Here is a 144179-nt window from a genome sequence, read left to right as displayed (position 1 = left end):
AATTGAATTCCGATTGAGTTGACTTTTACTAGAAAGAGATTGCAAATCTAATACGAACAAAACCGCAGCTGCCATGTAAACATACTTTGAATGTGTTGGTAAATCTTTGAGACAACAACATCGAATGGAGGAAGGAAAGAGAAGAACAAAAAACGTTTTTTTTTCGCGAACCGAATGAACGTTTGGTAGCAGAATGAAGGGGAGGGAGAGGGGTTGGGGCGATAGCAGCCTCAGTAAGCTGTGCAATCCGTCACCCCCGAAGACCAACTTTTGCTCCTGAGAGGCATTTCACCGACTCATCCTGGGTGGGACGAGAGACGGGGAGTGAGGGCAACTCCGAAAAGTTTGGAGTCCTCACGCCCTTCCTATTGTTTGACATCCACGGCTTGGCCTACGAGAGGCAAGTTCGGCGAGAAGGCAGCAGGCGACGCTTTGTTGTTACAGACTCGTCCCGGGTGGGACGAGGGACGGGGAGTGAGGGCAACTCCGAAGAGTTGGGCAGGCCTCACTCCCTTCCTCAGAATATTCAAACGGTCCGGCCATCGAGAGGCAACTGTCGACGACGAGAAGGCGGTGCGCGCTTCTGTTGTAGGAGAGAGAGGGACCTCCTGCTGTTCTAGTCCTCTCCTGCTGCTGCTGCTGTTCTGGTTTCTCTGCCCTGCTGCTGCTAGTCTAGCCGGTCCGACGTCTGAGACGTGAATGATGGTCTGAAAACTGGCGCACTTTCTTATATATGTTTTCGCCTCCTTTTTCGCAACCGACACCGGTCGCAGTGCTTAGGTGATTTTCCCCTCAAAATAGGTACTTGACATTCCCGTCCGTGTTTGGGAAGCGCTCATTTTGCTTGCAAAATCTCTGCATTTTGAAAACATTGTTTCAATAGTTAAATTATTTTGCCAACAATGAAAATTTAATAGCAAATTGCTGAATAATGTACGAATCGAATGGAACCGAAATCGTGCCGATTCGATTTGAGGGAAGGAAGCGTTTGACGGATAACGCAGTTTTCCAGGGCCTTCGGCCCGGGTTTTTTGGAATAGCGCCCCAGTACCTTCAAGTAAGACGTAGTCTACGTCAATAGAACAGAAGAGGGGGAGGAAAAAGAGAGAGAGAGAGCAACATTTTTGCTTCTCTCAATTTTTTGACGTTTTTTGCAGTGTTGGATCAACAACAGTACAGGCTAGCTGTAAAACAGAAATTTAAGGTGAAGCACGAGAGTGGCGTGCGGCTAAAAATTGAAAATGCTTCGAAGTGCTCTGTGTGTGTGCGTGCGCGAGCGCGCACGACGGCCCTACCAAGAGAATGCTAAAAACAGGAAAGTAGATTTGCGTCGCGTCGCTCTGCGGCCCCTGCGTCGTTGCGCTGATGGGTGTTAGGGAATATTTGGCTAAGATGTGCAACGGTCAATGTTGAACAGGGTCATTCATAAAATAAGTCTAATGTCTTTACAGCAGGGTAGCCTTCTCGGGAAAACAGGGAAACCAGAGGAGAAATCGAGAATTTGATATTACCGGGAGAAAATATTAGTTGAAGTAAGTTGAAAAGTCATTGAAGCTAAAAGGATGACACTAGTGATTGGTACTAGCAGGAGTGGCCGACAGCTATAAGTCAACTTCGTTTTTTAGATTAAAATTAGTCAAACTTCTTTTAAATGAACTCAATATGTTTTTCTTCACTGTAAGAAAATTATTCTAGTTATTATTTATGTGTAATTCACGTTCACTATTTTCCTTATGACACCGTGAGTGACTTTGGCGATCGTTCACGCTCCATGCAAACAATATTATTTTTGTGAAGGAGGGGTAGGGGGTTTGAAATTTCCAAAATAATTGCCCACGTGGTTTATAGATGGTCCGAATAAGAGCCGGATTATTTTCATCGCATTGCTGATAACTCATCAGGATCAACTCGGATCTTATTGCACCCTCCGACAAAGAATTTCCTACAAGTATCATACTTAGGCGAGACCAGCTCTACCTACCAGCAAAATCTTGAAGCGATGTTTTTCCCCATACATTTTTGCAATTACTGATAGATAATGATCAATAAAGCCATGAGAACCAAATTGCATATTTTTTACAAATAATCAGAAATAAGTTTTGTTTTTATTTTAAGATAGTCTGGAATAATAAGTACTTCTTCCAAGTTGACAATATAATCAAGATTGATCATGACTTCTATTGGCAAAAAATCATTTTTATACAAAAAATCACTTTTAGGTGGACACAACACAAAAACAATAATTGAATTTTTGTTGGTTTTAAATTTCATTCTTCATCTGAAAAACAAGTTAAAAAAAATGTTACTATATTTTACATATTTCCATAATAATAAGGAATTGGGAAAAAATCGCAGTACTTCTAAATTATTTTGCACCATCTTATGTATAACTCAAAAGATGACATTTTCAGTGATAAAAGCCTAAAAATGACAATTTATATCTTGAGTCTGCAAAAAACAATATCTGGAGATGAAAAATCTCAAAATTTATGAATTTATTTATTTGAAAAGTATTTTGATACTCAGGCCAGTTTAAGAACATTTTAATTTGATGTAAAGATTGTCCATGTAATTTTTATTTCGACTTCATAGTATTTTTTTTATTTGGCTAAAATTTTGTCTTTGAGTAGTTCTCTACGATTTCGCAAATTTTTCACGATTTTCAAATTTTCAACTTTGTCTATCATTCCCTTTATCAAAAGTAGCCATTTTTCATAAAAAGTTCTATAGTAAAAGTCTACATATGCTGTATCTTTTTTTAGGGGCAAGCTAGCACCATACTCTCTTCGAGAAAGTTTTAAAGCACTTCTGGAGTAACCAAATACGATAATATAAATATAAAATAAAAATATAAAAAAAAGTTTTCCCATACAAATTCCCATAGAAAATTGAACCGCTTTGCTCAGAATGAGGACTAAACTAATCGTTACCAAACTTTGGGGAGTTTTTTTTTTTTTTTTTTTTCATAAAATTATTTTTATTAGGTCCTTTTCGGTACTGGGACCTGGTTAGGACCGAGTCGGCTTTTGTAATTACAAAAAACTTAATAATTACAGAGGATCTTGTGTGTAAATGTTAGTGGGAGGGGAGCCGATTACCCGCGGCCTACTCGGGGTTAGTAGGGAAGGGATTGATGTTAAAGACAAGGCGTGGGATGGGAAGGGGGATTGTGTAGGGGTCTTGCTTTGGGGAGTTGTTTAGTACCAAAAAGGAACTGAAAAATTGCTGTGCTCACTTAATTTGGACAACTTTATTTGTTTTCTATACAACCATATTTCACCCTAATGGGTATACATTTTTGATTTCTTTCGTTTTTATCATTTAAAAAATACTTGTTGAAAGAAAAGGATATCTAAAACTAAATGGTTTTGAAAGACTGAGATTATTTTTACAATTTTCATTTTAGGATTTTGCAAACTTTGTGAAATTCTTTAAATTTTATTTCTTCTAAAAAATTCTTCTATTTTTTTCTTTCAATAAAAATAAATTAAAAATTTTAAAATAAAGCATTGATTTTGAAAAGGTAATAAATATATAAAAAAATTGCGTTGGGTTCGTATAAGTCCAAGGAAGGTTCTTACGCCAAAAAATTACAACTTTGGCCACTCTGGAACCGATTCCGGGAAATCTGCAGATTGTATGGGAAAAGTTACGTAAAATCAAATTTTGATCACAGGAGGCTGAATAAGAAAAAAGTTAAAAACGTAAACAAACGAAAAAAGGAAGAACGAAGTTTATCGGGTAAGGCCTGTTTTAGATAAAATTTCTTATTCCATAGTTTAGACCATAGGATCATATGACCATAGGACCGATAGAAACTAATTGTTCAATTTACAAAGCTTAGAAATTTCCTCAACAAATTGTATGTTTTCTCGATTGCAAATTAGATTTTGCTTTGAAAAATTAGTATTTGTATTTTTTGTTCAGATTTCGATATTCCCAAAAAAACTCGATTTTTAAAATCATGTCTCCTAAACAAGATTTTGTTAAGTACTTTAGTGAAATTTTGATATGGTCCATAAACCACGTTGACACTTTTTGTAAATCTCAACCTCCCCCACCCCCTTTGTGGACGATTGTCCTTTCAAAAATCTTTTTGTATCGAGTGTGGACAATCGCCATACACCCGCCACTAAGTGTTCACGTTGTTTATGGATGGTCCCCAAAGTGCACAATTTTAGGTAACTTTTTTGAAAATAGTCTCAGTCATTCATTCTTTAAAATTAGTACCCATGTTTGCCCACTTTTGAAAAAAATATTTTTGAAAAGGTGGGAAAATTCTCAATATTTTGCTTTTTGAACTTTGTTGATACGACCCTTAGGCTTCATCCATAAAGTACGTCACGATAAAATCGGCCACGCTTTTCCTATACCTATAACATGCAATGTCACACTTGCTAGTGACAAAAAGAGAAATTAAAAATCAACAAAAAATGTTTTACCGTGTATAATTTTTATTCACTGTAGTCCTTATCCATACCTACAACTTTGCCAAAGGCACCAAATCGATCAAAAAAGTCGTTCAAAAGATACATAATTTTCATACATCATTTTTGTATGGACAGCTGTCAAATTTGCATGGAAAATTATACGGACAAACTAATGATTATGAATACAAAGAGACGAGTTGTTCCTTTCGTCTCTTTGTATTCATAGTAATGCAATCTGCTAAAACGCTCAACCAAACCACAAACTAATAATGCAAAATGGCTTCTCTGGGCATACCGAAGGCACCTAAAAAGTTTTAGCCGGATTAAAAAATACAAAAAATAAAATTAGAAATCGACCGATTTCGCAGAGAATTGCTCATTTGCGAATTCAAAGAGAACCACAACATTGTCATAAGAAGCAATTTAGCATCATACGTTTTTTCACATAAGCCTCAATACAATTTTGCGGCGAAGTCATATAAAGTGGGTACGTAAATATATGAAAATTTGTATCTTGAGATGGACCAACTCATACAGAAGTTGCCCCGACCCCTCTTCGATTTGCGTGAAACATTGTCCTAAGGGTTTTTCCTGATCACGAATCCTAGGTCCGTTTTTGATATCTCGTGACGGAGGGCGGTACAACCCCTTCAATTTTTGAACATGCGAAAAAATACATGTTTTTCAATAATTTGCAGCCTGAAAAGGTGATGAGATGGAAATTTGGTGTCATTGTGACTTTTATGTAAAATTGGGGCGTATTTGATGGCGTACTCAGAATTCCGAAAAAGGCCAATCCATTCTTCGTAACTCAACTGTAAATTTTTTGAACACGTCATTTTAAGGAAAATTCAATGTTCTTTTCGAATCTACATTAACCCACAAGAGTCATTTTTTCATTTAGAACAAAAAATTTCATTTTATAATTTCGTGTTTTTGTAACTTTCAAATGTTATTTTTTAGAGTGTAACATTGTGTTACAAAGCTGTAGAGCAAACAATTACAAAAAATGATTTATAAACATAAGGGGTTTTCTTGTGATCATCACGAGTTATCGTGATTTTACGAAAAAAAAAGTTTTGAAAATGTTCGAAAATCTAGTGAACTACCATCGGATGATTTTTTGTAAAAATGTGTAATGTTACATCAGGAACTGGTAAATTTTTCACACGGTTATGTTGAATTTAATTTTTTTTAACTTATTACTAAACATTCCAACACGTAAGCCTCCAAAAAAGTCGGAACGGAAACTTCAACTCGTTGGATCTCGGCCATTGCTCAACCAATTGATACGATTCTTTTTCCAGAAAATTCTTTGTATGTCTAGATGAGTTCCAACTTGTTTTTAATCTCTACAAAACAGTTGGAGCGATGCTTTCGTTGCAGAAATTACAGATTTGTTCGAATCGAGTTCAACAAAATTTTGAAAATGGTTTTTAATTTGGTGATTTTTATGTAGTCAAACTCCGATTTTTTTTTAAATCAAGAAAGGTTAACTCGGTTCATTTTGCACCTCTCGACAGAGTTGTAGGAAATTGAATTTCAATCACCCATAAAAGAAAGCTGAGAGAACAGCCCTACCAAAATCTAATGGTAGAATAAACCGTTCGTTCAATGCAATAGTTCATCCCATTTGGTGGATTATATTGGCAAATGACCATCTCATATTCATCGAACCTTTGTAGCTGATGTTGCAAAGGCGCGAAAATGAACTCATAAGAATAATACTCTCGCCAATCTTAGGATTTATTCGCTGTGTCCCTTCACAGAACCTTTGTACTACCAGATCGTTATCCTTGTAGAGGAATGGCGTTTTTATTTTTAGACCACGTTTCCCATATTTCCTCAAACCAACTACTTTATCGTCTTCATTTTGCTGGGCGAGATATGGCACCGTCGATTTTTAGACGATGACTCCAGCATTTTTTCTCTTTTGCACTTCGATGTATTGCCATCTCACTATAGAGTTATCCGTCTGCGCGGAAATGGTCATTTATGAGCCTAATAACTTTTAAGCAAAATATCATAAAAATATGGAAAGTTTTTTAAGTTTAACGAAGAACTTCAAATTGCCTTAGCGTTCTCGATTGCGAGATCCCTACTCGAAACTAGGTGTCCGAAGGCTTGATTGTTGAGGCAATTGCAAACCTCTTTTTACACCTTAGCTTCCATCCACCCCGGGATTCGAACTGACGACCTTAGTATTGTGAGTCCAAATGCCTACCAGCGACTCCACCGAGGCAGGACCCAGGGGAGACGACTTCTACACCTGGACTGAGCTAACGACCTAACCTCTAAGTTAGAGCTGGCCAACATTTACTTCCCGTCCGACGGAAGGCGTGATCACACAAATCTCGTCTCAAAAAATGCCACCGGGACCTTCTAGGATCGAACCCAGGCTGACTGGGTGAGAGGCTACCACGCTTACCCCTACACTGCGGGTCCCGGCATAACGAAGATCATACACACATTAACAAAATCATGGTTATATTACATATGGGAAGGGATACATCTTTTATGTCAGAAAAAAAATGTGTAAATTTACCTCTGAAAATGTGCATTGTTTCCGAATGGCTGGTGAAATTTCACTTTTTCAGTCAAAATTGAGGTAAAATTTAATAATAATAGAAGTAATATTCAACCTTCCAAATTTACACAAGGTTTTTTGTGTAGTTCCAAGAATTGGTAAGAATCGGACAGTTATTGCACATTCCACATGTAAAAACTGAAACAATTGCTTTTCTCTATAAATTTTGAAGAATTTTCCCATATAAACTTCAAGCGATTAGAGGAGGGGTTCCCATGGTCAGGATGAGCTCAAATCTGTAATCTAGTCTAGCGATCTTTGATTTCAAGAGGAAGCCCGGATTTCGACCACCCTAGTGTACAAGAATCACACTTGACAAAGTTGGGTTAGAATTGCGCTACCTGCAGGCAAAATCCTGAAGCGAGGTTTTTCCCAAACATTTTCTCAATTTTTATTTACAAACATCAACTCTCAACAGCGACCCTAAAAATCTTAAAACTGTTTTATTTTTGCCAAAGAATTGGAATAAGGAGTGTCCTCAGAAAAATAAAACACTTTGGATTATCAAATCACAAAATATTTTTGTTTCGTTATTTTATAATGGATTTTGAACTCAAATATGACCCCAAAAATGTGAATTATGATTTCAGTAACGAAATGTAAAAAAAAATAATGCAAAAGCTTTAGGAGATTGATAATTAACAAAAGTTGATAAATCAGAAAGAAAATATTGCTAAAAATGGGAGTTGCAATAATCAGAGGTAGATTAAATTGTGTATTACCAAAAACATGATGAGATTTTTAAAAGAGTAAATACATCTTTTGTGTGATTTGTGCCATATAAATAAGAATGAAAATGGTGTAAGAGATTCAGATTGTCGACGCTCTGCATAAGTTAAAGAGATTAGCTGTGAGCAAGTTCAGAACAAAATATTTCTAAGCGGGATTGATTTGCGAACATTTTCACGATAGGACTCATCCAGAACATTCGTTAGGTGGGACAAACAAACAGACAAGCTTGCCGTAAATTATATAATTTTTGGAGCAAAACAGTCAGTCCCCGGCAAAAAAGATATGCGTCGCACCTCGCGACGCCCGAGACGCCATTTGATTTTGTCGGGGCCGATTTTTCGAAAAAATGTTAAACTTTGAAGGTCCGTACCGAGCTCCAAGGTGCTCCAAACTTCAATGTTATATACCGTAAACCGGGGTGACTTTGATAGGATTTCAATTTGTTTTTAGAATATTTTCCAACAGATAAGATTTTTCTCAAGATTATTATTTTTAAAACATGTACTGGGGTAGGCCACACAAAGTCCATGCACTATTTTGGAAAAAGTTTTTCAATAGTGTTTAGAAAAATAGTTACGTTAAAAATTCTTAGTTTAAATTCCGGGGTGACTTTGATAGTCATAGTTTTTCTTGTTAAAATCATATTTAAGATGTTCAAACTTTATTTGTACGTTAAATGTACCATCACTAAAGTAGCTGATATAGTTTGTAAGAAAAAAAATCAATGTTTATGTTAAGTTAACTAAGTTTATAAGGTTTTTAACAAAATACATATAAATTTTAGGTAAAATTGTTAAAAAGTCGAAATTTCGCCTGAAATTTGTTAAAACTAGTTTTGTTAGTAAAATTATCGATTTATATTGCATTTTATACTGAATTCGAAGCACGAATCACATGTTTTCACATTTTACATGAAATTTGTTCAACTGAAATTGCCTATAAATTTGGAGATTTTTTTTAATTGTGTTTCAAAAACACATATTATTTATTATTTACAAACTTATTTAACCTTCTCCTAGTGGAAAATTGTCCAAAGAATCCGAAAATGCATTCAGTTTTCCGATTAAAAATCATGTTCATTGAGAAAATCATGACACTTCGAGAAGTTTAAAATAATGACTTCCATCAACATTTTCTTAACTATAGTTAACTAACTTTATAATCCTTTCAAAAATTTATGAAAAGTTCTTCTTGAGGTACTTCGAACACTTCTCTACCACGGTCAGTATGTTTCTGAACCATTCCTTAGGGACCATCCATAAACCACGTGGACACTTTTTTGGAAATCTGTTACCCCCCCCCCCCTCGTGGACAATTGTCCATACAAAAAAACTTTTGTATGGATCGTGGACAATCGCCATACCCCCTAAAGTGTCCACGTGGTTTATGGATGGTCCCTTACGTATTTTAATTGTACTCTTAATTTTACGGGAAAATCGCAAACCTATCAAAGTCACCCCGGCTATCAAAGTTACCCCGTTTTACGGTATACCAAAAGATGCGCAGGGATCCGACCTACACGCCAGTGATGTTTTTGATAAACGCATTTGTGGCCAAAGTGCCTCAAAAATAGACATAGCGCCAGCTCCTGTTACGTCCAATCAAGCTCATATTTGGGATTTGGGCTAAGTATGCCCACCGGAACGAAGCCCTGAATGGCCGCCAAAAGTCATTTTTGTTACATCCTATTACCTACACACGCAAAATTACTCTACTGTATTTTGTTTTAGTATTCCTGTTATACAATTACTATCTTCTTGATTTTGCTTTCAACCTCGTCATAAGATTTTTTTTTACTAAAAGAGTTTTTATGTGTTCCACTAATAATTAACAAAACAAACGTTGGGTATTTCTCATATACCCTAAATGGGATATTTTTGGTATGAGACGCAATCATTTAGAAATTTATAAAATAAATAAAGATCCCTAATGTTGTCGGGACCGTGGTGTAGGAGTAAGCGTGGTTGCCTCTCACCCAATCGGCCTGGGTTCGATCCCAGAAGGTCCCGGTGGCATTTTTCGAGACGAGATTTGTCTGATCACGCCTTCCGTCGGACGGGAAGTAAATGTTGGCCCCTAACCTAAAGGTTAGGTCGTTAGCTCAGTCCAGGTGTAGGAGTCGTCTCCCTGGGTCCTGTCTCGGTGGAGTCGCTGGTAGGCAGTTGGACTCACAATCCAAAGGTCGTCAGTTCGAATACGGGGTGGATGGAAGCTAAGGTGTAATGTTATGAGAGAGAGATTCCCATGTCGAACAAGCTCGTCATACAATATGGTATTGTAAAGCGTTCATTTTAAACAACTTTTAGAATATTGAAAAATTCCCAAAAATAATGGTAAAACACTTTGAAGCACTTTGAAAAAATATCTCTGATAAAATCGTTTTGGACTAAAACATCTCAAACTTATTTATTTATTATTCCAATGATGATAGTTGGTGAAAAATAATTATTGAAGAAGTTTCTGCTAAATCTCAAAAAGTTTTGATGCCTTATTTTACAAATTATAGTAAAAAACATTGAAAATATGGTAATTTTGGAAACAACTCGGAACTGCTAGGAGCCGTTTTGCCGAGCATTTTTCTAAAAAAAAGCGGTGGGCGCTCTAAAATTCTTTGTGTAAATATGGGTATCCGGCGCCGTCACTCCGTGCCATATTTTCATACACTTAGGAGCCCAGGGTGGCGAAGTCCTTGTAGATAAAAGTACCTAGTCTTCATGCAATTTTGGCCGCTGTCCTTATACGAATCTCATGTGAAAACTTAAAAATTGAAAATCTCTTGATTTTTTTTTGTTGAATTGACATGTATTTCCGTCGCGTACTTGATGTTGGCACATCACTATTATTTCAAGTGATGAATAGTTTATTCAGAAGAGAGCAAACAAGTTACTATCACAAACTTTGCAAAATATTTTTAATGTAGTTAGAATTGCAAATTGTATGGAAGAGCTAAATCATAAAAAATGCCAAGAGAACAAATTCCCCCCCAGGTCCAATAATTATTTTCTACCTGACTCTGAATGCTGGATTGTTCTAACAATTTTCTAAAACTTTGCTGAAGGCATCCAATCAATCTGAAAATTTCTTTTCAAGATTTTTGATTTTCAAATTTTTACATGAAATTCAAGACAACGACCAAAATTGAATGAAAACTTGTAGGGGCAATCCAAACATGCAAAAAAAGAACTTTGTTCATAGAGAAGGCTCGAAATTTTTATTAGCTAAATATATAATACATAGGTGAAATTCATTTCTGACTTTCGGAGAGGATTGCTAATAACTTATAGGCAAAAAGACCAAATATTTTTTTTAAATGCTCGGCAAATCGGCTCCGAGTAGTTCCGAGTTGTTTCCAAAATTACCATATTTTCAATGTTTTTTCTATAATTTGTAAAATAAGACATCAAAAATTTTTAGATTCAGCAGAATTTTCTTCAATAATTATTTTTCACCAACTATCATTATTGGAATGATAAATAAATAAGTTTAAAGATGTTTTAGAACAAAAAACGATTTAATCAGAGATATTTTGTCTAAAGTGCTGTAACTTTTTGCCATTATTTTTGGGATTTTTAAATGTTCTAAAAGTTGTTCAAAAAGATAAATTACACAACTTTGTCGAAGAGACCAAAGCTCTACGACCCTCTTGTAAAAAGTTAGTTTTCAGCGCCACCTATGCGGTGAAGTTCGGAACTAAAAATTGGTGCCAAAAGATGCGCACTACTAATACGAGCAACTTTGCCAAAGACACCAAAATTCCCAAAAATATTCCCGAGAAGATATTCATTTATTGCGTAAAATTTCGATTATTCCCCTCTGTGCCCCGTGTGTAGAAGAACGATGGTGCAGCAGCGAACGAGAAACAATGACAAAGCAACCAGGCAAAACCATTTTTGCCACGCGGCTAGCAGTTATCACCGTTATGTCGGTTTCTCCTTTTTTTCGTACGTCCACTGCTGCACGTTCTGTCGCGTGGTCTGTTGGCGGCTGCGAGTTTTTCAAAAATATTTTTTTCATGCGTTTAGTGCTCCAATATTTTTCGAGAAAAATATCAATGTTATGGTATCATAAGAATCGTAAGAACTTGCTCTTTCCTATCATGTTTTCCTATTTGCAAAAAAGTGACCCCAGTCAGAGTTATCGCGGTGGGAACAAACCAAAACGGGGGCAGACGGTCTACGAAGTTTTCACAAATCGACTCATTGTGAATTCACATTTTGATGAAATTTAAAAGTAGTTAATCCATCTGAAAATTCAGAATGTCTTCTTGATCCCTATGGTTTAACATTTTCCAAAATTCAATTTTGAACGCTTCTACCAGCCCACAAGAAAAAAAAAATTTGGACTACGCTCTGCCACTCTGGACCTCCACGTTAAAGTCCAAAACCGACCGCAAATCAGCTGTAAAAGCGCTTTTAGTGCAGATGTCTAAACTTGTTAGCAATAATCCCCAGATGGTGAAGCGCTTCTAGTGCTAAACACTGACTTGTTCTAGTGCTGTTTGCACGCAGAAAAATGTTTTGTAGAATCAGCCTGTACGAGGTTTGAACTCGGGTTTGAATCAACATAATTTTTGTTGAATATAATCAACGCCGATTTTGCGTTGAAACAAACCTTGATTTTCTCAATTCAACAAAATTCTTTTGTTGTTTTGAAAAAGCTGCTTTGACGTTTAGCGTTGAGTCAACAAAAATCATGATTTTCAAATCAACAAAACGTTTTGTTGATTCAAATAAGCCTTATTTTTCTGCGTGTGGTTACTTGGATATTATTGAACTCAACTTTTTGTTGGTAAGAATCACAATTATTGATTGACGACATGAGCTGCCAAATCCAATAATTTGTAACTACCAGAAAACACCAAGTCCACAAAAATACACCATTTTTCATAGCGATTGGGTTCTAAAATTAAGCTTTAATTTGTGACCTTATTGTTCACTACGATAATACTAATTTTTCTGAAAACAAAGACCCTTTGCATGACAACAAAGGATTTAAAATAAGTTTTAATTCAATTTTTGAAAAAGAAAAAGTAACCTCGCGGCCCATCCTGACAGAAAACGTCCTACTTGACCGCTCGTTCCAAGGGGACCATAGTTGATCCATCGAAAAAATGTTGTCTTGTCAATTAATTTTTTTTTTTGCATAAAAATCTCGAGTAAATTTTCAAAGCATCCTATGCTTACAGGACCTTTTGAAAATTTAATCTAGAAATGAAAAAAAGTGATCAGGAATGGTTTTTGATTGCTTTAGGCTCTAGGACCCTATTTCAAGAGTAAATTTACCAAAAATCTATGAATCATAGGATTCCTTTGCAGATAGGATCATTTGAAAATTTAATCTAGATTTAACCATTTTTTTATAATTTTTGCGTGAAACCTCCTCTTCGTGGGTAAACTATCTGGAGTTCTGAATATTTCTCCGGAAACAGAATGTGCGTACTAACACCACAAAAGCGCACCGATCGACCCCGCAGAAGTTCTATTAAGAACAACACTACAGCCCAACTCACCTAAAACATTTTCTTATTCGGCCAACCAGCTTGAATCCACACGTAAACTCCGCTGAAAACAGTTAAAAACCCTTATTTTTTAAAGGCCACTTGGAGGCCACCGAAAAACTTCCGCGAAAAAATAAGCGGGAAAACAATCACAAAACTGTCGTCGCCTCCTACATATTCAGAGATGCCAGGTGCAGAAATATTTATCTGCGCTTCCACCATTCGCTTTTCGAACTTACAGACAATGCGGCTGTTGCGACGCACCCTGCTGGCGAATAGATACACTAGTACGGCGATGCTCGGTATACCGCAAAAATTGGGACAGCGGCTACTCTGTGTTTTTTTCAAACCGCCCGCTCAAAAATATTTTTCTCATGTTCGTTAGTATGAATACTAACCCCATGCTAATTATGAGCGAGATTCACTGTGGCCAAAAATTCTGAAAATTCATCAAAGTTGGCAACTTTGTCATAATATAGGAAAATTGACATATTTCTCCGACGGCGGGTCCTTTTTTTTCAAACCGCCCGCTCAAAAATATTTTTCTCATGTTCGTTAGTATGTATACTAACCCCATGCTAATTATGAGCGAGATTCACTGTGGCCAAAAATTCTGAAAATTCATCAAAGTTGGCAACTTTGTCAAAATATAGGAAAATTGTCATATTTCTCCTTCGGCGGGTACTTTTTTCAAACCGCCCGCTCAAAATATTTTCTCATGTTCGTTAGTATGTATACTAACCCCATGCTAATTATGAGCGAGATTCACTGTGGCCAAAAATTCTGAAAATTCATCAAAGTTGGCAACTTTGTCAAAATATAGGAAAATTGTCATATTTCTCCTTCGGCGGGTGCTTTTTTCAAACCGCCCGCTCAAAAATATTTTTCTCATGTTCGTTAGTATGTATACTAACCCCATGCTAATTATGAGCGAGATTCACTGTGGCCAAAAATTCTGAAAATTCATCAAAGTTGGCAACTTTGTCATAATATAGGAAAATTGACATATTTCTCCAACGGCGGGTCCTTTTTTTTCAAACCGCCCGCTCAAAAATATTTTTCTCATGTTCGTTAGTATGTATACTAACCCCATGCTAATTATGAGCGAGATTCACTGTGGCCAAAAATTCTGAAAATTCATCAAAGTTGGCAACTTTGTCATAATATAGGAAAATTGACATATTTCTCCAACGGCGGGTCCTTTTTTTTCAAACCGCCCGCTCAAAATATTTTCTCATGTTCGTTAGTATGTATACTAACCCCATGCTAATTATGAGCGAGATTCACTGTGGCCAAAAATTCTGAAAATTCATCAAAGTTGGCAACTTTGTCAAAATATAGGAAAATTGTCATATTTCTCCTTCGGCGGGTACTTTTTTTTCAAACCGCCCGCTCAAAATATTTTTCTCATGTTCGTTAGTATGTATACTAACCCCATGCTAATTATGAGCGAGATTCACTGTGGCCAAAAATTCTGAAAATTCATCAAAGTTGGCAACTTTGTCAAAATATAGGAAAATTGTCATATTTCTCCTTCGGCGGGTACTTTTTTCAAACCGCCCGCTCAAAATATTTTCTCATGTTCGTTAGTATGTATACTAACCCCATGCTAATTATGAGCGAGATTCACTGTGGCCAAAAATTCTGAAAATTCATCAAAGTTGGCAACTTTGTCAAAATATAGGAAAATTGTCATATTTCTCCTTCGGCGGGTACTTTTTTTTCAAACCGCCCGCTCAAAAATATTTTTCTCATGTTCGTTAGTATGTATACTAACCCCATGCTAATTATGAGCGAGATTCACTGTGGCCAAAAATTCTGAAAATTCATCAAAGTTGGCAACTTTGTCAAAATATAGGAAAATTGTCATATTTCTCCTTCGGCGGGTACTTTTTTCAAACCGCCCGCTCAAAAATATTTTTCTCATGTTCGTTAGTATGTATACTAACCCCATGCTAATTATGAGCGAGATTCACTGTGGCCAAAAATTCTGAAAATTCATCAAAGTTGGCAACTTTGTCATAATATAGGAAAATTGACATATTTCTCCAACGGCGGGTCCTTTTTTTTCAAACCGCCCGCTCAAAAATATTTTTCTCATGTTCGTTAGTATGTATACTAACCCCATGCTAATTATGAGCGAGATTCACTGTGGCCAAAAATTCTGAAAATTCATCAAAGTTGGCAACTTTGTCAAAATATAGGAAAATTGTCATATTTCTCCTTCGGCGGGTACTTTTTTTTCAAACCGCCCGCTCAAAAATATTTTTCTCATGTTCGTTAGTATGTATACTAACCCCATGCTAATTATGAGCGAGATTCACTGTGGCCAAAAATTCTGAAAATTCATCAAAGTTGGCAACTTTGTCATAATATAGGAAAATTGACATATTTCTCCAACGGCGGGTCCTTTTTTCAAACCGCCCGCTCAAAAATATTTTTCTCATGTTCGTTAGTATGTATACTAACCCCATGCTAATTATGAGCGAGATTCACTGTGGCCAAAAATTCTAAAATTCATCAAAGTTGGCAACTTTGTCAAAATATAGGAAAATTGTCATATTTCTCCTTCGGCGGGTACTTTTTTTTCAAACCGCCCGCTCAAAAATATTTTTCTCATGTTCGTTAGTATGTATACTAACCCCATGCTAATTATGAGCGAGATTCACTGTGGCCAAAAATTCTGAAAATTCATCAAAGTTGGCAACTTTGTCAAAATATAGGAAAATTGTCATATTTCTCCTTCGGCGGGTACTTTTTTTTCAAACCGCCCGCTCAAAAATATTTTTCTCATGTTCGTTAGTATGTATACTAACCCCATGCTAATTATGAGCGAGATTCACTGTGGCCAAAAATTCTGAAAATTCATCAAAGTTGGCAACTTTGTCAAAATATAGGAAAATTGTCATATTTCTCCTTCGGCGGGTACTTTTTTTTCAAACCGCCCGCTCAAAAATATTTTTCTCATGTTCGTTAGTATGTATACTAACCCCATGCTAATTATGAGCGAGATTCACTGTGGCCAAAAATTCTGAAAATTCATCAAAGTTGGCAACTTTGTCAAAATATAGGAAAATTGTCATATTTCTCCTTCGGCGGGTACTTTTTTTTCAAACCGCCCGCTCAAAAATATTTTTCTCATGTTCGTTAGTATGTATACTAACCCCATGCTAATTATGAGCGAGATTCACTGTGGCCAAAAATTCTGAAAATTCATCAAAGTTGGCAACTTTGTCAAAATATAGGAAAATTGTCATATTTCTCCTTCGGCGGGTACTTTTTTTTCAAACCGCCCGCTCAAAAATATTTTTCTCATGTTCGTTAGTATGTATACTAACCCCATGCTAATTATGAGCGAGATTCACTGTGGCCAACAATTCTGAAAATTCATCAAAGTTGGCAACTTTGTCAAAATATAGGAAAATTGTCATATTTCTCCTTCGGCGGGTACTTTTTTTTCAAACCGCCCGCTCAAAAATATTTTTCTCATGTTCGTTAGTATGTATACTAGGATGTAACAAAAATGACTTTTTGGCGGGCATTCAGGGGTTTGTTCCGGTGGGCATACTGAGCCCAAATCCCAAATATGAGCTTGATTGGACGTAACAGGAGCTGCCCTTTAAATGGGATTTAACCCGTAAAAAATTTTTCAAAATGTCAATTTTTGAGATTTGCCACTGAAGCGTTTACCAAAAACATCACTGGCGTGTAGGCCAGATCCTTGCGCATCTTTTGGTATATATAACATTGAAGTTTGGAGCACCCTGGAGCTCGGTACAGACCTTCAAAGTTTGGCATTTTTTCGAAAAACCGGCCCCGGCAAAAAAGATATGCGTCGCGCCTCGCGACGCCCGAGACGCCATTTGATTTTGCTAAGACCGATTTTTCGAAAAAATGCCAAACTTTGAAGGTCTATACCGAGCTCCAGGGTGCTCCAAACTTCAATGTTATATATACCAAAAGATGCGCAAGGATCTGGCCTACACGCCAGTGATGTTTTTGGTAAACGCTTCAGTGGCCAAAATGCCTCAAAAATTGTCATTTTTGAAAAAATCTTTTTTTACGGGTTAAATCCCATTTAAAATTGAAGGGCGGAGCGCCAGCTCCTGTTACGTCCAATCAAGCTCATATTTGGGATTTGGGCTCAGTATGCCCACCGGAACAAACCCCTGAATGCCCGCCAAAAAGTCATTTTTGTTACATCCTAATGTATACTAACCCCATGCTAATTATGAGCGAGATTCACTGTGGCCAAAAATTCTGAAAATTCATCAAAGTTGGCAACTTTGTCAAAATATAGGAAAATTGTCATATTTCTCCTTCGGCGGGTACTTTTTTTTCAAACCGCCCGCTCAAAAATATTTTTCTCATGTTCGTTAGTATGTATACTAACCCCATGCTAATTATGAGCGAGATTCACTGTGGCCAAAAATTCTGAAAATTCATCAAAGTTGGCAACTTTGTCAAAATATAGGAAAATTGTCATATTTCTCCTTCGGCGGGTACTTTTTTTTCAAACCGCCCGCTCAAAAATATTTTTCTCATGTTCGTTAGTATGTATACTAACCCCATGCTAATTATGAGCGAGATTCACTGTGGCCAAAAATTCTGAAAATTCATCAAAGTTGGCAACTTTGTCATAATATAGGAAAATTGACATATTTCTCCAACGGCGGGTCCTTTTTTTTCAAACCGCCCGCTCAAAAATATTTTTCTCATGTTCGTTAGTATGTATACTAACCCCATGCTAATTATGAGCGAGATTCACTGTGGCCAAAAATTCTGAAAATTCATCAAAGTTGGCAACTTTGTCAAAATATAGGAAAATTGTCATATTTCTCCTTCGGCGGGTACTTTTTTTTCAAACCGCCCGCTCAAAAATATTTTTCTCATGTTCGTTAGTATGTATACTAACCCCATGCTAATTATGAGCGAGATTCACTGTGGCCAAAAATTCTGAAAATTCATCAAAGTTGGCAACTTTGTCAAAATATAGGAAAATTGTCATATTTCTCCTTCGGCGGGTACTTTTTTTTCAAACCGCCCGCTCAAAAATATTTTTCTCATGTTCGTTAGTATGTATACTAACCCCATGCTAATTATGAGCGAGATTCACTGTGGCCAAAAATTCTGAAAATTCATCAAAGTTGGCAACTTTGTCAAAATATAGGAAAATTGTCATATTTCTCCTTCGGCGGGTACTTTTTTTTCAAACCGCCCGCTCAAAAATATTTTTCTCATGTTCGTTAGTATGTATACTAACCCCATGCTAATTATGAGCGAGATTCACTGTGGCCAAAAATTCTGAAAATTCATCAAAGTTGGCAACTTTGTCAAAATATAGGAAAATTGTCATATTTCTCCTTCGGCGGGTAATTTTTTTTCAAACCGCCCGCTCAAAAATATTTTTCTCATGTTCGTTAGTATGTATACTAACCCCATGCTAATTATGAGCGAGATTCACTGTGGCCAAAAATTCTGAAAATTCATCAAAGTTGGCAACTTTGTCAAAATATAGGAAAATTGTCATATTTCTCCTTCGGCGGGTACTTTTTCAAACCGCCCGCTCAAAATATTTTCTCATATTCGTTAGTATGTATACTAACCCCATGCTAATTATGAGCGAGATTCACTGTGGCCAAAAATTCTGAAAATTCATCAAAGTTGGCAACTTTGTCAAAATATAGGAAAATTGTCATATTTCTCCTTCGGCGGGTACTTTTTTCAAACCGCCCGCTCAAAATATTTTCTCATGTTCGTTAGTATGTATACTAACCCCATGCTAATTATGAGCGAGATTCACTGTGGCCAAAAATTCTGAAAATTCATCAAAGTTGGCAACTTTGTCAAAATATAGGAAAATTGTCATATTTCTCCTTCGGCGGGTACTTTTTTTTCAAACCGCCCGCTCAAAAATATTTTTCTCATGTTCGTTAGTATGTATACTAACCCCATGCTAATTATGAGCGAGATTCACTGTGGCCAAAAATTCTGAAAATTCATCAAAGTTGGCAAATTTGTCAAAATATAGAAAAATTGTCATATTTCTCCTTCGGCGGGTACTTTTTTTTTCAAACCGCCCGCTCAAAAATATTTTTCTCATGTTCGTTAGTATGTATACTAACCCCATGCTAATTATGAGCGAGATTCACTGTGGCCAAAAATTCTGAAAATTCATCAAAGTTGGCAACTTTGTCAAAATATAGGAAAATTGTCATATTTCTCCTTCGGCGGGTCCTTTTTTTTCAAACCGCCCGCTCAAAATATTTTTCTCATGTTCGTTAGTATGTATACTAACCCCATGCTAATTATGAGCGAGATTCACTGTGGCCAAAAATTCTGAAAATTCATCAAAGTTGGCAACTTTGTCAAAATATAGGAAAATTGTCATATTTCTCCTTCGGCGGGTACTTTTTTCAAACCGCCCGCTCAAAATATTTTTCTCATGTTCGTTAGTATGTATACTAACCCCATGCTAATTATGAGCGAGATTCACTGTGGCCAAAAATTCTGAAAATTCATCAAAGTTGGCAAATTTGTCAAAATATAGAAAAATTGTCATATTTCTCCTTCGGCGGGTACTTTTTTCAAACCGCCCGCTCAAAATATTTTTCTCATGTTCGTTAGTATGTATACTAACCCCATGCTAATTATGAGCGAGATTCACTGTGGCCAAAAATTCTGAAAATTCATCAAAGTTGGCAACTTTGTCAAAATATAGGAAAATTGTCATATTTCTCCTTCGGCGGGTACTTTTTTTTCAAACCGCCCGCTCAAAAATATTTTTCTCATGTTCGTTAGTATGTATACTAACCCCATGCTAATTATGAGCGAGATTCACTGTGGCCAAAAATTCTGAAAATTCATCAAAGTTGGCAACTTTGTCAAAATATAGGAAAATTGTCATATTTCTCCTTCGGCGGGTACTTTTTTTTCAAACCGCCCGCTCAAAAATATTTTTCTCATGTTCGTTAGTATGTATACTAACCCCATGCTAATTATGAGCGAGATTCACTGTGGCCAAAAATTCTGAAAATTCATCAAAGTTGGCAACTTTGTCAAAATATAGGAAAATTGTCATATTTCTCCTTCGGCGGGTACTTTTTTTTCAAACCGCCCGCTCAAAATATTTTCTCATGTTCGTTAGTATGTATACTAACCCCATGCTAATTATGAGCGAGATTCACTGTGGCCAAAAATTCTGAAAATTCATCAAAGTTGGCAACTTTGTCAAAATATAGGAAAATTGTCATATTTCTCCTTCGGCGGGTACTTTTTTTTCAAACCGCCCGCTCAAAAATATTTTTCTCATGTTCGTTAGTATGTATACTAACCCCATGCTAATTATGAGCGAGATTCACTGTGGCCAAAAATTCTGAAAATTCATCAAAGTTGGCAACTTTGTCAAAATATAGGAAAATTGTCATATTTCTCCAACGGCGGGTCCTTTTTTTTCAAACCGCCCGCTCAAAAATATTTTTCTCATGTTCGTTAGTATGTATACTAACCCCATGCTAATTATGAGCGAGATTCACTGTGGCCAAAAGTTCTGAAAATTCATCAAAGTTGGCAACTTTGTCAAAATATAGGAAAATTGTCATATTTCTCCTTCGGCGGGTACTTTTTTTTCAAACCGCCCGCTCAAAAATATTTTTCTCATGTTCGTTAGTATGTATACTAACCCCATGCTAATTATGAGCGAGATTCACTGTGGCCAAAAGTTCTGAAAATTCATCAAAGTTGGCAAATTTGTCAAAATATAGAAAAATTGTCATATTTCTCCTTCGGCGGGTACTTTTTTTTCAAACCGCCCGCTCAAAAATATTTTTCTCATATTCGTTAGTATGTATACTAACCCCATGCTAATTATGAGCGAGATTCACTGTGGCCAAAAATTCTGAAAATTCATCAAAGTTGGCAACTTTGTCAAAATATAGGAAAATTGTCATATTTCTCCAACGGCGGGTCCTTTTTTCAAACCGCCCGCTCAAAATATTTTCTCATGTTCGTTAGTATGTATACTAACCCCATGCTAATTATGAGCGAGATTCACTGTGGCCAAAAGTTCTGAAAATTCATCAAAGTTGGCAAATTTGTCAAAATATAGAAAAATTGTCATATTTCTCCTTCGGCGGGTACTTTTTTTTCAAACCGCCCGCTCAAAAATATTTTTCTCATATTCGTTAGTATGTATACTAACCCCATGCTAATTATGAGCGAGATTCACTGTGGCCAAAAATTCTGAAAATTCATCAAAGTTGGCAACTTTGTCAAAATATAGGAAAATTGTCATATTTCTCCTTCGGCGGGTACTTTTTTTCAAACCGCCCGCTCAAAAATATTTTTCTCATGTTCGTTAGTATGTATACTAACCCCATGCTAATTATGAGCGAGATTCACTGTGGCCAAAAATTCTGAAAATTCATCAAAGTTGGCAACTTTGTCAAAATATAGGAAAATTGTCATATTTCTCCTTCGGCGGGTACTTTTTTTTCAAACCGCCCGCTCAAAATATTTTCTCATGTTCGTTAGTATGTATACTAACCCCATGCTAATTATGAGCGAGATTCACTGTGGCCAAAAATTCTGAAAATTCATCAAAGTTGGCAACTTTGTCAAAATATAGGAAAATTGTCATATTTCTCCAACGGCGGGTCCTTTTTTTTCAAACCGCCCGCTCAAAAATATTTTTCTCATGTTCGTTAGTATGTATACTAACCCCATGCTAATTATGAGCGAGATTCACTGTGGCCAAAAGTTCTGAAAATTCATCAAAGTTGGCAACTTTGTCAAAATATAGGAAAATTGTCATATTTCTCCTTCGGCGGGTACTTTTTTTTCAAACCGCCCGCTCAAAAATATTTTTCTCATGTTCGTTAGTATGTATACTAACCCCATGCTAATTATGAGCGAGATTCACTGTGGCCAAAAGTTCTGAAAATTCATCAAAGTTGGCAAATTTGTCAAAATATAGAAAAATTGTCATATTTCTCCTTCGGCGGGTACTTTTTTTTCAAACCGCCCGCTCAAAAATATTTTTCTCATATTCGTTAGTATGTATACTAACCCCATGCTAATTATGAGCGAGATTCACTGTGGCCAAAAATTCTGAAAATTCATCAAAGTTGGCAACTTTGTCAAAATATAGGAAAATTGTCATATTTCTCCTTCGGCGGGTCACGGGTCCCCCACAGACCGTTATTATGCAGAAAAAATTTCCACCCAAACCAATGATTGGACATGGTTTCTGGGACCATTCTGCACCTCTGGGCCAAGTTTCAAAATATTTGCCGGCAGAAATTTCGAATACGGTCAGTTTTAGTATTTTTAGTTGAAATTAAGGGGAAATCGCATGTAAAATGCATAGGAAAACTTCAAAATTTTAATGTTTTAACTCTAAAACGTTACTGGTCATGGTTTTAAATTGTACTTACATGTAGTAGAATGATATAAAACGATTCACGGAACTAACTTAGCCGGATTAAGCCTTAGTTAAGTGACTTAAGTGCATTATTTACAAGTTTATATCTAAATATTAAAAAAAAACTCCTTCATTAGGCAATATTAAGTCTAGGAGATTGCATAAAAATAACTAAAATGGGGTAACTTTGAGCCAAGGGGTGACAATGTACAAAAGATTGTTTTGATAAGCATTAAGTTTATGTCAATATTTTTTTGTAGACTGCTTAATTTGGTCTATTTATGTTCCCAAACCCAACAATAATTTGATGATATTGCTTCGCAAATCGCAAATTAATATGTTTAAAAAGGCCTATTGATTTTAAATCACCTATAAGTGACAAATTTAAAAATGATGCGCACATGTTCCAGTTCTGAATCGATTCCTTCTGAATACAAATAAAAGAAAAACAATTATGTGACGTGGCAAGTTTGTAGCATTGCATTAATAATAAAATTGTTTTTTTTTGTTTTAAAACGTTTAGAAACTTGAACCATACGAACGAAATGTAGTGAGTATTTCAGCTATCATTAAGCTCAATCATTTTTGTTGCCATGTGTAATGATTAAAATTAGCAGTTGATCATCATAAAAACTGTATTTTATAATTGATTAATGTATTGTTGATATAGTTTGATCATCGTTGAAATTCATCAAAAAATATTAATGATCAGCAAGTACTTTTACTGATAATATATTCAGTAAAACAAAACCTACTCCAGAGACGAAATCATATTATGTAAAGCCTCTTTAATCTTCAATAAAAAAAACCTGTCTCCTCCTCCTGTCTCATGTGAAAACACAACCACTCATCTACTATTTTAACAAGCCTGGCATATCTTAAGAAAATGTGAAAAAGTTTAGTCTAATATGTATAGGTTATTAAACTTATAAATATTTACATATGAAGGACGATGTAAGTTCTGATGTAGTTTGTGTCCTAAAACTCTTGTCAGGGTACAACAATAAGGCTAATAATCCTTTGTAGTTTTTTTTTTTTCGTTCTTGTTTAACTTTTTATGGATTTTTTCAAAATTGTGGGAGAAGTCCACAATATTTGCAAATTGTAATCCTTACAATTCAAGCTTATCGAGCTTATTGTGAGGCTATTTAGTAATTAAACAAACGTAAAATTTGGTACAATGTCACCCCTTGGCTCAAAGTTACCCCATTTTAATTATTTTTATGCAATCTAGTCTTCCTAGACTTAAAATTGCCTAATGAAGGAGTTTTTTTTAAAAAATATTTCGATATAAATTTGTAAATAATGTACTTAAGTCACTTAACTAAGGCTTTATCCGGCTTAGTCAGTTCCGTAAATCGTTTTATATCATTCTACTACATGTAAGTACAATTTAAACCATGACCAGTAAAGTTTTAGAGTTAAAACATTAAAATTTTGAAGTTTTCCTATGCATTTTACATGCGATTTCCCCTTAATTTCAACTAAAAATACTAAAACTGACCGTATTCGAAATTTCTGCCGGCAAATATTTTGAAACTTGGCCCAGAGGTGCAGAATGGTCCCAGAAACCATGTCCAATCATTGGTTTGGGTGGAAATTTTTTCTGCATAATAACGGTCTGTGGGGGACCCGTGCGGGTACTTTCTTTTCAAACCGCCCGCTCAAAATAGTAGTTTATGCAACAAGTTGCAAAAAGAGGATTTTTTCAGCACGAGTCGTACATTTATCCAACGAGGTTCACCGAGTTGGATAAATACGACGAGTGCTGAAAAAATCAAGTTTTGCAACGAGTTCCATACAACATTTTTTGCAATTTCGAAAAACACCCATTGAGTGAAATTTTAAGTCGAATTTTCATGTATTTTGTCAATAAATCGTTTAAATCAAAAAAAATGTTGAAAAGTATTACTTTTGGAAACAAGTGCTGAAAAGTTCAACTTTTCAGCACCCATTTCAGTGCTGAAAAGTAGAACTTTTCAGCATTTATTTTGAAAAGTGTTACTATTTGATTCTGTTATTTTTGGTACAGAAAAGTAGGCTATTTTATCGTTCAAGAATGACAGGAAAAGTAAGTAGTTTCACGACGGAATTGCAAAAATATTTTTCTCATGTTCGTTAGTATGTATACTAACCCCATGCTAATTATGAGCAAGATTCACTGTGGCCAAAAATTCTGAAAATTCATCAAAGTTGGCAAATTTGTCAAAATATAGAAAAATTGTCATATTTCTCCTTCGGCGGGTACTTTTTTTTTCAAACCGCCCGCTTAAAAATATTTTTCTCATGTTCGTTAGTATGTATACTAACCCCATGCTAATTATGAGCGAGATTCACTGTGGCCAAAAATTCTGAAAATTCATCAAAGTTGGCAACTTTGTCAAAATATAGGAAAATTGTCATATTTCTCCTTCGGCGGGTACTTTTTTTTCAAACCGCCCGCTCAAAAATATTTTTCTCATGTTCGTTAGTATGTATACTAACCCCATGCTAATTATGAGCGAGATTCACTGTGGCCAAAAATTCTGAAAATTCATCAAAGTTGGCAACTTTTTCATAATATAGGAAAATTGTCATATTTCTCCTTCGGCGGCTACTTTTTTCAAACCGCCCGCTCAAAAATATTTTCTCATGTTCGTTAGTATGTATACTAACCCCATGCTAATTATGAGCGAGATTCACTGTGGCCAAAAATTCTGAAAATTCATCAAAGTTGGCAACTTTGTCATAATATAGGAAAATTGACATATTTCTCCAACGGCGGGTCCTTTTTTTTCAAACCGCCCGCTCAAAAATATTTTTCTCATGTTCGTTAGTATGTATACTAACCCCATGCTAATTATGAGCGAGATTCACTGTGGCCAAAAATTCTGAAAATTCATCAAAGTTGGCAAATTTGTCAAAATATAGAAAAATTGTCATATTTCTCCTTCGGCGGGTACTTTTTTTTCAAACCGCCCGCTTAAAAATATTTTTCTCATGTTCGTTAGTATGTATACTAACCCCATGCTAATTATGAGCGAGATTCACTGTGGCCAAAAATTCTGAAAATTCATCAAAGTTGGCAACTTTGTCAAAATATAGGAAAATTGTCATATTTCTCCTTCGGCGGGTACTTTTTTTTCAAACCGCCCGCTCAAAAATATTTTTCTCATGTTCGTTAGTATGTATACTAACCCCATGCTAATTATGAGCGAGATTCACTGTGGCCAAAAATTCTGAAAATTCATCAAAGTTGGCAACTTTTTCATAATATAGGAAAATTGTCATATTTCTCCTTCGGCGGCTACTTTTTTTTCAAACCGCCCGCTCAAAAATATTTTTCTCATGTTCGTTAGTATGTATACTAACCCCATGCTAATTATGAGCGAGATTCACTGTGGCCAAAAATTCTGAAAATTCATCAAAGTTGGCAACTTTTTCATAATATAGGAAAATTGTCATATTTCTCCTTCGGCGGGTACTTTTTTTTCAAACCGCCCGCTCAAAAATATTTTTCTCATGTTCGTTAGTATGTATACTAACCCCATGCTAATTATGAGCGAGATTCACTGTGGCCAAAATTTTTGAAAATTCATCAAAGTTGGCAACTTTGTCAAAATATAGGAAAATTGTCATGTTTCTCCTTCGGCGGGTACTTTTTTTTTTCAAACCGCCCGCTCAAAAATATTTTTCTCATATTCGTTAGTATGTATACTAACCCCATGCTAATTATGAGCGAGATTCACTGTGGCCAAAAATTGTGAAAATTCATCAAAGTTGGCAACTTAATGGTTTTATTTTAATTTAATTTGCTTAAGTTATTTTAAACTGATGGCTTATCATTTTTTCTTTATCAACCTAACGGAGACAGAAAATAATGCAAAGAAGTTGAAAATGTACAAATTGATGATTTATTTGCGTTACGTACTTAAAGAAAGCTCCCTTTGGGGTGGAAAATTAGTTGCCGTTAGTTCCGCTATTCGCCACTAGGGCCCAGTGGCGCTGGCGGCAGTTTGGAGAAAATCTGCGCACTCCCAAAACTGCGGAGTTCAGCGCGGTGATCTTTTGGTCGAATGACTTAAGATCGTTCTTTAGTTTCTCTTTCGACCTTTTCGTCCAAACCCTTCATGCAAATTGTTTGATGCGTTTGACGTTTCTCGCAAGTTGTTTTGTTTTGATGCCTGTTCGCGCAACAACATTAACGGTTCGATTTAGTTTTTCCAAGTTTTAAAATCAAAATCAAGTGCTTCAAATGGCCGCAGCTTACAAAATGTGCCGGCTCTGCATGGGCCGATCGAATCTCAACCACACCGTGCTTGAGGAACAATTTCTACAAAAGATTGCCATCTGCGTTAGTTTGCTTGTAAGTTAGATATTTATAATCTAGTTGCTTCGTTTTAATCATCATGACTTTGTTTCCGGCAGATCAATCCAGAGGACAAGTCACTCCCCCTGGACATGTGTGTCCTGTGTGCGCTCAAGGTGAAAGATTTTTACGAATTTCGACAAAATTGTTTAGAGGTGCAGCGATTGCTAGAGCAAAACCGCTCCACCGTCGAGGAACAGCCTGAACAGGTTCCGGAAGTAGTCCATAAGCAGGAACCCTTACCGGAACCAGACGTGCAGGAAGGTGATGATGACCCTGAAGCAGAGCCAACTGCCGCCGCCGTCTCACAAGAACCAGACATTGTCGAAGAACACTTTGACGAACAAGTTGGGGATTCTTTGGTTGATGTGGAAGAAGTTGCGCAAGATCAAATAACGTTGGAAGTTCCCGAAGGGGTTGAGCTGGATGAAGAACCTAAATACGAGATAATCGAGTCCGACTACGAGCTTATTGCGAACGAACAGATGGAAAGCTTTCATGACGGGGAGGAGGACGAGGAAGAAGAAGAAGAAGCGGTCATCGAATACCTCAGCTATGACGAATCCACGCAGGACCACTCTGAACTAGGAGACATTCCCGTCGACATCAAGCCAGTCTCAGTGGTTGTCGTTCACCGTGAGAAAAGAAAGCAGACCATCTCGCGGAAGGACCGTGACGAGAAGGAAATCTACCGCTCCCTGCTGCTGGAGTGTGAAATCTGCGGCAAGTCGGTGGAGCGAAACCGGATGGAAGGGCACCGCAATCGGCACGAGGGCCTGCGACCGTACAAGTGTCCCGCGTTGGATTGTGGCACCGAGTTTCACTGTAAAATTTCCCTCCGGCTGCACTACAACAATCGCCACAGCACGGATGAGTTTGCGTGCGATTTGTGCTCGAAGGTTTACAACTCCAGGAAAACGCTCTATCATCACAAGCGGGAAACGCACGCCGAGAAGCAATTCAAGTGCGACCAGTGCGGTCTGCAGTTTGTCTCAAAGTAAGAAGACAATATTGTTTTCTTTCCTTCAACTGATAACGAATTCTTTTAACTTTTAGTGCCCGGTTAAATCGACACAAGATTACCCACACGGACTTGCGGGAGTTCAAGTGTCCGCACTGTCCGAAGGAGTTTCACCGAAGCAATAATTTGAAGGTATGAAGAAGAAAATAAGTAGCGTTCAAATAATTAGTTAATATTAACAATTAACCCGTCCCCAGGTACATCTGCGGAGTCACACCAAGGAAAAACCATTCGAGTGTTCGCTGTGCGATAAAGCGTTCGGATATCAGCGGTTGTTGCGAAGCCACGTTGAACGGAAGCATGCCGACGCGTAGGTTACAAGTATTAGCTTAGCAAAAAGATAATTGTAATAAACGGTTCTAAACTTACAAAAAAGTAGTGATTGGTTTTATTTTGCTACATGAGAAATCCTATTGTTAAACAATAATTCTCTAGAGTTTCACAAATTAAAATCATTTGATTTTGAAATTTGCTCTTCCAAAAAACCGGCAGCAGAGCGTTCCCGTACTTTTCTGCACCAAAAGTTTCTTTTCTCTCAAGCAAAAATACATCAAAAATTAAAGCACACACACACACACACAATTAGTCTTTGGAAAATAACAATACTTGCTCGACAATACTTGAAAAACAAATGTTGGCAAACGTATAGTTTTTGATACTTCGTCTCAACTGGAAATGCCACAGTAGTAGTTTAAGTTGCAAAAAGACGATTTTTTCAGCACGAGTCGTACATTTATCGAACGAGGTTCACCGAGTTGGATAAATACGACGAGTGATGAAAAAATCAAGTATTGCAACGAGTTCCGTACAACAATTTTTGCAAATTCCGAAAAACACCCTTTGAACAGATTTTTGAGTCATGTGTTCAGCTCCCTCCGTGTACGCACGAGAGCATGCAGCTAGTGCTCAGTGCTCCATCGTTTTTTCGATTTTTTTCGCCGTAATTGATTGTGGTTACCCGCGAGTTTGCTTCTCCACCATGCCAAATAGAGATCTCCACGGTTTCTCTCACGCACACCATGATTCTGTGTTAGTATTTGTATTTAAAGTATTGTTTTGGTTTTGATCGATTGTGATTGGTTGAATTCCAAGCAGCTGATTTTGTTTATACTATTTTTACACATACATAGGCAAATCGAGTAGATCAATCGCCTGTAAAAAACCAGTTGTTTACCACGTGCTCGTGGGATAACAAAGGACACAGCTGATTGTGACAGACGAATCATTCTACTCGATTTGCCTATGTATTTCAAATTTCAGACTAGGGACTCGTAATCGGGCTGTAGTGGACGAAATTGGATGCTTCAAATTGCTAGAGGTGGGTTTTTTTTGTCCTTTATCTGACCACTACAGAATTTCCCTCCGAGGGGTTAAACCGGTTCCGGGACAATCCGGATTGTTTAACGGTATTGTTCCGAAACAGTATTTTTGGTCGAAAAATGTCAATAAAAAAGATGAAAACAATGTATATTTTGAACAAATATTGTTGAAACTTGTTCAATAGAGACTCTTACAACATAAAATAGCAATTTTATAAAAAAAATAGTTGTTTATAAACTTATGTTTTGATAAGTTTTACTTAAAAAACTAAATCTAAACTAATTTTTAATATAAACTAACTAAACAATGTTATCAGAAGTTCAAAGTTGTCACAAACTGGCAAGAGGTACTAGTATTTGACACAGAAACAACATTTCATAAATAAATTCACTTAAATCGATCAGATTTTGTACTTTTACTAGGGGTACGGACAATTATTTGACCTCTTTTTTTGACTTTTTTTAGTAAACTATTTTTGTATTTTTTAAGAAAAAGTTTTTTGCAAATCCAATGGCAGTGTCTTAAAGAGGACATTCTGCCGCGTCGATTGATGTATAAAACATGGCACTTTAGTCGAATTTTATGTACTTTTATATCACAAACATTTTCCGTACGGGGGGGTACGGACAAATATTTGACTCACTGTATGTTCCAAGATCACCAGTGCGAACCCGTTCGGGTACCTCCGGTGCCACGACCAGTGGCACATCAACATCCGCCAACATTCCCATCAGGAACGAGTTCCAGATGCTGAGCGACGACGAAGAAAACAACAACAACACCGACGGTAGCACCACTACCGACGACGACGACGACGATGGTCATGCACGGAAAAAAGTGCCGACGCCAAAAAAGAATAATTGAATTCTCCAACGGAACGAAGACCACCTCCAATTTTTGTTTTGGACACGTTGGCGGACGACGTTGACGAGTTGCTGGAAGGCCTCGGATATTGTCTGAAAATCATTAAGTCGGCAGTGCAAGTGATGACACTGAATAAAAAGAACTTCGACCTGGTGTTTGAAGAATTGAAGCGTAGCAACTTCAACTTCTACACATTCAACCCCGAGAAGCCCCCTGTTAAGGTCGTCTTACAGGGTTATCAAGACCGTCCGATCTCCGACCTGAAGGGTCACCTTTCGGACGCCGGAATAAAACCGCGGGAGATTAAAGTCTCGCGCAAGACAACGGTAACAGGTACACACACACTGTACCTGTTGTACTTCGACCGCGGCACCGTCAAGATCCAAGACCTGCGGCGGACTAAGACGTTGGACGGTTTTTGGGTAAACTGGCGGTTTTACACCAAGAACCCGACGGACGTAGCGCAATGCCACCGTTGCCAGAAATTCGGCCACGGCTCGCGGAACTGCAACCTCCGACCCCGCTGCGTGAAGTGCGGTGAGTCACACCTCTCGGAGGCGTGCGCACTGCCACGAAAGGCGGACTTGGGGGACAAGGCAGATCAAACCAAGCCGCGTGTAAAGTGCGCGAACTGTGACGGCAACCATACCGGCAATTACCGCGGATGCATCGCGCGCAAGGCCTACCTCGAGGAGCAGGAAAAGAGGAAGAAGAAAGCGTCCCACCCTCCTCAGCGAAGTACGAGCGCATCCGTTCCTGCAGCTGGACAGCGTACGGTTCCAGCGGAAAACTCAGCGTTCCCTCCTGGTTGGGGGCGTTCGTTCGCCAGCGTGGTCGCTGCCGGTAGCGGCAGTACGGCCCAGCAAGAAGTCACCGGGAAGATCTCTTCACCCTGCCGGAGTTCTTTGCTCTCGCGGGGAGATGATGACGCGGTTTCGGAGCTGCCGGAACAAGGCAGAACAATTCCTGGCCCTTGGGGAACTGATGATCAAACACATCTACAAAGGATAAATTACCTGTGATCTAGATATAAGCTTTCTCTTCCTCTATCCCCTTCCTTTGCAATTTCTGTAAGTTTTTTTATAGTTTTTTCTTACTCTTGCTAGTGCCTTAGTTAAAGAAATAATTGTTCCTAAATTGATTATGATGCAACACACAGCTGTAAGGAACTCCAAAACTCTGTTATGCACTTCAAAATAACTCATTGTATCTTGATTATTCACCAATAAAACCGAATTGAATTGAATTGAGTCATGTGTAAATGTATTTGGGCAATGAATGATTTAAATAAAAAAAATTGGAAAACTATAATATTTCCAAACAAGTGCTGAAAAGTTCAACTTTTCAGCATCCATTTCAGTGCTGAAAAGTAGAACTTTTCTGCATTTGTTTTGAAAAGATTCGATTCGATTCTGTATTTTTGGTAAAGAAAAGTAGGCGGCTTCGTCGTTAGAAAATGACAGGAAAAGTAAGTAGTTTCATGACGGAAAAAGATATTTAAATTTTTATTTATTTTTATATTATATACGCTCAAAACATGTTCAAACTTATTATTTTTTTATGAATTTAAAAAAATATTCAGGAATTCGATTTAAAAAAAATGCCAAGTTCCTATTTTAACCAGTATTTAATTGTTTTAACTTTTTTCAATGAAAAACTCAGTATGATAAAATTCCATGTTTTACAACTTATTTTATTCAAAATGTTTGAAGAGACTAATTCTTTAAATATATTTGCAATACAGTCCAGACTCGATTATTCGAAGCCTCGATCATCCGAAGTTTCGACTATCGGAAGGTTTGTATGGGACTTCGGTTCGGATAATCGAATCACGAACAAAAATGTTTTTTTCGTTTATTTTTCTTGTTTTAAACATCAAATTCGAGTTCTGCGACCCCATTTTAGTCAAATTTGAATAGTTGATCCCCTATTAACTAATAACATGCATTTTTTAATATTTCGTCACCGCCATACTGGCCGCCATCTTGGATTTAAAAATTATAAATCGTTTTAACGTAGTTTAGGGGTCATAATTAAGCTGGACAATCAAAAATTATACAACTAAAAAACATTTTTTACTTGATTCGATTATCCGAAGTTTCGACTATCCGAAATAAAAATTTTCCGAGGCCTTCGGATAATCGAGTCTGGACTGTATTATAAATAAAACTTTTTCAGATTTTTTTTTGAAATTTCAATATTTTTTTTCTTGTTTTCTAAAGGTAAAACAGTTTTTCCATTTTTTCATTCAGAACTAGCAACGATTGGATTTTATTCCTAGCAGTTTTAGTTTTAGCATTTTTTTTTTCTTAGATTTAAAAGATGTAATATTTTTGCTTAAGTTTAAAAAAATGCTGCGCCTAATTTTTTTTTAATTAGTAGTTATTTTTTACGATAATTCATGTGAGTTTTCAGGTTATTCCAAACATGATTATACCTTGAAAGCATGCACAAAAATTTTGAAGAACATCCTTGAGTTTTGGAATTGTTTGGATCTTGATTTCTTTTTTTTGCAAGAGATTGTTTTTTATATTTTTGTTAGTTTCAGTTTTTCTTCAACAACCCTTTGAAAATAACATTAAATTTGTATACTTCTACAAAAAAAAAAAAAAAAAAAATGCAGGCCAAGGATTGATACCTATGAGCATGCAATGGCACTGACCTTGTTGCGTGCTCTTCGGTTGAGGTCCACGTAAGGAACATCCTGGAAGGAGCGTAACTAACTACATCCGTAGTTCTGTTAGATCATCCGAATTATCTTGATCAGAACAGTATAGCTCTGGTTCCTTGCGAGTGTCCTATTTTCTTACCTCCACGTTGGCTTGGTTTTCATGATGACCTAGCTGGTGGCCTGTGGAAACGGATCGTAAACCTTGACCACCGCGGGTCAGAGTCGAGACGGCTAAAAGAAAGGGGCGCGACAATGTGGGAAAGGGAAGTAATTTGTGATTGTAGACGGTATTGTTTTGATTCGCAGTATGTTGAGTCAACTGCTGTGGATGTACCTGAAACATCGCACAAAGGGGTTTCTCTTCTCTTCATTCTCAGCTACCACCTATCTCCTATTTTTATTTTGCTCTACTGATTCTCACTTCTTCATTGATTCTTCTATTTAATATCCATCATTTGATTTTGATTTTTCTTACTTTTGATTCTCTTGTCTCTCACAGCTTTTCCACTCTTTTTTACCAATTGATACTTCTTTAACAAACTTTGTGTTTTTCCTTAAAAAAAATACTTTTCCTCAATGTACTAGTAATATCAAGTCCATTTATCATTAGTCTTTTCTCTTTTGATTTTATTGCGAATTTATTTATTTGAATAATTCTTTATCTGTCCTATAAGTTATCATTACTATAATCTACGCTTGTTTTTTATCTCTATTTATTAACTATTGTCTAATTTTATATCTACTACATACAGCTTCTCATTTTTACTCTTTAAAATAAAATCAACATTCTCTTTCTATTGATTCTTGATTTTTTATAAAATATATTCTCTTTAACTGTCTAGTTAACTGTCTATTGTTTTCAATCTTCACCCTTTTTTTCAAACAAGTGAGGTTTGAGCCTTTACTCAATTTATGGAATGGTTAATGGATTAACACAAATATTACTATTGTATTTTTGGTAAACTTTTATAACATGCTTAGGACCAAAAATTGTAACAAAACACCGGGACAAAAGAAAAAGCAACATATAAACACGACTCAACACTAGGAAAGATTTCAGGAGAAAACAATACACAGTAAAATAACAATTAGTTTTTAAATTCAAACTAAAAATAAAACAGTTTTTGCTTCAATGAAAATTGATAGGCACACTATAAATGGTTAGGCGCTTATACTTACATCAAACCCTACGTAATGTACCACCCCCGGCCGAGTTAAAATGCGTAACCGGAAAAGAAGGTGTGCATGCCTGGCACGAACACTCAAAGCGTGTTCTAGCGTGCTGCTCGTACTGACTCAGAGCAAGGGTGAGATGTAGGTGTAAGGGCAGTGCGTGTTCGTCGGGAACCTGGTGCATAAGATCGGTCAAGGCCCGTTCTTACACTGAAAATTGCGAATTGCGAATTCTACAAAAAAAAAAAACAAAAAAAAAATACTTCTAAACCAGCGCAACATTAGAAATAAAGATTTTTGAGGATTTGTATCCTTTCGATGCAAATATTTGTCAAAGTTAATGTCGACCTCCCTCTCCCCCCCTTTATAAATTGGTTCGAAAAATCAGGGGGCAAAAAGTTTTATTGTCACATTTAGCTTATTTCCATCACATTTTAGCAGGCTTGGTCGAATGGTTAAGCTGTCCGCTTTGTAAGCGGATGATCATGGGTTCGATTCCTATCTGCTCCAACCTTCCATCGGATGGGGAAGTAAAACGTCTTTTATAAAAACTTTTTTTTCACAGCAAAAACTTTTTTTTCTTACAAAAATAAAATTTTCGTCAATACTTAGAAAGTTTGGAAAATTATGATTTCAAAACAACTGGACAGGTGTATAATGCATTTTAAAACACATTTTTCATTCAAATGTTGAAACCTTGGCCTGTAATATCAATTTTTTTACTTTTTTAACCCCTAACATTTCAAAAGGTATGCAAAAATGACCACCGAGCTAAATTTATTATTTCAGACCTTTTGAAATTGTTAGACTTTTTACTTAAGAAGTAGTATTATTAGTTTTTCAATAATTAGCGGAATTAGAAATGCAATATTCTAAGGGTTTAAAATCAGCGACGTATCAAATCCTCTCCCATACGTATGCAATCGAGCAACACACTTATCCAAACAAACGGGTTCGTTCATCCAGTAAAGTCCACATTCATCGATGACGAGCGGGCGGGCGGGCGTGCCATCATCACCCACTGATGACGCTGCAAAAGATGCAGTGTGAAAGCAACAAAAACAACAACTCCCAACTAAAAATAGAGACAGCACCCGAACGCGAGCATTTCGAGCCAAACATTTCATTAGGGCACAAAACCAAAACGTAAACATTTGGGATTATTCCACTATTCCATTCATTAGTACACTCCCTTCATGCCCTCCAAGAATCAGATTGATAACAAACAATTTCCTATTGAAAAAATCAAAAACACAAAAGGGCCCATAACAATGTTCACTCCGAACCAGAAAAAAAGTTCAATTATGCCCTTTTATTTTTCGTTACTTTTTCGTAGTTGAGGAACTTTCTATGACATAAAGTGAACTTTTCATACATTCTTAACACTAATTCACTTAAAAACAATGTTTGGTTTACGTTTCACCAAGGATTTCTACAGAAAAAAAACTTCGTCGAAACACAATATTTAATACGGTCCCGCGGATGCTGTTCAGTGCACTTTTGAAGAATTTTTATGTTTCACATGCCTTATTCTCACCATTCGATCACAAAACATCACCAATTAACATAATGTTCGCTGAATTCCTCATTATTTCTAACTGAACAAAAGGTCCCATAAACATCATTCAAAACAACAATCCGGTGACAGCGCTTTAGTGCCCTTTTAGTTCTTTTCGAAATTGCATTTAGAAAGGGCCCATTATGAACAGCAGTTGGAAACCTAAAAGGGCCTAATAACGAGATTTTTTAAAATTATGAGTTTTATTGTGAAAATCAACATAAATTCTGGAGCAACACGAGAAAAGGGCGGATAAGCATTTTGACATCTAGAATTATTCTGCAAATTCCGAGCCAACAGGTAACTTTTTCACAAAACTCGATGTGTTAAACAATAGCTGGCCTTCCCAGCTACCATCTAACGTAGCGAGTTTTGTTAAATAGTTACCTGTTGTTTCGGAATTTGCAAAATAGCTCTAGCTGTCAAAATGCTTATGCGCCCTTTTCAAATGTTGCTCCAGAATTAAGAAGCAGTAAAGCAGAGTTGAGGATAATGATGTGTTTTATCGAATCATCAGTAAAAATACCATCAGTCAAGCTTATTTTTTAAATAGGAATTGAAACAAGTTGTCCATTTTTTGCAAGCGATTTTCTCGAATCGCGGTTTTTGCTTTTGTGCCCTAATGAAATGTTTGGCTCGATTTTATTCTGGAGAGAGAAATATGCTTCCTCTAATTGATCCGCCACATGTCGAACAGATCTGTGCGGCCCGATTTCCGCGAACGGACTTGTTCGGATGAAAGTGAAAAAACAATTATTCTTTTTTTATTTTTTTGGTTGATTTTCCATACTTTATTAATTTTACCTCATGAATCCTTACTTGGGATTGTTTTTCTTTATCAATTACAGTAGCAGTAAAATATTAATGTTTATGAAATAGAAGAATTAGATTGGTTCCCGAATCCACCGGGAAACGATACTTTTTCTCGTGCGGTTTGTCGCAGAATTCTAAAAAAATAGTAGATAAAAGTAAAGAATAGCAAACTTGTCTCTTCGCGCTGATGAATCTTGTCACCTTAAATGTATTATATATTCCTCAGAGTACGATCCCTCTTTCTCTCTACTAGAAACATTAAACGGAAATCCAATTTGCACAGTTTACAAATAAAAAAATCGGAAAGGATAGTCTGTTCTTATTAATAGTACTTTGATTTTAATTTAAGGGAACCCCGCCTGTCGCGTGGCCAGTTCAGACCACAAACATTCGCTACGAACGGTAAAACTACGCTTTCAGTTTTATTTAGCATACAATAATCAACTAAGATTGCGACCCAGGGATGTTACGTTGCGCGAGGACTAACCCGGAAAGCTTTTGCTCGACAGTTGGGACTTCTTGCGCTGCTGCTTATTGATTGTGGGGTTTGCTATCAAAAAGTGTTTCTTGACCATGTAATACTCTCTAAACCCACAGTCATCGGAAGGATTTCCAGAGTTCCTTCGGTTAGACTACAAATGACAGGGTTGTTTGCTGTCGGAATCCGTTTTATTAAACTTATGTAGCTGTTGTGTATTATATTCGTGTTTTACAACTGGTCTTGCCATTATTGTTTTGCCCCCAACTCTCTTCTAATTTTAATGCCTTCGTTCTCGTGAATGTGTGTGTTGATTTGTATCATTATTATTTTTATTGTTTTTTTTTTTTGGAGAATATTACTTAAACAAATTTGTGTGTAAGAGAAAAGTCTTCTTCCTACCTCCGTCCGTCCCGGTCAGCTGGCAGGAGCGCCTTACGCCGGAAGCTGCAGCTTCTTCCCCTTGAGCACCTTGGTGATGTAGAGGTAGAAGAAGTCGCAGTACAGGATCGTCTGGATGGCCCCGGCGAAGATCGCAATCAGGTCGTAGTGTCCCTCGGCGTAGTATCGGTAGATCCAGTTGAGCAGGTACAGCGCACGGTACGATCCGAGGGCAAACAGGTAGTGGCTGGTGATACTTTCCGCCTCGCCCGTTTTGCTGACCAGGAACAGCTGCGGCAAGATGGCCACCGCCTCCAGATAGATCGAGAACGTCCACAAAATCTCCAGCGGGGTGAACGCGGCGTGGATCAGCAGCGCCAGCACGAAGCACGGAACCAGCAGGAACTCGATGCGGAACGAGTCGTGGTTGTGGTCGTACGTGGCCTTAAACTTGACGTACATCATGTACAAAGTGGCCACCGACGACACGATAAAGACCAGCTTCATAACCGTGTTGTACACGCTCACGAACGTCGTCACCAGGTCCAGATAGCGGGAAATGTACACGACCGCAAACAGAATCTGCGACTTGCCGGAGATTCCGGCGCACGACCTCGTCTTCCATATTTTTATCAGCAGCAGAATAATCGCCAAAAGATGTGACAAATCACCGGCCAGTCGGAAGATATTCATCCTGCCTCCTAATCAAATCGACCTCTCGCGCACTCACAACTCCGCAAAATCCGGACACGGCAATTTTCCGCAGCCACCCAAAAAAACCGAAGCTTCCTCGAGAAAAAATCCTCTTTTTTCCCCGTAGATCGAACCGTGCAAAACCGAAAACCGACTGACGTGTAAACAGTCTTCTTCCATCCAAGATGGCACTCCAGGTTCTTATTCTTCGCTCGGAAGAATCGACCCCGCGTCGAGCAAATAGTACGCAGCTTTGGGCCCGATGTCGACCGCGCCACACCAAACCGGGACCGTTGACCGTGGCGCTGTTGTTGCTGTCTCGTTCGCTCCGCCCAGCCAGCGTATCTCGCGAAACGTCAGAAAATTTTGACAGCGCCGCGTGTCGGCCGTGGCCAGGGATGCCAGAGCGAACTGTGGAATGTCTGTGGGAAATGTTTGTAGACTTTACGGTTCCAAGCTGTTGCAGATAAGTCTTGGACTAAAATTTGAGTATTTATTTTAAACAAGCTCTTCCTGGCAAACTTCGTCCTGCCATTTTTAGGTTTCTTGACGTTTCTTGCTTTTTTGCTTATTCAGCCTCCTGTGATCAAAATTTGATTTTACGTTACTTTCTCCATACAATTTGCCGATGCTCCGGAATCGGTTCCAGAGTGGCCAAAGTGTCAATTAGTTAGCGTATAAACCTCCCTTGGGCTAATACGAACCCAACGCAACAAATAGCACCGCGATCCGACGCTCCGTATTGAACTGATTCGCGTTCGAACAAAACCGTCGAAATTTTTTATATATATAGAGAAGAGAAGAAGATAGATGAGCGCAGAATGGATTACTTAGAACAAAAAAATTGGGTTTATTTTTATTATGTATCTATTTAAATAAACATTTACATTTTATCCGAATCAATCGAGATCGGATAAAAAATGTTATTAAAAAATAGTCACAAGACATCCGCATCAAACAATAATATTGCTTATTGCGAGATAAAATCACGTTTCTCCATTGCTGTGAGTGACAGGAGATTATTGCCGCCTAACTACCGCAGTGTAAAAATCAGCAAGTTGAACTGAAATTCTGCGTAGATTTGGCTGTCAACTTGGTTTGTTTTGAATATTTTCCAAAAAGTCAGCTGAAAACTCAAGGCAACCTTTGACAACAGCCAAAAAATTGTTCTGCGGTTGTCATGCGGCTGTCATGCGACCATAGAGTTATCTACGTGCGCATGTATTGCGTGTACGTACACGAAAAAAAGTGAGGTTAAATTTTGTACCAGCCAGCAAAACAAATGGTGCGCTAGTGTGTGAGATCGGGCTTAGATAGCTCTATTATTGCGCGTATTCCCGAGAAAGACACGCGGCATATCAGCCTCGAAACGACGCGCCGCACTTTCGGCAAATACGCGCTGTCAAATCCCATACTGCTCGTTTTGTTTATGTTGATCTTCTTCTTCGAATGTCATGGCATTGTTGCTGGATATGTTTTTTATTGCACCAAAAGTGCAGAAAATCGCTGGCAACAGTGTCTGCGGCACATTCTGAAATGCCGCGCGGCGTGTACCTTTGAAAGAAACGGACAATATCTTGCGGTCGTATCGCCGCGCGTGAACTCTAATTATTGACGCCCGCAATAATATATCTGCAGAAAACAAAATTTTAGTTTGGAAACAAGATTGTGGGAACCCTGACTGAAAAGTCCATCAGACGTCCGTCGTTTGTCGTCCGTGCAATCGAACGACGTCGCACGACAATGTCGTGCGACTTTCGCGCGAATGTCATACGTTTTTGCACCAAAATGTCGTATTTGTCCTGCGATCGATGATCGAAATTGTACGACATTGTCGTACGACATTCGACCGACGTCGCACGGTTTTGTTATTTAGAATGTCGTGCTATTGTCGTGTGCTGTCATTTCGGATTTTTAGGTTATGTTGCAGTTGAAAAAACTGTTGTTTTGTTTTTATTGTTTTTTTTTTTATTCAAGCTGTCAAAATTTCACAAAGATATTAACTTGTACACTTAAGGCACTTGCGGATCGCCGATTCTTCTCCAACTTGACTTCCTACGGGATTTGCCTTGACCACAGCTTCCGGCTTGGATGTTGGTGTTCTTCTGAGGCGGCCGTGGCAGCATCTTGGTAGTGTTGGACTTTTGCTCCTCGACTAGCTGATCAAAACCCGGATGCGACACCTTGGCGACGATCTTGGACCTCCGACGGATTGATGTTTACCGGAGTACGAGACAACGTGGATTTGTGGAGTACGAGTATGAAAAAACGTGGCTGCTTCCGTGGGTTCTTCGGAAGCCACGCGGGACCACACGGGGACGCATGGTTTCCGGCAGGATCAGATCAGAATATGTTTGATGCCTGAAAAAATATAACATCAATCAACAATTGGCATAAATTTATAAATTAAATTCAGATTTCAATAATAATAATAATAAAATTTCAAGACAACAAAATTTCAAATGTGTAATATTCAAATATTTTGTAACTATAATAGAAAAACTGAATTTATTTATTCTCGCTTACTTTTACAAAAGGTCCTATGTACATAGGAAACCCAAGGCGCATTGGTTTTTTTTTTAAAGTAATCTAGAATAATCAAAATTTAAACATTTAAAAAGAATTATGAATGAAGACATCTAAAAAAAAATTATTTAAAAACGTATAAAACTCAAATTACTGCAAATAATTAAAAAATCCGAAAAAAATATTATTATTTAAAATTGTATCAAATTTCAGAATTCTAAAAAACTTAAATGATCAAACGTTTACAAATTTCGGCATTTTTGTATGACCCAATCTAATCATCATCATCTCATCATCAAATTCTAAAATTCTAAATTTCTAAAATTCTAAAATTTTCAAATTCTAAAAATTTAATTTTCCGAATTTCTAAATTTTTAAAAATTAAAATTTTCTGAATTATATATTTTTTTAATTTTAGGGTGCTTCAATACCAAAATCATTTATTTAAATTCGTGATATTTTTATAACTCCTATTTTTGAACAGACATTTTTTAAAATTTTGACCGTGTAAAATCCTTGAAAATTTTCATAAGTCAATAGATTTCAGATTTTTTTTACGATTTGAAAATTTAAGAATTTGTTAAATTTTTCCAGAATTTTTAAAACTTTTTAATATAAAAAAAACATTTTTCAAAACATTAAAAAAACTTGAAATTGTAAACTTTTTGAAGCTGAAATATTTTTTTTTAATTTTTAAAGTTTCTAAAATATGTATTTTATTTAAATTAAAAAAAATAGTTAAAATCAGATTTTTTCCTTTTTAAAATTTTAAGAAAATTATGAATTTTCCAAATGCGTAGAATTGAAAAAAAAATAGAATTTTTGAAATTTTAGAATTTAGAAATATAAATTAGTTTAATTTAAGAATTTATAGAATTTACAATTTTGGAATTTTAGAACTCATAATATTTAGAATATTAGAATTCAAAATTCCAACTCATGCGTCCAACGTTTTGATGAATTTAAGAACTTTACGATGTTAGATTTTTAGTATTTATATATTGGAGAAATTTGGTATTTATTTTTTTTCTTATTTTTTAATTTCAATTTTTTTTTTAAATATTTGAAGACTGAAAATTTGAAGAATTAATAAATTCTAGAATTTAAGAATACTAACAATTTGCACAATATCAACCGGCTCCGTGGCTTAATGGTTACGGCTTCTGCCTCACAAGCAGAAGGTTCAGGGATCAAATCCCGGTCGGTACCTTTGAAATTTGGAATCAGGAATTTGAACTTTGAATATGAACAAAAACGAAAATGAATCAGGTGGGATTCGAACTCACGCCTTTGGATTGGTGGTCTGGGACGCTAAGCAGTCGGCTATCAGAAGGTGTACACACTAGCATTGAAATGATCCGTAGTGTTGAAACATGTTATCTTCTTCTCATATTAAATACGCGCTGATCCCTGATTTGCCTGACGGGATTGGAAGTCTAAATATAGATCGAGTTTCCTTCAGATGCTTGCTTCTATGTTTAGGCGGGGCCGAACAATGCCCAGCGACCTCGGAATTGGACCGCAAGGAGCTCTGTCATTCTGAAACGGGTCGTTGGAAGCAGCGCGAGGGCTATCACCACCTAATACCCGGGACTGAGATAAGTTGTATCAGGATTCGGCATATACAAAGTCTGATACAAACTATACTTTCCCATAATATCGCTACCGGTTAGCGGGTATTGGATTGGACCACACACACACACACACACACACTAACAATTTGCACAATATCAAGAAATTAAATAAATTTAGAACTTTTGAATTCTTGCATTTTTAAGTTTCAGCGTTTAAGTTTTTTTCAAGTTTTAGTATTTTAGATTTTTTTTTAATTTTTCAATTTGGAATTATTGGATTGAAAAGTTGAGAATTTGTCTAGGGGGGTGCCACTTCAGGTTTTCGAAGCGGATTTGGATCCGCTCCAGAACTTTGGGACTCGCTCTCTCTATTTAGCCGAATCTGTGTAGTTTCATTCAGAGTGTTGGTTATGACATTTCGTTTGGTTTGTTTATGTTTTGAAAAAACGTGTTTTTCCAATCGTAAACTTTTTACGGTTGAAGTTACGTAATAATCTGTGGCCACGGAGCAACCAACCGGCAAAGTATACGGCGTCCGGTTCTGCCGTCAGTCGGTCCGGCCGGTTGCTTCGAAGGAGGAGGAGGAGAAGACGGTGCCAGTGGTGGTAGTGGATCTGAATTGAACAGTGCCGAGCGGAAAGGATTCAAACGGTGACGCGATCGACAGTTCTTTGGACCACCCCTGTGGTTCCAGAGTGGTCGCGAGAAAACCCGGGAGAAGGAGGGTGGTAAGTTTGGCACGCCGTAGCCGGTGGGGAAAATCACAAATGTTGTGAAGTGGTGTCTTTTGGCTAGGGGAGGACCGGTGGTGTTTGTGGTTGGCCAAGACAGATCTCTCATTCCTTTTCTTTACCGTAGATCCTGAATTCTGAATTTGTTGGAGAGACAAGCTAGGGGGATTTGCATCAGTGGCGTGAATTGACCAACATCTGCCAACCGAAGACGGTTCCGCAGAATTTACTGTACGAGAAGGTCACGCACATTTCGGTGACATCCGGAGTTTGGCCAGGACAAGACCGTTTCGCTGCACACGTGTACGCTCTAGACCATTGCGCGCACTGAAAGGCCAACCAAGCATAGCTCCGGATGCAGCAAAGAAACGGCCGACCGGCTCGATACGCCACCACCTCCTGCGCCGGCCCCGTGCACTTGCAGTGACACCGGAAGTGCTAACAACTCATACAAATATCGCAAACGGATGGCCCCCAAAGACGACTTGGACAGCAAGAAAGACGAGGAGCAGCGGCTGCTGAAGTCAGATTCATCTAGAAGTGACCTGAGCTCGTATCGGAACTAATCTTTTATCTTTGCAGGGTCGTCATCTTTTTCGAGGACGATCGGTCGGTACCAACCGGCGCGAACTCTAGGTGGACGGTAAATGCGCAGCGGTCAAGTTTGGAACTGGAAATTACGAAGCACCCGGAGGATCCTACCCCGTTGTCTACTGGCCACCGGAGTACGACCCGGCTAGCGGCGACGAAGACATTACGAGTGGCCTAAACGCCTAAATCCGTCAACGAGACATACAGCACCAACCGAATCGTCGTGCAAATTTGTGCAAAATCGCTCTGCAAATCGTGCAAGTCGTGTGAAAGTCCCGTTGTACAGCCCTATCTGAACCAACTTCTGAGCACGAAAAAAGCCGAGAGACAAAAATCGTTCATGTTTGCAGTAACGTGCCGTGCCTAGCAGGCGGCCATCAGCGTATTCAACGCGATCCTCAAAATAGCCAATGGCGACGCGACCATTCGTGATTCGATGATTTTCCCGGTCGGGAGTGTCCCCGATTAATCTCCACTCAGAATCCTTTGAATCTATGACACCTGCTCGTTCACCTAGACCGGTGCTGCACGTGTGGCCTAAACGAGTCGCTGTGCTACTGCACCGAGTGCACCAAGGATTGTCACAAAGGTCACGACTGCAAGCTGAACCAACGCTTTCTGGAATCCGACGTGATGAACCGTTCATTCGATTCCCGATATGTTGCTCAGCTGGAAGTCACAAGGATGGCTCAAGCCGCGCAAGCTGGGACTGCACGCGAAGATGGCCGATTTGTACGCCATCGTTGGCGCTTAAATCAGCAAAGCTTTATTTTATCAATCGCATCAAATACCGAAAAATTAAAGTTACAATAAATTAAATGATATTGTAATAATTATCATTAAAAATCATTCACTATAGCAATAAATGTATCTGTCTTCATGTAATCCTCAATGTACTCGGACGGCTCGTACGCATTCAGTTCCAGGTCATCATTCTTCGGCTCGTGCGCCGTACCGCGCTCTACCAGCACTTGCACGCCGGCGGCCGCGTTATGCTGCATTATCACGTTCTCGCTAATGGTGACGTCCTTGCTAATCAACTTCACTTGGACGCGCATCATGCGAGCCGGGTTGTGCACGATCGGTGTCCTGAATGTCGAAGCTGAGTTCGGGGTCTTCGGTGGCAGCGATTGATGGAGTTTGTTGGCGGCGCTGGAGTGGCGTCCTTGGACTTATAATTTTTCTCTTCCTTTGGCTTCCTCCTTGCCTTGACTTGTTTGGATTGGCGCTGGAATCTTCGTCGACAAGCATCTTGGAATCGGCGTCTTGAGCGTTGTCCGTTTTCTCGTCTCGATACAGGCATGTGCTGCAAAATACAGGACAGCGATGACGACCTTTCGAGGGCCATGGCCACTCCATGACGGATGTGCGGGTTTTACGACTCGGCGAGCAGCGGACCACGGATGGGCATATCAGCGGCACGCATCAGCCGGTGTTGTAGTGGTGGTGGTGATGATTGGTTGGGTTTGTCCTGCAGGGCCAGTGGCCACGAATCGTCCGCCTCTCCTTATTTCTCAACTTCCAGCGCAGCTGCTACCGCCGCAGCCTTTGTACCTTGCGACTTCAAGGTGGAATTCGATCTGGTAAGCCACCAGGACCGAGTTTACGCAAGGTCAGGGTTTCGAGCAATTAAGCGTTCTCCAGGAAAATCAGGCACATGTGGACGCAGTCGTTTGTACGCCTCTGTGGTAGAGGCCGACCAGGCAGCGCAGCACCGTTGGAAAAAGTGCGGTTCTGGACGAGGCTCCGCAAGCTTTTTCCTGTGGGAAGGATTTTAATTAGGTTTCTTAAACCACTTTATATTGTGAACCATCACCTGAAAAGTATACTCCAACATCCCGGCAATATCGAACGCCTCCGTACTCGAAGATTCCACCACGTCCATTCGGAGCGTCCCCTGCGCCGCTGCATTTCCGGTGCATCCAAACAACAGAAATCTACGTATTTGTTAGCATCAATCTGCTGGGGATCTTTGCATTTCCACTCACTACTTCTTCCGCGTCTTCCAAGGGCCTCCACCGGAACCGACTCCAGTACCAATGCCAAGGGACACGGACACGCGAACTGATGATCCGATTTCGGGTATTTTTTAAAATTTAATAAAAACATAACATGCCGTTTGTTTTGTTTTCCTTCTAATGACAGTTCAACAGCATGTACACGGTTGAGTGGAATTAACAAATTTAGCTTAAAATAATCATAGTTCCAGACAAGGTTTCGGATCGGATTCGGAGGATTCGGAGCGTCTGAAGCCGATTGAAAGGATTCAGAGCAGAGAAACCCGCCAGAACCTAAGTGGCACCCCCCTAGGAATTTGTTATGTTCCATTCATCCTTTTTTTAATTTCGATTGTCCAATCGCACTTCCAGGACACCTCCATAGTTTCTAAAACATGACTCACCAGTTCCATTAGGTATGCGTCGCAACCTCCCGCGGACGGTATAACACCAAATCAACCGCTTCCACTATCGCAAACTGGTTCCTTCCTGTCCCGTCTTCCGGAATGGCCCGCCGAGTAAACCATATTTCCCGTCCTCCTCCTCCTCCGCCACGAAGACCGAAATCTGGAATACAAGACACTTTGATTCGGTCGCTCGCCCACTCCGGCCGGAACTTTCCGGCAGAAAAAGTAATTGAACCTAGTAAACAACTTACCTATTAACTGTCCAAAATCCTCCAAAAGCCTAAAAGAAACAACAACTGGTTCGACTCGGTTGCAATCAAGTCCGAACAAGATCAACTGAAGAGAACTGTCAAACTGTTTGCGTCGACGATAATCGACGTCGAATTGAAGGTAAATCGATTGAAAAAACCATGTCGAACATGTCGAGTGTTTGTCGTCCGTTTGTCGTCCTTTCGACCAATCGATATCGAAACGGTAAAATCACAACCGTGCGACAACTCGTACGACGTGCGACATTTTTCAAACAGGGAATCAGGTGGACGTAATTGTGATTTTATTTGGCAATGAAATCAAAGTTCAGGAATTTTTTTAAAGTTCCAATAAACCAACATTTCAATTTTTGCTTTTTGATTATTTTTGAAACCGCCTTGAGTTAGAGTTAGAGCCGTTCAAGCATCTTGTAATGTATTTGTTATGAGTCACTTTGGGAATTTTACTTTAGTGATAATAAATAAGTTAATAAAAAAATGACTTTTTCCGTGTACCGTCAACTGGGGCGAATTGGGACAGCAGTTTTAAAAATACAAAGAAAAGTCGATTTGCTAAATCGTATAGAATCTGAACAATTGGGTACTAAAGCCCTATGCAAATTTTTCTGTACAACGGTAAAAAACACGATTAAAAACCATTTCTGATCACTTTTTTTCATTTTAATGCAAAAAAAAAATGACAAGACAACATTTTTTCGATGGATCAACTATGGTCCCCTTGGAACGAGCTGTCAAGTAGGAGCTTTTCTGTCAAGAAGGACCGCGAGGTTATTTTTTCAAAATTGATTTAAAAATCCATTTCTTTGTGGTCGTACAAAGGGTCATTGTACTCAGAAAAATAAGCTTTATCGCTGTAAACAATAATATCAGCAATCTAAGTTTCATTTTAGGACCCGATTCGGGTAAATAAAAAAATAGGCTGAGCATTTGAAACAATGACTGTCAATGATGGTTCTGAATTCAGGGTCCAGAAATAGTAAATTGAAATGAAAATATAATCACTAAATGTAAAATGCTTCTAGAAACAACACAAAGAAACCAATTTTTTGATTGAAACATTCTTGATCAAGATTTGAATGGTTTTCTAAAACCAACATGGTCGCCAAATGGCCGATCGGGAGTGATGCCTTTCAGAGCGTTATGCTGACTATGAAAATTGATTTATGTCCTTCAGGAAACTGACTTCTTGTTTATTTCATTAGATTTTAAATATCATTCCACAACATCGTATGGAACCTTTTCCTTGCTCTGTTTCAAAGAAAAAACTCTCAGAAAAGCTACCACAAACAGTAAAATTTGCACAAAACTCACGACAATCGGAAGCGCCACAAATTCTCTCGCCTGCAATGCCCACGTTAGAATAAAAACGGTACGATACAGCCCAAGTGATACCAGATAGCTCACAACATAATTATCCACCGACTGAACTCCGCAGAGCAGCTCCAACTGGGGCACGATCGCGACGATCTCAAGCAGAGCCGCGAAAGCCAACAGCACGTGTTCCGGCGATGAGCTACCCTCCGTGGCAAACAGTGCCAGTACGAAACAGGGAAGGACCAGAAATTCGTTGAACAGGACGTCCTGGTCACGATCGTACGTCTTCCGGTACGGTCCATAGATGAGAAAGATGATCAGGTAACTGGCCAGTACGAGGGACACCCTCATCCACGGTGGGTTGCTTCCGAGCGAGCTCGTCCCGTAAACGTCCAGAACTTGGGCGCTGAACACGAACGCGTACAGGATTTGAGATTTGCCGGAGATTCCCGAACATGAGCGCGTTCGCCACAGTTTGGCCAGCAGAATGACGACGGGCAGCAAGTGGAGCAGGTCCCCGAGAAGCGCCATGAGGGGCGAGGAATGCATCTGGCCAGTGTGGAAAAGTTGCAACAGTCAGGACATTTTTGTGTAGTGCGCAATTCGATCAAGTTTCAAATTTTCAATACCTTGCTGTAGATGCAGCGTAATCAGTTTTGGAACGACGTACTCTTTATGGTCGAATGATAACTAAATAATGGATACACGTATACGTGGTCGGTTTGAGTCAGTCCCGCATATCGGCTAGAAATGTGTGCTTTTTTTGTTGTTTTTCAACTAAGTGATGGAAGTGTTTGCCACTTTTGTATTTAGCAGAGAGGTGAAATGTGGTGTGAGTGAAGCCGAATGGCTTCATATTACTCACAACTTGGCAAATTAAAACACTGTTTACTTACTGTTATGGTCATTACTACAGCTTCAACAATCTAAAATATCCAAAAAATAAAAAAAAAACAAAAAAAATCTTGTTTTTTTAACTTTGAAATAGTATTACAAAAGACCTGTCAGCTGTCTAAAGTTGAGATACGTTTTGGGCCAAAAAAAAATCTCTCGAAAAATTAATCTTATAAATATTTTTTTTAATTGCTCGAAGAGTATCTCAATGAGTAAAAATCTCCATTTGCAACATTGTAGCATGCTAATATAATTCTCTCTCTCGAAAATCAAACATTTTTGGAAATGAGTTATAAAACGTAAAACTAAAGTAGGAAAGAATTAAAAATAGCAAAATCAAAAGTATTACATCAGCGATTTTCAACCTTCTTCTAGGCCGGTACCCCCTGCCATGTAAATCAAGTAGGCCCGGTACCCCCGTTGAGAATCGCTGTATTACATATTACGCACCATTTTCTTATGGGCTGGGCCTCAACCTTATTTTGCATTAAGAAACCTTACACCTTGGGATTCGAACTCAGGACATTTGAATTATGAATCTATTTGACTAACATCTGAATCAGACATACCCAAATTTATTTAAATTATTCAAATACATTCTTTTCATTTTCAATATATTTGAGAAATTACGATCGTATTCAGCCACAAATTATCAATAGTATATCAATCTGTGACAAAAATATTTGCATCTGTCTAACCTGATTTCACTAATTGTTGAGGCATGCTTATGGTTGATTTGAGCTTGATTTTAATGAATTTTAACCAACTGATCAAAAGCTATTCTGAACAAAACTGTTGGAAAATTGTAATTTTTTGCTCTCTAATATTTAAATGATAAAAATGTTCAAAAATATACGGAATTAAAAAAACATCAGCTGACAAAATTATCAATAGTATATCAATCTGTGACAAAAATATTTGCATCTGTCTAACCTGATTTCACTAATTGTTGAGGCATGCTTATGGTTGATTTGAGCTTGATTTTAATGAATTTAAACCAACTGATCAAAAGCTATTCTGAACAAAACTGTTGGAAAATTGTAATTTTTTGCTCTCTAATCTAATCTAATCGAACACAAGCGCAGCCAGTCCGAAGAAAGCATCCTGGAAGAACTTGTGGTAAGATTACGCCTCAAGTCCTTTCTTGTCAATATTAATGATTACAGTACATCCGAGTTACCCCGAAAATGTATAGCAAAAATTAAAGCGGCCAGGCCTACTGCGTTGCATTAACCGCAGAGACAGATTCTGTGAACGGATCACATTCCATAGAATCATCAGGGGAGGAAGGATGCGTGGACATACCGTACCAAACGCTCCGAAACAGTTGTGGTGTGGTGTGTAAGTGCAAATTTGGCAGATAATAATATTTAGGGGCATGGGGGGGGGGGGGGGGGGGGTTTAGGGGAGGAAATGTGGATAGGAGAAAAGGAAGGTGGGAATGGGATAATATGGATATGATCAATAGAATATTATATAAAATAAGGGAATAAAATCATCTATCAAATAATTCGCAATTCGCAATTTTCAGTGTAAGAACGGGCCTTGACCGATCTTATGCACCAGGTTCCCGACGAACACGCACTGCCCTTACACCTACATCTCACCCTTGCTCTGAGTCAGTACGAGCAGCACGCTAGAACACGCTTTGAGTGTTCGTGCCAGGCATGCACACCTTCTTTTCCGGTTACGCATTTTAACTCGGCCGGGGGTGGTACATTACGTAGGGTTTGATGTAAGTATAAGCGCCTAACCATTTATAGTGTGCCTATCAATTTTCATTAAAGCAAAAACTGTTTTAATTTGAATTCAAAAACTAATTGTTATTTTACTGTGTATTGTTTTCTCCTGAAATCTTTCCTAGTGTTGAGTCGTGTTTATCTGTTGCTATTTCTTCTGTCGCGGTGTTTTGTTACAATGTTTTGAACCTAAGCATGTTATTAAAAAGTTTACCAAAAGTACAATAACGTTGTGTGTGACTTTGATCATTCAATATATTGAGTAAGGACTCAACCCTTACTTGTTTGAAGAAAGGGGCGTAGATTAAAACAATAGACAATAAAGGAAAGCAAACTACATAAAGTTCGATACTGAAAGAATAAGTGTATGTTGAAGGAAAGAAGAGTAAAAGCTGTATGAAGTAGATTAAAAATATAGGCAATAATTTATGAAAAAAGCTATCTGATAAAGGATAAATAATATCATATAAGCTTAGATAGCATTAATGACAACTTCAGGAGCCGATTGGGGATGTTAGGAAAACACATAGCAGTTAAAACTGGCAAATAAAGTAGAGGAGACTTGACAGATAAGTGAAACAGGACTAAAGTAGTTGGAGATAAGAAGAAGAGATACTCCGAGTTGCGATGTTCTAGGTACATCCACAACAGTTCGTTCAACATGCTGTGGATCAAAACAATACCTTCTACAATCACAAATTACTTCCCGTTCCCACATTGCCGCTTTATGATGTAGTCCATGCTCTGCAAAGAAAGGGATGTTAGTAAAATATAAACACTATAAAATATCGATACAGTTACTTTCGTGAACCTGAGTGACATCAGGGTTTCTGATGTTGTTGCTGTTGTCTCCAGTGTGATAATATCACTCCAAAGTGGTTGTCGTGGTGCAATCGTTCTCCAACCGCAGGCCCAGACACGACATGAAAATGGACACAAACAAAAACAAAACAAAAAGATGCATTAGTATAAGAAAATAAGAGAAACGAAAGATCATGCAATCAAAATAAAATGGTGGATAGTAAACAGAAGCAGAATTAGAAAATCAGTTATACATAATAAAGAAATAGAAGATAGATAGTAGCTGAAAGTGGAAAGAAGAGAAACCCCGTATTGCGATGTATCAGGTACATCCACAACAGTTAACTCAACATGCTGTGAATCAAAACAATACCGTCTACAATCTTCCTTCCCACATTGCGCATCCCTTTCTTTTGGCCGTCTCTACTCTGACCCTCGCTGGTCAAAGGTTTACGAGTTCGTTTCCACAGGCCACCAGCAAGGTCACGTGTTGTCATCATGATGACGAAACCAAGCCAACGTGGAGGTAAGAAAATGGGTAACTTGCAAGGAACCAGAGCAGCTGTTTTGACCAAGGTCTAGGTCAGCTAACAGCACTACGGGTGTAGTTCCGCTCCTTCCAGGATGTTCCTCACCGGGTGTCAACCGAAAAGGTATCATTTCACCCTTGGCCTGCAAAATCATCTATCAAATAATGATAGATAAAATGGATAGATCTCACCAAGTCAAGATTCAACAGCTCCAGGCAGCTGGCAACCGTTTCCGTATTTTTATATTCTCCGTCACATCATGGGCATGGGCGAAAAACTCTTCCACGATGACGATGGTCGTCGAAATCATGTGCGCCACGAAACCAACCTTGGGCTTGTTCCTTGTTCAGCGTCTGGTCGCGGGTCCACCGTCCGGATCTTTGGCCACGAGCAGCAGCTTGCAACGCGCACCCTTGAAGCAATCTCTTGCACCGGTTTGTAGTTCGGACAATTCCGGTACATAACCCATCGTGGCCTTCATGGCGTTCATCGTGCCAGTGCTTCTTCCAGGATCCAAAATCGAGCTTCTTATAAATCCACAGGAACCACCGTCGCAACTGCCGAGACCACTGGCTTAATCCAAAAATCCGTGTGATTCAAATACTTCTGAAAACTTTTTTCTAAAAACTGATCGTAGAGAAAAAAAAAACGACAGCAGAAAAAAAAACATGTCTGCCCGCACGCCCGGCTTACTGCGATCTCAAATTGTAATTTTTTGCTCTCTAATATTTAAATGATAAAAATGTTCAAAAATATACGGAATTAAAAAAACATCAGCATCCAGTTTTATAGATTGTGACAACGTAATTTAATATTTCAATTAGCACCCCTGGTTTAGTTAGTTAGTTTTTGAAAATTTCAAAATTTGAAAAAAATTGCATCAGCCTAAGTTTGTTTTCGAAAGTATGTCCTGCGACATGAGGACAACTTTTGACTAAAAAAAAAAAAACAGATTATTTATCTCAGATCGGAAAACGAAAAGCGTTTAGCAATTGATCGTTAGAGACACTTAAATGAAAGAGATTATTCAATATGGGACCATTAATATACCACTTAATTTTTTTTTTTAAATCTCAGACCCGTGGACAATTTACATACAAAACAAATCATTTTTTATGAAGCTGAACCTCGCTAGTTGTCATATTTCTTAGTGATTTTGTTTTTTTTTCGTTTTTTTATATAGTTTTCGAATTGAGCCGAATGGTCGTATTGTTTGTTTAAGTCCTCCCAACATCATCGATGATCGGAAGGCACGCCGACGAATATGGTTTAGAGTTAATGATATTGCACAAATCGTTTTAATAAATGAAGTCCTTCTTATATCATCGATGAAAGTAAGGCACCTCGACGAATAAATTCTGGAAAATCATGATCTAATTTATCACAGTCGATTCTCTGACTGTCGATCATCTCGATATCAATATTGTTCCAGCTGTCAAAAAATTTCAGTCCCTTTGATATATTGTTCTATAGTTTGGTACTTCCCGTTCTCAACGGTCCCTTCAATATCGACATCTTTACATTGTTATCTTTCCACAGCTGGCTGCATAAAATTGAAAATTTTCAACCGATAATCAAATTGCTCATGGTCACATGAACCCTGACCCGTCTTACAAACCCCTTTCCTATCTTACGTGATACTTTGTCGGAGAGATGCAGTCGATTGTGCGGTCTCTATCACTAAAGTATCGGACTAACATTCCCATCCACTTCCCAGTGACTCTACCTCTGGTCGTAGCCGGCGCCGGTAATGATCTGCGTGATAGGGGCCTTTGAAATGTTGCAAAACGAGGTTAGATTCACTCTTTCGTCCTGGAGGTCCTGGTCAATAACGGAGTAGCAACTGCTTATGCTAAATTCGTCAATGATTTTTTCTCTACAATGCGTCTCAATTAGTAGGTCTGCTGAAATGTGTACTTTCTACAAACTGGTTTATATTTGGTAGTAAAATTTACAAAACAAAACGCGTAAAACCCCCATGTAGTTATCTCGGTTTATACTGCTACGCTCTAGCCAAGTCGTGCGGTTTCTTACTTCTTGGAAGTAAAACAAAAACACACACTCGGATCAGAGAAACAGTCTCTCATAAGTAGCTCAATGCGACATGTATTCGCTATTTCATTCTTTTGTAAGGGATGAATAATACAAATTTCTTTTTTTAAATCAATCGCCGTAATCACAAACTATTATCACGCTTTGCAACACTTTATATATTTTCTTCTAATAATTAATTTAGTCAGATCAAGTTCACTATAATGCAATTCTTCCCAACACACCCTCACTAATTGTGCTCACATTCCTCGAGAGATTCGTATCACTTTCGGAAGCCGGTCGGAAGCCTCCGGATGTTTGTTCGTTTCGTGTTTCTATATCAGATGTAATTAGTCATCCTGCCGGCCCTAAACCACCACACGGTAGATGGACTTTTGTTCGCGCTGCTTCATCGTGAACACGCGCACAAAGACGAGCGCAAAGAGGGTGATCTGCACGAAGCTGGCAAAGAGCGCGTTCGGTTCGTAAAAGCTGGTGGTGTAATAAAGCCAGGTCCACTTGAGCAGGTACATGGCACGGTAGAGCCCGAGCGCCAGCAGGTAGCACACGACGTAACCATCGACGAGCTCGATCTTGCAGAGCAGGTCCAGCTGCGGGATGATCGCGATCGCCTCCAGGAAGATCGAAAAGGTCCACAGGACCTCGATCGGGGTTGCGTCGTACGAGGAGTACAGGGCCAGGACGAAGCACGGGACGACAAGAAACTCGTTGTACAGCACGTCCTGGTCGCGATCGTAGGTCTTCTTGTACGGCCCGTAGATCATGTACACGATCATGAAGCTGATCGCGATGTAAACCACCTTCATCGAGGACAAGTAGAACGCGTCAGCGCTGATGTTTACCGGCAGGTCCAGATAACGCATGGTAAATACGATCGCGTACAAAATTTGGGATTTCCCGGAAATCCCGGCACACGACTTGGTGCGCCATAGCTTCGCAAGCAGCACCGCAAAAGACAGTACGTGCAGGAAATCTCCAAACACGCGAATTGCGAACATCTGCAAGAGTTGAGATAAAAAGTGTGACTGCAAAACGTGACCTTGATAATAATTACCTTGGATGTACAACAACAACAAAAATCCACGTAAAAGGTGGCCCAGCAGCAACGAGTCGCGAATGCAATCTCTTCAAAGGGTACGGATCGACTAACGACGAGTGGTACGTACTAACTTAGTGAGCGCGACTCCTCGTACGTACGTGCACCGATGGAGAGCGCATACACGTGCAAGACTTCACAACTCACTTTAGACGTAGAGTGTATGAGTGTGAATCATGAATGGGTTTTCTGCTCCCATACAGCAACACAAAAAAATCCCCATTGATGGGGGTGTAAATCGATCGACGATTCTCTGTTGCCGGTTGTGCAAAAGTTGTCAAGTGGATGGGGTGGCGCACGGTACATGAATAAAATAACCCAGATCAACCGGCTTTTCTTGGGGCGTGGGGTTTTCCTCCCCCAAGAACTCTGGGTAAAAGTGGAATCGAATATCTCGTTTGGGGTGAAGAAATTTGAGGTTACATACATGCAGGCGAATTTAAAATGGTGGAATGTGAGCAGAGACAGTTAAATGATTAATAATAATTTCAGTTAAAACATATGTTGGAAACCAACGATTGCAAAACAACTAGAAAGGTGTACAATGCATTTTAAAAACACTTATTTCATTCAAATGTTGAAACCGTAGCTTGTAATTTAAGCTTTTTATTTTTTTTAACCCCGCCCAGGCTCTGGTCAGAGTCGAGGGACATAAACTTCAAAAAATATTAGCAATGGCCTAATTAACAAAACTTCAATATTCTCTCATGTAGGGCGCGATTTTGGATAAAAAATCACTCTAGAGCATTTGTGAGGTCATGTGAGGCGAAGTTTTCGGATAATCTTGTCTGAACTGTATACAATAAAATAGCCATTACCAAAAAAACGTTACTTAAAGGTTAAATTGGAGGTGGTTGGTGCCTTCCGCAAATTCATATAGTGAATACACAGCCTCAAAAAAGTGTATAAATAACATTTAAGTGCTTATCACTTTTGATAGGTTTGTCAGATCATCAACCTTTTTGGCTCCTTGGTAAGCTCTTTCTAAAAATGTATACCATGACGGGGTTTCTTGCGAAAACCACCCTTTTTAAATCTTCCGGACTCTAGTCTGAACCGTTTTTTTTTAATATTACTTTTGAAGTACTTTTTTGTTGTAGGACTTAAGATAACTTCGACTATTTTGTTGATCTATTGTATTGTTTGAAGTACTTTACTAAACTTCATAATTTATAGATAGTGACTTATGGGACTCCAAGATGGATCGAATGAGCAAACAATCGAACGGTCAAAATCAGACATTTACTCATAATTTGATTCTGAGTCGATTTGTATAGGTGAAAGTGGGCCTACGAAGTCAAATTACGAAGTTTATGTTTCATGTGTTTTTCTAGCCTTTCCTCATTGAGGTGAGGAAGGCAAAATTAAAAAGAAAAATTATCGGAAACATTACATTTTGAACGATAGTTTGAAATAAACGTCATCATTTGAAAACTCCTTTTGAAACTATAATTTATAAACTTAAAAAACAGGTGGTTAGCATCGAGGCATTATTCTTAGCTTTGTTTCTGAAGATCGCAAAACAAAATTTAAAAAAAAACAACACATTTCGACGCCAACATTTCAAAAAGCACAAACCATGCGTTTGAGCATCATTTTTCAATTTCCATTTTAACCCTCTACTGTCCAAATTTTTTTTTCGAAATTTTTTATTTTTCCCGTGTTCAGGAGGTCATTTTGAGCTACTTTTGTTCTACGAAAAACGTAACTTGTTTTTCTTGTTTTGTTTTTAGTATTTTAATTTGCATTAATCTTGTTTAGTTTATGTTTGTTTTTGGTAGTATTTGGCCTATTCTATCACCTTATACAATTACATTTTCCCTATCTAATTTTTCCACGTTTTTACGGTCACTTTTTCAATTTTTTGCTTGTTTTTCACATTTTCTGATATAGAATGGCACCATCATCATTTAAGTTGTAAAAAAAAGCGTAGAGGCATAGTCTGGAATACTACAAAAATTACTGAATACTTCTTTTTACTTAAATTATAGGAAATGTTAGTTAAAAACACAGCCCTAGAAAAATGTCATTTTTAAAAACATTGGAAAAGTCACCTTAAACAAGTCAAACTTCCAACCCTAAAATTTTGTAAAATTTTAAGAGTTCTTCTTTCCAATGCTTTTTATAGATCAAAGGTTGTAGAGGGTTAATATAAAAGCAAAAGAAGATGATCTAATGATAACAACCGATGAAAAACGTTGCTTTTATTGATACTTGATCATCCCTTTTCAATAAAACATTATTTCCGTCATTGTATTTAAGAAAAACAAACATAACTTCTTTTGAAATCACCAACGTCTATATCACCCTGCTGTCATTGGAGATGAAGCTTTGTTATGATTCGCTTTTCGTCGAAGAATGTACATGGCGTCTTTTTCATGAGTCTTTTTTTCGTCACTAGGTTCATGTAGTCTTTTATTTGACAGGTTGACAGGGCTATATAAACAGGCACTGCTGATGCCAGAGATTTTGTTTATGTTACTTTATATAAAATCATCATTAAACAGACTTTACTGTACTAACTTTTGCTCATTTTTCGTGGAGAGGTAGCTTATTAGGAGTACTTTCAGAATATGCAATAACCCAGAAAGTGTCAAAATGTACATGATGCCTTTTGAAATGTTGCCGTCGATTTGAGGATTTTCTCTCGGTGACATTTCAGTTTGACAGATATGCAGTTACTGATTTTTCGGCAATGTTTTTGTCCATTACCGAATTTCAGCAAAAGTGATGATTACTGAATCGCATTCAGTTATTAATTTAACTGAAATGGCAATCCAAAATTTGTTGTGTATAGATGAGATAACTGTGTTGTGTGAAATGTGTTAAGTGTTCTTGCTTGTTAAGCCAAACTACGTTTTCTTAATATTGTTTAATTTTGAAATCGAATTACTTTTTTATATTAATTAATTATATGGTTTTATTTATGAGTTTGTTTTAGGGTGATGATTGCAAACAAATAAATCAATTTAATAATTGTTATTATAAATTTGATTATACTATTTAAACAAAGTTATCCCTATGATTAAAAAAAATTGTCTAATTTTTTAAGGGGTCTACTAAATTAGTTGGGGTTTTCAAATATGAGTTTTGAGACTTTAATAAACTAGAATATGCAAATTCTTTTAACGAAATTCAAGAATGATTAAGTTTTTGATAACGAACATCAGACCCAGAGATGGAATAATCACAAACAAAAAACTTTCTCGCTTGGCGCATACAGATTTTCTAAGACGCAAAAGATTTGTTCCGGAACCTTTCGAAAAAAAATCAGTTGAAGATTTTTTGTGTTTTTCACACTACCTAAATTGTTCCGCCGAAAAATCCAGACGGTGATTTTATCGGTTAAATTTAACCGATCTTTCGTGCGCGAGAGAAAAGATCCAAGTTCCCATTCGATTTATTCTTTTGATGAGCGTCAAAAGATTTTTTTTTATGAAGATTATTTCATCACTAATTTAACTAATAGTTGCCGCACTACTCGACCGTTCAAATTGTTAATATATTTTTTAATGCGAAAAAAATATTTTTGCGAATAGTTTCTCACGCTGCACTTTATTAATGTTCAATTTAATCACATTTTTAAAATATTTTTTGGAAGCATATTATTATTTTTTTAACTTGACCGAATAAAAAAACTTTTTGACCACATTATAAAAAAATAAAGGGGTGATATTTTGATGAATTCCTAAAATTTTACGAAGACATCAAATCGATCAGAACATTTCTAAATTACTTTTTCAAAACAACCAATGAGCCATGGGTTTCCTATATACATATTACCTTTTGAAAATTTAAGCGAGGTTTCTTCTCAGCATACAGATTTTATAATCTTTTAATAGCAGTTTTGTAGGGAAGCATACTTACTTTGACTGCTTGAAATAGTCCCGGGTCATGAGCTGTCTTCAGATGCACTGCCACTGGACACGGGTCCTGGGCTGCTTCTCTCCAATTCTGTTGTGGAAATCCCACACTTTCTAGATCTTTCTCCACTTGGTTCACCCACCTTGAAGGTCCTCCTGGAGCATCGTCCACGTCTCGTGCCCGTAGAGAACGACCGGTTTTATCAGCGATTCAGCGAAAAGTGGAGTTCATAGTAGGCACGACTATCGGTGATGATGCACCTCCGGATTGTCTCGATCGTCACGTTCGGTCCTATGTGAGCCCTAAGGACCTCGGCTCCTGCAAGCAGATACTTCGTCTTGGCCACATTCACCCTCAATCCAACCTTGTCCGCTTCCCGCTTCAATTCAGTGTACTTTTCCCAGCCACCTCCTCGAACGTTCTGACCGACAATGTCCATGTTGTCGGCATAGTAGATGAACTGGCTGGACCAGTTGATAATCGTGCCCCGCTTGTTGAAGCACGCCTGTCGCGCATTGTTGAAAAAGGAGCCAGAGATGAAGGATTTCTTTCTAAATAATGATTGGAATGACAAAGTTAGTTTGACAAAAAGAAACAAATCAAAAATTAAAATGCCGTTTGATCTTTGAACTTACCAAAGACATTTAAACAAAAGGCTTTCGGATAGAATAATTTTCACGATCATTTCAAGCCAATCACAATCATCTTTTATTCCATTCTTCATTCACTTCCACTGCTCAATTCAACATATTCCGTAGAGTAAATCCCGTTTGATTTGCATTGCATTGTTTACGTTTATCATTTTCAGTTTCACTTTCCCGTGCGCTTCCCAATGCCCAATTTCTTACTTGATCGCTCAATATAAAATTTGGAATTCTATTCTTTAATTTTTTGGTAAATTCGAAACTTTGTAAGCCGAAAAACTCGAACCCTTTGTTTAATTGTTGTGTATTAGAATAATTTTCGCAACCAAGTTACGCTGGCGAAACCACCAATTGGGCTAAACTTATGAAATAAAAGAATTTGAAAATCAGCTGCTGCTAGGTATCTAAATAAGCTAAACAAAATATGAAGCTAGCTAAATCGCGCGTTTTTTGAGTGGGGTCGGCCGGCTCGCCAGCTCGAGTCTCCATGGGAACTCGGAACGATCGGCCACCCGGTAATTTCTTCTCATCTAACACCGTGGACGAACCGCAGAAGCTCGGTACTTCCCAAATGCTTTCTCCGCACTCACACACACAGGACATACAAACACACGCAATAATTTATCATACTTATCGGCAGATGATCCTTCTCATACAAATAAAACAGAAGAAAAAAGAACAACTTAAGGGGGGGAGGCATTCCAGAGCAGTCTCTCGTCACTCTCTCTCCTCGCACGGGGGGGTTACGATTACGCACTCATACTCATTCACATCAAGGAGCTTCGGTTGTTGCGCGCCATTTCCAGACTTTCCTAGTACTTCCTCTTGGGCTGCTTGGTCACCATCTGCTTCATGCTGAACGAGGACAGACCGATGCCGAGGGCGGCCAGCAGTGCGGCCGATCTGACCGTGTTCTTGCCGGCGGACTTGCCACCGGTGGCGGCGGACGCGGCGTTGGCGAGCTCATTCACCTGAGGAAACAAAGAGAAAAGCGGAATAAATTAATTTGGCGTTGCGAAAAAAATACAAGACGATGAGATTTATTTCATGGTCAGTCAGTCGTGGATTGTGAGACTGTTTTTTGTTGAACCAACAACAGAGGGCCATATCAACTTTCTATACGGCGGGTTGCAACGGGAAGGAACGTCGTGCACTTTGCTTCCTTCTTTTGGTGGCATTTAGCAAACGTAGCAGAGAAGGGAACGGAGTCTGGTGTTACGTTGGGATAAATGTGTTTTAATTTTGTTTTACAGGAGATCTGATTTCTGAAACCATCTTCCAAGGGGAAAGGGAAAGGAATCTCATTAAAAAAAATGTTCCTTTCAATTTTTATTCACCTAAAAAACATTAATACAAATTCGGAACATCTCGACAGCAACAATGAATGTTTGCTTGAATATAATAATTAAAATCCAAACTAGAATTAACTAGACAGCAGCATTCGATTGCTTGCCTTGAGAAAACAACTATAATTCTTAAATACATTATGCTATTGGTCGCAACGCTTGCTGAGAGCGTATCCTAACTCTCAGCGAAACTTATTTGACGATGCAATGGAGATTTTTCCTTATCCTCTTAAAAAAAATGGAGCACCAACACTTCCCATCTTCGAATTTTTTTTCTGTTTCTCTTGTGCGTGGTGGAGATGGTAGCGGCCAGCAACGGATGGTTTTTGTAGTGTTGAATCTTAATTTTTATTCCCAATTATCCATTCCTAAGAAGCCTGAGCTAGACAAATCATTACGTACACATGGCGAAATCTAAGCCGTATTGTTGAAAAAAAAATCTACCAAATCATCTACAATTATCAAACAAAAAAACTGTGGTAGAAAAGTATTCATCGCGATCAGTTTTTAACAGTTCGTTCCAACGAAATATTTCAAAAAAAAAATCTACTACGGATCTACCAAAATTAGTTCAACAACACGGCTTCAGTCTGCAATGCGCTAAAGCAGGTATTAGACTATGACAAACAAACAAATTCGCACTTTTTCGTTTTTGACAGTTTACCAAACTCGCAAACTTGTTTGCCACAAAATCGCAAAAAATTCAAAATGTATGCATGCTGTCGTTTCTCGCAATTCGCAATTTTCAGTGTAAGAATGGGCCTTGACCGAACTTATGCACCAGGTTCCCGACGAACACGCACTGCCCTTACACCTACATCTCACCCTTGCTCTGAGTCAGTACGAGCAGCACGCTAGAACACGCTTTGAGTGTTCGTGCCAGGCACCTTCTTTTCCGGTTACGCATTTTAACTCGGCCGGGGGTGGTACATTACGTAGGGTTTGATGTAAGTATAAGCGCCTAACCATTTGTAGTGTGCCTATCAACTTTCATTAAAGCAAAAACTGTTCTATTTTTAGTTTGAATTCAAAAACTAATTGTTATTTACTGTGTATTGTTTTCTCCTGAAATCTCCCCTATTGTTGAGTCGTGTTTATCTGTTGCTATTTCTTTTGTCGCGGTGTTGTGTTACAATATTTTGGTCCTAAGCATTTTAGAAAAGTTTTTCAAAAGTACAATAGTAATATTTGTGTTAATCCTTTAATCATTCCATAAATTGAGTAAGGGCTCGAACCTCACTTGCTTAAGAAAAAGGTGAAGTTTCAAAACAATGGACAGTGAAGGAAATATACTATGTAAAGAATCAATAGTAAAAGGAAGATAGTAATTTATGAAGTAGATATAGAAATTAACAATATTTAATAAAAAGAGGTAACAAACATGCTTAGATTGTATTGAGGGCAATTTACAGGGAAGATGAGAAATTATTCAAATAGATCAATAAAGAAAAGGCATATGATAAACAAAATTGACATCGCTGCCAAATTAAGGGAAAGCAGACAGTTTGTTACAGCAGCATCAATTGGTAAAATAGAGTGGAAAAGCGTTGAGAAATAAGCGAATCAAATAAGTAAAATCGAAATCAAATGGAGGATAGTAAACAGAAGCCGTTTTAGAAAATCAGTGAAACAAAATAAACAGAAGATAGCTGTTAGCTGAAATGGAAAGAAAAGAAACCCCGTTCTGCGATGCTCAGGTATACCACAGGTATACATCCACAGCAGTTGACTCAACACACGGTGTATTTTTTCGAGACCTCAAAGATAAAAAATTCGGTATGTCTGATATTTGGCACCGTGAAAGAAGGGCTCTTTCCCGACATTTTGCGGGGTATACCGAAATATTTCGTCGGGGGGTCTAGTGCAACTTTTTTTTGTTGAAGATTATTTTTCGATTTTGTGGGATATTTGTTGAAATAAGTCACAGAAAATCGGTGCATTCATGTTGATATCACTCAAATTTCTTATTAATATGCCTTGGGGACTCTAACCAACTACATTTGATCAATATTTGACCTCCAATAAACAAAAATTCGAACCAAATTTACCAGATTTCTAGCTTTCTTTGAAATTACCCCAAAATCCAAGCTGGAAACCCCGATTCGACCGAAAGTAAATCTTTTCTTTGTACAATTTGTCATGAAATTACAGCAACACATTGCCTGGATACAAATTTGAGCATTAAACAATGCAAAACATAGATTATTTATTTAATAAGCTGTTTATTACCCAATAGGCTCCGAAAATTATTTTTCAATCCTCTGTCACATAACTCCATTACATTTTTAAACATTTTAGAATCAATCACATTGTAGAAAACAGTTTTCTGAACAAGTTCCATAAAAAAGTATCAGTATTGGTTCAATATAAGCAGAGATATGCCCAATTTCTTGAAATAAATAGTGCCTTTCTCCAAAATTTTCTTAATTTAATTACCTTTCACATGATGGGCACTGCCTACTAAGATATTTTTTATGATGATAATATGTTATTAAAACATAGAAATTATAACAAGTTTTGACGAAATTCATGAAAATTATTCTATAGCATTCATTACAAAACTTAGTAGGCAGTGCCCATCATGTGAAAGGTAATTAAATTAAGATATTTTGGAGAAAGGCACTATTTATTTCAGGAAATTGGGCATATCTCTGCTTATATTAAACCAAAACTGATACTTTTTTATGGAACTTGTTCAGAAAACTGTTTTCTTCAATGTGATTGATTCTAAAATGTTTTAAAATGTAATGGTGTAATGTGGCAGAGGATTGAAAAAATAATTTTCGGAGCCTATTGGGTAATAAACAGCTTATTAAATAAATAATCTATGTTTTGCATTGTTAAATGCTCAAATTTGTATCCAGGCAATGTGTTGCTGTAATTTCATGATAAATTGTACAAAGAAAAGATTTACTTTCGGTCGAATCGGGGTTTCCAGCTTGGATTTTGGGGTAATTTCAAAGAAAGCTAGAAATCTGGTAAATTTGGTTCGAATTTTTGTTTATTGGAGGTCAAATATTGATCAAATGTAGTTGGTTAGAGTCCCCAAGGCATATTAATAAGAAATTTGAGTGATATCAACATGAATGCACCGATTTTCTGTGACTTATTTCAACAAATATCCCACAAAATCGAAAAATAATCTTCAAAAAAAAAAGTTGCACTAGACCCCCCGACGAAATATTTCGGTATACCCCGCAAAATGTCGGGAAAGAGCCCTTCTTTCACGGTGCCAAATATCAGACATACCGAATTTTTTATCATTTGTTTGTTCTAAAAAATACACCGTGTAACATACTGCGAATCAAAACAATACCGTCTACAATCACAAATTACTTCCCTTTCCCACATTGACGCGCCCCTTTCTTCTAGCCGTCTCTACTCTGACTCTCGCTGGTCAAAGGTTTACGAGTCGTTTCCACAGGCCACCAGCTAGGTTACACCTTGTCATCATGATGACTAAACCAAGCCAACGTGGAGGTAAGAAAATAGGACACTTGCAAGGAACCAGAGCCATGCTGTTTTGTCCAAACAGCACTACGGATGTAGGGGAGTTTGGGGTAATATGGACAGTGGGGGTAATTTGGACACCCCTTTAAAAATCACATTTTCTTCGGATATAAAGTGAAAACGGCAATTTAAGTGATAAGGCTAGTACTAGTAATGGCCTAGGAGTATGGACAAACCAAAAAAGTTGGAATAGGTTAAGTAGTTTTGGTATAATATGTAAAAGTTTCCAAAGGCCGGTTGGCACGGCCTTAAATTCTAATATTTGAAGGTTAGGAAATAAGGTTTTGCAGGGGTTATATGGCAAAAAAGACATTTTTTGTTTAAGGGGGTTGCTTGGACGATGCCTGAGATATGTACGTATTAAAATTGTGCATTTTATCCATTTTTATCATCAAAAATTGCAATTAATGATAGAACATGCTATGGGGGTAATTTGGACATGGCTTGTGGGGTAATTTGGACATACCTGAAAGTCTACCTGTCAGGCAACAAAAAAGTAACTTTCATGGTTGGATAAGTTTTTAAAGGGATTTAGATAAATTTAGAGGGATTTAATATGTCAAAACAATCAAAAAGGAATGTGAGCAATGAGAACTTTCACAAAACCCCTATTTTTTTTAATTTAGATAAATTTATTCCAATATTCGAATTAATGAAAATCTGATTACTGTACGTTTGGCGTTCAACAAGACTCTAATGTTGATTGCTTTTAATTAATTTCTTTGACATTTCTAATTTCTATGCTGGTTTACAATAATATTTAAATTTGAAGGGCTACAGAATGTAAAATTTGAAAAAAAAATATATTTTCAGGCTAATAAATTCTATATAAAGATTGATTTATATAAACATAAACGATACCTTATTCACTAAAAACTATACTTGTGCCTAATCCAGAATCAATGTTTAAATCATTTCAGTATTAATGATTAAATTATGTATACTACACTGAACTATTTGTTATCTTCCTATTGAATTATAGTTCTATCACAAAATCATTATTTAAACCTTTGATGAAATATTGTGAGCAAAACAACACTTCAAAATATAAAGCAATTACAAAAAAAGGTTGAAGGATAAAAAACATGCTCAAAAAATCAAATGTTAAACTTATTCTTCAACGTGTGTCCAAATTACCCCACAAAAGGTGTTCATATTACCCCACAAGGCATGTCCAAATTACCCCACAAGGCATGTCCAAATTACCCCACAAGGCATGTCCAAATTACCCCATAGGGGTGTTCATATTACCCCCACACAAAAATGTGGGGGTAATTTGGACACCTTTTAATTTTTACGATAAAAATGAGTTTTTCATCAAAATTTATCGAAATGAATGATATTTTTCCGTCAAATATGGTCTCTATTATCCTCTGGTGTCATCCACATTCCTTTAAAATATCCATACAGCCCGTGACAGAGCGATTTCCTTAGGGTGTCCAAATTACCCCACACTCCCCTAGTTGGGCTCCTTCCGGGATGTTACTCGTCGGGTGTCAACGCAGTTGGGGGGAGGGTGAAGGTTGAAGGCCGTGTTACGATTCATACAAAAATTTTAAAATTTGTGTGGAAATTTTGTTACGAGGGGGGGAGGAGGTATAAAAATCATTTTTTTTGCGTTACGTAATAAAATACGCTCCCTATTATCACTTTATTATTTATAAAATTTTCAGTGCTCAATTTTAAAACTTTATTTTGCAAAATATAATAAAATTTTAGTATTTTGAAGCATTCGTTGAAGTGGATTGAGTTTGAGCACGAATGGAACCATACTCCCGACTTTTCACACAAAACATATCAAATGGATCCGACCTATCTATACTGCCTTAGAGGGAGAATGACCCAAGTATGACTCAAGCAAGCATACATAACTTTGGACTACAAAATCGAAAGGAAGGCAAAACAAAATTAACAGAAATCTCGGTTGAATACGAACACATTCCAGTTTCCCGCATGTGGAGCCAACGATCACTCACTGTACTCCCTTCCAGAGCGTGCTCTTGGCCTATATCAACAATGTTATTAATTCGTTGACTCTGAGTAGGAATAATCAAAAGAAATAAAAATGGAAATTTACAGCAAGAACCATGACATGGCTTTAATTATTTGTTTTGTTTTGTTTAAAGCTTGGGCTCAACGTTCTTGTAGTAATGTGTGTATTTTTAATGAATACTTTAAACCGAGATAAGGCAAAACATTTTTGGAAAGTTTTTTGCGAATCTTCTTCTTTGAACCAGTATGCACCTGATAAGGATGGGATTTTTTTTTCCGATGATAACATACAATCAGTTATCACGTGCTCCGTAATGATCCGGGAGCTTTTTGTTTAGCAGGAGCTCCTCCATGAACAATCCAGGTGGTAAGTGTGTGGACTTCAATCAGAGTATTGACAATTTAATTTGGTGCAAGAACGGAAATCCCATCGATAACGACGTAGTTTTTACATCACATTGTAGCAAACAAGAGTGCAAAATGCGCACAAAAGACTTTCTCGAAGCACATGTGCACACCCACGAGCTTGCTGGCTAGGCTGCGCGAAAACTCATGTAAACAAACTCATTAAATATAAACTGACCATTCAAGTTCGTCGCCAATTCTGATTTATTTATAGACACCCCCTTCCCTCCGAGACTTTTTACTCATTCTGCGTCAACAGCCGTATCTTGGCGCGTAATTTCGCACTACTACGCTAGTCACACTCACTATCTCTTGCTCGCGTCGTCACTATCAGTCAGTCATCTCCATCGTTTGAGTCTACTATTAAAACAGTAAAATAGACTTGTTTAATGTCGTGGTGGGGTACCTTCGCAGACGTCGGTCTTTCAACTGTACGTCGGAGGACTTGCCGGTGTTTGGGAAACTCTGCGGTTCAGTCCAGTTTAGACTAGGTCGAGTTGGTTCTAATTGAATGTGTGCTGGGAGAATGTCAGGGGGAGTTACCTCAAATTCTGGAGTTCTGAAAGGTTGTCTTGCTGGAATCTAAACCCTCCACTTTATCAACACCACTTACGCAATCGCTTATCGCGGAATTTTGGCGACAGCGACAGGTTCTTCGTTACCGAAACCGTTCCCACCCGCAAAGCGTAACACAAAAAGTGTGACCAAATAATTACGCAGTCATATCATATGGCTTCCTCTGGCAGACTGGCGGTGGAAGGTTCGAGTGCACGTCAGAGATATTGGACGGACAGAACCAAAAATACACCGGTGTATTTATCGCTATAACTTTGCTGCCGCTGTTGCGAAGCGATGGTCACGACGCCAAAGCCGACGCCGCACAAAAAGAGCATAAAAATAGCACGACCGTTAGTGAGGGTATGGTTTGGTGTGTTTATGCGAAAAATGAAAACAAATTTCGTTTGGCGAGTCCCAATAGTTAGAAATCTCATCCTAATCTTCCAGGAATAATTCTAGAAATGATAACAATTTCGATCTGTTTCTGATTTCTGTTCAATTCCGCAGGGAGAGCTTCAAAACGAACGCCTCGATGCTAAACAAACTTGCTAAAGCTGATAAGAAGGCGCTAATCAAAATTCTAGTCGCGTTCGAATAAATCGCACCAAAAAGCCGGTCATGTTTTGAAACACAAAGAAATTTAAGGAAGCGCAAACTTTTAAATCGTGCCCCCTTTCGATTAGCGAGCCCCGGCTAATCGATCCGGCGGCGTCTAGTCGCGAGACTGTCGAAATACTCTAAATAATTCTAGTAAAATTCCAAAATCTTACCTGTCCATAGTTTAATCGGATGGCGTATCTGGCCAGCTGTGTAGTCTTCATGGTCTGTTTGTCTAGGATGGCTGTTGCTGATATGACTCTGTTGATTCCGGAACAGCGTGAAACTGGTTCCGTCGGTGTTCGCCTGACGCCAGGGGGAGGGGAGGAGAAGGTAAACGGTTATTCAAGGTCACCCGCAAGGAGTCTGAGCACTGCGACTATCGATTTATTCTTCTCTAAACGCACTTCTCATTTAAGTTTGAAGATTTTAATTGATATATTTTTTTGGAGAACTAAATTTAAGTTAGAAAACGCAACGTTTTATGTAATCATAGGATGTCACGATGCACCAAAGAGGGGAAAAACCACCAGGAAATGAGGCGAATATTCGTTGACTAACTGCACCACAAATCACTCTCAAATAAGTTAGATTTTTTCGATAGCACAGTTCCCAAACTAAAAATCACACAACTAACTAAAAAACACCGCAAAAATACTAACTTTTTCGGCTAAAAGAATCGAAAATTTCACTTGAAGCACTCGCGAGCACGACTGCTAGTGACAGCAGAAGTTTGGAAAAGGACTGATTTTTGAGCACGAGCTGCCGTCTGCGAGTGTGGTGGGATTTCCCCTCCGTCAAACGTCACGTGGACAAGCAGGGATGCCACACTTGAAATGTCTGGGCAGGATTGACTGAAAAGTCTGTACGCATGTCAGAGGTTAAAATAAATTAAGTTTCGATCATGAAAATTGATAATAATTAGATTTTTTAAGTCTAAAAAACTTCTTTAATTTTATTGAAAATAAGCAGCGTTTATATTTCATACTTAACATCTGTTTATCGCGTTTTTCGATAACTTTAAATAAGTCTGTATACAACTGAAAACATGTATTTATTTTAGAGAGGTCGACAAAAGTGTCAAAAGTCGACATACAATCTCTGTCAAAACAAAAAAACACGAAAAATCGATCGATCCGGCGTGGTGCAGTTTTGCAAGCAAAAATCCAACAAAACTTACAAATTTTAACCATGGCCATGTCCCCGGAAGTCAAGGAGCGGCTCGAGGTGGTGTTCGAGGTTGTCAAGACCACATTCCACTGGAGTTTTATCCCGGCCGTGCTGTACCTGGGTAAGGAGGGCATCATTCAGTTTCCATGCTTGTAAACTGTGACGTAACTGTGCGTGAGATTTATGTTTACCTTGTGTTCCGTTTCAGGATTCCGGAAAGGGTCGGAAGCCGGCATGCCCCCACTATCCGTTATGAGTTTGCTGTGGCAGTAAAATGTAGTTAAAAATCAATAAAATTCTTAAAAATTTAGCATAATTGTTTTCTTTTAGAATTATGTCAAATCTTATTTAATCTAATCGATCAAAAGCATCCTAATTGTAAATTTTAATGATTGCATTACATCCGAGTAACCCAGTGAATGGATCACATTTCACAAATTCATCAGGGGAGGTAGGATGAGGTAGGACATACCGTGCCAAACGCTTCGAATCAGTTGTGGTGGTGTTATTTATAATAGAATTCATTTTTATTTAACAGAGTAACAATTTTACATCCTGTGTGATTGATTGGTTTATAGAGATGTGGCGTTCCTTGCAGCAATTTTGTTTTCATTTTCCGCGTGGTTACAGGATTTTTTTGTTAAGCAATTACACAAAGAATTGGCGAAATTTAGTTAAAGGACCTACTGCGTTTGATATGTTTAAATGTATAAGGCATTCTAGTCGAAAATTTACACCTCTGAGTGCCACAGAAGTTGGTTTGTTTGCATCAGAAATCTGCTTTCTCTTTCTCGCAAAAGTTGTTTATCATGCAACTTCTAGCTTGTTTTTTCGACTAACCGCCTGATATCGACCAACATATTTCGCAGGGACTGTGACAGCTTGAGCTTGATCATTGTTTGCATCAGGACTTTGCTTGATCTTTGTGTTGCGTGCCGATAACTACATAAGTATCACATTAGATAACAATGACTGAGAATTTAGCAACAAACAAGTGAGAGCGCACTGGACGTAAGGTGATATCTTTCCCGTGAAGGGCCATTACGCACCTCCCAAGAAAAGGGGTCAAGAAATCGCTTTACGAACAGCAGAACAAAGGAGAGGGAACGATTTCTTGGGGTTTTTCTTCACCATCTCTGGCTTGCTTTCGCTGCCACTGCTGACCATTTGGTTTTTTTCTTGACCGGTTCTTTGTGAAGTGCGTATACCGCTGAATCCAGAGTGTGATGTATGACGAGACAAACAAAAGGATGAGAACATGACAGGATGCTGCAGTTTTGTGCAATTATTCTAAAGAGGAAGGAGCAAAAACATCTGAAAATCAATGCATTAAATATAATAAATTTTATTATAAATTGTAATTACCTCTTCAATGTATTTGCATTTCTTCAATATATTAACATGGTTTATCTATAAATCCGTTAGCAGATGCAACGCGGAAAGAAACGACCACCGCTTGACCCCTTCCCATTGATCTGCAAAGACCGCTAAAATCTTGAACATTGACATATCACAAGCTTCAAGAGTGATGTTGAATTCCAAAAATAGTTGCAATTTATTGTTTCTACTCATTGTTGCGTCTATTGCCTAGAAACTGAACACAAAATTGTAAATGTTACGAAAACCTCCGACAAATCCCCAAAAATTACCTTCCACATAACCCCGCAAATGCTTCCCATTCTTGATGTCGTACAGCTCACGCGGTGTGTACAGCTTGCTCTTTTTCAGCAGCGGAGGTTCCGCGTGCCACTCGCTCGAGCACTGGTTCTCGGCGCTGTACGTGGTGCCACTGGACGAAGATCCCGTCGAGCTGCTCGCATCGTCCGCCGTGGTGGAGTGCGACGACATGTCCGGGTTGGAAGACGACGTGCATGCTTCCGACGATTCCGGATAGGAGGATAAGCTCTCTTCGGCAGTATTGTTTTGCTGTTTGCGTTGAGTTTGAGCGGAAATTTCCTGGAACTCTTTGATGGTGGAAAAGCGTTGCTCTAACGGCAGGCTCGGATCATCGTTGTCTTCTTCCACTTCTTCGTCCTCCTCCGAGAAATCCGAGTCGTAGTACGTGGACATGTCGAATAGGTCTCCGTTTAAAATCAACGGCATGTTTCTGTCGAGTTTGATTTCGTCCTTGTATTGTGGTACCATCCTTGTCTTGCTGCTGCTCAGTTCGCCGTCCTGTCCACAGATGCCGAGTTTTCGCAGCAATGGCGTGATCTCGTTCTCGTGAGTCGTTCCCAGCAGTTCCGTAGACGTAGGCATGTGACCCATGGGAGCGTTATGGACCTTCAGTTCGTTCAACTCGCTCGCCAGCCGAATGTTGGACATGTAATTTTTAGCCGTGATGCCTTCACCGCGAATCGCTTCCAACTGCTGCGCCGACTCCTCCGACTGCAGACTCTTCTCAAAGTCCGACAATGACATTGAGAAGCCCATCTCGCTCAGCTCAGCCTCCAGATCTTCGACCGAGCTGCTCGACATTATGGACGTCATCTGGAAGTAAACCAACGGAGATGGGGATGTGATATTAAACAAGTTATGAACCAGTTCAACCTTCTTATAAAACATTATATTTCCAAAAAAAAATCTATTAACACAATTGAATAAAAATATTAAACATTTACACACGACATATAAAAATCACATCAATTGCCACCCCACCCCACAAGCCCGTCCGCGCTGTAAATCTGCCTCGTGGCACGACCATCGTGAACCCCAATCGAGTAAACCTCCTCGTAACGTCCCCGCTCGGGCGCTTTGGGCACCAGTTCTTCGCCCTGAAGTTTGCGCCACTTTTTCTTTTTCCCCTTTTTACCCTGCGACGACGACGACGACCCGCTGCTACTCGTCGTAATAGCGGAATCAATCGAACTATCAGTCGCGTTTGCCGCCTTTTTGGCTTGGGCTCGATTTGGTATCACTGCTCCCAACTCGGGTTCCTCCGTCACCAGTTCCGGAATGGTGCTAAACTGTTCCGTCAGCGGACGCTCGGGGTCGAACCGTTCCACCTCCGTCTCGATCCCTTCGTCCTCATCGACGCGTGCATTTTTGAACAGGTCCGCGTTCAGGATCACCGGCAGACTCCCGTCGACGCGAATTTCCTCCCTGATCTTCGGATTCATGCGGGTAGTTCGGCTGTGTATCTCGTCCGCCCTGCTGTTGAGGCCCAACTGCCGCAGCATTGGAGTAATCTCGTTTTCCGCTGGTGAACCGAGCAGATCGTTCGTCGTCGGCAGGTGGCCCATCGGGAACGGGTGAGCCTTTAGGTCGCCGATGGACGCCGCCAGTCGAACGTTTGCCATGTGCTGGGGATTTGTGATGCCCCGGCCGCGGCCACCAACGCGGGCCTGAGGGATGCGCTTTTCCGCTTCCAGCGAGGCGGCAAACTGTGACGGGGACATCGTGAAGCCCCAGCTGCTGATTTCATCCTCGAGATCTTCCAGCGACGATTGGTAGGCCATACTGGGGCTGGTGACTAAACGTGATGAGGTGGGACAATTTTAGCGGCAACTAGGCGGTTTGGTTGGTAAAACCATGCGGTAACACATGCGGCATGCAATTCCGTAACTATTCTATATTAGTATGTTTCGGTTAGGTGCGATTTGTGGCGCGAACAATTAGTAACTTCATATTTAAAATCAACCCATTTCAACGAATCATACTTGCGGTTAATCTAACGCAGTTTGCCTGGCCATTGAACAGAAGCAGGTTGAGAGTGATCGACCCAGCATTCTCAGAAGCTTATGCTCGAAAATCAAAAAGAAGACAAACAAAAAAAAATGTGATTCGATTATCCGAAGTTTCGATTATCTGAAGTGAAATATTTTCGAGGCCTTCGGATAATCGAGTCTGGACTGAATTACTGAATTCTTCAATTACTCAATTCTTTAACTCGTAAATTCTTGAATTCCAAAATTCTTAGATTCTCAAAAAAATCCAAGATTTGGAACATTTACATTTCTTTAAATTCTGAAATTCTAAAATATGCACTTAAATTCTTTAACTCTTAAAATTTACAATTTTTCTAAAATTCTAAAAAATTAAAATTCCGAAATTAAAAATCTTTTAGATTCAAATCTTGAAATTTGAAAATTCTAAAATATGTACCTAAATTCTTAAACTCTCAAATTCTACAAATTTTAAATTCTTTGATATTTAAATTGCTAATTTTTTTAATTATTTTCTTATTTCTTCGTTTAAATACTTACATTTTTGATTTATAATTTTTTTTTAGATTCGTAAATTCTTTAATTACTAAATTCTTTAACTCGAAAATTCTTGAATTCCTAAATTCTTAAATTCCTAAATTCTTAAATTCCTAAATTCTTCAATTCTGAAATTCTCAAATTTTTACATTCCAAAATTTTGATATTTTGAAATTCGAAGATCAAAATCTGAAATTCTGGAATTCTAAAATTCTGAAATTTTAGATTCTAAAATATGTACTTACAATCTTTAACTCTTGAATATCTATGTTTTTAAATTCCCAAATGTTTAAATTGTAAATTTTTTGAATGCTTTAATTTTAAATTGTAAAATTTTTAAATGCTTAAATTTTAAAATACTATTTTTTTTTAAATTCTTAGATTTTCAATTCTAAAATTTCTTAATTCTTAAATGTAAAATTTTTAGAAATGTTGTATGTTTAAATTCGTAAATTCCTTAATTTTAAAATTCCTAAAACCCTTAGTTTTTAAATTATTAATTTCTTTTTTTTTTAATTATTGAATAAAAAAATTACAAAAAAAACATTTTTGGAGTCTTATTTTAGGAAAGAATTCCAAATTTTGAGAAAGATATAAATTGGATTGGAAATTTTGACGAGGACTTCGGACAACAGAATGTGTACTATTTTGAACTGATTTTTAAAATTGATTATTTTCATAAATTTTCATTTTTTTCTTATTTTTGATATCATTTTTTCTCTGGATTTTGTATTTGTTGCATTATTAATTATTTATAATTTTGACGTTCTAAGCTTTATTTTTTTCCAATTTCAAAATGTTTAAAATACTATTTTTTCAGTTTTTGAATTTTAAGTTTATAATTTTTTAACAATCAGAATTTATACATTTTTGAATAGCTGAATTTTTTATGCTTGATTTAAGATTATTTTTAATGTTTTGAATATGTGATTTTCAGTTTTTTTGTATTCTCAAATTTCAAAATTTCCAGCTTTTTTTTTTAAATTATCGATCAAACCATCCACATTAACGACCCCCAGGTCTTTTGTGGTCTCTATTGCAAGTTTCTGCTCGAACCTAGGAGTCCGAAGGCTTGAATGGGGAGAGCACCCAAACCTCTTTCTACTCCAAGGAACCTTCCACCCCAGGGTTCGAAATGACGACCTTTGGATTGCGAGTCCAACCGCCGCCAGCGATTTCACCGGAGCAGGCTTGGTTTGGTGTGTCGTTTGTCTTTATAGCAGGGAGATGACTTCCACACCTGTAATGACTTAACGGCCTAACAACAACCAAGGCCGCGACCGACGTTTCACTTCCCCATCCGATGAAAGGTTGGAGCAGATGGGAATCGAACCCATGATCATCTGCTTACAAAGTGGACAGCTTAACCATTCGGCCAAACTTGCTTTTTAAATTAATTTGCTCAATTTATATAATTTAGATTTTTTCAAATACTTTTTTTTAAATTTAAAAATTTTCTTGATTCAAAATTTTGAAGATTAACATTTTCTTTAATTTTTGAATGTGTCTGTAAATAATTGTTAAGCTTCTCCTTTTGGATTACAGTCCTGACTCGTTTATCCGAAGCCTCGATTATCCTAAGTGAAATTTTGCCAAGGCTTTCGGATAATCGAGTCTGGACTATACTATTTTTTTTTAAATAAGTGTCCGCGTGATTTATGGATGGTCCCTTGATCAAATTAAAAAAAAAAATGCGATCAAAAACATCGTTCCAACTTTTTTTTGCTCTTTCCTCCGCGGAATTTTGGGATAATTTTTTTCCAGGCGCAAAAAAAGTTGAAACCAAGGTTGAAACAATGTTTTTGACTGCAAAAATTACAGATTTGATTGAATAAAATGAATCTGTGTCACGAATCTGCCCAGGGTTTGTTAAAAAAAAGTTCTAGGATCATATGCTCAAGAACCAGCGAGTTGAAATTACCGTTCCAGTTTTTTGAGGGATTGCGAATTGGAATGTTGATAATAAATTTGCAAACCCTTCTTTATTGAGCTTAAAATTGAAGTCGGTAAGTGGGAAGCACTTCTAGTGCTTATATCTTAAGCAACTCAAAATCAACTTTTTGGTTGTCTAGGTTTCAGTTGTGTATAAAAGATGGAGGAAATGGTTTTTCAGTTAAACTCAGAACCTTATAAATCCTAGTTTGCGACAAAAAAAAAGAAAAAACTAAATTTTTACTTACCTTTTGCTTCGCTGCTTCTCGAGAACAATCCCTCCGACGAACTTCAGCAAAGGCACTTGCAACTTCCGCAGAGGATCCGGAACTGGGTGCTACGCCCTCTTGGGACCGTTTTTACAGCCTACTGGAAGAATCCATTGTGTTAGCAACCTGTTGCTACGCGTTTGAAAGATGGCCAAGAAAAAAAAACACGAAAAACTTACCACGTAATTTGTTGGCTCCTACACACAAAAGATCACACAAAAACACTGTTGGCACAAGAGTTTAATCAGTGATTTTAGGATCAATAATTATGTTTTGATTCGCAAAACAAGGTTGTTTTATGCAATTTTGTTTAAAACATTAAAATTATGTTGATCCGAGCTCCGTCTTCTGCCGTGCGAACAACAAAAGTGCGTGAAGTTGCGCAGCGTGCAGCAAGTTGGAGCTGTCAGTGGATTGGGAGAGGGAGAGAGGGAAAAGGCATCGGACTTTTATGTCGACTGGCTAATCGGTTTTCGGGGAAAATCTGTATTGTTCTGGGAAGAGTCTGTACATGCATTTTGTTTGTATCGTTCTTATTAATCCATCACTTTGAAAATTTAATACATTTAAATGCAAGCTAAAATCTTGAGTTTTTCACGATCCAAAATCATAATCATCAGAAATTTCATATATATTTTTTAAATTACCAATTTGAAAATGTATTACAGATATTTTCGATTGCCAGATTTTTCTGTAGATTTTTGTTTGAGCAGATTCATTGCAAAAGACGGTAAACTTTGAAATTACGATCAGCTGTGTAAACAAATCTGTGTCAAAAACATGTGTGTTGTTATCTGAATAAGTGCAATATTTTAAGCTTTGATTAGAATAAGTTTTATCAAATAAAACAGTTATAAATTAAGCAAATAATGACCACAAAGTCCGTGTCGCGGCTTCTGCTACTGTCGTCCGTTGGTATCGGGAGCTACCTGGCCGGTTCGTACGTGGAACGCCGTAAAACAGCTGACACGGTTTGTCTTCGCCGAAATGATTATGTAAACGAACGGTCCGGCAATCTGCTGCGGACACTCCAATCGAAGCCGGGGCTGCCAATTTTCGGCACCGTGTCCGCGGCAAGTCCCATCCCGGCGGAACAGAAAACCCCCGCCGTCAGTAATGTAAGTCGAATTGGGCAGATTATGAAGTACGGGTTTCCCGGGCTGGACAACGTGCGGTCCTACGACGATTACGTGCTTTCGTATGACCGTCGCACCAGGGTGGCCCACTGGGTGTTTGAGCATTTAACGGCCGAAGGCGTTAAGGCTAGCCAGGGTGTAGATCGCGCCAAAAGCGATTTCAAACCGGACGAAAGTGTTCATCCGTTCTTCCGGTCGCTGAACACGGATTACAAAGGGTCGGGCTTCGATCGGGGACATCTGGCCGCGGCAGGGAATCATCGATCGGAACAGAAGCACTGCGATCAAACGTTCTTCCTGACGAATATGGCTCCGCAGGTGAGGCAGTCCACCAATTTCCCAAAAATTTTAACTTAAAAATAACTTCCTTCAAAGGTCGGAGTCGGATTCAATCGCGACAAGTGGAACCACCTGGAACGATACGTACGCAAGCTGACCAAAGATTACCCCAACGTGTACTGCTGCACCGGTCCTCTGTACCTCCCGCGGAAGGAGGCGGACGGAAAGTTGTACGTTCGATACCAGGTTATCGGCGCCAACAACGTGGCCGTTCCGACGCACTTTTACAAGGTGGTGGTGATGGAAACCCGTGACAATCGGCTGGAGATGGAGGCGTACGTGCTGCCGAACCAGAAGATTGACGACGAAACGCCGCTGACGATGTTCCAGGTGCCGCCGGAAACGATCGAACGGGCGGCCGGATTGCTGTTCTTCGATAAGATTGCCCGAAGTCAGCTTAGTAAAATTAACGGGAAGAAGGTGTGAGTGGGGGAGAAATGTTGAAAGAGATTATTATTTTGTTCAAAATAAAACGTACTATTATTTTAGCTTGTATCATGTTTTTTGTTGTCCTAAATATCCCTTACAAAACTTAAATAGAATCTTATTTAAAAATTTTGGTTGGTGATGTTAATGTTTGAAATAAATTCTAAAAAACAATTGCCTGCAAATCCAATATTGATGGCATTCTCTCTACTGTATTTATTTTTCTTGTTTTGACTTCAAGCATATTTGCATTTTTTCACAGAAACGAAGCATTGCAAAAAACAAAACTAGGAAAGTAGATTGACCAGAGTGCAAAGTTTTCATACATAGTTTTTTACTTTAAAATTCAAAATAGGACAAAATTTCTGAAAAGTTAAACTTAAAATAGATTTAACTCAAAAACGGTGCTCTTTATAAAAAATCATTCTTTCAAAATTGAGCAATTAAAAAAACACAGAGTATTAGTATTTCCAAAAAAATATTTTTCAAAATGATATTTTTTTGGTGAGTTTTGCAAAAAATGTAATCCAAAAAAATATATAAAATTTTCTCAGAGGTTAATTATTAATTATATGTTTTTTTAATATGCTGTGTTTAAAAAAATTGGAGTTATGCGTTATTTTTTAAATCTGATGAGCAATTTAAAAAATATTATTTCGAATACATCAAAATTTCTACGGAAAGAAAAGTGTAATCAACAATAACGATCGGTTTGATATTCTCATTTTTAACTTGAAAGTTTAGATTTTTTCGAAGATTAGGGTTTGTTCAAATATTACGTCCAGAGATTTTCAGGATTTCAGACCCCCCTATTCGGGTTGCACAGTTCAACGGAAAAATAAACGTGAGAAATGAGTTTAACAAACGAATTTAGTGTATTTCGATTAAGCGCGAGGTTTACAGTTCGAGATCAACTTTGAGAGTGAGAAACGGAAGTGGCAAAACGCAGAAGGCGTTGTTGCTCGCAAGCAAGAAAGGAAGCACAACTGTCAAAGTGGCGACAACGGTCGAGGGATAGGACAGTCGTTGTTTACACTCTAATACTCCTCCTCAACGACCACTGCCGTGCGCTGCAAGTCCAAGCAGCGAAGACAGCTTCCGGTGCTTCACGGCTCCTACGGGTTTGGTGAGCACGTCCGCAATCATGTCCTCGGTCGGACAGTACTCCAGCTGTAGCACCTTCCGTTCACAGAGTTCCTTCACGTAGCAGTGCTTGGTATCTACGTGCTTGGAACGCCGCGTTGTTCTTTCCGCTGCAACAAATTTGATGCAACTTTGGTTGTCCTCCTTGATGGTCAACGGTTTCTGCTCCGGTTCGCCGAAGTCTTCCATCAGGGTCAGCAGCCAGACTGCTTCTTGGGATGTGTCGCAAAGAGCGACGAACTCCGATTCCATGGACGACAGAGTCACGCACTGCTGGAGACGGCTCGCCCAGGAAACAGCTCCTCCGGAATAGAGGAAGACGGATCCAGTCGTAGATTTTCTGGTTTTCAAATCGCCGGCCCAATCCGCGTCGGAGTAGCCGACCAATTCTCCGTCTGGATCGTCGTAGCGGAGCTGCCAGGATTTCGTGGCTTTGAGGTAGCGGACCACTCGCTTCGCCGCCGCCATGTCCGCCTGCGTGGGCGCCGTGACACTCCGTCCGAGTATCGAGGCACTTACTGCTATGTCCGGTCTGGCACAAACCGCCACATAGAGGAGCGCGCCGACGAGACTCCGGTACTCCGTGCTGTTCTCAAGTGGACGACTTTCTTCTACGGTCTTGGTGAATCCTTCGTCCATTGGAGATTTCGCACCTTTGGCATCCGAGAGACCGAAACGTTCAGCTATACGGTCGATATAGCCTTCGAGGGAAATTCCGTACTTCCCTTAACACTTAACCTCCAGCCCCAGGAAATAGTTAGCTGGGCCAAGGTCAGTCATCTTGAACTCCTTCTTGAGCAACGAATAGATCTTCTCGATTTCGCCCCCAGACTTGCAGCCGACCAAGATGTCGTCAACGTAGACTAACAGGTAGATGCGCTTACCTTCGACGACCTTCACGTAGAGACAGGGATCTGCCGTGCTCTGCTCGAACTCCAGCTGATCGAGGACCGTGTGCAGACGCTGGTTCCAGCAACGGGCCGACTGTTTGAGCCGTAAATGCTCCTCCTCAAACGGCACACCAGGTCCTCCTTGCCTTGCTCTTCGAATCCGGCGGGCTGCTTCATGTACAGTTCCTCTTGCAGCACCCCGTTCAAGTACGCCGTCTTGACGTCGAAGTGTCGCAGCTGCAAGTTGTGTTTGCTCGCGACGGCCAGTAGCATTCGCAGCGTTGTTTGCTTGATAACTGGCGCAAACACTTCATCGTAGTCCTGTCCGAACTTTTGGCAGTAGCCCTGGGCTACCAGACGAGCTTTGTACTTGATGGCCTCGCCCGCGGCGTTCCTCTTGACCTTGTACACCCAGCGACAGCCGACGGGTTTGCGGCCAGGCGGCAGCGGCACCAGCTCCCAGGTTCCGTTTTCGGCGTGTGACTGCAGCTCTTCTTCCATGGCACTTTTCCACTCAACACTTTGGTCACACCGCAACGCCTCCCGCACACTGGTTGGTTCCGCTTCGTCGTTCGTGGGAGACGCAGCAACCACGAAAGCTTCGTCAAAACGGACTGGTGGCACACCCTTTGTCGACCGCAGCGAGCGCCGCGCAATCTCGTCGAGAGGGAACCCGTGGAAAGACAAATCTCCCTCCGACGCGTTTTCGTACACGGACGTCTCCAGTTCCGAACTTCCTGTTTCGTCGGTCTTGTCCCCATCCAGCTCTATCTGCTCCACATCTGGCTCTAGTTGCTCCACGTCGTCTTCGGTCGTTTCTGCACTCGGGCCAGCAACCGCGGGTTCGCGATTGCGCTGCTCTCCGCCGCTGATCGGCACGTCAAACGTTTCCGGTTTCTTGGCCGCATCAGGCTCTGCCTCGTCCGCGAACAGGTCGCCGCTGTCTTGTACTGCCTCCTCACCGGTGCTCTCCAGAAACTTGGCATCGCGGCTAATGACGATCCAGTCGGCATCCGGATGCAGGAAACGGTAGGCTTTACGCCCCTCCGCGTAGCCGACGAAAGTCATCTTCACGGCCTTGGCGTCCAGTTTACGGCGTTTCTCCTTGGGTACGTGGACGTAGGCTTCCGAACCGAACACACGCAGATGGGTGTAGGATGGCTTCTTTCCGTGCCACAGCTCGTAAGGCGTTCCCTCCACGGTCGAAGTAGGCAAGCGATTCTGCAGGTAGTTGGCAGTGCTGATCGCCTCGCCCCAGTACTTCTTCCCCAAGTTCGACTCCACCAGCAGACAGCGCGCCATCTCCACCACATAGCGGTTCTTTCGCTCCGCCTTGCCGTTTTGTTGCGGCGAATACGGCGCCGTCTGTTGCAGCACAACACCGTTCTCGGCCAGGTACTTCTTCAGCGTTGCACTTGAATATTCCCCTCCGCCGTCCGAACGGATCACTTTTGGGTAGTACCCGAACTGATTTTTCATCAGGCTGCAGTACTCCCGGATCTTCGCTTCCACTTCCGACTTCTTCTTCAACAGGCACAGCACGGTGTAGCAGCTGTAGTCGTCCACAAAAATCACGTAGAACCTGTTGCCACTTGGCGTGGCCTCCTCCATGGGGCCACCCACATCGGTGTGAATCAGATCCCCCACGGCGCTGGATTTGCTCTGCGACTGCTTCGGAAAACTGTCACGACTCATTTTCCCCTTCAGGCACACTTCACAAACACACTTTACAGCGCACTTTTCCATCTTCAGGCCGAAGCCCAGATCTTCTCGCACAATCTTCGACACCGCATCGGGATCTCGGTGACCCAGGCGCCGATGCCACATGTGCTCACACAACGCTGGATGCTCCGCCTTCGAGACCAGGGCGCGCTCGGGGAATTCCTTCAGCCGGTACAAGCCGCCGCTTCTCTCCCCCACTAGCACAACTTCCTCGCCCCGCATCACTTTACAGCCAGCTTTGTTGAAACACACGGCGTACCCCAAATCACACATCCGGCTGACCGAGAGGAGATTCCCGGCGAGAGACGGCACGTGGTACACATCGGCCAGGGTGACCGACATCCGGATTCCACTGCCCGTCACGGAGATCAGCTTCCCAGTGCCCGCGCCGCTGGATTTGATCCTGGTTCCATCCGCCAGACAAATGTCCGGCTGCTTCGAGGCGTCCACGTTGGTCAAGAGCGATGTGTTGGACGTCATGTGGGAAGTAGCACCGGAGTCCAAGTACCACCGGTTTGGGCTACACTCTCCACTTACGGCCAGACACATCTCCATCCCAGCTGGTCGCTCCACTGCCAGATTCGCCTTCGGTGAACCCGACGTTGCCTTGGACAGCTTCAGGCAATCGCGTTTCCAGTGGCCGACAGCCCCACAGTTGTGGCACGCACCGGCCTTCTTCGTTTTCTTCTTGTCGGTCGCCTTGGAACTGCCACCAACTGAGCTCTTGAGCGCCTTCTCGTGCAGCTGCTCGTCTTCCGAGCAATCCCGACGGCGTCGCCATTCATCCCGGAGCTTGCCCTTGATGTTGTCCAACTTGATCTCCGCCTTCGGGAGATTTTCGATCACGTTGATCAAGCTCCCGTACGACGGCGGCAGGCTCGAGATGATGAGCCCCACGAACGTTGTCTCCTTCAAGCCTTCGCCGTTCATCTCCAGATGGTTTGCCATCGCCGTCATCTCCTTGAGGTGCTCTGGGAGGTTGCCGCCTTCTCTGAGTCGCAACGAACACAACTTCCGCAAAACGTGCAGTGTGTTGCTGTAGTTCGACTCCCCGTGGATTTCCTTCAACGCGTCCCACATCTCTTTCGACGTCGTCTTCCGACAAATGTGGACGAGTTGATTGTTCTCCACGGCCAGCCCGATCGCCACCCTGGCATCTCCGTCCTTTTTGAGCCAGGCTGCATCCGGAGTGGCCGGTTTGTCCTCCGTCACCGTTGCGGTCAGGCCTTCCTTGAAGAGCAGAAGTTCCATCTTGAACTTCCACATCACATAGTTCTCGTCGTTCAACTTTTCCACCTGCACCTTCGCGTCCGCCATCTTGTTTTTCACTGATGCACGCGACGCACAAAGTCCGATCAGAAAAAAAACGACTTTTCCCGACTTTCACTCGCGGAAAACTCAAATCTTCACCACTGTGGGCCCACAACCTATTCGGGTTGCACAGTTCAACGGAAAAATAAACGTGAGAAATGAGTTTAACAAACGAATTTAGTGTATTTCGATTAAGCGCGAGGTTTACAGTTCGAGATCAACTTTGAGAGTGAGAAACGGAAGTGGCAAAACGCAGAAGGCGTTGTTGCTCGCAAGCAAGAAAGGAAGCACAACTGTCAAAGTGGCGACAACGGTCGAGGGATAGGACAGTCGTTGTTTACACTCTAATACCCCCCCCCTCCCCCCCCGTCACGCACTTTTCCTATACCTTTAACATGGGCTGTCACAAACCTCAGACCCCCTCCCCTATTCATGGACGTAATTTTTGAACGAACCCTTATGCTCTCTTACAAATTTTCCTAAAAAATGAGGGGGCAAAAAATAATTATTGACAGGAATTTAAACTTTTAATTGTAGGAACTTGTAAGATCAATTGTTTAAATTTTCATTGAAAAATTTAGGCATGAAACTTTTTTTTCTCGCTCTGAAAAATATTTGCAAAGGCCTAAACTGCCCATGTTCGAATAAATGTCCCATATGCAAAAATAGCAAGCTGAGCAAAATGCGAGGCAAGTTTGTCTCACACATTAGGCTACTTATAAGAGTTTCGCGAAACAACTGGATTTCCTCAATTTTTTTTAGAAAAAAGTACAGTTTTTTTTAGAAAAAAGTACAGTCCAGACTCGATTATCAGAATGCCTCGGAAGCGCCCTGAAGTGTAAAAGAATAGCTGACCTTCCCAGCTACCTTTTAACACTGCGGAGATTGTTTAAATAGTCACCTGTTGACTCGAAATTAGCAAAATTGGGCACCAGAAAGGCCTTCGGATAATCGAGTCTGGACTGTACTGGATATTTTTAGTTTTTCTGAAGAGCACATGATTTTAAACCAAACTTCAACAGTAACTCAAAAGTGATGAAAATGTATATGCTTTTTTTCCTTACAAAACACCCTTCCCAGTGAATTCAAAAGTTTGACGATCTGGCAACCCTGTCCCTAGTTATGACCACTTAATGATGTTTATGTTTGTTTAAAGCCGGATTGCTTCGATCTGTATGAAAACTATGACCGAATTCATCGTCCAACCCATCTTTGGTTACGCAATTAGGAATTATGAACTTCTGGCAATCCTTTTTCAAGTTATAGAAATTTCTAAAAGATGAATATGTGGTTGGTGGAAGGTTTCTTTGGTTCTATACAAAACCGAGTTTTCTGCGCACTTGGAATATCAATGAGATTAAGTTCGTTTTTTGTTATTATAAAATCCAAAGCACCCTGCGTCTCCATTGAAATAATTTGCAAGATAAAATCTCATGGAGCAACATGGTTTGTAGTCGAATGGATAAATCCTAGGATGTGTGAAATTGGTAATTGTCATCGAAAGTCAAGATTTATCATGTTTTAATTATAAAATAGAAGTACTTTATTCGATACAGCTTACGGGCTAAAGAATTACAGTTAATTAATCGTAAAGTTTTAAGCTTACTAATAAATTAGATCCTTGTAAAAAGGGGTTGTTTGATGAATTTTGTCACCACCTTTCTTTATGGCCATCCGTGTGACGATTTTGTAAGGCTTTTTTTTCTTCTCTCATGTTGAAAACGCCCCAAAATCGCACACAAAACGATAAAGAAAGTGGCAAGATCTCACGGCGATGTCCCTAATGACAGTTTTATTTCTTGTATTTGAGAAAGGGATTTTTTGAAAGTGAAAATTATACTTTTTTTTTCAAGACGAAGAATCATTTTGGCAGTATTCCATATACATATGTGTGAATGTGATTCTTCAAACTATCGTTTAATGTCCTTTTGCGCACCACAAATCCTTCGCTCACTACCTAGCACTTGTCCTTTTTGCAGTCGACCACGTTGCCGTAACGGTTCGGTTGCCAGTAGAAGCCGCTGCCATCATCCTTCTCGTGGTGGCCGCCATCGGAGGTCCCTCCGGGTACAAAAAGGTCACCGGCCACAGCTCGGCCGGGGCCGTCACCTCCTCGCCGATGATGTGCCTCAGTCCTCCCGGTTTCGGTGGTGGCTGATAGACTTCACCCTTTTTATTCTTGTCTTGATAACGCGAACCATCGGCGAGCCCATTTGGACCATGGAGCCCGCCATGGCCGCCGTTAGGTTTCGCGGGGAAGTATTTATCGCTGCACTTGCGCCACTGGTCGGGAGCATCGCCCACGAAACACCTGTAAGATGTGTGTTTTTGTATGGTTGTGTGAAAATGGGTGTGATTTTGGAAAGATAGAAAGAAATAATTAGTTTGTAATTTGAGCCTGCCAGATGAACATTTGATCAGGATTTGTCTACTAGCAAACGTGACTAAATTTCAATGTACAGTTTTGAATCATTCAGACCAACCAAATTTATCTTTAAATGTAACACTGTTTTTCTTGTATAAAACTTTTGGGAAACTTCTTATTTTTCCTGCCTTTCTCAAATGCGATATCATTATGCAGGTTTTTTTACCAATACTTTTTTTAAAAGTTTGAAATATTCGTGAAAAATTTCGATATAAATGGATCGAAAGAGCTCAAAAACACTAGTATGAATTTCTTATAATTTTACTTACAAAACTCAAACGAACGCTTACAATCACGGCAAATAGTGTCAGGGCATTTGTGGAAATATAATGTCCTATCCCAGAGGGTCCTGGAGTACCAAAAATTCTTAGGATGGAGCTCTTAACTAAAAGTTGCCTAAAAGCAAAATTGGAGTGTATCGTGGTGTGTCGGGACCATCCATAAACCACGTGGACACTTTAGGGGGTAAGCGATTGTTCACGCTCCATACAAAAACATTTTTTTGTATGGAGAATTGTCCACGAAGGGGGGTTGAGATTCCCAAAAAAGTGTCCACGTGGTTTATGGATGGTCCCGTCCCCAAGCTTCTTACTTCCCTGTAGATTCCGAATTGTGTTGTTGTATGAACACTCCGTGCTCAAACTCAACCTACTTCAACGAAACATCTTTGCGGTAAACTTTACGCAGTAGGCCTGGCCGCTTTAACTTTTGTTTGATGTTTCAATGCATTCTAATGCAATGGCGCACTACAATTCTAGAGTTTATCTTTTCGAAAAGGTCCTATAAGCTATTGGAGCAAATCTCTACGAAATAAATAGCTCTTTTTATTTAATTATTGTACATTTTAATCCGGCTGAAACTTGTTTGGTGCCTTTGGTATGCCCAAAGAAGCCATTTTGCCATTTTTTTTAGTTAGACCATATAATTTGTTTGGAAATAAATTGGCAGCTGTCCATACAAAAATGATGTATGAAAATTCAAAAAATCTGTGTTTTTTGAAGGATTTCGATTTGGTGTCTTCGGCAAAGTTGTAGGTATGGATAAGGACTACACTGAAAAAAAATACACGGTATTTTTTTTTGGTAATTTTTCCTTTAATTTTTGTCACTATAACTTGATTTGCAAAAAAAACACTACACAGAAAAAAATAATGTAAATTTGGAAGCTTTAATTTTGGAAGGTTGAATATTACCTCTTTTATGATGTAATTTTACCTCAATTTAGACTGAAAAAGTGACATTACAACAGAAAAGTGGTAAAATTACACATTTCCAGAGGTAAAATTACACCTTTTTTTCTGACATAAAAGATGTACCCCTTCCCAGATGTAATATTACCATGATTTTTTTTTCTGTGTACTTTTATTTTTTATATGTTTCAGGGGACATTAAATGCCAACTTTTCAAAAAAAATTCAGAATGTGTAAAAAATCTTTGACCGAGTTATGATTTTTTGAATTATTACTGATTTTTTCCAAAAAAATGAAATGTTGGTCATTTTTCGATGTAAAATCAATTTTCGATCAAAAAGTACTTTAGTAAAATTTTGATAAAGTGCACCGTTTGCAAGTTATAGCCATTTTTAGGTAACTTTTTTGAAAATAGTCGCAGTTATTCATTTTTCTTAAATTAGTGCCCATATACGTAATACGTTGTGGTTTGGTTGAGCGTTTTAGCAGAATGCATTACTATGAATACAAAGAGACGAGTTGTTCCTTTTAATTCCGCTATATATTTTTAATATCTTGACAGATACGTATTTCGTCTACTACTTGCAGACTTCATCAGTGTTCTGTTCTCGACTGAAGGTTCATCGCTGGTGTATCCGTATTTGTAGTTACTGTAGGTACTACCTCCTTGTTCTTCTTTGGTGCCTGTATAGGTAACAGCTTAAACAGCCACGTTGAGCCGTTACCTGAATCCTTGTTGAGTAAACGTTTGTTGCCTGCCTTGAAAATTTCCAAACTTTCGGCGACAGCAAGCTTCGATGGGTTCGTGATGTGTCTTAAGATGACCGCGTCGCTAGTTGTGATGTTATGTTTCTCCTTGATGATGTGTTCGGCTACTGCTGACTTGAAATGGGGGACAAATCCTTTCCGTATTTCCTCCTTGGCAATTCTGACATCGGTGTCTAAATGTTCGCCCAACCTGGTTTGCAGCAATCTCTTAGTTTGTCCAATGTAGCTCATATCACAGTGGCCGCAGGATACCTCGTAAATGCCGGGTTTGCCTAAAGTCGGTATGGGGTCTTTCGTTGAACCTAAAATGGATTCCAACTGGTTGTTTCTACTGCTGAACACTAAATCGATGCCAAATTTAACCAGTTTTTGTCGTAATGGGCGTGTTATCCTGTAGTCGAATTCTACTGCTGCTCTTCGTAGTGGCTCTACTGGTGGTGTAAGGGTTGTGAGTGACGTTCTGTGGAGTTTTCTTTCCTTCTTATCGATGATTGCTTGATAGTTGTTCTGCTGTAACCGTTGATTTCCGCTGTTTCAAAAATGTACTCCAATTCTTTTTGTTTTCCTGCTTCGCTGAGGGGTAAAGTTGTCATCCTATGTATGAAATAATGGAATGCTGCCATCTTATGTTGGAATGAATGGTTTGACGTGGCTGGGATTGTTCTTCTGGTGTTTGTTGGCTTCCTGTAGATCTCGAAAGAAAACGAAGATGGGCAACCTGGTTCTCTTAGGATCAGGATGTCTAAGAAAGGTAACTTTCCTTCGACTTCCATTTCGTAAGTGAACTTAATGCTTCTGCGTGCACTGTTTATGGTGTCCAGTACCGTTGTTAGTGAATCCCTTTTGATGATGCAGAAGACGTCATCCACGTATCTCCACCAACGTTCTGGTAGTAGGTTTTTGGTCTGTAGTTCGTGTTCCAAAGCAGCCATATAAACATCGCTCAGGAACGGTGACAGTGGGTTACCCATCGATGCTCCCATCCTCTGTTGGTAGATGCAATCCCTGAACTGGAAGTAGCTCTGTTCCATGCATAATTTGACGAATGTTATGTACTGGATCGTTTTTTGTCTCCATGGTTCACCCTCGTATTGTGATTGCAGCCAATCCCGTAGAGTTCCTATTGCGTTGTTTACTGGTATGCTTGGAAACAATGCTTTTACGTCGAAGGAAACCATTATTTCATCCTCAGCTATCGGTCCCGACTCTAAGAGCTCCTTTGTGAACACCTGCGAACTGATAATCGATCGGCTCGGGAAGGGTTTCGGCATACTCTTGAATTCCTCGACAAGCCACTTTGCGATCCGACTGGTTGGGGCATCCACTGCTGAAATGATTTCTCGCATCTCGTTGCCTGGTTTATGCACTTTAGGTAGTGCTTTAATCCTTGGTAGAGTTGGGTTCGGTACTCTCAACGATTTTGCAGTTTTTCCAACTGATTTCAAGAGGCCTGCACATTCCTTGATGGTGTTCTCGACTTTTTTGACCATATCAATTAACGTGTATCCTCGTTTTAGTGAATATTTTTCCCTGTTCCCGAGTTTCTCAAGAAGTTCCTTGTCGTATTCGTCTCGGTCCATGATTACTACCCGGTTTCCTTGTCCGCTTTTAGGTAGTATACTGGTTTCTCCTTGAGTTCCTTCACTGTTCGTACCTCGGCGTTGTCCTGGTGTTTTGTTGTTGTTTCTCGTATCAATTTGGATACCGTCATCCTGACGCTGTTGATTTGTGCTGGAAGGAGCGGTGGAGGTTTGGTCTGGTTTTTATCGATGCTGTTAGCATTGATAACAGTTTCGATGTCGATGACAATGTTTTCCAGGTTTGGCTTTGATGATACCGCGTATTTAAGACCTTTGTTGAGTAAAGTTAACTGTTCTTCTGAAAAAGTTTCAGAAGAGCGATTAACAACGAACTCTTCTAAGGGTTTAACTACTGGTTTCGTTGCCGGGGCAATGTGGGAAATCAGTTGTCGGAATTTGTTGTCCAGTATCTTGCGTTTCCTTTCTGATTCGCATTTCTCGGCTACTTTCACCTTCGTCAAAAAAGCTTCGAATTCGATGGGGAATTCTTTGGCTAGTTTCAGATGGAGTGAATAGCATTCGAGAGTTTTGATACTCAGTCTACCGTAGAGTTTTTTGATGCTCTCTTTGACAAGCTCTAACTCCACCCTCCGGATGATCTTGCTGTCCGTATGACCATTCGTCCTAATCCTGTGGCTAGTTGGTGTAACTCGGTGTTCGACACATTTTTTCAAGAAGGCAATGTCTTTGTGGATACCTGCGATGATTTTCTTCAGTCCGATGAACTTGTTGTGCTCTGAAGGCTTGGTTGCCATGGTAATTGTGGTTTGGTTGAGCGTTTTAGCAGAATGCATTACTATGAATACAAAGAGACGAGTTGTTCCTTTTAATTCCGCTATATATTTTTAATATCTTGACAGATACGTATTTCGTCTACTACTTGCAGACTTCATCAGTGTTCTGTTCTCGACTGAAGGTTCATCGCTGGTGTATCCGTATTTGTAGTTACTGTAGGTACTACCTCCTTGTTCTTCTTTGGTGCCTGTATAGGTAACAGCTTAAACAGCCACGTTGAGCCGTTACCTGAATCCTTGTTGAGTAAACGTTTGTTGCCTGCCTTGAAAATTTCCAAACTTTCGGCGACAGCAAGCTTCGATGGGTTCGTGATGTGTCTTAAGATGACCGCGTCGCTAGTTGTGATGTTATGTTTCTCCTTGATGATGTGTTCGGCTACTGCTGACTTGAAATGGGGGACAAATCCTTTCCGTATTTCCTCCTTGGCAATTCTGACATCGGTGTCTAAATGTTCGCCCAACCTGGTTTGCAGCAATCTCTTAGTTTGTCCAATGTAGCTCATATCACAGTGGCCGCAGGATACCTCGTAAATGCCGGGTTTGCCTAAAGTCGGTATGGGGTCCAGTATCCAGTATCTTGCGTTTCCTTTCTGATTCGCATTTCTCGGCTACTTTCACCTTCGTCAAAAAAGCTTCGAATTCGATGGGGAATTCTTTGGCTAGTTTCAGATGGAGTGAATAGCATTCGAGAGTTTTGATACTCAGTCTACCGTAGAGTTTTTTGATGCTCTCTTTGACAAGCTCTAACTCCACCCTCCGGATGATCTTGCTGTCCGTATGACCATTCGTCCTAATCCTGTGGCTAGTTGGTGTAACTCGGTGTTCGACACATTTTTTCAAGAAGGCAATGTCTTTGTGGATACCTGCGATGATTTTCTTCAGTCCGATGAACTTGTTGTGCTCTGAAGGCTTGGTTGCCATGGTAATTGTGGTTTGCTGAGCGTTTTAGCAGAATGCATTACTATGAATACAAAGAGACGAGTTGTTCCTTTTAATTCCGCTATATATTTTTAATATCTTGACAGATACGTATTTCGTCTACTACTTGCAGACTTCATCAGTGTTCTGTTCTCGACTGAAGGTTCATCGCTGGTGTATCCGTATTTGTAGTTACTGTAGGTACTACCTCCTTGTTCTTCTTTGGTGCCTGTATAGGTAACAGCTTAAACAGCCACGTTGATACGTGGATGACGTCTTCTGCATCATCAAAAGGGATTCACTAACAACGGTACTGGACACCATAAACAGTGCACGCAGAAGCATTAAGTTCACTTACGAAATGGAAGTCGAAGGAAAGTTACCTTTCTTAGACATCCTGATCCTAAGAGAACCAGGTTGCCCATCTTCGTTTTCTTTCGAGATCTACAGGAAGCCAACAAACACCAGAAGAACAATCCCAGCCACGTCAAACCATTCATTCCAACATAAGATGGCAGCATTCCATTATTTCATACATAGGATGACAACTTTACCCCTCAGCGAAGCAGGAAAACAAAAAGAATTGGAGTACATTTTTGAAACAGCGGAAATCAACGGTTACAGCAGAACAACTATCCAAGCAATCATCGATAAGAAGGAAAGAAAACTCCACAGAACGTCACTCACAACCCTTACACCACCAGTAGAGCCACTACGAAGAGCAGCAGTAGAATTCGACTACAGGATAACACGCCCATTACGACAAAAACTGGTTAAATTTGGCATCGATTTAGTGTTCAGCAGTAGAAACAACCAGTTGGAATCCATTTTAGGTTCAACGAAAGACCCCATACCGACTTTAGGCAAACCCGGCATTTACGAGGTATCCTGCGGCCACTGTGATATGAGCTACATTGGACAAACTAAGAGATTGCTGCAAACCAGGTTGGGCGAACATTTAGACACCGATGTCAGAATTGCCAAGGAGGAAATACGGAAAGGATTTGTCCCCATTTCAAGTCAGCAGTAGCCGAACACATCATCAAGGAGAAACATAACATCACAACTAGCGACGCGGTCATCTTAAGACACATCACGAACCCATCGAAGCTTGCTGTCGCCGAAAGTTTGGAAATTTTCAAGGCAGGCAACAAACGTTTACTCAACAAGGATTCAGGTAACGGCTCAACGTGGCTGTTTAAGCTGTTACCTATACAGGCACCAAAGAAGAACAAGGAGGTAGTACCTACAGTAACTACAAATACGGATACACCAGCGATGAACCTTCAGTCGAGAACAGAACACTGATGAAGTCTGCAAGTAGTAGACGAAATACGTATCTGTCAAGATATTAAAAATATATAGCGGAATTAAAAGGAACAACTCGTCTCTTTGTATACGTAATACGTATTACGACGTAATATTGAATGTTTTGCCCTTTTGAAATAATAGTCTTGATTTAAAAAAATGGAAATATTGTTTCGAAAAGATCGGAAAATTTCACAGATGAGCAATTCTCTACCAAAACCGGAAATGGATTTTATTTGTATTTTTTGATTTGGCTCAAACTTTGTGGGGGCCTTCCCTATGACCAAATATGCTATTTTCTGTCATTGGTTCACCCATACAAGTCTCCATACAATTTTGGCAGCTGTCCATACACAAATGGTATGTAAATATTCAAACAGCTGTAACTTTTGAGTGAATTTTCTGATCACCAAACATTCGTGAAATTTTCCGATCTTTTCGAAAAAAATATTTTTTAAATCAAGACTAGCATTTTAAACGGGCGTAATATTCAATGTTTGGCCCTTTTAAAATGTTAGTCTTGATTTAAAAAATTTCAAAATATTTTTTTCGAAAAGATCGGAAAATTTCACGAATGTTTCATGTATTAACATTGAAAATCGGACCATTAATTGCTGAGATATCGTCATTAGAAAATGGTGGGCTGTTTGGGTAAGACTTAGAAAACTTCAATTTTCGTGTTTCTTTTTCTTTAAGCCGCTGTATCTTAGCAACCAGAGGTCCAATCTTCAATGTCTCTTAGACAATTTTATAGCAAATTTTCTGAACTTTTCAAAAAAAATATTTTTAGAAATGGTCACTCATGGTCACTATTTTTAAAAATCGAAAAACTGCAAATATTTCGCTAAGATCAAACTTTCTGTGGCTATATCTTGAAAACGGAGCCCTTTATCAAAAAATCTGTGAAGTACTTTTCGATTGCAAATTCAATTTTGCATTAAAAAATAATGTCAAACTTGTTTTTGCATAAAACTTCGATTTTTTCCAAAAATCACATTTTTTTCAAAAATTCATAACTCGGCCGCAGATTTTTTGACCATGTTTCTCTATGGCTCAAAAGTTGCGGATTTTTGTCCCCTAAAACATATCAAAAAATCTCGAAAATCAAAAAATACGTATTTTGGGAAATTGAGTTTTAGTGAAAAAAAAGTTGATAAAAAAATCTGCAAATTTTTTTTCTGTGTACCTATTTTTTTCTCAAAAGTCCTTAACAATACCTACAACTTTGCCGAAGACACCAAATTGATCAGAAAATTCACTCAAAAGTTACAGCTGTTTGAATATTTACATACCATTTGTGTATGGACAGCTGCCAAAATTGTATGGAGACTTGTATGGGTGAACCAATGAAGCAAAATAGCTTATTTGGTCATAGGGAAGGCCCCCAAAAAGTTTAAGTCAAATAAAAAAATACAAAAAATAAAAATGGTTGAAATCGGCCGATTTCGTAGAGAGTTGCTCAGATGTTTTATATTTTTTTACATTGAACATCGGACCATTAGTTGCTGAGATATCGACATTAGAAAATTATGGATTGTTTGGGTGAGACTTAGAAAACATCAATTTTCCTGTTTTTAAACCTTTGCATGGCAATATCTTCGCAACTAAGGGTCGTATCAACAAAGTTCAAAAAAGAAAAATATAGAGAATTTTCTCAGCTCTTCATAATATTTTTTTCAAAAGTGGGCAAACATGGGCACTAATTTAAAAAAATGAATAACTGCGACAATTTTGAAAAAAGTTACCTAAAAATGGCTATAACTTGAAAACGGTGCACTTTATCAAAATTTGACTAAAGTACTTTTTAATATCGAAAAATGAAGTTGAAAAAAATTTGCGATCGATATTTTAATTTAAAAAAATTAGTATTGATTCAAAAATTCATAACTCGGTCAAAGATTTTTTGCACATTCTGGAAATTTCTGAAATGTTGGCATTTGATGTCCCCTAAAACATATATTAAAAAAAAAATATTGTTTTTTGCAAATTAAGTTTTAGTGACAAAAAGTGAAATTAAAAATCATCATTTTTTTTTACCGTGTATCATTTTTTTCATTGTAGTTCATATTCATACCTACAACTTTGCCGAAGACACCAAATCGATTAAAGAAATCCTTCAAAAGATACAGATTTTTGAATTTTCATATATTATTTTTGTAAAAACAGCTGCCAAATTTGTATGGAAAATTATATGGACAAATTAATTATACAAAATGGCTTCTTTGGGCATATCGAAAGCACAACAAAAATTTCATCTGGATTAAAAAATACAAAAAATAAAATTGAAAAAAAAAGATCGACTTCCAAAATTAACTTTTTTTCTGTGAAGATCAACTAGTGCCCAGTATCCTCTAAAAAACAAAAGCGTAGACATTTGAATATTTCAATTTAGATTTTTGCAATTTTCAAATTATCGCAAATGACCAAAAGTTTATTTTTTATCATAGCCCAAATTTAATCTAATTTAATCTTTTATATATTTAAATTTAGCAGCCAATTTTGATCCTGGAGAAAACCATAGGTCCAATGGTTTTCTCCAGGATCCCTTAGAAAGATTGGCTGCGCTAGGGTTTAAATATATAAAAGATGAAATTAGATTAAATTTGGGCTCTGATAAAAAATAAACTTTTGGTCATTTGCGATAATTTGAAAATTGAAAAATCTAAATTGAATTATTCAAATGTCTACGCTTTTGTTTTTTAGAGGATACTGGGCACTAGTTGATCTACACAGAAAAAAAGTTAATATTGGAAGGTTGAATTTCAGGTTGGTCTTTTTTGAGTAATATTACTTAAAAATATAAACCTGATGAAAATTCATCATCAGATGTAATATTACACTTTTTTTTGACACGAATCTGTCACCATTTCCTGATGAATATCTCCATTATTTTTTTTTCTGGGTAACCAAGAAAGGCATTCTGTAAGTTTTCTTTCTATATTTTTAAAATTAGTTGTCAGCTGTTTTTTTTTCAATAAATTTTTGTAACTTTTTTTTTCTTCAAATATGAAGGTTTTCATGAAGGGATATCATGCTCGAGTTATTTTCTGTAAAATTGACTGTTGATTGACTATAAATTTCTTATCCATTCCTTAAACTAATTCATCTCGGATCTTAATTTTATTTCTGTTTGGCTTTACAAATGTTTGTAGGTACCAACTACCTTGAAAAAAAAAATTGTTTTGCAAAATTCTCTGCTAACTGAACTATATGCAAAGGTTACAATTTTGATCTCTAGAACATTCAGAATTTTTATAATGTAGAAAATTATAATTGTTTAGCAGTTGGTCTGAATAGCTGTCACTAAATCTGGGCTATATTACAAACACTCAAGTTGGTGTATGCGATACAAATAATAAAGTTTCAAAAATATCTACTAACACAACTTCTACGCATTACAAACAACAAGGAACGGGAAAAATACAAAGGAAATGTGTATAATACAAAAGACACGGGGGAGATCGTCACGCCCGATCTACCCAAATCTTACCATGGATATTCGAACCCTTGCGAGTAGCCGCAGGGGTTCTTACAGCAATAGTCCCACGAACCAACCTCTCCACCTTCTATCTCGCACGAGTAAAACCCGGTCAATTTGTTCTGTTCGCAGCGCGTTCCGGCCCGGCACGCCTTCCCGGACACGGTGTACTGGCGCCAGCTTCCGTCACCACCTTGTGTTTTGTTGTTGGAGTTGGGGTTGGTTTGTTTTTTTTTGTAGGGATGGTATTGGTTATTCAAGAGTTGGGGTTTGTTGGAGGTGGGTTGATGGTCACAGATTACACGATCACACACACATACAAACACATGTAACGGAGGGAGGGGTAGAAGATACAAACATAATATGTAAGGTAACACATTTAGGACATTACACGAAGTTGTTACTCGAAGAAAGCAATGTGTGAAGAAGCGTTAGAGAGGGTTGATCGAGATGTTCTGAAGAAATGAGGTCGTGTTTTGAAAAAAAAGGGGGTCGTTCTATGATTCGGGTGCCTTCTTGGTAGAGTTTTGCACCGCTGGTTGCGGATGATCGTGAGCTTGATCTTGTGGTAGTTTTTGCTGAAGAGCTTGGGCGTGCGTGTCAGATATGCTGTGATTGGTGTTGGAGGTTGTGGTGGAAGGTTTCGAGGGATGAGTAGCTTGGTTCGGTAGCAGGATGATAAAGTTAGGTGGGTTGTCCTCCTGGTCGGAGGGGGTGGAGTGATGGGTCTTGTTTTTACCCGGCTCTCGGAAGATGTCCATGCGACGGTCGTGGTTCACTCGGTTTCCGCCACCCCCGCTGATCGTGGTGATCTTGTCCCGGCATGTGTAATCGAACGGATTCCACGCGAACAGCCAGTAGTCCCGCTCGTTGGTGTGCGCGTAGTGGACACCCAGCTTGAGTTCGCTCTGGTCCAGGTCGGACATTTCACAGTTGTACGTCGAAGCTTGCGCTCTGGAATAAGACAATGGTATAACTGTTGTGAACAGGTGCTTCAAGCAGATCAATACTAACCCAAAACTGAAGGACAAACACTTGAACAGTGTCGTTTCGCGTAACCGAATGCACTCGTTCTTGCAGTCCAGCTCGGTATTCACGGATATCACCTTCTTGATCGCTGACGACAGCAGCTTAGCCGGAGATCCGTACCCAAGATAGCAGACTGCAAACAAAATCCATTAGTTACAGTTATTACCCTCAAAACCACCCCACTTGCATTTTTTCTGGTGTTTATCATCAATGATCGGCTGAATCTCGCAGCCCTGTCCGTAACTCGCACGCTCAAACACGTCAAACCCTTCGTCGAACACCAGATGCCGATCCTTGTCCATGTCCCGGACGGGCCAATCCGACAGCTGGCAGTTGTCGATCACCGAGTTGATCGTGTGCGGCCCGAAGCTGTACGTAAACGCCCGGCAGGTGAACTTGGAAGCCTTGATGCACTCCAGCTCGCACTCGCCAACCGATCGCACGGTCAACGAATCCCGCACGATCGCCTTGTAGAACCGTGACGAGTCGATCGTACGGATGAAGCATTCTGGAAGGATTTTGGATTGTGTAAGGGTGAGATCGAGTGATGTTGCGCGTCTACTTACGAATGTTGATGTCTCGCACCGGCGGGTGGGACTCCGGGTGGCACGTCTTGGGATCGTCCGTCATCGAGTAGATGTCGTAGTCACGATCGGGTTCCAGGTCGGCGTAAAAGTCGAGCAGGTTGTAGGGGCGATCGCACAGCAGACAGTTTTCCCGCGAAATGGTCGAGTAGCGGTAGCTGAACGTGTGACACCGGAAGCGGTTCTCCGAGAAGCACATCCGCTCGCACTCGATCACGGTGGGCGTGTTCAGGGCGTACTTGACGATACCCTTGTGCAGTCGGAAGCCTTCACTGGACTTGACGGAGCACTCCTCGTGGCTGGGGCGGCGTACCCACTGGTGGCCAAAGTGTACCCGGTCCGGTCGATGGTCCGGGATGACCAGGGCTTGTGGATCGTCGTACGCGTACTTGCGACCTCCGTAGCTCAGGATGGAATTTTCGTTTTCTGGGTGGTGCTGTTCGTTGCGTAGCTCAAAGTAGTTGAACGAAGGTCCGTCATAGCGTTTGACTTCGTTCCGAATGCCCCAGTAGTCGGAGGTGTGCTTGTCCGAACCGCTGTGACCGTACGAACCACCGTAGACGCCCCAGTTCTTCTGGGCGTCCTGGCCGATCAGGTAGGGGATGAAACTGTTTGGTTTGTCGCTGTGCTGAGGTGGGTATTGGGCAGGGGGTGCTGGAGGAGGATCGCGATCTTCGTACGGATGTCGTGGTCGATGCGGGATTGGGCGACTGTCATCGGGATACGAAGGATAAGAAGGAGGACGGTAGAAATCGTGACGATCGTACGTTCCACTACCGTAAGGGCTGTGAGGAACAACCGGAGGTTTGTAGTGATCATGGTCAGATGATCCGTAACGATCGATTTCTCCTCCACTGTAGTGTGGCTTGTAGGGTAACGAAGGTCTGTACGAGTCACTTGGAGGTGCTGGCATTGGTGGGAAGTAATTCGAGTTGTATCGTTCAAAATCCGGTCGAACGTACATGGGGGGTCGGTATTTGTCCAGTGCGGTCATCGAGGGCGGTTCGTAACCCGGTCGCTCCATCGGGAACGGTTTGTACCCGTCGGCGTGAGGTCGATACGTCGTCGGACGGATAAAGTCCAGCGGAGGTCGGTAGGTCTTCATACCGCAGTCCTTACATCCGTACGTAGTCCTGCACGAGGGGGACGCACTACGATCGCGCTCGTAGTAGTCATAGTCGGGATCGCGGATCAAGTTCGAGTCCCGCTGGTGAGGACTCGAGTACAAATCAATCTGGGACAGTGGCTGATCAATCAGTTCGCAGTCTCCCTGACCCCGGCCAGTTGGATCAAGCCGATAGTTGAACCCCTCACAAGGGAATCTCCGCTCGTCGCCACATTCCCGCTGGCAATCCTCAACCCGCTCGCAAACCAAAGTCCTTCGCACCCACTGCGGGGCCACCCGTTTTCCGGCCAGAACCCGGCGATAGCAGGCTGCAATAAATAAACGCAATTAAAACATCTTGTTAGTATGTCACAAATAATATAAAAAGTGAGTGGGTCATCAGCCATCAAACGCAGTCACGTGTGGGAGAGGCCAAGTTCACGGCCAAGATCGCGCGGGAAGATTTGGGCGATAAAAGCCGCGCGCTGAACAACATGCCGCTCATTGTTTGCACCCGGTTGGGCGATTTCCCTAAAAATCAAGCAGCGCAGCAGCGACTCAGCACGATCATCATGTGGTGCATTGCATTATTCTGGGTCTGCTGCTTCCAAAATTAGTCGTCGCCGTCGGCGGTAGTGAATCTAATTTGGGCGTAGATGGGCTGCGAAGTCGTTAACCGAAAAAACATGACAATCATTCCGGAAAAGTGAGGTTTGTGTACGGTAGTGCATTATATGAATTGGAACAGGAAGGAGGAAGATTTTGGTTTGGTTCTTTTCTTTAAGTTGAACTTGTGCAATGCAATTCTTTCGAACAAAACTTGAGTTTAAATTGGTTACTTCATTGTAACTAATTCAACGCAACGTTGAAGTTCTACCATATTGCATCAGAACATTGCACAAACAAAACAACCATCTCAAACTTCTTTTGTATGAACGTAAAGTCTTAGAACGCCACGGATCGTTCTTGCAAATCAGCTGCATCATCTGCATGAGCTTTTCGGCGCCAAGCGATGCGTGAACCGTGAAGTTATTCAACCGAGAAGAAACCCACAATGAGTAATGTTTCCTGATGCTCTTGGAGGGTGTAGTGTCCCAAGGAGTCAAGCCAAGGTGTGGCGTAATGAATTTAAATGGAAAAGGAAATACTCTTAATTGAAGGCATGATCACATTTTTTAAGAGTAAAATACAAACATTTAAAAAACGAAACAAATTACAACAGTTTTTTAAATAAGTATGAATATTTTTTTAAAAATAAATAATGCTCCGTAGAAAAAATTGAATACCTGAAGTTTTTTTCGAATCGTAAAGCGAAAGATAAAAAAAAATCAAAACTTATTATGTTTTAAATAGCAATAGTATGCTACGAGAAAAAAAAAACTTTTCAAAATGAAAACAACATTATTGCTACATTTCAAAAAGTAAACTTCAATGAAGTATGTAATGTATTAAAAATTTATAAAAAAGAAACATTTCAATGACATGTTTTTATGAACAAAATTAGAAGCAGTTTCAGAAAAGGTATACAGTCCAGACTCGATTATCCGAAGGCCTCGGGAAAATTTCACTTCGGATAATCGAAACACGATTTTTTTTTTTCGTTGCCTAATTTTTGATTGTTGAGCTTAAGAATGACCCCTAAACTACGCTAAACTGATTTAAAAATGTTTTAACCAAGATGGCGGCCAATATGACGGTGACGAAATATTGAAAAAATGCTTTTTATTATTTAATTGGCAATCAACTATTCTAATTTGACTAAAATGGGGTCGCCTAACTCGAATTTGATGTTTAAAACAAGAAAAAAAATAAAACGAAAAAAAAAAATTGTTCATGATTCGATTATCCGAAGTCCCATACAAACCTTCGGATAATCGAACTTCGGATAATCGAGGCTTCGGATATTCGAGTCTGGACTGTATTTGACTTAATCAAACTTATCTGTAAACTGTTAAAGCAAAATTCATGACGAACCCTAAGTCATTCATATTTTGATCGGGCACCTAATGCTGACTCTTCAGTAATTCAACGTTCAGTTATAAAATGAAAGTGCGTGAAATCAAGTAATAAAAAGCTCAGTAAGTTGCTTAAATGGTGAAAATGACATAGAAATAGAACCCAAACCATATATTCATTGAAAAGAAATAGAACCCGACTCTTAGCTTACAAAACATTCTTGAATTTCCTTTTATAAAAACTTTCAAAAAAATAGAATATAAATTTTGTATGACTCTTAAAATCAGACAATTTATCGGGTTATAAAGATATTTTGGGAAAATTTTCAACTTAAAAAAATGGTTTATATGGTTAATTTATTTTAGGAAAAGGAACATTTAAATTTTACTTTTTAAATATGTACCTGAACATTTATGTTTTTCTAGCCTTACCCGACAAACTTCGTCTTGACTTTTTTGTTTCTTGACGTTTTTAGCTTGTTTGCTTATTCAGCCTCCTGTGATCAAAATTTGTGTTTACGTAAATTTTCCCGTAAAATCTGCAAAAGCTCCGGAATTAGTCCCAGAGTGGCCAAAGTGAAATTTTTTTAGCTTATAAACCTTCCTTGGGCTTACACGAACCCAACGCAACAAAGAGCACCTCGATCCGACGCTCCATATTGAACTGATTCGCGTTCGAACAAAACCGTCGAATTTTTTTTTTATTTATGTTTTATTTAATCATCAATTTTACTGTCATATTCGAATTCAAAAATAAATAGAGAAAAAATTAAACAGCTAAGACAAAGTATTAAAAAAAGCAAATTAAAACACATTCAAAATAGTATGAAGAATTTTTATCATAATTTACAACCAAATTAATTGTTTTGCCTGATTGATTTTCTTTTTCAGAAAATTAGCAAAATTTTTTAAATATATATTTTTTGGTCACCAAATAACAAATAAGACGAATTTAAAAATTCCTTAAATGGCAAAGATTAATAAATAAATCTTCAAATCACACGAGAATAGTATTGATAAAAAATCCAACCTAATAGTTTTATATTAATAAAATCTTTTGAAAAGGTCCTATAAGCTATTGTTTTTCATATGTTTATAGGACCTATTCAAAAAAAAAAAACTCTAGAAATGTTCATCATAAATTGTATGCATTTAGCCTAAATATTAATTTATCTTTTAAGTATGTTTTACTGGCACATTTTTACACATAAATCGAATTTTATTCAAAAAAATCTTCGAATCAATGGTACCAAAAAGTCTAGAAAACTTAGGAAGTTTCCGGGATAAGACAAAGATTCCCCAGGAAACGGAACATATGTTGTAAGCGAAAACTCAAGGAAAACTCGGGAATTCTCGTTTTTCTTCCGGGATGGGGAATTGGACACTCAAGTTTAGACCAATTTTTATGATTTTTTAGAACTCTTTCGGATTCAGTTCTGAGTTAGATCCAAAAATTCGACTTATACCAAATATATAACAGATGCCAGATAACATTTAGGAAATATCACTAGGAGTAAATTTTTTAAACCGTTTTTCTTCCATTGCGGACAAATTTCTACTATTGTGTAATTTACCATGTTGGGATCCATGTCTGGTTTGCATGACTCTGTTACCTTTGGCATCTTCCACAATTATAATCGTCGAGCGAACTGCCACCACCGAAAGCAAAATTAATTGCACAAGTTGAAGTGGTAATTTCTTCCTAAACTTCATTATCACAGTCTTTTGAAACACTTTTGCCAAATATTCCACTTTTCGTCACACTAGCATCTTCCCCAGAACGTCACAGCACATCACCAAAAAGCATACTAAATCCAGAACGCGGTCGTAAATCCAATTTGTCCCATGAGTAACCACCACATTCATTGACCGAAAGGGCTAGGCGGCTTATCTGCGATCACAGCCCATCATCATCGTCAACGTCAATGAATTGCACAAAAACATGATCTCATAATTTCCCGATTGTGCACAAACTCTAATCACAGTAGGCTAGTAGGGCTAGCTGACATACACACACACGCCGATTAAGGGGACACTAACTTCATTGTTGGAATTTGTAACGTTTTTTTTTGCACTTGAACTTAATTGCTGTTAGAAACTCGTTTTTTTTCGTTCGCGGAAACTAATTAGTAGATTGTTCACACATTGACTGCGATGTTCTAGGGAACTTATCCCAGCTAGTAAGTCCTAACACGTGTTCCCCGGAACGGACCCGCGGCACGACTGAAAGTGCCAAAATGCCCGCTTATTACTTTTATACGACTTGTCTCAATCTCAAGGTGGAAGCTGCGAGCGTAGCTTCTTTTTTGTGTGAGGACACTCTTCGGGCAAACCAACTTCTGTGGATGGTCCGTAACGGTTTAATTTTGGGTCCGTCGCCAGCAGTTCTAGTAGGAGTTTTGCGAACTAATGCCGCGAAAAATCATCGCAGCATGCCAAATCGACGTGGAGCGGGCGCGTCCCCCCACCACCCAAAATTGAGGTTTTCCTCTCATTTTCTCTCTCTTTTGCGTTCGTTCTCTCGCGGTTTGATTTGGGTAGATTTTCCCACCGTAGTGTTTTCTACTTTATTTTCCGTTTCAAGCGTTTAAATGCATGATGAATATCCGCTTTACTGGACCACACATATTGTTTGAATGTTTAGTTTATAGTTTAGTGTTAATTCGTGCTTTTGTTTCAAATTTGGCGTGTTTGCGCCGTTTGAAGGTTCTCTGTGCGTTTCGGGTGTGAATTTAGGGGTCAATTAATTGAGTCGAGCGGTGGGGCCGTTGATTGAGTTATTTTATTTTGACTAGACAATTTGCAAATGTCATTGGAATAGGTGGCGTTACTGCATTATTTTGATAATTGGATAATTGGTTAGACAAGATTGGCATTTTTAATATTGATACAGATGTGATCGCAGTTTTGTTGATTGTTATTGCTGGAAATATTTTCAATATTTGAAAATTTACATTAGAAGAAAACTGGTTAAACACTAAAATAATTTTTCACCGATTTTTTTAAACAACAATTCGTCGCCGTCGTGCTAACTTGTCGTACGTGCATTTTGGGCCAAATTGGGTTAAGAACGCCATTATGTGCAGCTCACAATGCCTCACCTTTAAACCTTCACAGATCCCCAAAATTCGATTTGAATCCTGAGATATTCAATAAAAACCAAAAAAGCTCCGCGGATTTTTGTCACTTTTCATATGAAAGAAGTTTCAATCTTGTCGTGCTATCTTGTCACTCCCTGAAAATTGATGTAAGTGCGACAAATGGCCAAAGGGATTTCGGGTCAGGATGCGTTTGACGCACGTACAAGTGAGACTACCGTAAACATTTGTATTTATAACTCGGGACTCCGGCAACCAAATACAACCAAACTTTGGGGCAATGCACAGAATGGTCAACCAAACAAAACGTGATTTTATTGTTTACATTGCGTGCTCTCGTTTCTGTTTATTCAAGGTCAAACTATTAAAACGCGTTTTTCTCGGAACGTCGAAATGGCGGGTGCGACATGATAGCACGACAGCGTCGAATTGAAACAATTTTCTTCCATACATTTCAAAGGAACTTACATGTTTTAGTAAAATATGTTTCACAAGTATGAAACACTTCAATTTAGCTAATAATTCCTTACAAAATTTTCATACTGTCCACAAAACCATACAGCAGTTCTCTACGAATTCGGCCATTTTTTTGTATTTTTAAGAGTTGGTAAAAACTTTGTGGAGACCTTCCCTATTAACAAAAAGGCCATTTTGTGACATTGTTTCACCCATAGAAAGCTCCATACAACTTTGGCAGCCTTTCATACACATATTGTACGAAATATTCGAAAATCTGTATCTTTTGGAGGAATTTTCCGATCGATTTGGTGTCTTCGGCAAAGTTGTAGATATTGATGAGGACTATTCAGTCAAAATAGGACTCCGAAAAAATCATATTTTCCAGTTACCTTCTCTTATAAAATAATCTATTTACCATAATCCGCGTGTTTGAATTTTTGAATTTTTTGATATGTTTTAAGGGACAAAAAACACAACTGTTGAGCTCTAGAGAAGTATGGATAATTTTTTTAACATCAGCTTTTAATGTAAAATTTAATTTACAAACGAAAATTACTTAACTGCCCCTGTACGCATAAATGTCCCATGAATTTTCATCTTTTTGTGTTATTGATACACTGCCTATGTTCGCATAAATGTCCCATATGCAAAACAGCAAGCTGAGAAAACGCATTTGAAGTTTGTCCCATATAAGGCTACGTGTTAAGTTTTCACGAAAAACTGGATTTCATCCTGATTTCTAGAACAAAGTACTGGATGTTATAGGCTCTTTGAAAGAGCACACAATTTTGAACCAAACTGCATCAATAACTCAAAAACGATGAAAATGCATATGGACATTTATGCGATCAGGGGCAGTACAGTTTGGTTCAAAATCATGTGTTCTTTCAGAAAAACCTCTAGATATCTGGAGGAAATGTATTTTTATTTCGTGAAAACATAAAACGTAGCATTATGTATGGGACAAACTTGCCTTGTGTTTTTCTCAGCTTACTATTTTTGCTTATGGGACATTTATGCGAACATGAGCTGGGCAGTTATTTTTTAAAGTGTGCCGTCGAATTGAAACAATTTTCTTCCATACATTTCAAAGGAACTTACATGTTTTAGTAAAATATGTTTCACAAGTATGAAACACTTCAATTTAGCTAATAATTCCTTACAAAATTTTCATACTGTCCACAAAACCATACAGCAGTTCTCTACGAATTCGGCCATTTTTTTGTATTTTTAAGAGTTGGTAAAAACTTTGTGGAGACCTTCCCTATTAACAAAAAGGCCATTTTGTGACATTGTTTCACCCATAGAAAGCTCCATACAACTTTGGCAGCCTTTCATACACATATTGTACGAAATATTCGAAAATCTGTATCTTTTGGAGGAATTTTCCGATCGATTTGGTGTCTTCGGCAAAGTTGTAGATATTGATGAGGACTATTCAGTCAAAATAGGACTCCGAAAAAAAATCATATTTTCCAGTTACCTTCTCTTATAAAATAATCTATTTACCATAATCCGCGTGTTTGAATTTTTGAATTTTTTTGATATGTTTTAAGGGACAAAAAAACACAACTGTTGAGCTCTAGAGAAGTATGGATAATTTTTTTTTAACATCAGCTTTTAATGTAAAATTTAATTTACAAACGAAAATTACTTAACTGCCCCTGTACGCATAAATGTCCCATGTGAATTTTCATCTTTTTTTGTGTTATTGATACACTGCCTATGTTCGCATAAATGTCCCATATGCAAAAACAGCAAGCTGAGAAAAACGCATTTGAAGTTTGTCCCATACATAAGGCTACGTGTTAAGTTTTCACGAAAAAACTGGATTTCATCCTGATTTCTAGAACAAAGTACTGGATGTTATAGGCTCTTTTGAAAGAGCACACAATTTTGAACCAAACTGCATCAATAACTCAAAAACGATGAAAATGCATATGGGACATTTATGCGATCAGGGGCAGTACAGTTTGGTTCAAAATCATGTGTTCTTTCAGAAAAACCTCTAGATATCTGGAGGAAATGTATTTTTATTTCGTGAAAACATAAAACGTAGCATTATGTATGGGACAAACTTGCCTTGTGTTTTTCTCAGCTTACTATTTTTGCTTATGGGACATTTATGCGAACATGAGCTGGGCAGTTATTTTTTAAAGTGTGCCGTTTTCGAGATCGTCACTTCTGTGCTATCTTGTGACAAACGCCATTTAGTACTTTTTGAGTAAATCGATTTTTAAAGTTTAAAGTTGAATATTTTCACATCAGTTACTGATAGAATCATTCTGAATGAAGCAATCGGTTCGTACACTATCACTCAACAAACGCTCCAAGTATGAACTCATTTAGTAACACCTACTAAAAGATATAGTACAGAAAGTATACAAAAATCAGAAAAGCACGTGTCACAAGTGTGCCCTGAAAGTAAAAAATGTACTACGTGTCACAAGTGTGCCCAAAATTCCCATACAAAATAAGTTAACATTTAATTGATGTTTTTATGTACTTAAACAATATTATTTTTAAATACAATGTTGTTGTTCATCAGAAACTATTTAAATTTTTATTATTTGGAATAAAAGGTTAAAATTTTCCCGATTTTCTTGGATTTTCCAGCTATTTTCGTGATTGCTGGTAAAATGGCTCTATAAGCAATTTTAATCAACTAAATTAATACAAAAATTATTGAAAAATACTAAAAATCAAACCATTAACACGCTTTAAACAAATACAATCAAAAGAAAGTTGGAAAAATCAAGAAAACCCCTGAAAATCAAAGGTTTTTCCCCATACCCGAAAAGCACAGACAATAACCCCGGATGGAAAATTATTTCATTCTAGACACGAACCATTTATGATTTATGGCAGATCAACGTGTAACAAGATAGCACAAAATTTTCGAATTGAAAATGTACTACGTGTTACAAGTGTGTTCCTAAGAATTAATTAAAGGGCTCATTGAATGTTGATGGCGATTTGTATGGCGGTTGTCACAAGTGTGCCACCAATATTTTGATGGCGATTTGTATGGCGGTTGTCACAAGTGTGCCACCAATATTTCGATGGCGATTTGTATGGCGGTTGTCACAAGTGTGCCACCAATATTTTGATGGCGATTTGTATGGTGGTTGTCACAAGTGTGCCACCAATATTTTGATGGCGATTTGTATGGCGGTTGTCACAAGTGTGCCACCAATATTTTGATGGAGATTTGTATGGCGGTTGTCACAAGTGTGCCACCAATATTTTGATGGTGATTTGTATGGCGGTTGTCACAAGTGTGCCACCAATATTTTGATGGAGATTTGTATGGCGGTTGTCACAAGTGTGCCACCAATATTTTAATGGCGATTTGTATGGCGGTTGTCACAAGTGTGCCACCAATATTTTGATGGCGATTTGTATGGCGGTTGTCACAAGTGTGCCACCAATATTTTGATGGAGATTTGTATGGCGGTTGTCACAAGTGTGCCACCAATATTTTGATGGAGATTTGTATGGCGGTTGTCACAAGTGTGCCACCTATATAACATTCATTACACCGTAACATTCGTTACACCGTAGTTTGGTCACACCGTAATATTGTTGCACCGCAATATTCGTTACACCGCAGTATGGTTACACCACAGTATGGTTACACCGTAACATAGTTACACCACAGTATGGTTACACCGTAACATAGTTACACCGAAATATGATTACACCGTAACATTGTTACACCGCAACATTCGTTACACCGTAACATTTCTTCACACCGTAGTTTGATTACACCGTAACATTGTTACACCACAACATTCGTTACACCGTCACATTCGTTACACAGCTGCATTCGTTACACCGTAATATTGTTACACCGCAACATTCGTTACACCTTAACAATCGTTACACCGTAACATTCGTTACACCGTAACATTTGTTACACCTTAGTTTGGTTACACCGTAACATTGTTACACCGCAACATCCGTTGCTTCGTAGCATTCATTACACCGTGGCATTCGTTACACCGTAATAATGTTACGGTGTAAGACTATTACGGTGTCACACTGTTACGGTGTAATCATATTACGGTGTAACTTTGTTACGGTGTAATGAATATTGCGGTGTAACAATGTTACGGTATGACCATACTACGGTGTAACGAATGTTACGGTGTAAGGAATGATGCGGTGTAACGGTGTAACGAATGTAACTGTGTAACGAATGTAACGGTGTAACGAATGTAACGGTGTAACGGTGTAACCAATGTTGTGATGTAACAATTTTATGGTGTAATCAAACTACGGTGTGAAGAAATGTTACGGTGTAACGAATGTTGCGGTGTAACAATGTTACGGTGTAACAATGTTACGGTGTAACAATGTTACGGTGTAACGAATGTTGTGGTGTAACAAGTGTACGGTGTAACCATACTGCGGTGTAACGAATATTGCGGTGTAACAATGTTACGGTGTAATCATATTACGGTGTTACTATGATACGGTGTAACCATACTGCGGTGTAACGAATATTGCGGTGTAACAATGTTACGGTGTGACCATACTACGGTGTAATGTTACGGTGTAACGAATGTTACGGTGTAATATATGTTATATTGGTGGCACACTTGTGACAACGACCATACAAATCTCCATCAAAATATTGGTGGCACACTTGTGACAACCGCCATACAAAACTCCATCAAAATATTGGTGGCACACTTGTGACAACCGCCATACAAATCGCCATCAAAGTATTAGTGGCACACTTGTGACAACCGCCATACAAATCGCCATCAAAGTATTAGTGGCACACTTGTGACAACCGCCATACAAATCGCCATCAAAATATTGGTGGCACACTTGTGACAACCGCCATACAAATCACCATCAATATATTGGTGGCACACTTGTGACAACCGCCATACAAATCGCCATCAAAGTATTAGTGGCACACTTGTGACAACCGCCATACAAATCGCCATCAAAATATTGGTGGCACACTTGTGACAACCGCCATACAAAACTCCATCAACATTCAAATAGCCCTTTAGGAACACACTTGTGACACGTAGTACATTTTCAATTCAAAAATGTTGTGCTCTCTTGTGATACGTGGTGTTATAAAATTAGACATAAATGTGTAGTGACATCTGTTGGTACCATACAGTTTTATAGCTTGCTTTTGCCTCTGCACGTGTCACAAGATAGCACAGAAAATTTGTTGAGAAACTGGTCTATGTCACAAGTGTGCCCAACGATATCCCGGAAACGGAAACGAATTTCAAAAATCGGGTGATGGCATCTTGTAGCGTTTGTTAAGTTTAATGAAACGCCATCATTAACTCATTTTCGACCAAAATGGCGTTTGTCACAAGATAGCACAGAAGCGACGAGATGTTGACACTTAAAAATTGATTTTAAGTAAAAAACAGTTTTTTATATTTTTAAATGTAGTGTACATGTGTGTCCAATTTATATTTTTTTTTCTCGAAAGGTTCAGAAAATGTCCTGGAGGTTTTCTATCATAACTAACATTTAATTTTTTTTGTATGTGCAGTATCAAGCACTTTCATAAAATTATTGTTTGAACTCATGCGAATTTTTTGAATAATAGCAACTATTATTTCCTTACAGGTTTTTATTTCCTTACAGGTTTATATTTCCCTGTCATAGTTGACAAAAACCAAAAATAAAAAAAAATATCGAGTAAATGAGAAGATTCGTCAAATTGTCAAAAAATCTTATTGAGAAGTGTACAAGTTTTTATATTATTTCACATAATTAATTCTTTGAAAATAAAAAGGTTTTAAATATTTTTTAAATGGTTTTTGCATTTATTTTTTTAGATAATATTTTTTAAAGTTTTTACATACTCTCAAAAATGATCAGTTAATTTAAAATTGGTTTTCTTCAATCAATTTCGGTGAATTTCCAGCTTTGCTTGAAACATGAACCGTTCAAATATATTTTTGTTCTATTTTTCAAAAATGATTTGTACTTAATTAAAAAAAGAGAATTCATGTGAGTTTTCACTTTCATTCAAAATATGCTGTTTTTGAGAATATAATAAATAAAGAATTTCCTCGAGTTTTTAGGTTGTTTATAACATGAGCTATTCCTAATTTTTTTGACGGATTCTTTATAATTGAATTTTTATAGAAAATTTAATCAAATTTGAATTCTATAAAACCAGAGCAGCTCTTGGACTTAATTCAAATAAATCCTAACTTAAAGCAAACGTGACCTAAAAATAAGTCAATGAGACTAAGGAAAAGTGCTAAACCAAAAACTGATTTATTCAAAATAAAGAATAATCACCTTTTTATGCTCATACACATCTTAATTAGAGTAGATTTTGTAAAACTCAAAAAACCTACAAACAAACTAGGAAGCCTCCAGATCACTATCGGAAGCCGGTGGAGGTTAATTATTTTTCCGCTCGCGCCCAAACCCAACCCAACCCAGGTACGAGGCGACCCAGAACCTTCCGTCCAACGCGACACCCCGTTGGAGGTCAGCCCGCGACGTTCTGACTGTATGTTTTGTTAGTTCTAATCCATCTCTTCACAACCGCAAACCCATCGTCAAATTAGCCAAATCATCAACCTGACAGCTTGAGTGCTGACGGATGAGTTGGTTGAAATTGTCTACAAAGTGTAATAATTTTTGCGACTCGTTCGTCACACCTCTGCGGTGATGAGTTTGTCTATTTGGAAGTGTTTGAACTCCGTCTTAATGACCCTAGCAAGATGCTCCCCCCCATTTGGTGCTTTTGTTGACACAAAGAAATAGACGTGTGGGCAGGAAGTTTGCCATTTTCCTGTGCCGAATGTCACGTAATAAAGAAATTAAGGGCCCAATTTATCATTAGGCAAAATTTGCGGGTTCGTCGCTCTCGCGCGTTGGTGTTCTTTTGTGTGTGTCTTTGAGGAACGATAGAAAGCAATTTGGCTTGAACCGACTGCGGTGTAACAACAATGCAATGGACTTTCCTCCGCCGTGAAGATTTCGCAATCGCCAGCTGAGAGATGGCCGGCGATATGCAACGGAGGTGATGCGTTTCAGAGTTGAGCCCTTTTTCGCGGGGGTTTCGAGCTGTGGAGACCTAAAGAGGTGGCTGTTATTTATGCCTCGGGAGGGGTGATCATTTTACAGAGTTACATTGTGTTTTTGCCTTGCAAACTAGAAAATATAGTGTGATACTTAGGTTGAACTTAATTGAGTTTCAATCAAAATCAACGAGGTTCGTCGTGCGACAAAAAATCTCGTGCGACAATTTTTTCTGAAAGACTTCATTAAACTCAGGCATATTTTATTCATTGCTCTTCTATAGCTACATCCGCACTGGTTGATGTTTGATGTTAAAGTGTTGAAGTTAGTGAGAACATTCAGAATGAAGCTATTTTGTAGTTCTGATCAACATACACACGCATAAATTGCGTGCATGAGTCAGGGGTGTAGCATTAAAGCAATTAAAATCAGTTTCAAAAACTGTCAACCCATCATTTGACAGCTCAAACATTTGTTTTGATGCCACACGGAGGATCGGCATTACACTTTTTGCAGTTCGATTTTACACCACCGACTAGTTTCAACCCTCGAACTGAAAAAAGTGTAAAGTGCGAACTGCAAAAAGTGTAAAAGTTACATCTTTGCCAGTTCAGGGGTCCGAACTGAAAAAGGTGTAACTTTTGGACTTAGAATAATTTCGAGATTTTTGTCCGCTGTCAAATCGGGACTTAGTGCAATTTTGGAGTTGGTGGCAAGAGTAGGTGCTGAGGTAAGTTTGGCGCACAGACGCCGAAAAAAGCAATATTCCGCTTTCGCAAACCGGATAACGTTCTTCGTTGCGGACCGGTGGACACTGTTGTGGCCGATTCCGGTTGAATTCTTGGTTCCCCGGTCTGGGGGAAGCGGAATTGTACCGTCCGGCAACGTTTTTTCGAAATCGTTGGCGAAGATCGGAAAAGCCAAATTCCGATTCCCCCAGACCGGGTAACGAAGAATTGCGGGCCGGTGTATACTTTTGTGGCCAATTTTGGCAAAATTCTTGGGTCCCCGATCTTGAGGTAGATGAATTGTAACTTCCGGATATGAGTTTTTGAAATCGGGGAAATGGAATCTTGCGTTCCCCGATCTTGGCGGACAAATTTGTCAGAAGTCTTGCCGGAAGGTATAATTCCGCTTCCACCATACCGGAGAACCAATAAATTACCCGAATCCGGCCACAAAAGTGTCCAAGTGCTTGGAATTCTTGGTTATCCAGTTAAGGGGAAGCGAAATTTAGCGTTTCCCGATCTTGGCCGGTAGATTTCTAAGTATCGTTGCCGGAAGGTACAATTCCGCTTCCCCCAAACCGGGGAACCAATAATTTAACCGGAACCGGTTACAAAAGTGGCCACCGGCCACCAATTCTTTGTAATCCGGATTGGAGGAAAGGGAATCTTGCGTTTCCCGATCTTGCCCGGAAAATTTCAAAGAATCCTTGCCGGAAAGTACAACTCCGCTTCGCCCGAACCAGATTCCCAAGAATTGACCCGAATCTGGCCACAAAAATGTCCAACGGCCAGGAATTCTTCGTTATCCACTTAAGGGGAAGCGGAATTGTACCTTCCGGCAAGGATTCTTAGAAATCTGTCGGGCAAAATCGGGAAACGTCAGATTCCCTTTCCCACAATCCGAACTTCCGAGAATTGTAAGCCAACGAATACATTTGTGGCCGGATTGGAGTGAATTTTTTGGTGCTTTGGTTTAGGGGAAGTTAGAACTAGAGCAATTCTCTGAGATTTCGGTCATTCGAATTTTTCTGTATTTTTTAATCCGGCTGAAACTTTTTTGGTGCCTTCGGTATGCCCAAAGAAGCCATTTTGCATCATTAGTTTGTCCATATAATTTTCCATACAAATTTGGCAGCTGTCCATACAAAAATGATATGTAAAAATTCAAAAATCTGTATCTTTTGAAGGAATTTTTTGATCGATTTGGTGTCTTCGGCAAAGTTGTAGGTATGGATATGGACTACACTGAAAAAAAATGATACACGGTAAAAAAAAAATTTGGTGATTTTTAATTTAACTTTTTGTCACTAAAACTTGATTTGCAAAAAAACACTATTTTTAATTTTTTTTATTTTTTGATATGTTTTAGACGACATAAAATGCCAACTTTTCAGAAATTTCCAGAATGGGCAAAAAATCTTTGACCGAGTTATGATTTTTTGAATCAATACAGATTTTTTCAAAAAATCGAAATATTGGTCGCAAAAATTTTTCAACTTCATTTTTCGATGTAAAATCGAATTTGCAATCAAAAAGTACTTTAGTGAATTTTTGATAAAGTTCACCGTTTTCAAGTTATAACCATTTTTAGGTAACTTTTTTGAAAATAGTCGCAGTTTTTCATTTTTTTAAATTAGTGCCCATGTTTGCCCATCTTTGAAAAAAATAGTTTTGAAAAGCTGAGAAAATTCTCTATATTTTGCTTTATTGAACTTTGTCGATACGACCCATAGTTGCTGAGATATTGCCATGCAAAGGTTAAAAAACAGGAAAATTTATGTTTTCTAAGTCTCACCCAAATAACCCACCATTTTATAATGTCGATATCTCAGCAACTATAGGTCCGATTTACAATGTTAAAACATGAAACATTCGTGAAATTTTCCGATCTTTTCGAAAAAAATATTTTCAAAAATTTAAAATCAAGACTAACATTTCAAATGGGCGTAATATTGAATGTTTGGCCCGTTTGAAATGTTAGTCTTGATTTTAATTTTTTTTAAATATTTTTTTCGAAAAGATCGGAAAATTTCACGAATGTTTCATGTTTTAACATTGTAAATCGGACCTATAGTTGCTGAGATATCGACATTATAAAATGGTGGGTTATTTGGGTGAGACTTAGAAAACATAAATTTTCCTGTTTTTTAACCTTTGCATGGCAATATCTCAGCAACTATGGGTCGTATCGACAAAGTTCAATAAAGCAAAATATAGAGAATTTTCTCAGCTTTTCAAAAATATTTTTTTCAAAGATAGGCAAACATGGGCACTAATTTAAAAAAATGAAAAACTGCGACTATTTTCAAAAAAGTTACCTAAAATTGGTTATAACTTGAAAACGGTGCACTTTAACAAAAATTCACTAAAGTACTTTTTGATTGCAAATTCGATTTTACATCGAAAAATGAAGTTGAAAAATTTTTGCGACCAATATTTCGATTTTTTGAAAAAATCTGTATTGATTCAAAAAATCATAACTCGGTCAAAGATTTTTTGCCCATTCTGGAAATTTCTGAAAAGTTGGCATTTTATGTCCTCTAAAACATATCAAAAAATAAAAAAAATTTAAAATAGTGTTTTTTGCAAATCAAGTTTTAGTGACAAAAAGTTAAATTAAAAATCACCAAATTTTTTTTTACCGTGTGTCATTTTTTTTCAGTGTAGTCCATATCCATACCTACAACTTTGCCGAAGACACCAAATCGATCAAAAAATTCCTTCAAAAGATACAGATTTTTGAATTTTTATACATCATTTTTGTATGGACAGCTGCCAAATTTGTATGGAAAATTATATGGACAAACTAATGATGCAAAATGGCTTCTTTGGGCATACCGAAGGCACCAAAAAAGTTTCAGCCGGATTAAAAAATACAAAAATTAAAATTAAAGAAAAAAGACCGATTCCGTAGAGAACTGCTCACTAGCTTTCTATCTGCGGTCCATGCAGTTTATCTAGAAAACAAATTTTAATGCGTTTTTTCCCTTCCAGTGGTGCCGGCTTGACCGCGGCTTCGTTGCAGAATCCGATGTGCCCTACTCCAACGGACAGTGATAGCGAGCAGGGTTCGTTGGAGGACTTCCTGGAGCAGTGTCTAGCTCCGTGTTGCTGGGAGATTTGGAAGACGACGAAGACGTGAAGGATTAGAACGACGACGATTCCATCATGTACCGAGAGGTGTCAGAGAAAATCTACTCGAGTGGGCCCAGCAGGTCATAAGGCCGTGCTGGAAGTAGAGTTCCAGGCTGAGGAAGAAACCGGTCTTGAACCAACGTTGGAGTTTCACGCTATGGTTGCGTCCGAGCTTCATCGAAGTGACCTGGGAATGTGGCTGTGTGACGACGAACCGAAGCTGATCGTAAGATCATCCCTTAATCAACCTCAAGTTTCAGTTATAAACCGTTCTTCCATCTTCCAGTTGACGTCACAATCAACAACTTGACGATCAACTTCTGCCTGCAGGAGAGCATCGGCAAGCAGCTGGCCGCGTTCCACTGCGGCTTCTGCGAGGTGTTTCCGTTGAGGTGATCCGGAACATGCTGTGCGGCGAGCAGAACCCCGAGTGGACTCGGGAGGACATTATAACCTACACGAAATCATGCAAGTCATCCAGCAAAAGTCCGTCTACTAACCAAACACTCCTAAGTCCGAGGAACTACACTCAAACCCCGATGGTTTGACACCAACTGTTGTCAAACGAACGGAGTCACTTTTTAGTTTTAGATGTGTTATTTCGTGATATATATTGTATTTTTTTTCTTTTTTCTAGTTTCGTGGCAGCCAGCAAACGGTTGGTGTTTGAGAACCGGATTGCACTCCCGGTGCAATTTATTTCGCCGACTCCGGTCCTGTAACGCTAGAGCATCCGGTAGCCCAGCAGAACGATCCGACGATTTCGTCCGGAACGAAAGCCTAAGGTCGCGAAGACCGCCACCAGCGAAGATAGGAAAAAGGGCACCAAGTCCACGAAGTCAGCGTGGCATTATCGGGTGGAGTACCAATCGGAAAGAAGGTGAGATTACTTGAGTTAAGATGCTGAAAGAATAGTTTTTTTTTTATATTTGCGTTTACTTCCAGCTCCCTTCCAATCTTTGTTCGTCCTCCGGAGTTGGACACGTGCTGCCAGACCGACCTGTTTCTGTACATAGCTCCGTCGTCGCAATACCGCGATCATCAAGGATGTCAAGTAGCTGACAGGATCCTCGGCTCTGTATCGTATTCCTTAAGAGTTGAGCTAAAATGTGTCCACATCCTTTGGATCGATCCCGAACCCTTAGTATTTTCCCGCAGACGGATGCGTGCTTCCAGACCTCTTTTTACGCGGTGGCGTTACGCTTTTTATTTCGTCGATTTCTCTGGAACGACGCAACATTTTTGCAATCTTTCAAAAGCAATTTGTAGGTTTTGTTCAGCTCTACAAAATGCTTTTTGAAGCTTGCAAAAATATTGTGTAGTTTAAGAGCAATCGACGAAACAAAAAGCGTAACGCCACCGCGTAAAAAGAGGTTTCTCTGTACTACACCCCGGACCTCCGTAACGTTAACAACCTGCTTGTCGTTGATGCTGTTTGCCGGGAGTATTCGCTACGTTCCCGAGAACATAATCTACATCGAAATTGTCCCGCACGAATTACTGGGCATCAACTTCCTTGACAGGACGCTGGTGTGCGTTCGGAACCGGCCAGAAAGGTTCGCTTACAATGTCGTTCAATTAGGTATTCTTCTGATGCTGATGGACTAAAAGAGAAGCGCGCGTTCCGCAAGTTTCCACATCGCCGCGGGGACCTGACCGAGCTGCTGTGGTCAGTTCCGCCTACAACGTACCTACAACGATAACTGGACCATAGCGCAGTCCGCTGCCGAAAACGGCAGCAGGTTGAACAGACCTTCCGGTGGGTGATACTGGCTCAAATTGATTTGGAATAAATAATACTTATGCATTTTTTTTCTTTTTCTCTAGGTTCGTGGCAGACAGCAAATCGGAAATGATTCGCGTTGACTTCGCAACACCAAAGCTGGTTCCGGCTGAACCAAGACCAAGGTTTATTTGAATGGAGGCTTGAGGTTGCTCCAAAAAGCAAACAAGTTGGGACCGGTGGGCGGAACATTTAACTTGGAACAGCGGTATTAGCTCGAAAACATCAATTATTTTTATTATTATATTGTGAAAGCATTATTTTTAATTTATTTATTGTACAGAATTTTTAAATAAATAAACACATTGTCCAATCTTATACTTTAGTTTAAATTTAATATCTCTTAATAAGAATCCCAAAGAAAATCCAAAAACGCCCAAATATAGGCAGCAGGCATTTTTTCACCCGGTGAAACATTTCAATTTCAATTTTACACGAATTCCAGTTCGACCCCTCTTACACGAAAGTATGTAATCGTACCTGAACTGAATTTCGTGTAATCGCACTCGATTTCGTGTAATGCCTATCCTCCGTGCAGTGCGAAACCCTAACCCTAACAACGCCTCTGGAAACAGTCACCCACACTTGCTTGCCATGCTCACGAGAGTCAAGTGTGCAGTTGATTGACATATCAAAACATAGTATGTTGTAGTTGTAGAGGAAGCAACTGCCAACAAGATTGGGGAGGGCGGAAGGGTGGTGAGCAGTGTGGTTAAAAGCATAAACTTCAGAGTGGAAGCAGAACAATTTCATTGCCATTACCCATTATAATTGGTCTCTTTTGAAGTGATGCACTGTTGTGCGATGACAAATGTTGTATGTACCGGCCGGTTGGTGTGATTGGCCTTCACACAAACGGTTGAGGTGTAAAATGGGCTGCAACACGCTATCCACTCTTGGCCGGTTAAACCTTTTGGGAAAGAGGAAAGGCTTTCGTGGTTGGTGGCTAAACGTTGCTGAAATTATGTGATCATTTGTTTGTTTGGTGCAGCAAATTGCACGTTTTAAAAGAAATATTTAACAGATCCAATCGGCGTCACGATCAGTATGATGTTGAAACGATATGTTTTGATGGTATCTCGTTTCACTCATCACGGTAGTAAATCCCTCAGAACATGTGTTCGTTTCTTTCGAGTACAAACGAAAAACAATGAGAGTGCTCGTAAATTCATCTTGCATCTCTCTATATAGGTACATTCTGAACACCATTCTCGTGGATTGTTGAACAAGTGGAAAATCTATCGCATTGTACATCTAACTGTTTAACAGAAGTGTTGATAGTGTTCATCACTTTTACAGAGAAGTGATGAGTGATTCGATTTATAGATGCAGAATCTGGTTTTTGTAATGCACAAATACCACCCAGTTCTTTACCCAAATAGATCAATTTCTTTTAACTTTTTTTTTGTAAAAAAGGGTACTTCAACGGAATGTGGAATATATAAAATATATATGGACCATATTTTCCCCTTTTCTGACAGTTAAAAATATAGACAAATCCGGATTGCAACCGGATTCACCCATTTGATCAATTCTACCAAAAGTGCTTTTCGGTTTTTGCCTTTTTTAAACTTTCATCGATTTTTAGATTTTTAATAAACCTCGCAAACTTATAATTCGTTTTCGATAGAATAATTTAGCCGAATACGGTGAAGATTTTTTTTTGGATTTTATAACATCGCTCCTTAAAACTCATTTTTTTTCACGGGGATTACAATCATTTCTACAGTAATCTTCTAAGAGAAAAAATCGTTTCGATGTCTTCAGTTAAGTCAATTTCTGGAGCACCAACTTACGTCATGCTTTGAATTCCCGAACGCTTCAAACAACAGACACTTCATATTGTAATATAAATTATTTGGACATGATTTCCCATAAAAAATATCAAAACTGTGTAGTTTGATAAATTATTACATTAACTTTTACTTCAAATTTAATTGGAAGCTGTTACAGTAGTCAATGCCAATAATAATTGGGTTAAGCTTTAATTGCTGATATTATTTTATTTTACGATAAAGCTTATTTTTCTGAGTACTATGAACGAACACTTAGGGTTTAAAATGGATTTTTAAATCAATTTAAAAAAAAAGTAATCTCCCGGTCCTTCTTGACAGAATGCATCTTACTTGACAGCTCTTTCCAAGGGGACCACAGTTGATCGATCGAAAATTGTTGTATTGCCAATATTTTTTTTTTGCCGTAAAATAAAAAAAGTGATCAGAAATGGTTTTTGAGCGCATTTTTTACCGAAGTATACAAAAATTAACATCAGGACCCTATCGAAGATAAAATGAAATAAGTGTGATTAAAATGTAATACACTTCACTGAAACTTTTATAAGCAAAACAGAAATGTATGGTTCCTAGTATAAATCCTAGCAAGTTGTTATGAGTATTAATTACTAAATTTAGAAATCAACCAGAAATTTCGAAAAGGTCTACAAATTAATAATTTTCCTCATTTCAAATTTGAGAGCAAATTTTGAAATTATTTTTTTAAGGAGATCCGAAAATTTCTCTAATGTAATTTTTTAACATTGAAAATCGAACCAAAAGTTTTCGAGTATAGTCAGTTGAAAATAACTGAGTAATTAACATTTTTCTTGAGGTTGTATCTCAGAAACTAATTGTCCAAATTTCGAAGTCTCAGAGAGAAAATTGTATAAAACTTTCCTTATTTTCAAAAAAAAAAAAATATATATATATATATATATATATATATATATATATATATATATATATATATATATATATATATATATATATATATATATATATATAGACTTTGTTTTTTCCATGCTGTTTTCGTGGGGAATTGTATATAAAACAGCATGGAAAAAAACAAAAGTCCTCGGATCGGGCTCAAAATTTTTCTGGGGGTTCCCTGGCCGAAATAATTAGACCCATATTTTTTTGTCTGGCCATTAGGGTGACCTACGCCGTGTTAGGGTGGTCTGCAAAATGGCCATTTTCGTCGATTTTCGCAAAAACCACTTTTTTCGAAAAATCATAACTCCTCGCCATTTTAACCGATTTCAATTGTCTTATACGCAAATGAAAGGTGATAAGTTGGGCTTTCAAAGAAAAATAGTAAGAAGTTTCAAATATCTAGCCTAACATATGAAAAGGGCGTATGAAACTTTAAAATGTCGTTTTGACGGTGTCTGGACCAAAGAGCCTATGTCTGGAAATATTTTTATCAGATTCCCCGGACATTTTTACATAACATACTAAAAAATGGGAGGAGTTCATTAACAGGATTCCGAGATATGACTTAAAAAAAATAAAATCCGTGTTTTTTTACGCGCCGCGCGCAAAAACCGGAGAATGACGAAATTGGCAAAAAAATCAACTTTTTTCACTAAAACTGCGATAACTTTAAAATTTCAGCGATGACCTATAGATGTTTGGGTACCAAAAGTTGCGTCTCTTAATTACGAAAAAAGTGGTTTTTGCGAAAATCGACGAAAATGGCCATTTTTCAGACCACCCTAACACGGCGTAGGTCACCGTAATGGCCAAACAAAAAAATATGGGTATATATATACTTTAGTGATGGTACATTTAACGTACACATCAAATTTGAACATCTTAAATATGATTTTAACAAGAAATACTATGACTATTTAAGTCACCCCAGAATTTAAACTAAGAATTTTTAACGTAACTATTTTTCTAAACACTATTGAAAAAACTTTTTTTTCAAAATAGAGAATGGACTATGTGTGGCCGACCCCAGAACATGTTTTAAAAATAATATTCTTGAGAAAAACCTAAACCTAAAACTTTGCTGAAGACACCAAATCGATAAGAAAATCCGATCTGAAGATACAGATTCTCAAATATTTACGTACCCATTTGGTATGACCAAAAACTAATGATGCAAAAATGCTTCTTTTGATATAGGAAATGTATGGACTAAGTTTCATCGCATTCTAAAACTACCAATTTAAAAATCACAAAATAATTTCAGAAAATCTAAATAACAACTCTAAAGCAAATTTATGAATAATTTGAAAGTATTTTGTACTATTCGATGATTTGTTCTGTATTAAATTAAAAACAGTTAGTGGCCTGCATTTTCATCAAATTAATTTAATATTGAAAGGAGAATGCATTTTTCGGGCTATTTCATAAAAAATACATTAAGTGTATGTTACAAATTAAGGGAGGCCTTATTTAAAGAATATTATATTTAATTTACTATCGTATATTTGATAAACACAAAGGTTGTGCTCTTACCTCACTTATCTTGCATTTATATATTTGAAAACATCAATTCTAAGGGTGACCTAATATTTAATGACACCTTCTATGCCGTTAAACTATGCATATTTTTAATTATCAATTCTAAGCAATACTCCTATAAATTCTTTCAATAATATTATTTTTAAAAATAAGCTAGCTGTTTATGCAAAATCAGATGCATTTTCAATCAAAACAGAGTCATGACCGTAAATTATGTTGAGTTTCTGCCAGTTTGCCACAAAGTTCAATTCTGCCCCGTCACGATGTTTTCTAGCACCTACTTAACATCAATTCGCACTGCATCCCAAATCAACTGACATCAACGGCGAAGGCGCGCTAGTGACCTGGTCGGTCAATAGCCAGAACGGTTCTTCGCCTAAAAACAACCTGCCAGGCCAGCGCAGTCTGTCAATTTGAGCATACATGAGCAGTACAGCATAACATACATTCTGACATTGAAATTGACAGCTGTATTCAATGGGTTGTGTGGGTATGGTTCGATGCATCAACTCCCCGGGCTAGAACGTTGAGTTGGTTGTCATTCAGTGTCGACCCATTGAAGTCCATGCTCTGGCTGATGCGCCGGTCGGTTCGTTGGTTGGTGATGCGTGCACTTTTCACCTGTACCGTACTGTGTGGTAGGGCTTAATTACCCACCTGGAACCACAACCGCAACAACACCCCAGAGTGGTAGGGTTCTATACGATTCTAACCTCAAATGGTGTTTTGCGTGGTGAGGTGACGCAATAAATTCTCTGCGACGCGTGTAAATTCGATTATAAACACTATCATTAGCGTGGACGAGTGCGATTGTGCGACTGGAAAGTACAGTCGCTCGTTGTATAGCGAATGTTGACATTTGGGGTACTCTCGGCCGATCGTACTGTCCATGGGAAGACTGTACCGAACACGTGGGGGCTGATGATTACGAAATAAGTACTCACGTCGCTGGAATGTCGTCGGATGTAGGTCATGCTTGTCCTCGGTGACTTTGTAGCCGTCTCCGATGCCACTACCCGTTGCGGAAGGTCCCGAAGGATGTGGTTGTGGAGGTGCTGGTCTCGTAATACCGTATCCCGATGAGCTTGGTCCAGATCCGGATCCTGCGGGGCGCATGGGACCTCCACCTCCGTAGCCGGATGGTTTGCTGTCCGGGGGAGGTCGTTGAGGTCCGGTTCCGCCGTAGCCCGTAATGGTATTGTCCACCGGTTTCATGTTACCCGTTGGTGCTGAGGGTCCCGAAGGTCTTCCAAAGTATCCGGCGTATTCCGGTCGTAGATAGTTACCGTCCAGCGTGGGGACGTTTTGGGCGTAGATCTCCGGTAGCCGTTCGTTACTGTTTGGCATTGGGTAGTTGGTTTCGTACAACATTGGGTACTGATAGGGATGGTTACCCGGTCGGGAAGGACCCGATGCAATGGGATACTGAGGTCGTAGATCAAGTGGGTACTTTGTAGGTGCTTCACCAGGCATCGTTCCCGTTGGTTGTTTGGATATCGAAGGTCCCGATGCCGTACTGGTGGGTGGTGAGTAGTGTCCTGTCAACGTTGACGAGGTCTGATCCTTTGTGGTGTAGTACTCCTCACCGGGAGCGGTAGTCTCTGGGATCGTTTCTCCAGTGGACTGTCCATAGGTTGTTCCGACACTGGTCGAGAACGTTCCCGGGTATTCGCTAGTTGGTCTTGGGTCCGTGAAACCATTTGTCGTGGAGATTGGTTCTCCCGTTGCGGTCGTTCCAGCCGGAGTGAATATCGGTGGACCAGGTCGATCGACCGGCCCCGACGGAGGAAACGAAGACGTTGGTCGTTGAGTTCCTCCCGGGGGCAGTTCGCTGGCTGGAAAGTTACCCAATCCTAAAATCAAAACGCAAAAATTAGCTTTGTATATAAAATGTATTTTTGAGACAGTTACCCCCAGGTCGTGGCGGAGGATTGGACGGCCCACCCGACTCTAAAAAACAGTTGTACTTGCGGGAGTAGAGATCAAAGTCGGGATCGAAGATGGTGCCCATGGGGCGTGAGTTGGTCGCGTCGATGACGGTTGCCGATAGCTGGCAGGTGCCGTTCCCTCGACCGGAGATGCTGAAATAGACAAAAAGTCAGTTGAAATTATTTTAAGATTTCAGACATAGAAAGATCTTACCCAAATGAGAACGTTTGGCATTCCTTGTCGTTGAGACAGAGTGTTTCGCAAATCTTCAGTGAATTGGTATCCGAATTTCGGAAGGTTTTCTCGAAGGGCAGCATGGCGCCCAGGGCTATCCGCTCGAAGCAATCTGGTGGAAGGAGAAAAAAGTATAGAATTTTAGAATCTTTTTTTTAGAATAATTTTAGAGTTTATTATCTAATGACGAGCAATTCCAGTCCAAAACAGGATTTTTTGGTACTTTTTTTTTCACTCTTTTCGATTTTAATTAAACTTTGTAGACATGTTATCCTACACTCCTATAAGCCATTTTTGTGTATATGGAGCCAGTTGCACTCGATAATGACATTTGAGAAGGACGTAAGTGTTTTAAATATGTTTCGTATTTCTATTCTAAATATTGCTGTACAGTTCAGACTTGATTATCCGAAGCCTCGATTATCCGAAGATTTGTATGAGACTTCGGATAATCGAATCACGAACAAAAACTTTTTTTCATTTTTTTATTCCCTTGCTTTTAACATAAATTTGAGTTCTGCAACCAATTTTAGCCAAGTTTGAATGGTTGATTGCCTATAAAATTAATAAGTGCATTTTTTGAATATTTCATCACCGCCATTTTGGCCGCCATCTTGGATTTTAAAAATCTAAATCACTTTAGAACACCCAAGCAACATTTTTTTGCCAGGAGTTCTACAAGAGCTCTTCAAGATAGCTACAGCATAGCAGTTTGGACCGCGGTAGGATAAAACTCTCTTCAAATACTCTTCCAAACTCCTGAAGAAGTTTTGAAGAGAATTTTATTCTACCGCGGCCAAATTGCTATGCTGTAGCTATCTTGAAGAGCTCTTGTAGAACTCCTGGAAAAAAAATGTTACTTGGGTAGTTTAGGGATCATACTAAAGCTCAACAATAAAAAAAAGACAACGAAACAATTTTTTTCACGGTTCGACTATCCGAATTAAATTTTTACCAAGGCCTTCGGATAATCGAGTCTGGACTGTATCTCGAAGCAGTATCAAAAAGTGGTCAAAACATGTAGAAAACTTTACGGGCTTTCTAAAAAAATACATTGAAAGAAAAAGAACACGCCACTTCTTTGAGATTTTCCGATTTGAAAGTAAAATTTGAAGGTGTGGAAAACTAGATTTGTTCTATATAAAAACCGACTGTAAAAAGGATTATTTTTTAGCACAATTAGTACATTATCCAAGGTTTACCAAGTTAGATTGATACAACGGGAGCTGATTCAAGTTTTGCAACGAGTAATTCCGGAAAACACTTATTGAACAGGATTTTTTCTTCCTTCTTGAATGTTATTTTTCATCAAGATAGGTGACAAAAAAAATCAAAAACAGTATCAAAAAGTTTTATTTTTCGAAACAAGTGCGTAAAATTGCACTCAAATGGATGCCAAAAAGTACTTTTAAGTTTTATTTTAACATTAAAATAAGGGCCATTTTAACATTCGAGAATCACAGTAAATCTACGTAGATTCACAACTGAATTGCAAAAAAATAAATTTATAAAAATGATTTAAAGAAAACTAACAAAAAACAATTTCTAATATGTGTCCAATAACAGTACTTGTTTAGTAACTGGGCCTAATAACAAAGCAAAAGAAATTAGAGGTCAGTGGATGCAAACAAATATTTCACTTAAAAAAAAATGCTTGTGCTTGGAGAGATTTAGCTATGTCATGCTTTAAATCCAGTTACCAAACAAGTACTGTAGTTGGGTAATTCTCCACCAACTCACACGAAATCGGAAAATGTTGCCCCGACCCCTCTTCGATTTTCGTGAAACTTTGCTCTAAGGGGTTATTTTGGTCCCTGATCACGAATCCGAGGTCCATTTTTTGATATCTCGTGACGGTGCGGCGGTACGACCCCTTTCATTTTTCTGGTTTTTACTAAGCCACGTTTATTTCAGATTCGAAAAGTACATTAAATTTTCCATAAAATTAAATGTCTCACGATTTTTGACAGTTGAGTAACGGGAAATGGCAGCGATTTTAAAACTATTTTTTAACTTTTTTTTGATGAAAAATACGTTTTTTCGGAATTTTTAGTACGCCATCAAATCGGGCGTCTAAGTCTCTTTGACTCCAAATTTCTATCTCTTCACGGTTGCGAGCTACAAATCACTGAAAATCGTGTCTTGATAAAAAACCAGAAAAATGAAAGGGGTCGTACCGCCCCACCGACACGAAATATCGAAAAATGGACCTCGGATTCGTGATCAGGAACCATAATAACCCCTTAGAGCAAAGTTTCACGCAAATCGAAGAGGGGTCGGGACAACTGCTTATGAGTTGGCGGAGAATGACCCAGTTATAAAACGCAGAAAAGTAAATTAGGCTTTTGTAAATTTTCTTAATTTTTTGACAAAAAATTTGATAAAAAAAGAAAATTTGAATTGCAACATTTTTTTTGTGGTAAAATGCCCCATTCACAGTTATCGGCAATATTGTTGTCAGATGTTCGAAATGTGTTGAAATGTGTACAATTTGTAAATATTTTATGAAGGAGAAGAACCCTGATTATTTTTGAGTTGCTCAGATTTCTTACAATTTGGCAATGTTTTAGCCAGATAACTGGAACACAATATTTCTTTTGTAAAAAAAAACGAACAGAATTAATCTCATCTAGAAAAAGTTGAGGCACAAAACTTACAAAAATTATCTCTTTTAGGGTTTTGGCCAAAACAAATATAAGTATTTGGGCGATATTTGAGGGTTGAAATATACTTCTATAGTATTTTAAACCGAATTAAGCTCATTTTATTTTTGGTAACTATCGATTGATGAACTTTTCCTTCATGGCGGAGAATGACCTATTTTTTTCTGAATACGACGATGAATTAAACATTTGACATAAAAAAAAGGTTTTCTCAAATCTGTGACCTCTAATATAATCTTAACCTTTGGAGTTGTAGTAAACATAACTTTAATTTTTGTAAAAGAAAATATTTCATCAACGCAGATATAATGGATTTAAGTTTATGGAATTGCATGCACTCAAATACAATTTATTAATTTCAAATGTTTATTGATTCTACTAATTTATACTTGTTCAAATTTTGGTTTCGAAAATTGAAAATCGAGTTCGTCGCTGTTTTTTGTCTTTTAATGATTACTCTACATATAGGCCATAGTTATTGTTTTGTTTTCTTAATGGTTTTCAAGCAACAATATTCTATTTCAGAGTAATATTTAAAATGTTGCAATAATTGTCACACCTTCCCAAAGTAATTAAAAGCTCAATTGAACCGTAATCCACAGTTTGTCCCAGTGACACCGAAACGCTTTAGACAGTGACGTAAAAGTGCCAAATCAAACTCAATAGTTCACCACCCAGCAGCAGAAGATGCAGGTCGCGTGCAAGAATTTCGCGTAATTTCCCTCCCAGAAGGCGTCGTCGTCGTCGTCGCGACGTCTAACATTCCGAGATGCGCAACGATGCACCACCTCGCGTGCAACTCTCTCGCTGCACTATTATGCAATTTTCGTCATCGACCACCACATTGGGCTGCAAATGCGATGGAATTGTTTGTCTATATAAACGTGGATTAAACAATTGTTCTGCTACCGGTAAAGTTATGGTGCAGTCGCAGCGATGGGGGAGGAAAAATGGGGTGGCTTCGGGGGCGGATGTTTGCTATTATTTGCATATTGAAGATGCCTTCTGATGTTTGCAGGGATGCCACATGATTTTTTAAAATGTCTGTGAAAAAGTCTGTGTATGTCTGTGTCTTTGTCTAAAATTCAAATAAATCAATTTACAGTCATACAAATCTATCAAAAATTGTGTTTTTAAGCATTTGAAGACTAACGAAATAAGTTTCGATTGATATTTTAACAAAATAACAATTCAATGAAGTTTTTAAAAAGTCTGTGTACCTCAAAAAATGTCTGACACGAGCTCAAATGTCTGTGAAACACAGACAAATCTGTGTATCTGGCATCCCTGGATATTTGGTATGGATTGTGATGAAGAAAGGTGGGCCTGAACACGGGTTTTGCATAAATTAATTACATTTTATGTGAACCAAAATTTATTATATTTTTTTTCTTCATGATTTGTATTAAATTAAGGAATTGATTAATCAATTCGAATCAATTTTTAACTAGAAATAAAAATATTGTACCCCACCGTATTGATGGATCACTATCGATCGTACAGTTTGTTGCATGGCTGGGACTGCTGCTATGGTAGTGTAGCTAAATAGGTTGCAGGTTCGAACCGACACGCCAATTCAAGAACTCTCCCATTCAAGTTAATGAAACAGAACCGCCAACGAGAGTTTTCCAGCGGGGAGATTCAACTTTATTTGTGTTTGTGGGCGAAAGTGAGAGTGCCGTCGGCGTTTAGTCTGCTACTAACAGATTGCGCCGTTTAATTTTCGACGGTTTCCATTTCGAGATCAGTGTTGTGGTAAATTGCGATGATAAATGATGATTGCGAATGGGGGGAATCTTTTTTTGGCATGTCAGATGAAAGTTTGGCGCGAAGTGTCATGTTACCATAATTTTGGAATATTTCCTTTGCTCGTTTTGTGACATGACGTAAACAAACCGGAACGATTTGTGGAATGTTATTGACCCGGCTTCTTTATAATTATGCAAAAATCTCTTTTGAGTAATAAATTGTGTAAAGGCCTGTGACCTCATAATTCTTAATTTAGAGGATTTTTTTCAAGGTACTTCACCATTTCTATGGAAATAGAAGTGCAGTCAATTAAGATCAGTTTAAACCACACATTCTTGAGTTAATAAGTTTTTTCGAATATTTATGAAGCTTACACTGTACATCACAGAACTACATAAACTTTTATTAAAAAAATCTCTAAGACACAGTTTTATAGAATAAATCTTTAAATTTAGTGATCTCTTGTTTTATTAATTTTAAAATCAAGATTAATATTTCAAAAGATCAAAAACAATATTAACCTCTTTTTGACTGTCAGCCATGAAATGAAAATTAGCAATGGGTGCAAATAGAACTATTTTCATAATTCGAAAAATAAATCACAAATTCAATTCAATAGTGGCTATATTTAAGCAAGGAGCACCTTTTCAAATAAAATTTAAAGTAGTTTTCGATTATAAATTTGATCCTGCATGAAAAAAGTGCTTCAAATTTGTTTTTTCTTCTAAACATTTCTATATATAATTTTTAATTGCATATGTAAAAAAATATTTAAAAATATGGCCCTTTATTCTGTGTCTAAAATGATGGTCACCCACGACACGGACAGACACGGACAACGAAACAAAGAGAAACGCAAAAAGTAACTTTTTCAAAACTTTTTTTTTCTTAAAATCACGATAACTCGTAAGCAAACTCCTTATGTTTATAAATCATTTTTTTTTGTAATTGTCTGCTCTACAACTTTGTAGAACATTGTTACACTCTAAAAAAATAACCCTGCAAAGTTAGAAAAAACACGAAATTTGAAAATTAAAAAATTTGTTCTGAATGAAAAAATGACCCTTCTGGGTCAATGTAGATTCCAAAAGTACATTATATTGCCCTTAAAATGACATGTTCCCATTTTTTTTCAGTCGCGTAACGGAAAACGGCGGGACCGTGGTGTAGGGGTAAGCGTGATTGCCTCTCACCCAGTCGGCCTGGGTTCGATCCCAGACGGTCCCGGTGGCATTTTTCGAGACGAGATTGGTCTGATCACGCCTTCCGTCGGAAGGGAAGTAAATGTTGGTCCCGGACTAACCTAAAAAAAAGGTTAGGTCGTTAGCTCATTCCAGGTGTAGGAGTCGTCTCCCTGGGTCCTGCCTCGGTGGAGTCGCTGGTAGGCAGTTGGACTAACAATCCAAAGGTCGTCAGTTCGAATCCCGGGGTGGATGGAAGCTAAGGTGTAAAAAGAGGTTTGCAATTGCCTCAACAATCAAGCCTTCGAACACCTAGTTTCGAGTAGGAATCTCGCAATCGAGAACGCCAAGGCAATGCTGTACACCCAAACGGCGGTCGCATGATTTTGATGCATGGCGGCATGAAAGTATATCAGAATCTGCATGAAAACTGTCCTCATGCATTTTTTGCGATATAGGGGTATGACATTTTTGCCCGTTACCGACAATTATCGACATTACCGACGGCTTTTTGGTTGTGTTTCACAAAAAAAAACCCTTATCAGAACGAGGATTGAACCACCAACTTCTTGGTTATTGATCCGACACGCTACCACCGCGCCATGGACGCTTGATGAAAAGTGAGTGAAAGAGCACCAACATATGCTTCTTTTTGGAGTGTTGCTCGGGGACGGGCCAGCGTTATATGTGTTGGTGAGAACTGCAGATCGCTTAAATGTTTACACGCGGGCAAAAATGATCTATGGGCTTGCTGCAAAAAATGTTATAAAATATGACATTTTCTGCAGCAAATCGACTGTTGCAGATTTTGAGATATATTTTTCCTTTGGGTGTAGAGCGAATAATTTGATTTTTGAAAGGAAAACGGCAGAGTTTTCAAAACATTTTTAGTGTTTTTTTCGATGAAAAGTACGTTTTTCGGAATTCTGTGTATGCCATCAAATCGGGCGTCTAATTTTACATAAAAGTCCCTTTGGCACCAAATTTCTATCTCATCACCGTTTCAGGATGAAAATTATTGAAAAACACCTCTTTTTTCGCATGTTCAAAAATTGAAGAGGTCGTTCCGTCTCTTCCTCACGAGGTATCAAAAAAAGGACCTCGGATTCGTGATCAGGAACAGTTACCCCTTAGGACAAAGTTTCACGCAAATCGAAGAGGGGTCGGGGCAACTGCTGTGTGAGTTGGCGGGGAATTACCCATATTAAAAAATCGAAAATCTAAAAATACAGACTTGGGAATTTAACTTTGATTGTTTAAGAGTGAATATTGCAAATATTTGTCAAAGTTTATTTCGACTTCCCCTTCAAAATCGGCCCATAAAATCAGACGGCAAAATTGTTTTTTTTTTCAAACATCTACAAAATTTCAATAGAAATAGAAGTCTGATCAACTGATAACAATCTGAAATGATTTTTCGGTGTTCATAATCATATTTAGCATGATTGAGCTAGTTTAAAAAAATTTTGTTTATTTTTTTTTAATTCCAATGTATAGCACCTCTAAAACTTTTTTTTTTCGTCAATACTTAGGTATTTCGGAAACTTATGATTGCAAATCAACTGGACAAGGGTATAATGCATTTTAAAACATTTGTTTCATTTAACTGTTAAAAATGTGGCTTTTAATTTAAATATTGTAACCTTTTTTGCCCCCCCCCCTTCGATTTTGATCAGAGACATAAAGTTCAAAAAATATTTGCAATGGCTACAAAGGGTAATTTTTCTAATAGTCTAACCTACAACTTTGTCTAAGACATCACATCTATCACAAAATGTCCAATTCAACATACAGATTTTCGAAAGCACTAAATCGAATATTAAAGTAATTTGATTTCAAAATTATACTTAAAAACTTTAGCTAAATATTAAAAATTTTAAAGCCAAGTGTATTACAAAACGGTTTAGGGACCATCTATAAATCACGTGGACACTTTTTCGGAATTTTTATACACCACCTCCCCCCCCCCCCCAGAGTATTCACGTGGTTTATTGATGGCCCTTAGAAAGTTGTGTATCACTTTCCTGATTAACCCCCTTCATCCCAAACCCGCCTCTACATTCGCAAAAAAAACATTTTTCAACCAAATTTTGTTCTTTAAAAAAAAAAATAAAATTTTATGAAAAATTAGGGTTGAAAGTTTGACTTGTTTTATTTTTAATTGTCCACGAGGGGGGGGGGGGAAGGGGGTTACAAATTCCCAAAAAAGTGTCCACGTGGTTTATGGATGGTCCCTTAAGTAAAAAGAAAGTATGCCGTAATTTTTGAAGTGTAGTGAAAAAATTAGAATGAAAAAATGCAATGAAAGGTTGTGATAGAATAGGCCAAATACTTTAAAAAAACAAGCATAAACTAAATAAGATAAATGCTAATAAAAATGCTAAAAATAAAACAAGAAAAACATAAAACAAGGGAAGAAAACTTTATCATAGAACAAAAGTTGCTTAAAATGACCTCCTGATCTCGGAAAATAAAATATTAAAAAAAAATTGGGCAGTAGAGTGTTAAGAATATGTTCGACTCTAAATATGTATTCTATCTAATTGCATTTTCAGAAAAAAAAAAAAATGTATAATTATGTTATAAAAATGAGTACAAACTGTTATGTTATAAATAAATTATTAGCTCTACAGCATAGCCTTGGCGTTCTCGATTTCTCGTCTCGCAAAATTCCACCGGGACCGTCTGGGATCGACCCCAGGCCGGCTGGATGAGGGACAACCACGCTTACCTCTACACCACGGGCCCCGGCAACAAAGTATTATTGTTTTCAAAAAATAGAGTAAAGTGTGAATTCATCTTTTTTTTTGCTTGCTCACTTTTATTTGAGCTATTTATTAAGCTGTAAGTCATGATTTATGTACTGATAAACCGATATTAGAAATGGGCCGAGAAAGGGTGCCCGTGTGCACTCTTGTACTATCTAGATAGGACTCCCAGCAAGCTTAGTACAAGAGAGCACATCGGCATCGATATACAAATTAAGCTTTCCCTGGAGAAACTTAAATTTGATTGCAGATACGATACATTGATGCCACAGTTAATTGGAATTGATTGCTATTGATATTGCTAATTAACATGTACAAACAACTGTCAATACTCACCATGTTGTGGTTGGACAAGCCGGTTGTCTATTTCGATGGACGCGACGCTGCCAGCAGAGATCACTACCATCACTATCATCAGCAGCAGTGGCATTAGCCCTGAACTAACGGTCCGGAAGTTGTATTTACACCTCGCAATCTCCATTGCTCGTATTTTTTATTTGCTTTTTCTTCTTTTATTTGGTTTTGTTTTGCAAAATTAAGATTGCAATAAAATCTCACTAAACACACTAAAACATTCACCTTCAGGGTCTGGGCTAATTAAAAAATCACTAACTTAACCTGCCCCCGTCTCTTTTTAGCACAGCTTTCCTTTTCACTCGCCCAGGTGTTCTCGTTTTTTTTATTTGTGTGATTGTGTTACCTAAATAACAAAAAAATAAAAATGTTGATTACTTCCTTTGGCCCGATTTCTTGGACAGTTTGTATTATCGCAAATTTCGCCACCGATCTTTCTCGAATTCCGCCGCGCGCGCCGGTTTGCTCAGTTTTAAGGGAGGAATTTCAAGCACTTTTGTGGTTCCGCGGCCGGCTTTTCGTTTTATCTGTCGAATGGGTGCTCACGCGGATGCTTTTGGCGGAAAAGGTCAAGCCCCCTAAAAGCTCAAACTTGAAAAAAAAAGAACTACGAGACATCAACACAACAAGCGACGAACCTAGCGCGAGACGAAATTCGCACCGTAATTGGACACGGAGAGAAAGCGTTCGGGCGACTGGTCGCGGATTTTCAGACTGGGACCATCATTATCATTTCGCGTTTGACGCGGTTCGACAGGTTCCGGGCGGCCCCGTTAGGATGATCGCGTTAGATTTGGCCGGTGGGCCGTTATTAGCCAAGGGTTGATGACCCTGCCTTGGTGCGATCCTTCGTCTCTGTATCACTCCGTGCGTAATTACTAATTATCTTAGCAGAAAAAAGTTTTCCTTCCAACAATTGCCAATTTGACAAATCCGCTACTGTCTTTGGTGCGATTTCACACAAGATCCAACCCTTAAGATCAGATCTTCCCACGCACACAAACACCTCGATCAACCCACACACACCTCAATACCGTAAGATAATCTTCCGCGGAGATCCGTTGCAGAAAGAGCGCAGAGGAAGATCCCTAATTACTTCAATTTAGTTTCCACCACATCAAGAAGGCACTCTTGAACCGTTTGTCAGCCGTTGGCGCCGTAGTTGTGTAGCTTGAAGAACTAGCGACAGTCCCGGTGACATCGTTGAGCGGCCGTTGGCGTCAGGCTCCTCAGCGGCGAATTCGATCATAAATTCACTTCATTACACGTGAGCGTTGGCGTGCGCGGACATTGCACGCAATCGGCTTGGAGATGTGTTCTGGTGGGAATCTGTGGAAGTAATTTGAGATTTGAGAAAGTAACGTTAGAAGGAACTGTAATACTAATTAAATGCAACATTTTAAGTGTAAAATATCTGCAGTAAACTATATGTATGACCATTTAAGTAAATTTTTGAGCACACGTATGATTTTTTTAAACTGTTAAAAATGACTTAACATTTACAAATTAAAAAAAATGGCAGAAATTTGGCCAACAATTGATCGAGATATGACAAAACAAAGATCGCATGAGCAAACATCGGACACCACGACATTTTTTATCAAATCGATTCATATAATCTACACTGTAGATTAAAATGACAACAAAAATAAAAGACTCGACTTCGACAAAGTTGTAGATTATAATAGGGACTATCCAGAAAAAAATCCCATTTCTTTATTTAACTTATTTTAGAGCAATTCTCTACGAAATCGGTCTCTTTTCTTCAATTTTAATTTTTGTATTTTTTAATCCGGCTGAAACTTTTTTGGTACCTTCGGTAAGCTTAAAGAAGCCATTTTGCATCATTAGTTTGTCCATATAATTTTCCATACAAATTTGGCAGCTGTCCATACAAAAATGATGTATGAAAATTCTAAAATATGTATCTTTTGAAGGAATTCTGAAAAGTTGGCATTTGATGTCCTCTGAAACATATCAAATAATGAAAAAAAAAAAAAATAAAAATAGTGTTTTTTTGCAAATCAAGTTTTAGTGACAAAAAGTTATTTAAAAATCACCAAAACTTTTTTTACCGTGTATCATATTTTTTCAGTGTGGTTCATATCCTTACCTACAACTTTGCCGAAGACACCAAATCGATCAAAAATTCCTTCAAAAGAAACAGATTTTTGAATTTTCATACATCATTTTTGTATGGATAGCTGCCAAATTTGTATGGAAAATTGTATGGACAAACTAATGATGCAAAATGGCTTCTTTGGGCATACCGAAGGCACCAAAAAAGTTTCAGTCAGATTAAAAAATACAAAAAAAAAATCGAATGACCGAAATCTGAGAGAACTGCTCTAGGCCCATATGTTGATCAATCTTAAAAAAAAGATTTATTTCAACAACCAGCAGTCTGATCAACTAGGCCTTTGAAGAAAATTTTAGGAAACTTTCTCAGCTTGTCAAACTTATTGCTTTTACTTCATGAAATATTGTTGAATTCCAAAAATCTGAACATTTTTCGTACAATTCAACCTGAACATCCATACCATTTTAAAACGGAGCCCATTATGAAACAAATTAAAGTAATGCTCGATTGATTCGATGACCATCTTTTCATAATAATCTTTTCAAAAATCTAACTTTAGAAAGTATTATAATAGAATCATGTAAATTTAATGCGATTGATAATCTATTGAGCTAATAAAAAGCAAATATTTAAAATAAAAAAAAAATCCCTTTTACTTGAAACTGAAACTGAAGAAATACTGACAGAATATTATTCAAAAAACACAATTTCAAAACTGATAAAAATGTCATTAACAATTCAACAAACGCAAAAACCTATCTTCCGGAAGTCTTAAATTTTTGATCAATGGTGTGAGCTCATGATAAAATTACGTTTAGTGTGTATAATTCGGATGAGCTGTTTTCTAATCTGTTTCCCCAGAACCGGAACAAAGTTCACTCACAATCAGTGTTGGCAAATCTCCAAAGGAAAATGGCAATGTCACCCAAGAGTTGGGTGGTGCACCAGTTTCTTCACCCTTGGCCATTCAATCTGATACCATTGATTGTGACGGCGGTGCGGTGGCGATGACAAGGTTTGCACCTCCATTATCACAACTATCGCGCACACAAACAAGCGAATTAGTTTGTATTATCTCGGGAAACAATAGCAGCCGAGGTGGGTGAATGATTTCGATCTTTCGCTGTGCCTGCACAAATACAGCCTAACTTTAGTTAAAATTTTTATAGCGACTGACGGCGTTCTTTTTTTTTCAACGAGTTGCGAATTATTTTATGGCTCTGAATTTTGTGGGCTGTAAATAGCAGATTTTATTAGTTCAACCAGCAGCTCGTCACAGAAGGGAGCCGAGTTGCTAGAACAAAGATCGGCAGCAGCAGCAGCACTAATACAGTGAGCCGCGAGATCAGCGCGCAAAGAACAATGATTATTCGCGATGATGGTATGGGGAAATGAGTAGAGGTCAAACCGTTTGTTTTGACATGCAAATCAGTCAGGTTTTGTTTTCGTCAATGTGGTGAAGAATTCTGCGACTATTTTTTCATTCAGAATTTTTGAGACAACTTGTTGTGATTTGATCAATTTTTTCGGCAAATCATCAAAGAGGAGGAATTAATGACTTATTTTGATGCGTCCACTCTTTCATGGGCTATTAAAAATACATTTTCAAAACTGGTAGACACTGACAGAGTTCATTGAATCTAGTTTGAATGTAGTTATTGTACTTGGTGAAATAAAAATAAAAAAAAATCTAAGTTTATTTCAGGTAAAAAATAAGTTTTTTTTAATACGCAGTTCTACCATACATTTGTTTTTAGTATTTTTTTGTATTTGTTTTGAAAAATTATCAAAATTATGTAAAATTTAAGAGTATTTTTTTGTAATTCATTATCATAATTGAACTTTTTTTTCATCAATTTTCAATCTATTTAAGCCTTGATGAGTCATACATATCTTCCAAAACATAAATTTCTCAATCAATTTTCCATGATTATCTCTAAATAGGTCTGAACCAAATCTAGGTGTCAACCAATTCAGCCAAGATTTTATTATTACATTAGATAAGACCATGCTTTACTAATTTTTTGTTTGATCAGTAATTAACTAAAGCACAATTTTTATTTTTTGTGGGTTTTCTCACCAAAATTCAGGAATTATTTATGTTGCAAAATAAATGAACGTGACAACTTCAAATCCACAAAAATCTAAAATACAAACAATACTCAATTCGAGCTGATCAATATCAACCGTTTTGCGGGCTGTTCTTACTTTGCACGCACGCACCGGTCCAACTAACATTGACCCCAATGCGGGTTCAAAACAGTTTTCCAAAATAAAAAAAGAGCGCCAAAAACAACCGAAATTAATGTCAAAACCGCGCTCCGACTTAGTGTCACTGTCAAAATATTACGAAATAGCCGTGGGTGCCATCCACCAGAACAGTTTTTCACGTAGAGAATAAAGAGCCACTTGTTTTAGTGCTTAATCGGTGGTAACATTCGAAAAGGGTTTATAAAAATTACTGAGTCGAAATATTATATAGTTTTTTCTTCTAATTGTTTAAGTTAAAACACGATTTGTTCAACTTGACAAAAAATATTTAATTTTTCTGAAAAAATAATCCCATTTTGATCTGAACGTGGCAGCAGAGCATCGCCAGCTTTGTTAATTATCATCTAAATATCTGGCGTACATACATGGTTGGGTTGGTTGGGCTTGATTCGAAAAAAGAGCAACAGAACAAAACTGTGACATGCGATGCATTTGACCAGCAGCAGCAGCAGATTCCCACCGAGGCAAGGTCAATAAAACTTCAATCGCCACCCACACACGTGAAGGTACACACACGCAAACAACACTTATTGGTTTGGGAGGAAGGATGGTTGATTGTGGGGTGGTCCTGCAAGATATTTTCCTATTTTTGTTTGTTTTTGATAAATTCTTTAGGTTTTTTTCAGGGTGTTACTTTTAGAGAAGATTGAAGTTTACGAAAATTTGTGTTTTTATTGAATTGGCCTGAAAGGCTCAGGATTTTTTTTGAATATGAAATCGGCCTATGTTTCAATTTTAAACATTTTAATTTTTGTATTTTTTTTTATTTGGTTTGCTCAGTCTCCAAACAATTTTTGGGATGAAATTTTCGGATCGATTTGAAGTCTTCAACAAAGTAATAGGTGTCGGTTAGAACTATTCAGACAAGAAGAAAAACTTAAAAAAACTATTCTTTCAATAACTGGTGCAATGGTCCCCTTAAAAATATATAAAAAAAATCTTGAAAATATGGATTTTGGGAAATTAGCTTTTTTTTGTATCCATATTTAAAAATATTGCCTATGAGTACCGTAATCCGGGGTGACTTGGATAGGATTTCAATTTGTTTTTGGAATATTTTCGAACAGGTAAGGGTTTTCTCAAGATTATTATTTTTAAAACATGTACCGGGGTAGGCCACACAAAGTCCATGCACTATTTTGGAAAAAAAGTTTTTTCAATAGTGTTAAGAAAAACGTTAAAAATTCTTAGTTTAAATTCCGGGGTGACTTTGATAGTTATAGTTTTTCTTGTTAAAATCATATTAAAGATGTTCAAATTTTATTTGTACGTTAAATGTACCATCACTAAAGTAGCTGATATAGTTTTAAGAAAATAAAATCAATGTGTATATTTTTAGTTAACTAAGTTTATCAGCTTTTTAACAAAATACATATAAATTTCAGGTAAAATTGTTAAGAAGTCGGTATTTTGCCTGAAATTTGTTAAAACAAGTTTTGTTTAAAAAATTATCGATTTATATTGCATTTTATACTAAATTCGAAGCATGAATCACAAGTTCACACTGAAATTGCCTATAAATTTAGAGTTTTTTTTAAATTGTGTTTCAAAAACACATATTTTTATTGTTTGCAAACTTATTTAACCATCTCCTAATGGAAAATTGTCCAAAGAATCCGAAAATGCATTCCGTTTTCTGATTCAAAATCATGTTCATTGAGAAAATCATGACACATTGAGAAGTTTAAAATAATGACTTTCATCAACATTTTCTTAGCTATAGTTAACTAACTTTTTAAACTTTTCAAATTTTTTTGAAAAGTGCTTTTTGAGGTACTTTGAACACTTTTCTACCACGATCAGTATGATTCTCAACAATTCCGTACGTATTTTAATTGTTCTCTTCATTTTGCAAACCTATCAAAGTCACCCCGTTTTACGGTAACCATTTCTGCAAATATTGTTTTAGTATTGAGAAAATTTCCGATAAAACCGTCCAAGAAACATTAAAAATTGGTCTTTCATTCCCTAAAAAAACAATAAAATTGATTTTGTAATGTGAAACTCAGGGTCTGATTTTCAATGTCAAGAATTCAATAATCCGTAATTATTTCTGATCCCTTGAAAAATCCATTTTAAACATTTTAAAATCATGACATACATTTCGAAAAAGTCTAATATTAGATTTTCTTTTTTTTGGTTTTGAATTTAAAAATATATATTTGTGGTTCGAAGAAAAATGCCAAATTTTTCTGGTATAAACCACTATTCAAAATCGGTTTTTTGTTTTTTTTTCATTAAAAATATGACAAGAATTTTGAAAGAAAAAATAAGGCAGTTTTTTTTAAAAGGTTTTCCAGTTTTAGCTTTTTGGGTGTTTTTGAAACTGCCTTGAGTCAGGGATATTAAAAAACACCCAAAAAGAAAAACATAAAAATTTGGTTTATTGGACCTTTAAAAAAAACTCCAAAAATATAGCTTTCACTTGTTTTGTGATGTTTAAAACTTAATATAAAAAATGCAAAAAAAAAAACAATGATAAAATATTCAACCATGGTTTTTAAAAATGATTTCTATTCGTGATTATACTTTCGTGATATTTTATTAAGATGAAGAGTGGAAAAGCAAAATTTTGCTTATTTATTGTCGGACGAAATGATAACACTGCTTTATTCAGTGTAATTTTTGTTATGATCCTATTTTTGCTTTGAACTTTATGGCAATGCAAATTTTGTTTAATGTTTTGCCCCCTTCAAATATTTCTTAAATTTTTTTATGGCAAAATTAATTGCGTGTTGTTAAAAATTTAAATTTTGTTAATTTTTATCAAATAGGTCACTTTAAGTCTTTTCACAAATTTTGAAAATGAGTACAGACAGGAAGAACAAAAAAATATATGTTTTGAACAGTAGCACAACTGTTTTCAATTTTGAAGCAGTTTTTTATTGTTGAATATATTTAATTTTTTTTCAAAACAACATTGAAAGAATTAAATTTATATTGATATAGGGGAAATATACCCTTTCTCAGCCTATTTCTATTATCGGCCTATCAGCACTTTGGTCATGAATTACAGCTTTCATAAAAAGTTTTTGACTGTTTCGAAGTAACAAATAGCTCAAGTAAAAGTGAGCAATCAACTCTGGGTAATTCTCCGCCAACTCACACAGCAGTTGCCCCGACCCCTCTTCGATTTGCGTGAAACTTTGTCCTAAGGGGTAACTTTTGTCCCTGATCACGAATCAAAGGTCCGTTTTTTGATATCTCGTGACGGAGGGGCGGTACGACCTCTTCCATTTTTGAACATGTGAAAAAAGAGGTGTTTTTCAATAATTTGCAGCCTGAAACGGTGATGAGATAGAAATTTGGTGTCAAAGGGACTTTTATGTAAAATTAGACGCCCGATTTGATGGCGTACTCAGAATTCGAAAACGTATTTTCATCGAAAAACACCAAAAGTTTTAAAATTCTCCCATTTTCCGTTACTCGACTGTAAAATTTTTGGAACATGTCATTTTATGGGAAATTTAATGTACTTTTCGAATCTACATTGTCCCAGAAGGGTCAATTTTTCATTTAGAACAAAATTTTTCATTTTAAAATTTCGTGTTTTTTCTAACTTTACAGGGTTATTTTTTAGAGTGTAACAATGTTCTACAAAGTTGTAGAGCAGACAATTACAAAAATTTTGATATATTGACATAAGGGGTTTGCTTATAAACATCACGAGTTATCGCGATTTTACGAAAAAAAAGTTTTGAAAAAGTTGGTCGTCATCGATCATGGCCGTTCATGGTCACCCGCGACAGACACGGACGACGAAACAAAGAGAAACGCAAAAAGTAACTTTTTCAAAACTTTTTTTTCGTAAAATCGCGATAACTTGTGATGTTTATAAGCAAACCCCTTATGTCAATATATCAAAATTTTTGTAATTGTCTGCTCTACAACTTTGTAGAACATTGTTACACTCTAAAAAATAACCCTGTAAAGTTAGAAAAAACACGAAATTTTAAAATGAAAAATTTTGTTCTAAATGAAAAATTGACCCTTCTGGGACAATGTAGATTCGAAAAGTACATTAAATTTCCCATAAAATGACATGTTCCAAAAATTTTTACAGTCGAGTAACGGAAAATGGGAGAATTTTTAAAACTTTTTTAGTGGTTTTTTCGATGAAAAATACGTTTTTTCGGAATTCTGAGTACGCCATCAAATCGGGCGTCTAATTTTACATAAAAGTCCCTTTGACACCAAATTTCTATCTCATCACCGTTTCAGGCTGCAATTTATTGAAAAACACCTCTTTTTTCGCATGTTCAAAAATGGAAGAGGTCGTACCGCCCCTCCGTCACGAGATATCAAAAAACGGACCTCGGATTCGTGATCAGGGACAAAAGTTACCCCTTAGGACAAAGTTTCACGCAAATCGAAGAGGGGTCGGGGCAACTTTTCCCGATTTCGTGTGAGTTGGTAGAGAATTACCCCTCTCCATTGTTGATAAATCAAAAAATGTTGATTTAATAGCCGAAAACTGCAAAAGTGATTAGAATTGGTCGAACGGATTAGGGTGATTAAAATGGGTATATTTCCCTAGATTATGTTACAAGTATTTTTTTGTCGAATTTTGTTTTAATTTTTTGAAAGTTGAAAGCTAAATACATCATTTGTTTAATTTGAAGTATATTTAGACCATTTACAATATTTTTAAAATTTATGTCGCACCCTAACCCCCTCCATGTTGGCTCCAAAATTTAGGGGACAAATTATATTTTATCAAAAAACTTTACAATACAATGGAATAGAAGTAAAATCAGCTGGAAACAATTTGAAATGCATTTTCCTGCGTATATTTTTTTAAATATTTTTTGGTGTTAATTGTTTTTTTAACACTTTTGATTTTTTTTAGTTTAGTAAATAAGAAGTATTTCTGGGAGCTCATTTAAAAATATTTCAAGCACATTTGTTTTGTAATAATGATTCAATATTTAATTGTTTTTTTTTGTTTGAATTATTATCATTAAAAAAGTAACCTTGACTTCAGGAGTTGCTTTCAATTGTTAAAAACTAATGAAGGTCACAATTTCACCATTCCTTGTAATCACATTTCACTACCACCCCATGCCATCTAGCATGAATCTGCCGGTTCAAAAATCAGAACTAAACTACTCTTCCACTGTTTTAACCGAAGCAGCAAAAGTCAACGTGCTCGCCAGACTTGGAAAACCGCGCGCAAACTTTGTCCAAAGCACTTTACCGCGGGCTTTTCTAATTCAAATTTTTAGTTCCATCAACGGTTTTGCATTTGAATGCGGAGAAGAAAAAAACACACAGAACCATGTTTTTAATTGGACTCCCTTGCCTGGTTTTTGGCCTGACTTGATGGTCTGGTGAATATTTTTCAAATGTTTTAAGTTTGCAAAAAAAAAGTTGGATCCCGAAAACAATAACGCGATATTGGCGTGGATGACCGGGTTCATAACCTCATCTCCATGATGGATGGCGTGCAGCGATCCGATCGGTGGTCATCCTGCTGCGATTAAATCCAGGAATTATTTCAGTTAGGAAGAATCCGCTGCACGCAAACTAATTTTTTGGTTCAAAATTGGGACGATGAACTTTAATTTCTAATCGCTACACAAATTGCTTCTTATCACTTTTTAACTGATGTTCTTATCTACTTCAACTATCACTATCACCTACTTGTTTTCTCCGGAATCACCAACTCTTCAAAGTGACAAATTTCTTCCGTTACACTTTTTGTATTATCCCCCTTCGGATCACAAAACCCCACTCTTCAACTCCTAATCACAGATTTGCATATTTTCCACTGCGCGAATCCAGACCAATGTTTATTTCCACCGGAAGCCGGCCAGTTCTCACGGTCAATTCCGTGCCCGCGCACTATCCGAAAAACGTAAATGAGCAAAAGTCCATTTGTAATTCAAAAGTCCAAAAACGAAAATGTCCAAAAAATGTTCGGGTCCCCTCTGCTGTTAAGGTTGAAGCGCGCGAGCCACCCCAAAAGTTGCGTGCGATCGCGGACAAACGACGGAACAGACTGAATTAGTTGGACTGCGACTAAAGTGGATTTATTTTTATATTTTAAACATAACGCGCGCCGGGAGCCGAGCGAGCGAGCGAGCGCTCTCTGAAGCACTTTGAGTGAGATTGCTCTGGAGTACGGGCAGGGTAGCTGCGTTGATACGGGTGGCTCGCGGGAAGACCGTGCAGGGGAGGTGATTTGGGCTTGATTTTTCTTTTAGATAGGGGGAATTTGGCTTGAAAATCTTTTATTTACTTTTGAATTTTAAAAGTTGATTAGGTAATTTTTCATTCATCTATACAAGTCTCCATACAATCGTCTCCAACCGTCAATGCAAAAGGACTTTTCACTCAAATATTAATTTAAAATGGTTGAAAAAAAATATTGATTTGATTTGAAAATTTTGATAATATTTTTATTATAAATATTGGAAAGTTGCAGGCTACTTTTATTTTATTGATATAGAAAATCAGACAATTGCATATTTTTCTTTAAAATTTGACTCTATTTTCTTTCTTTAGAAGAGTTGTTGCAAATTGGAAGGGGCAATTTTTGGTTTGGTTGAAAATTAGGGTGGTTCACGATTAGGGTGTTTTTGAAAATCTAACTTTTCAGGAATATGTTTGAGATATTTTATCCTCTAGAAAGTTGTTCGACTTGCAAATTTAAGCAACTTTGACGAAAACACCAGAATTGTATCTCACAATCTACCCCTTCTACACAGCAAAAAATCCGATGGTAAAACCGCATGCAAAAGCATGCACATCACCTTTGCGAGCAAAAGCATGTAATATCGTATGCGAAAACGTGTACACAAAAAGCATGTACAAAAGAAAAATAAATAAATTTTGCACACCCCAAAAATAACATCATTCTGTTGAGAGTCATATCCAGATTACCAAGTCCGCGCCCCAACCGTCTCGGCTTTCTCACCGTCTTGTAAATCTTATGTCCAACGCCGATGTACCAGTAGGTTTCCCGTACGTCGTATATTGAATTAACTGTGTACGATGTATGGGGAACTTACAGCTACATCGGTGTTGATCCAGATAATTTCACTTGGTAATCTGGATATGACTTTCAACATATTGATGTAATTTGTGGGGTGTGCAAAATTAAATTATTTTTCTTCTGTACAAGCTTTTTGTGTACACGTTTTCTCATACAATATTACATGCTTTTGCTCACAAAGGTGATGTGCATGCTTTTGCATGTGATTTTACACAGATTTTTTTTACTGTGATACGGGCAAATTTAGAGGAAGCATCTGAGCAAAACTTTAAAAATCCGTTTTTTGAACGTAGCAATTCAGGGTTAAGTTTTAGAGAAAAGTTTCCAATGTGTCGAAACATCGACTTTTGATCTATTTTGGGTTTTTTTTTTGTAAAATCTTCACCTAAACCCATAGAAACCCAAAACATAATTCTACATTTCATGTTACATTCTTTGGGTAATTCTTCACCAACTCACACAAAAAGTTAGAAATGATTTAGAATGCAATTTAGCTTGGAAGTGGCTCCCATATTTAACCATACCTATCTTACTGAAAAATCTTCAAAAATCATTTTTTTAGGCTCGTAATTTTAGAACAAAAGCTTTTATTTCAAAAATATCAACTTTACATTCAAGCAAACCACAAATATAAAAAAAAGTTTCTTCAAAAAGTCTATAAAAAAGTGGGAAAGACGGGTAGCATGATGAGGCAGCTTTAAACGGGTGCAAGCTAGCGTCCAGCAACAGTTTGAGCATTTTTGAATTCTCAATTTGGCAATTTCGCTCTTTCTCTTGGAGGTTGAGTATGCGCTGACTTTTTGATAAGTTTTTTTTTACAAAATAAAATGTAAAATAGAATGTTTAGATCGTTTTACTCACCTATTATACTCATAAACCGTTAAAATATATTTTGAAGCTTAACATATATTTAACAAAATTTATGGTTTTTGATAACAATTGTATTGATTAAAACAGTTGCAAATATTTTAGAATTTTTTTCCTTCAACCTTGAATATTGAAAATTTCAAGCAAAACATGTTTTTAACAATATTTTACACTTTTCAAAACACATGTTTGAAATACCTCTTAACGCATTGTTGGGAACATTTTGAGACTTTTTTTTTATTAGGTCTTGTGACGAGTCTGCTGTAAAAATAGGATGTGTACCAAGATATAATAATATTGAATGTATCCCCTTCACACCTTTTGTTAATGTCCATCGGGGTAAGCGTGATACACTCAATTATAAAGTCCATTTGATTTCTTTTTGTACTTTGTGGAGCAATTTTACAAATTGATTGAATTAAATAGCTTTCATTCAAAGTATGTAATAAACTCAAAATATTCAATAAGTCAGTCATTTGACACCTTTTTTGATTGACATTTTCTAGTTTGACACTTTTTAGCTTTTTAACCGCTTGTTTGACAAAGTCAAAGTTAGATTATTCGAAGGTTTCATAGAAAATGAGGATAATTGATAATTAATTTTTTTATTCTAATAATAAATTTACCACCATATTAGACATCATCTTGGATTACAAATTTTCAGATAACATAAGAGCATTTTTGTAGACATACTCTAGCTCAACGTTCAAAAAACGACATACAATTATTTATTTTATTTTCGTGATTCGATTGTGTGAAGATTCGATTATTGAAAAGCTGAATTCTGCGAGGACTTCGGATTATCGAATTTGGACTGTTATTGCATTTGCAAATTATTTTAGAGAAAAAAAAAATTATGATAAGATTTTGAACAAATTTTTGAAATAAAAACTGAATTTTTTCTTCATTTTCTTCGTTTGTATTTCGTGTTTTGCTAAACAAAAATACAATATTTTTGATGCAGCATTTTTCTTAATTCTTCTAATTTAATCGTTTATAATTTAGATCTGCATGTACACATTTTTTAGCTTTGAAGCTATTCTAAATTAAAAATCAAAAAAATTTTTTTCAATTCTATCGATTTAATGTTTTAAATACATCTCTTAAACCTCTCAAAGGAGACCATCATAATAGTCATAGCTACTTGCACTAATGTTAAACTCTTTCGCCACATCCTCAATGTCGATTTCTTAATTTACGCTTCCACCTCAGTTCGCTCTCGCCCAAATTACTCCCAAGCTCACGAGCGGCAAATGAGGATACGCCAATTAATTGAAATTGCTGTCCAGAAGTGTAGCTCTCCAGAAACCAAAAGGAAAAAGGAGAATCGACACTACTTTAGTTTCTTTTTTTTTTCGTTGAAGGAATCCTCGAATTATTCTTGAAGCTCACGATCTTAATTAGGCATTCGTTTTTTTTGATGCTCCTGCTGATCAAGACGAGAAATAAAATTCCACAAGAAGCCCTTTGGCAGTGGGCAGTGTCTTGACAACGACTTGATTTCGAGGGT

General features: G+C 38.2%; 10 protein-coding genes and 2 long non-coding RNA genes across 21 annotated transcripts; 4 read left to right on the top strand and 8 right to left on the bottom strand.

Moving 5' to 3' along the window:
• The first annotated feature begins 26807 nt into the window (after positions 1-26807).
• Positions 26808-28411, top strand: LOC6048985 (zinc finger protein 14). Its single transcript, XM_038251689.1, has 4 exons — positions 26808-27012; positions 27075-28012; positions 28072-28168; positions 28234-28411. The coding sequence occupies exons 1-4, from the start codon at positions 26902-26904 to the stop codon at positions 28348-28350; spliced, it is 1263 nt and encodes a 420-aa protein (XP_038107617.1). The 5' UTR covers positions 26808-26901; the 3' UTR covers positions 28351-28411.
• Positions 28412-36381: 7970 nt separating this feature from the next.
• LOC6048990 (ER lumen protein-retaining receptor) lies at positions 36382-38198 on the bottom strand. The gene has a single exon (XM_001865789.2). The coding sequence runs from the start codon at positions 37985-37987 to the stop codon at positions 37349-37351; it is 639 nt and encodes a 212-aa protein (XP_001865824.1). The 5' UTR covers positions 37988-38198; the 3' UTR covers positions 36382-37348.
• Positions 38199-47251: 9053 nt separating this feature from the next.
• On the bottom strand, positions 47252-48160 carry LOC119767073 (ER lumen protein-retaining receptor 1-like). Its single transcript, XM_038254543.1, has 2 exons — positions 48026-48160; positions 47252-47945 (listed from the first exon to the last, which is right to left on the bottom strand). Exon 2 carries the CDS (start codon positions 47943-47945, stop codon positions 47295-47297), a length of 651 nt encoding a protein of 216 aa, XP_038110471.1. The 5' UTR covers positions 48026-48160; the 3' UTR covers positions 47252-47294.
• A 5389-nt stretch (positions 48161-53549) lies between these two features.
• LOC6048992 (ER lumen protein-retaining receptor 1-B) lies at positions 53550-54619 on the bottom strand. Its single transcript, XM_038257686.1, has 2 exons — positions 54467-54619; positions 53550-54410 (listed from the first exon to the last, which is right to left on the bottom strand). Exon 2 carries the CDS (start codon positions 54408-54410, stop codon positions 53760-53762), a length of 651 nt encoding a protein of 216 aa, XP_038113614.1. The 5' UTR covers positions 54467-54619; the 3' UTR covers positions 53550-53759.
• Positions 54620-59056: 4437 nt separating this feature from the next.
• On the bottom strand, positions 59057-68246 carry LOC6048993. Its single transcript, XM_001865792.4, has 3 exons — positions 68087-68246; positions 67598-67730; positions 59057-59987 (listed from the first exon to the last, which is right to left on the bottom strand). The coding sequence occupies exons 2-3, from the start codon at positions 67646-67648 to the stop codon at positions 59829-59831; spliced, it is 210 nt and encodes a 69-aa protein (XP_001865827.1). The 5' UTR covers positions 67649-67730; positions 68087-68246; the 3' UTR covers positions 59057-59828.
• Positions 68247-68519: 273 nt separating this feature from the next.
• Positions 68520-68904, top strand: LOC6048994 (mitochondrial import receptor subunit TOM7 homolog). The gene is made up of 2 exons (XM_001865793.2): positions 68520-68715; positions 68803-68904. Exons 1-2 carry the CDS (start codon positions 68616-68618, stop codon positions 68865-68867), a joined length of 165 nt encoding a protein of 54 aa, XP_001865828.1. The 5' UTR covers positions 68520-68615; the 3' UTR covers positions 68868-68904.
• Positions 68905-69088: 184 nt separating this feature from the next.
• On the bottom strand, positions 69089-75398 carry LOC6048995. Of its 10 annotated transcripts, none has more exons than XR_005277255.1 (6): positions 75177-75398; positions 74977-75097; positions 72254-72337; positions 70244-71084; positions 69960-70188; positions 69089-69908 (listed from the first exon to the last, which is right to left on the bottom strand). XR_005277255.1 is itself a non-coding variant. In XM_038254034.1 (4 exons), exon 4 carries the CDS (start codon positions 72050-72052, stop codon positions 71237-71239), a length of 816 nt encoding a protein of 271 aa, XP_038109962.1. In that variant the 5' UTR covers positions 72053-72163; positions 72254-72337; positions 74977-75094; positions 75177-75395; the 3' UTR covers positions 71146-71236. The 10 variants fall into 10 exon arrangements, 4 of the variants coding, with proteins under 4 accessions (XP_038109962.1, XP_038109964.1, XP_038109965.1 ...); XR_005277254.1 differs by having other exon boundaries at positions 74977-75094; XR_005277253.1 differs by lacking the exon at positions 72254-72337.
• A 368-nt stretch (positions 75399-75766) lies between these two features.
• LOC6048996 (endonuclease G, mitochondrial) lies at positions 75767-76965 on the top strand. The gene is made up of 2 exons (XM_001865795.2): positions 75767-76451; positions 76509-76965. The coding sequence occupies exons 1-2, from the start codon at positions 75867-75869 to the stop codon at positions 76896-76898; spliced, it is 975 nt and encodes a 324-aa protein (XP_001865830.2). The 5' UTR covers positions 75767-75866; the 3' UTR covers positions 76899-76965.
• Positions 76966-77948: 983 nt separating this feature from the next.
• LOC119766426 (secreted RxLR effector protein 161-like) lies at positions 77949-78680 on the bottom strand. Its single transcript, XM_038250963.1, has one exon. The coding sequence runs from the start codon at positions 78678-78680 to the stop codon at positions 77949-77951; it is 732 nt and encodes a 243-aa protein (XP_038106891.1).
• A 4794-nt stretch (positions 78681-83474) lies between these two features.
• Positions 83475-130516, bottom strand: LOC6048997. Its single transcript, XM_038252570.1, has 10 exons — positions 130437-130516; positions 121719-121851; positions 121488-121657; positions 120521-121429; positions 96020-97471; positions 95641-95961; positions 95439-95586; positions 95164-95378; positions 94437-94617; positions 83475-84275 (listed from the first exon to the last, which is right to left on the bottom strand). Exons 1-10 carry the CDS (start codon positions 130513-130515, stop codon positions 83918-83920), a joined length of 3966 nt encoding a protein of 1321 aa, XP_038108498.1. The 5' UTR covers position 130516; the 3' UTR covers positions 83475-83917.
• LOC6040713 lies at positions 108848-114165 on the top strand. Its single transcript, XR_005277129.1, has 3 exons — positions 108848-110413; positions 113406-113772; positions 113833-114165. It is a non-coding gene; the product is annotated as an uncharacterized LOC6040713 (long non-coding RNA).
• Positions 130517-130529: 13 nt separating the features above from the next.
• LOC119766788 lies at positions 130530-140807 on the bottom strand. The gene is made up of 3 exons (XR_005277130.1): positions 140449-140807; positions 131481-131783; positions 130530-130800 (listed from the first exon to the last, which is right to left on the bottom strand). It is a non-coding gene; the product is annotated as an uncharacterized LOC119766788 (long non-coding RNA).
• Between the last annotated feature and the right edge of the window lie 3372 nt (positions 140808-144179).

This window comes from Culex quinquefasciatus, chromosome 2 (genome assembly GCF_015732765.1).
Source record: "Culex quinquefasciatus strain JHB chromosome 2, VPISU_Cqui_1.0_pri_paternal, whole genome shotgun sequence".
Lineage (NCBI taxonomy): Eukaryota > Metazoa > Arthropoda > Insecta > Diptera > Culicidae > Culex > Culex quinquefasciatus.
Note: the sequence above shows the minus strand (reverse complement) of the source record. Positions and strands in the feature narration are given on the sequence as shown.

Excerpts from the sequence above, each read along its gene's own strand:
- LOC6048990 (XM_001865789.2), bottom strand. The coding sequence starts at position 37,987 with ATGAATATCTTCCGACTGGCCGGTGATTTGTCACATCTTTTGGCGATT.
- LOC119767073 (XM_038254543.1), bottom strand. The coding sequence starts at position 47,945 with ATGCATTCCTCGCCCCTCATGGCGCTTCTCGGGGACCTGCTCCACTTG.
- LOC6048992 (XM_038257686.1), bottom strand. The coding sequence starts at position 54,410 with ATGTTCGCAATTCGCGTGTTTGGAGATTTCCTGCACGTACTGTCTTTT.
- LOC6048996 (XM_001865795.2), top strand. The coding sequence starts at position 75,867 with ATGACCACAAAGTCCGTGTCGCGGCTTCTGCTACTGTCGTCCGTTGGT. Across the intron at positions 76,452-76,508 it reads TGACGAATATGGCTCCGCAG|GTCGGAGTCGGATTCAATCG; the intron begins GTGAGGCAGTCC and ends CTTCCTTCAAAG.
- LOC119766426 (XM_038250963.1), bottom strand. The coding sequence starts at position 78,680 with ATGGACGAAGGATTCACCAAGACCGTAGAAGAAAGTCGTCCACTTGAG.
- LOC6048997 (XM_038252570.1), bottom strand. The coding sequence starts at position 130,515 with ATGATAGTGATGGTAGTGATCTCTGCTGGCAGCGTCGCGTCCATCGAA. Across the intron at positions 121,430-121,487 it reads TCCTCCGCCACGACCTGGGG|GATTGGGTAACTTTCCAGCC; the intron begins GTAACTGTCTCA and ends TTTTGATTTTAG. Across the intron at positions 94,618-95,163 it reads GGACATCTTCCGAGAGCCGG|GTGGTGACGGAAGCTGGCGC; the intron begins GTAAAAACAAGA and ends ACAAAACACAAG.
- LOC6048994 (XM_001865793.2), top strand. The coding sequence starts at position 68,616 with ATGGCCATGTCCCCGGAAGTCAAGGAGCGGCTCGAGGTGGTGTTCGAG. Across the intron at positions 68,716-68,802 it reads CCCGGCCGTGCTGTACCTGG|GATTCCGGAAAGGGTCGGAA; the intron begins GTAAGGAGGGCA and ends GTTCCGTTTCAG.
- LOC6048993 (XM_001865792.4), bottom strand. The coding sequence starts at position 67,648 with ATGAAGACTACACAGCTGGCCAGATACGCCATCCGATTAAACTATGGA. Across the intron at positions 59,988-67,597 it reads TCCGATTAAACTATGGACAG|GTGAATGAGCTCGCCAACGC; the intron begins GTAAGATTTTGG and ends TTGTTTCCTCAG.
- LOC6048995 (XM_038254034.1), bottom strand. The coding sequence starts at position 72,052 with ATGGCCTACCAATCGTCGCTGGAAGATCTCGAGGATGAAATCAGCAGC.
- LOC6048985 (XM_038251689.1), top strand. The coding sequence starts at position 26,902 with ATGGCCGCAGCTTACAAAATGTGCCGGCTCTGCATGGGCCGATCGAAT. Across the intron at positions 28,013-28,071 it reads GGTCTGCAGTTTGTCTCAAA|TGCCCGGTTAAATCGACACA; the intron begins GTAAGAAGACAA and ends TTTAACTTTTAG. Across the intron at positions 28,169-28,233 it reads ACCGAAGCAATAATTTGAAG|GTACATCTGCGGAGTCACAC; the intron begins GTATGAAGAAGA and ends ACCCGTCCCCAG.